This window comes from Cupressus sempervirens, chromosome 1 (genome assembly GCF_028749045.1).
Source record: "Cupressus sempervirens isolate cs-2001-9-10 chromosome 1, ASM2874904v1, whole genome shotgun sequence".
Taxonomy (NCBI): Eukaryota; Viridiplantae; Streptophyta; class Pinopsida; order Cupressales; family Cupressaceae; genus Cupressus; species Cupressus sempervirens.
Genome location: NC_143118.1, coordinates 316,390,930 through 316,535,108, shown reverse-complemented (window position 1 = coordinate 316,535,108; position 144,179 = coordinate 316,390,930). Strand labels below are relative to the sequence as shown.

The 144,179-nt window shown below is 35.5% G+C and overlaps 2 protein-coding genes and 1 non-coding gene across 3 annotated transcripts; 2 read left to right on the top strand and 1 right to left on the bottom strand.

The window, feature by feature from the left end:
• The first annotated feature begins 27,632 nt into the window (after positions 1–27,632).
• On the top strand, positions 27,633–105,052 carry LOC149577407 (Pectin lyase-like superfamily protein). The gene is made up of 5 exons (XM_089823795.1): positions 27,633–28,029; positions 32,288–32,639; positions 48,702–48,912; positions 49,149–49,217; positions 104,541–105,052. Exons 1-5 carry the CDS (start codon positions 27,711–27,713, stop codon positions 104,766–104,768), a joined length of 1,179 nt encoding a protein of 392 aa, XP_089679921.1. The 5' UTR covers positions 27,633–27,710; the 3' UTR covers positions 104,769–105,052.
• Positions 105,053–107,008: 1,956 nt separating this feature from the next.
• On the bottom strand, positions 107,009–110,041 carry LOC149577406 (uncharacterized). The gene is made up of 4 exons (XM_089796320.1): positions 109,908–110,041; positions 108,329–109,460; positions 107,490–108,188; positions 107,009–107,365 (listed from the first exon to the last, which is right to left on the bottom strand). The coding sequence occupies exons 1-4, from the start codon at positions 110,039–110,041 to the stop codon at positions 107,009–107,011; spliced, it is 2,322 nt and encodes a 773-aa protein (XP_089652446.1).
• A 20,299-nt stretch (positions 110,042–130,340) lies between these two features.
• TRNAE-CUC (transfer RNA glutamic acid (anticodon CUC)) lies at positions 130,341–130,413 on the top strand. The gene has a single exon. It is a non-coding gene; the product is annotated as a tRNA-Glu (tRNA).
• Positions 130,414–144,179: the final 13,766 nt, after the last annotated feature.

The following is a 144,179-nucleotide window of genomic DNA, read 5'->3' as shown; positions in this document are numbered from 1 at the left end:
AGGAAAATGCCACCTGGGAAGATTATGATGAGATCTTCTAGAAATTCCCTCATCTTTTTCCAAGAGACTAATCTATGAACTTAAATTTAATGTATTGTGGATTTATACATGCTCTAGTTAGAATTATCTATTTTTCACTGCAAGTTGGTTGGTAAAGTTGTTGAGATATTTGATGATATAAAATAGAATTTATGGTGTTTCATTATTATTTCACATGACATGTTAGTTAATTGTTATACTTCAATTTCACATGATATGTTAGTTAATCATTATACGTGAAATAAAAAATGAAATATGTTATTATTCTAGGAACTTTCTTTCTTTTTTATGAGTATTACCAAAACTAGTATCTCTGCCAGTTATTGCCTATAAATCAAAAAAATTGAAGAATTATGAACAAAATTATGCCCCACGTGACCTACAATTAGCGGTCATTATTCATGCTCTACAATTGTGTAGGCACTATCTGATTGGAAATCCTTTCCAACTTCGATTGAATCACCATGGACTTAAATACATATTTACCCAATCTAATCTCAATGTTCATCAAAGAAGATAGTTAGAGTTTTTTGCAAATTATGACTTCAAGGTCAATTATATCAAGGGTAAAGAAAATAAGGTAGCAGACACTCTAAGCGAACGAAGGCATATATTAGCTCTAGTGGTAATAAATACTGGGCTCAAAGAGAAAGTACTATAGTGTCTGCCAAAAGATGACCTTTATAATGAGATTGATCAAGCATTTCGAAGGGATCCTCAAGACCTTACATATGGAGGACACCAACTAGAAGAGGATGCACTCTTGAGATATAAAAGTAGAATGTGTTAGAGTGGGGTTGTTGTTGCACCAAAAGACTAATATGTCAATGCCCAATACAACCACTCAACTTATAGTACACAGGAGGTGGTTAAACCCTTGTCACGAATTCTGAGGGGAGCACTAAACAAATTTCCAACAATCTCTCTCTCAACATTACCCAAGGGTTTGAGGATTTGAACCTATGACCAAGCTCTGATACCACTTGTTAGAGTGGGGTTGTTGTTGCACCAAAAGATCGATCTATCAATACCCAATACAACCACTCAACTTATAGTACATAGGAGGTGGTTAAGCCCTTGTCACAAATCCCGAGGGGAGAATTGAAAAAAATTCCAATAGAATGCATACACCTAAGGATCCATAAATTCGAAGGATGATCTTAGGAGAAATTCATGCTACTCCATATTCAGGACACCCTCGGGTGAATAAGATGTTGGCTAATATGAAAACCTTGTAATTTTGGAAAGGGATGAAGAAAGAAATAACATAATACATGACAAGATGCCTCATATGTCAGAGGATCAAGGGAGAGAACCATTACCCAACTGGGCTATTACATTTGAATGAGATTCAATAATGTAAATGACAAAAAAATCACCTATTCAAGGACTACCAATGACCTAGAAAAAACATAATATCATCCTTGTAGTTGTGGATAGGATGACCAAAGTGGCTTATTTTATACCAGGTAATCTAACAAATAAAGCACCATAAATTTCTCACAAGTTCGTGAGAGAAGTTTTTAGACTTCATAGAGTCCTGAAGAAGATTATATATGATAGAGATACTAGAATAACATCCAAATTGTGGAAAACCTTATTCTTAGTCTTGGTAACCAAATTGAATATCAATTTTTCCTATCACCTTGAGACTGATGGTCAGATAGAAAGGGTAAATTAGGTATTAGAAAATTTCCTAAGAGTATATTATATGGATAGGCAATATCAGTGGGACATGTATCTTCCATTGGTTGAATTTCTTTATAATAATTTGCACCAATCTATTATTAAGATGACACCCTTTAAGACTCTATATGGGCATAAGTGTAGAACTCCTATGAGTTGGAACAACATTGAAGACCAAATCATGGTCAGGCCTTAGATGCTTCTAGAGATGGACGAATAGGTAATTCAAATATCTCAAAGGCTTGAAGAAGAAAATGATCGACAAAAGAGTTATAAAGATGCAAAGAGGATCACTCAAGAGTTCTCAATAGGAGAAAAGGTCCTCGTAAAGATTAAACCATAGAACAGTACTATCAAGTTTGGTAGAAACTCAAAACTAGCCCCAAGATATGTGAGACAATTTGAAGTGTTAGAAGTCATAAAATTGATAGCCTACAGAATTGCTCTACCTCCCACCCTTGCTAGGAAGCATAATGTGTTCCACATGTCATACCTTAAGAAATGAATAACCCATCATGAGCATGTTATTGATTAGAATCTCATGTAGGTGCAAGACCCAAGGGTGGTGGAAATAGAGCCACTCAAAATACTTGAGGTGCGAAAGCTTATCTTGCAAAATCAAGATATAACCTAGTACAAGTTCCACTGTAACCAATATACTAAGGAAAATGCCACCTAGGAAGATTATGATGAGATCTTTTAGAAATTCCCTCATCTTTTTCCAAGAGATTAATCTATGAACTTAAATTTAATGTATTGTGGATTTATATATGTTCTAATTAGAATGATCTATTTTGCACAAGAAGTTCATCAAGGATGATGAAACACAAGGGGAGGGTATGTTACATACCAAATTTTTACTTAATTTAAAATAATCTTCTAGCTATTAAGAATTCATGTGATGTTAGTTTTTCGGTGAATTTGGTGAGATATTTGATCATGTAAAATGGAATTTATGGTGTTTCATTATTATTTCACATGACATGTCAGTATATTGTTATACTTCAATTTCACATGATATGTTAGTTAATTATTATACACGAAAAAAATGAATATTATAGAAATTGGAAAATGATTATGTAGTATTTTGAAATTTAATTGATATTTTGGAAATCATGGAAATATGGTATTGTGCTAGGATCTTTCTTTCTTTTCCAGGAGCACGATGTAGGGGGAGATTATTGCCAAAATGGGAGTTAGGAATGGGACACCAAATCCACTATTGGACCATCAAGTTTGAAATCTAACCACCTTGATCAAAGGATAAAAAGGCTAGAAAAGCAAGAATGTACAAAGGATGACCATGAGCGAACAAGTTGAATTATAACATTAAAATTTATATAAATAAAATATAACCTTCATATATGGATGATCTCTATATATCTTGCAATTTCTATGTATCTATACTCATTGGGTTTAGAATATGTAAATGTGTGTGTGTGTGTGTGTGCGCGCGTGTGTGTGCATGTGTGTGTGTGTGTCCGTGTGTGTGTGCATGTGTGTGTGTGTGCATGTATGTGTGTGTGTGTGTGCGTGCATGTGTGTGTGTGCGTGCGCGTGTGCGTGCGTGCGTGTGTGTGTGTGTGCGTGTGTGTGTGTGTGTGCGTGCGTGTGTGTGTGTGTGTGTGTGTGCGTGTGCGTGCGTGCACGTGTATGTGTGTGTGTGTGCGTGTGTGTGTGTGCGTGTGCGTGCGTGTGTGTGCACGCGCACAAATGTGTAATATCTAGTAAAGTGTATATATAGAATATATGAATACACACACACACACACACATATTGATGTAGTGCAAGGTAGGAGAATCCTCGAAGGAGATGTCCAAACCCCCAACAAACAACCACACAATGGAAATACAACAACAAAACAAAAATAATGCAAGATCTGATACCAAATCACAACTCTTTATTCGTAGATATAATGGATTACATGAAATATGCCCAGTTGTAAGGCCTTCTAGATTAGGGCCAATTTCAACAGCAATTACAAAATCAGTTCTACAAGATCCAACAAGATCCACTTAAAAACTCAATTCTAGCTAGTCCACATCCACAACTAGATAAGAACACCAAGAAGAATCCACACTTGTACCCTCAACTCCACCAAGAAATCCTATGGTTCTCAAGCCATAGCCCTAGCTCTTCAAAATTTGCATCTATACTTCATCCCCTTCCCTAATCTGGAATGAATAATTACTACCTAAAGACTCCACAAAACCCCTTACTTATACCCAACTAAGCCACAAGTCGGCCCAACTCATTACAAACTAAATAAATCCCATACATTAAATATAGGTCAAGCCACAAGTTGGCTACAACACTAAATTAAATACCCGTACATAAATTAAATCCCAAAAGTTGGCTTCACAAACAACTTTGCACAAACAAAACGAAGACCAATACTGGCACTTAGCACATACATGAACACTCAGCATCCACTAGAAAACTTAGGACCAATAGGTTCACTCAGCACATGAAGGAACACTCGGTCAACACAAGATTGCTACAGTAACTCGGCATCCACTAAGAGCTATATTAACTCGACATCCATTAGAGCTACAGTAACTCAACATCCTCTAGGAGCCATAGTAACTTGGCTTCCATTAGAGCTACAGTAACTCAGCATCAACTAGAGCTACAGTAACTTGGCATCCACTAGAGCTATAGTAACTAGGCATCCATTAGAGCTATAGTAACTCGACATGCACTAAAGCTATAGTAACTCTTCATACACCAACCAATTCAGCACCAATAGAAAATTGGAAACCACTCACACTCAACTCCAACATGTAGGATTACAAGAAAGCCTAGGATGCTCCTACATCAGACACCCCAGGTTTGAAAAGATGTTCTAGTAATTGGAAGAACATCTTCTTAGATTCAACACATAGATCCCAAACTGGTTCTTCGCATACATATCCTCTAAATCTTCAACTTGTACACTCTTTCCCTTGTTCTTCTTATGCTTCTTCACATACATCTTAGGTGTGCTACAAGTCTATTTTCCATACTGATCTCCAACCTTCTTAGAATCTACCAACTCAACTCAAATGCCAATACTCAAGTTCATTCTACCGACCTCTTCATTTCACAAAGGAATTAGGGAATGCTTCCTACCTCCTTTCTCAATTGTAAATACATTCTTGATACAATCATGCATAGCCTTGCAATCATATTGCCAAGGTCAAACAAGCAACACATGACAATTGTTCATGTCAAAAATATCACACAACATTTGATCCTTATACTGCCCAATCTAGAAATCAACAAGGCACTGCTCCCTCACTTCCAAAGCATGCTCACCTTGCAACTAGCCAATCCTATAAGGATAAGGATGTCTCATTCTCTTCAAACCAAGTTTCTAAACCATCTCCTTAGCAACAAGGTCTTTTGTACTACCACCATCTACAATCACCTTGTAGACTTTACCATCAGACTTACAACAAGTCCTGAACAAACTAGTTCTTTGATGGGAATCCGATGTCCTCTCACCAACCAATACTCACCGAGCCAACAAACTCTCTCCTTGCTTAGGCTAACTATCTTGGATTGCAACCTCATTCACAACAATATTTGTCCTTCCAATCGAACATTCAAAAGATCTATGCCCTTTTTGACCACACCTAGAACAATTACCTCTGAACCCACCTCCACCTATCCTTCTTTTCTTTTCAATAGGTTTTGGTTCATCTTCTACATTTGGTTTAGCTTGTGTCAAACTATCCTACTTCTCCTCCCCTCTAGCATTACCTTGATTCTTCCTCTTTAGCTTTTCTTCTGCTCTCAAAGCATACTAATAAGCATCCTCAACCGAAGAAATATTCAGCATACCAACCTCATCCTAAATATTGAATCTCAAACCATTGATGTACTGTGCTCCCTTCTCCTTTGATAATTCTCTATGCCTAGATTGAATAGTCAACTAGTAGAACTCCTTGGTATAATCTTTTACAATCATATCCTTCTATTTTAGACTCTGTAACCTCTTAAACAACTCAAGTTCATAATCAACAAGAATGAACTTAGCCTTCAACTTAGTCACCATCAATCTCCATCTAGTGATCTTCATTTCACCTTCCTCTTCTCTGTCCCTTTGCAGTTCCTTCCACCAAAGAGCAGCATGTCCCTTTAGCTTAGTTTGTGCCAACCTTACTCCGAGTGGATCCTCAATATCCTCAAGCTCAAAGTAGTCTTCTAATTCACCAATCCAATCAATCAAGTTTTTAGGATTCAAAGTACCCAAGAAATTAGAAACCTCCATCTTATGCTTCAACTTCAACTAACATCTAGGTCTAGAAAATTGACCAACCTTATTTCCCATAGATCTCTCCACATGATCAGTTCTAGCCTCACCACTCGATCCAACAAATTCAAAGTCTTCAACAACTTCCTCATAACCATCTTCAGTGCCCATATGCCAAGGTACATGACCTATAGCACTTATGATCTTAGCGATCATTATCACTCTTCATAAACACCATCTCAGATTTGAAAGTGGCTTTAATGTCCTCTATTTCATATCTAAAATCTACTTTAACCCTCTTTGAGATTCTATCTTCCACAACATCATTAAGATCATCAATATCCCTAGGGTCCAATCTTCTCGGAGGCATCTTCCAAGATTGTCACAAACCATAACAAATCCACTTCACAAAACCTTGGTATAAACTACCTCAACTTTGGCACTCAGTCTACACACTCAAGCACAACCTTCACTCTGATACCACCTGTTGCAGTGCAAGGCAAGAGAATCCCCAAAGGAGATGTCCAAACCCCCAAAAAACAATGACACAATTTAAATACAACAACACAACAATAATAATGCAAGGTCTGATACCAAATCACAACTCTTTATCCATAGATATAACTAATTACATGCAATATGCTCGACTGTAAGGCCTTCCAGGTTAGGGCCAAATACAACAGCAATTACAAAATCAATTTTGCAAGATCCAACAAGATCCACTTACAAACTTGATTCCAACTAGTCTACATCCACAACTGGATAAGAACACCAAGAAAAATCCGCACTTGTACCCTTAGGTCCACCAAGCAATCCTTTGGTCCTCAAGCTGCTACCCTAGCTCCTCAAAATTTGCATCTATACTTCATCCCCTTCCCCAAGTTGGAATGAATAATTACTGCCTAAAGACTCCACAAAACCCCTTACTTATACTGAACTAAGCCACAAGTTGGCCCAGCTCATTATAAACTAAATTAAATCCCTTACATTAAATATAGGTCGAGCCACAAGTTGGCTAGAACACTAAATTAAATACCCATACATAAATTAAATGCCAAAAATCAACTTCATAGACAACTTAGCATGAACATAACCAAGACCAATATTGGCACTCGGCACATACATGAACACTCGACATCCATTAGAAAACTCAGCACCAACAGGTTCACTCGGCACATGAAGGAACACTTGGTCAACACAAGATTGCTATAGTAATTACAACAAAGACACAAAGATTTAATGTGGATCACCCAATCCTTGGGCTACGTCCACCAAACAACAAGTCCAATATTATTACAATCCAATGATTACAACCTAATTACAATCCATAATCCCTTATAACTCAATACTGCCGCAAGAACTAATTTTTGCATCACAACTTATGAAACAATCCCTAACCCTAAGCCCTTTTATACAAGTATTTTTATCACTTTAGGATTACAATTAATAATTACATGTTGGCCCAAAATCCCAATAAAATAGGGCCCTGAGCCCCAAATAATTTATGAAGTATGTACAGTGCTTTCCTGATCAGTCACTAGAAACTAACAAAGAGATGCATGATGATGATGAGATGAATGGATAGAAGAAATGTTTTGGAAATTATGTGGAATAAAAATACTTATTTTTGTTATTTTTAAAATATTTTAATTTTTTTGAATTTTGAACTTTTATGATGTTTTTGAGTTTTCAAAAATTTTAACATTTTCGAGTTTTGAAATTTTATGCTTTTCTAGATTTTGAAAGTTTTATGTTGTTTTTGGATTTTTTTGAAACATAACATGCAAAGCATATAATGAAATATATACAAGAAAATTTTAGATGGTGTGTCCCCTTCAACTAGGGAGGATTTCAAACACTCAAGCACGTCGTACACACCAACAATCATATAAGGTTTTGACTAAGATACACAAGCTCAACTAGGGGTGTCCTAGATATAGACAAGGTATGTGAGGCCCAATTTTGTAGATAAAAGAAAATAATGCCAAACAGTTGGGAGGAGATGGTAACCCAAATCTCCACCTTCACTTCCCAAAGGTATAAAGTTCTTTGGGGCTTAGCCAAAAGTGACAAGATTTTATGTCCAAGAGAGGTGTATTTTGATTCACCTCCCGATATTTATACTCTACCAGAATGCTAGAGTTGAGGTCATCCCAAGGGGTGATGAAATTCTCAAGAAAGCCTCCTAAAAAGTGTAAAACAAGGCCACTTATTTCTTGTGTACTCAAGATCACCCAAAGACGCGAGAGGAGTGAATATGTAAGTGGTCTTGGGTTTAAAAGACACTTGTTCTTTCCCTATGGAGCTTTAGGTTTTCTATCTACTTTTGAAGACACTCGTGTTTATAGCATACAATATTCTTTCCAACTTGACAATGTCGTCAACATAAGAAATCGAGAGTTCGTCAACAAAAATAAATCAATCGATGTCAACATAAGTAATGTGATAGGGATAGGGAAAATTCTTTTATTGCATTCAAGATTGAGTGAGCACCTGTTTTAAGCACCAAATCCAAATGTTTATTACAATGATCTTTGAACCTTTAAACATTCAAAATTGTGTGTTAACATTCATTCCAATGAAAGCACATAGATTTATTAGTCACTCAAGATTGTGTAGAACATTCATTCCAATGAAAGATTTCAATTTCCTTATGGCATTCAAGATTGTGTTTTAACAAAATTCATCCAAATGAAAGGTTTTATTTAATTGATTATGCATTCAAGATTGGATTTTCTTGTTTTAAGTTTAGTCATTCAAGAGTGTGTTTGATTTACCAATTAAGTGCAACATTCATTGCAAGATAAGTGTTTAAGCATTCAATTTTATTCCCAAGAATAATAAAACTTTAAGGAAAACATGCAAGACACATGGTCAGTTGTTTCTAGAATGCTCCAATTTTCAATGTTGCAAACAATCAACTTGATTAGCATCATCAAAATCCCAAAATGAGTGCTTGACTATGGAAAAAAACATTTTAAATTTTTTTGTAATTTTTTATATACATAAATCAACTTAGAATAGCTCATATCCTACAGAACCACTAAAAGTCAATTTTCATTTTTAATTTAAAATAAAAATAAAAATCTAAGATGACAAAATGCAAGCACAGATGACAAAACTTCAAAGATGACAAAATGCAAACGGTAGAAAATAACCGAGTATGATATACCTAATCCAAAATAACCAAGTATGATATACTTGATACTTACTCTGGTCGATTAGAGATGACAGTAGTGGAGTGGAGATGCTAAATCATGCAGATGATTGAACTTGCAATTGCCGAAAAAATTACAGACGACAAAACTAAGATTCATCGATAAATCGTAGATGCCAAAATAGTAGGTCACCAGGAAATCATCGACGACAATCTATAGGTGGAGACATTAGTTTAAAAGTGAAGATGTTAAATTACATGCAGACATGCTAGTTCAATGATAGGGGTGCTAGTTCAATGGTGGAGATGCCAGTTTGATGACAGAGACGCCATTCTACATGTGAAAATGGCACTTTACATGGTAAAGATGACACTTTACATGGCAAAGATGTTAAATAATGGAGACAATAGTTCATCTTCATAGAAGACACTGCATGTGAATAGAGATCAAAATCTGTGATTTTCTTCAAAATAAATGACAATTTTTAGCTTAAAATATGAATGTTTATAGGGATGTGGGTCCCACCTAGTGTACCAAAATATATACAAGAAAACCTAACCTATTAGGAGCACATGTAAAAAAGAAAATGTTAGTTGCACATGTATATCAAAGATTCAAATAAGATTGAAATACAACTAATTTGACTTGAGTTTTAAAATTTAGTGCAACCAAAAATAAAAGTCCTCATGCAACTTCAAAGCAACTCAATCAGGGTGCCCACAAGAGGCCTTGTTGGTGTGCTCAAGATGAAGGATGTGGATGTGCTCTCCTCAAACACAACTATGGATGAATCCCATGATTTGATGAATGATCAATGATATGAAACTATGCTAAGATGAATGGAGAACACTTCAAGCAATGGCTATGAAAGCAACCATGCTTGAAAGTATTCAAAGGATGTGAAGATGGATGAAATAATCAAATTAACAATGCAAATCTAGAATGAGAATGCAATATCTATGCCTAGAATGCAAACAACTACCAAAGGTTAGCTCTAAGCATAAAAAGCTCTAAAAACTCTAAAACTAAACTAACATGATAACAATACAATGGAGGAGAAAGAAGAATGCTTGGAGACAAGGGCTCTATTTATAGGCTTGAGAGAGGCTTGGGGAGGTCATTTTTATGTGGCATCCACATAGGTGCCACAAGGGAGACACATGGGCTAAAGGGACAAGTCATACAAAGATCAACATAAGCCTTTTTGTGATTAAGATGGCTCAAGGTGTACTCATACATGTGTGAGCAACCTTGGAGAAAGGAAAGGGGGACAAGTGTGTAAGGGTGTAAGGATTTTTAGATAAATTAATAAAAGAGGGGCTTTCTTGGATTTTGAGTTGCTCACACGTGTGAGAAAATACTTATGGACTAAAAGGTGCTTAGGAGGGTATTTAAGATAATTAAGTGGGATTAACTAGTGGGTAGACTTAGAAGGGTGAGAGTGATGGGTGGTAGACTAGGTTTTAGGTAGGATTAAGATTAAATTCAGTAGGATTTAACTTAATCATAGGATTATATAATTTAATAAAGTGGACAGAAATTAAATAAATTCAAATTTATTTAAAAGGGGATTTATGGAGCACTATGCATTAAATAAATTTAACACATTAGCGGGATGTATTTAAATTAAATTTAAATACCTTGGAAAAGTGAACCTATTTAATTAAATAAGTAGAGGAAAATGACAAATATAATTAATTAATTAATAATTAATTATAGTGTTAAGGGGGATATTAAATCAATCAATATAGTGTTTAGGATAATTTTGAGTGTCTACACTTCCCACAAGATGTGCTTCCCTTAAAAGATGTAACAAGTTTCTTTCTCTCTAGATTTTCCATAAGACTATAAATAGACAAATACACAAGAAATTTGATTTGATGTTCAGAATTTAGTAGCATTAGAAAAGTCCCAAAATCACATTAAGACATGTAAAAGTATAATTTAGGTTGTCAAGAAAAAATTGGCAAATTTTATAGGTGAAGTTGTAGTGAAGAATGAGATGATTGACATCTTCAACATTTTTTTGACACATAACACATTTAAATGGTCCATTAAAATAAACATTAATCAATATATCACTATTTAGCATGTGTTGTTTGATTTCTAGTCATGCAAAAAATCTCACTTTCAACACTTAGTACCTATTCCAATAGAGGTTCCCAAACCACTCCTCACTAATCAAAGTTTTTCCTAAAATCTTGTATCCAATTTTGATTGAATATTCCCCATTTTTAGATCCACTTCATAATAGTTCATCATCATCTCCAAAAAGTAAAGGATACATTTTCTCCTAAATTACTTTCAATTCATCCTTAAGCTCCTATGAAAGGTCCATCTCCATTTCAATAGTCTAGGGTTATCTCGTACACCACAAATTTTGCCAATTTCGTCACCCATGATTGAGTTGTGGATCACATGAGTTCATAATTATAGGGACCATCATATATGGAGAACAAAACTTCCATATAATCACACCAAAATATGTCTTTACTTTTGTTACCAAGTTTATAGGTGAGATGGTTAGTTATAATGTGTTTGCAAACTAACATGAAATTCCAAAAGGTTCACCTTGTCTTGTACATGTATATACTTATGGCTAAGTATTAGCACCCATATGTGATTTGATATTTTATATATAATCCATACAAGTTTGGAATCCATCCCCTCACTCATGGTATTCTATTTCTATAGACCCTAACTACCTACCTTTCTGTGGGGACATATCTTATCCCAAGCCAAAGATGGATTTTGTCTTCGAATTAGCCACCATTCTAGAAAATGCTTTGCATCCTTTATCCACCACTTTAATAATCTTGTTTCCAATCCTCAAACACATCATATAATATATTTGGATAAGAGATATGATAAATTAAGTATAAGGAGTCTACCACCAGAAGATAACCACTTACTTTTCCCCCCATCAAGTTTTCTCAAACAAGAATCCACAAGCCTAATACACAAATTTAATTTATTTGACAATTATACAAGTGAGGCCAGTACAATTACCTGGTAAAGCACCATTTCTCATATGTAAAGCCCTACAAATATCCCTTTAATTATTTATATAGGTATAAAAAAACAAAATCTTAGATTTATGCCACTTCATCTCTTGCCCAGAAGTAGAATAATGCCTGTCAAGGGTTGACTTTGTGCGTCTAGTCTTTCCTTATGATAATTATCCCATAAGGAGGGTGTCATCAACAAATTTATGATGAGAGATGACCCCCATACCTTGTGCAACTTGGATCCCTTTCCAACTTTTTTCCGACTACCTTTTACTAATAAGTCCCTCAATAAATTTTGCCATAATAATAAAAAGGATAGGGGAAAGTGAATAGCCCTTCGAAAACCATGGTTAGATTTGAAAAAAAACTCATGGACTACCATTTACAATGACTAAAAACCTCAATGTACTAATGCAACTTTATATCCATGCAATCCATTGATCATCAAAACTAAGACACATTGAAATATGAAAAAGAAAGGAACCATTTACTTGGTCATAGGGCTTCTTTGTATCTAATTTGACCATCATACTATTTGATTTAGAACCTCGCATTCAGTGGATGACTTCATGAACTATAATGATGTCTTTGATAATAGATCTCTCCAAAACAAAACCATTTCATTATTTAAAAATGATATAAGGAAAAAGTGATTTTAACCTATTTACAATAACCTTTGTGATCACTTTGTAAATAACATTACAAAGAGAGATAGGACAAAAGTCATCAAAAGCTTTTGGTGTTGCATTTTTGGGAATGAGGATAATGAAAGTGGTATTTAGGTCACTATACATTAGGACCTTATTCTATGTTCCTTTGCAATAGCAACCAAGCCATGTTTAATCATCCCCCAAATATTCTAAGAAAAGCCCACATGAAAACCATCTAGTCCTGGAGCTTCATCACTACCCATCGAGAAAACATAAACCTCCTCTTACGTGACTGGTCAAAAAAAGAAATTCATTTTTCCTTCAAGAGATTATATTTGGAATAATATTAGGAATTTTTTCATACCTAGAAGACCCATCTAACCCACTTTTCAAAAGAGTGGAGAAGTACTTGACTAATTCTTGATTAATTTTAACTCCACCATTTGAATTCTCAATTTTAGATATCCTATTTTTGCTTCTCATAACTTTCATGAAAATTATAACTAGAGCAAGGATGACATTGAGTAGGAAGAGGAGGCAGAGTATCTATTTGAAATTCAAGCAGGCGAAAGAGGAAGACAGGGATGACAAAGATGATGATGGGTCTAGTTTTGGTGGTAGGGTTTTTTTATCCTGTTTGGTCTAGCATTAGCGACAACAACTATGTTGATGTGGAGAGAAAGGGAAGGAGGTCTTTTTCTCCCTTTCCTTGGTTCAAGACCCTACTCTATGATGGCATTTCGCTGAGGTTTTTGGTGGTGAAGTTGGGTATTTTGATCGGTGGGAAATTAAGGTTGTTTTCCATCAAATTTTTTTGTGTCATGGAGGGTTTTCCCATGACCACTCTCTAATGGCTTCTTGTGGTTATGGATGAAGAGTCACACCTGGATTTGAGTCAAATGTTCCTTGTTGGGTGATTTTTGAGCAATCATTTTGCACAATGCTTAACGACAGAAATCCTTTCAGATTTCTCTCTTGAAAAGATGATCAATGACCAACTCGAAGGTTGCAGATGGTTGTTTTTCAACTTGATAGGTAACTCAATTAAAGATAAATGTGTATGTTCACAAGGATGCCTTTGCTGGTACCCACCAATCTACACAACTCTGCTAAAATGTAACCACAAAGGAAGATATATTTTTGTATTTTCTATTTTATGATGAATGCAATTTCTAATCAATGCAACTATATGAATTCCTATTTTAACCAAGTGTTTTAAAAGCAAACAGAAAAGATAGAGTAACGAGAGATTTGAAGTAAATTACTGAAAGAGAAATTCCTAACAGACATAAGCCAAAGTAACAACATGTCTGTGAATTAAATTATCAAAAGGATCTTGGTAGGAAACCAATGAAATTAGGAGCAGCACTTCCTCAACTCTACTGATGCAATTGTCGATGGGAACTTCGATAATAACCGAAAGATGTTTCACATTTCATCAAATTGTGAGGTCATGGAAAGTGTGCTCATATGAGACAAAATGCTATGCAAGAACAAAGATGATCCTTTCTCCAATTTGTCACAATAGCAAAATTTGTTAACACAAGGCAAACACCAGAATTTAAAGATCGCGCAATCATAACAATGCAATAAAACCATTGGCTCAATTATTATTCATGAACATAAATTCACAAAAATAACACACTTCAATAATAATAACTACACTCTAAATGAGAGCACCAATAGCATATATTATTGCATCAAAATAATAGCCTAGAGTACATATTACATCCATGTGTTTACAAGAAATCCCCTCCTCCCTTTGTGTTAGGAGTGAGAGTAATGCAAACTTATGCTAAAATAATAATAAAATAAAGCTATTTACATACAAATTAACTCTCTAAATGGTGCTAAGTAGGTCTCCACCTTTATTTATATCAATTAATGGGTGCATGAGCATTTGCATGACTTAAAACAATAAAAGAAGAAGGAGATAAGAAGATAGAAGCCATGAGATAATTGGAGAGTCACTAAGAGCTCTAAAAATGGAAGCTCAACCTTCTCTAGGTGTCTTTGGAAGTTGAACCATCATAAAAATGTGTTTCCAATGCATGGAATGATCTAAAATAACAACTGACTGTTAACAAAATACAAAGATGTGCAAGATCCCAAAATGTAATAGAGTGACACTTTATCTCAGCGCGTTTGCAAAAATACTACAAAATGGTGCCAATAAATATCAAAAGAGACATAAGGTTGATACAATACATAATATAACCCATGAACAATAATTTGAAACAACAAAATTGATCCCCAGACCTGAAATAACTAAGATATCCATCAGAATTCAGAAAAACAAAAACCTGAATGGGATGTGCCTAGAGTAGAATTTGGAAAATAGAATGTTTCAAAATATATCTCTCGGAGTGCAAAATAGAACTTCTAAATTTGACTACATAAACTAGAAACCAAACAAAATCAAAAGTCCAAATAAATTGCATCATCACGACAGGCTGAGAATCAACTTTCTAACACTTCTTTCGGATCGAAAAATAGAGTCTAAATTAGCAAGTTATGGCCAAAAAACCACATGCAGGTCAAAAAAGCATTGGAAAAGCAAAAAAAATTACCACCTCAGGATTTGTGACAAAATTTTTCAAAAAATGTGCCCACTAGTACCAAAATTACCTTGGGAATCATGCCAGTTTTGTACCAAAACTATCTCAATTTGTGCACCAAAAAATCTTGATTTGCGTGCAAAATCACAATTTTACAAAATCATCACCTGAAAAAATGTGAAAAATTCAAATTTTTAATAAAAATTCTTGATTTGTGTATCAAAATTCATAAAATCACCACCCCAGGAAACAGGCAAAATCTAAAAATTGTCACCTCGAGAAACATGCCCAATTTGGGAGCAAAATTATCATTTTTGCCTCAAATTCCAACTGTGTCCAAATTTGACAAATTTATATGAAAATAGGGGTTTTTGGGTGCTCTAAGCTCAATGGCGATGTTCATTTGGCTCAAAGTCCACCAAAAATCAATGATCCCCAGATTCAATACAAACATCCTTTGAAAGCCAAAGATTTGAAAATTGATATCAAATCTCTTAAGAACATAATAGGGGCATGAAGATCTAGAGCTCTGATACCATGTTGAAGTTGATGAAAGATAAAAACCACAGCTCCCAAGAATCACCTGCATGCAAACACCTATCACAAAAATAAAGAAGAAAAAGTTATGGAGGCTGGAATTCTTAGATCCACATATCATACATTCTTGATGAGAAAAAAGAGAGATTGCTATTATCAAAAGTGAATGACAATATTACAAAGAGATCAATCCTTATAAAAGGAGATCAAAACCCTAATAGGTAAAACCTAGGCTGCATGATAATAATTAATTATCATATGCCTAAAGTTTAGTTTAAGTAAACTAGAGATAATAAGTGACTTAATAATTAAATCAAAATGATTTAATTAATAAGGCAATATCTTATTACTCTAACGAAAATCCCCAAAAAATTCTAAATGTCAAAATTTAATTTCCAACATTTGAGTTTTCTTCTCCTTCATACCAAAATGATGTTTGGATGTTTTCTTTTGAATTTCTCTATTACTTCCGCTACTACATTAGCCTTGGGTAAATCCAATGGATCATACTTATTTTTAACTACTTGCTTGTAGTTGCTCACTTCTATTCTTGTATCCATAAAATCCTCAAGCTTGGTATCTAGTTCCAATAATGCTTCTTTACTTTTAAGTGCTTTTCTTACATCATCTTATGATGAAGCATTTTCAAAAGTATCTCTAAGCTATTGAACTACCATTTGCACTGAGAAAATCTTGGTTTTCGACTCATCTTCAAAAATCTCAAGGCTAGCGGCATTGTAGTATTTATCTGCTTCCAATAGTTGCTCTTGGGCCTTATTCTTAATCTGTTGAATATCATCATGCAACTACTCCATAACTTTATCCACCGAATATATCTTTTCTATCCAATCATCTAATTTATCCAACTCTTCTATGGAGTATATCTTCATTAGCATCCAATACCTTTGCCCTTTTATAGACCCAAGTGCTTACAAATCATTGGCTTAGGTACACACTTCATCCATTAGCCCAAAATCTTGGTTCATAATGGAAACCAATTTTTCGCTGTTAGTCTAGATGTTGTGCAACGCATTCAAATTGCCCTGTATTATTTGTACTCCCCTCTCCTCAAAATTGTAATGCCATTGCTAACAAGTGTCCAAAAAATGAATCCATTTGTGGTCCTACCTGCTTCTTTTCTAACATAGCCCCAAAAGCGATCTCAGGATTATTTAGGTCTACCGTTCCACCACTTCATTCATGTATCATCTCAATAGCTTATCATGCTTCTACAATCTTATTAGCTCTAACTCATCTCTATCCACATGTTTAAACACTTTCTTGAGGAATGTAGCAATCAAGACCTTTATTGTATTCATGATAGGCTTTCCAAATATGACATCCTTCATCCAGTAATCCTTCAGAGTCAATTCTTTAGTGTCGACATGAGGAGGTGGAATGACAATATGTGCTAGAAGGTCCTGATCTTGATTCTTCATTATGAAGGCAAGTGATCTAGCATCACCCTTAGGTGGCTCAGGTTTCTTTATTACTTTTATCTATTTTGTCATTCCCTCCTCTTCAATCAATTCCATCTGCTTCTTTTGCATGAACATGACCTCCTTCTTTAGCCCCCATTGGTGACATGTATTGTTCTAAATAAGTTGGTTTAGAAGCAGGCTCCTTTCCCTTATCACTCCTCTCTGGAGTCCTCTTGTGTCGAGGAAGATCTTTAGATAGAGAGCTTATGTGTTATGTTGGGCTAAGGACCTAACCTCTATATCCCGAGGAACTTGTTGGGCTAAGGACCTAACCTCTATATCCCGAGGAACTTGTTTCCTTTTTTTTGTTATCTATCCTTCTTTGAATACTTCATCAACATGCAATTGTTTGTATTCACCATCCTCTATATTTTGACTCAATTTTGTTGCTTCAATCGTTGGAGGAGGTTAATAGGGAGGTTGGATGAGTCACTAATTGACTTATGCTCTTAGTATTCTTACAAGAATTCTAGGGTGATTATTTCTCACAACTTTCCACCTATAAGACCTTACTTTTCCTAAGGATTCCTTGGTCTCACTAGCCAACCCAACTATCAAGAAATATCACTCTATCAAGTCAAAACTTGATGCATTCACACTCCTTCACCCTAGCCCTTAAAGCAAACAATAGGGTTCACAACCCCCAAATATTGAATTAGGCCTTGCAAGGGTATGGAGGTATTGAAAAAAACTTATACTCAACCAATTAGGTATGTTTGACATCCCACGAAGTTCATTTTTCCATCCGATCTCTTACTTTCTTCCCAAATGGGCCTAATAGGCTAAGAGCCCTAATTAGGTCTCCTATAGTGAGAAAATAAGGTTTTTCTCCTACGCCTTCCAAAGTAACCCTACAATTGTTTCTAGGTTTCTTGTTCCATTTGGAATACCCTTAAATATTTTTTGGGTCTTGAGGTCATACTCTTTGCATCCATTACCTTAACCCAAATTAGGTAAAAATAGGGCTTTTTAGGCTTAACTAATTGGTCCAGTAAGAAAGTTTGTTTTGGGATTGTTATGGGATTATCATGAACCTATATCCTTCATGGGATGGTGGTATTTCCTTCTTCTTAAATTTACAAGATAAATTATGACTTGAGCTTTACTCCTCTGCAAGCATTACACACTTCTGTGCAGTCTTCCCTAGCTAGACTCACCACAGGCTTGCCTAGGGAAAGACCTTAAAAATGGTTGCTCTGTATTTGAGGGCCCTTGATTCTATAAAAATAAATTGCATGGAGTCTACTCACTATACCCAAGAGGTCATATTGATTGAACTGTGGGGAAGTGAGTTAGAGCTCCATCTCTAAGAATTGGCTGGACAAAATCGGTATCAATATAGAACCAAGAGAATTTTACAAAAGACAATAAAACTAATAAAAAATTCTATCTAGCAATGCAAAGACTTAAGAGAACATGAAAATGAAAATATGAACAAGCTATAGTATGGATCTTTTTTACCTAACTGCCTATTGTCATTAAAAACCAAGAATTTGCTAAGAAAAATGCTTAAAATGCTAATTGCAAAAACTCACGTTTTGTATACTGAACTTCCAACCTTGCCCATAGGTCTTCTCCAGCCTTATATAGGGTGATGGGGTGGTTATAGACCATTTAGAGCTTCATTCCAATTATTTATAACTATTTTGCAAAAAGTTTCTCAAGCAACTTTTTAAAATTGCTAGGTTGCACAATGCAACTTTTTGCAACTCTTTACTAAATTGGTCAAATGACCTACCTATCTTCCCAAACTTCACTATAAACCTTAACTATGGTCAAAACCACACCCTAACTCCTCCTAGACCCTAATTACCTCATGATGATGTCATCACTGTGCCCTATGCCAATCAAAGGGCTTTACAACTTCCTAGCCCCTAATTGTACCTATTAAAAGGCCCTAAGGACCTATGAACAAAATGCTTCAATGTACCTCAACTATGGTCAACATGATCTTATCTTCCACATCCAAAATTACCTAATGATCACACTTGCATAATAAAAATATGAAACTTAGATTTCCTAGGCAATTCTTAGGTGCTCCTGCACTAGAGGTGGAGCTACTGATCTCTTATCTACTACCATTGTTATGTCTTGTGTTGGTGGAGGAGGAATGTCGACAAGTCCTTGAGGTAGAAGAGGCAATGGATTCCAATCCTCTCCTAATGGCTCATTCCAGGGACTACCCCTTATTTTCTCTCCTACCATCTCGGTGCCCACGAGTATAAAGTCAAAGTTTGAGAGGTCAAACATGTCTACTCCTTCACCTTCCATTTTTGCTATCCATTTCTAATGTTCATCTCCTGAGGTTTCAACTTGGATAGGCTCCCTAGGGATAGATGGAGGTGTTTGAGTTGAGATTCTTCTTCTTTCTTCTATTGTCGTAGCAGTCGAGTGAGTTCTTTTGTTCAAAGGGACTTACTCAATTTGTTCCCCTTCTTCCTTGTCCTCCACTTCTGGAATAGTTTTCAACACCTGTGGAGAGGGAATGCTCTTCTTCTTGAGTCTTCTCCTTTTTACCCCTACCAATATCGTTTCTATTCAAGATCTCTTGAGTAGCAATGAGGAGGCTTCTTCCTTTGAGGCTCTAGTTGGTGGGACTCCTTTTTCTTCTAGTTGCACATGTTGATGCTCTTATTAAGCTTGTTATGACTCTTGTTGTGCTCCTTCTTGAGCAGTCAATTCTGCTTAACCCTTGGCCACTTGTTCTCTTTCCTCGAGGGCTCCTTTTCTTTTCTTACCCTTGCCTTTCACTTTCTCAAAATAATCAACCTCCCGCTTGTGCTGGTGTACCATTTTTGGCCTCATTGGTGATTTGGTAGGGTAGGTCAGTCTAGTGACTTTTGTTCCTTTTCCTCTCTTTGGTTGAGTTGTAGCCCAAAGAGGTATGGCCTGGGGAATTAGATCCATCCAAATTAGTTTCTTGATCCATTCCCATGTAAGTTTGACCACATGTTTACCCTGATGATCTATATCATCATTCTCCTCACGCCCAATTTACATATTCATGATGGGCCTATCGTAGATCTTATCCCTATTGTATAAGGGATCCATTATCTTAGGGACACCTTTGTCCCAAAACTTTAGGGGTATCTCCATGTTTAACACCTTTTCTGCCAAGTGTAGACTGATTCTACAATAGTCCCTAATATATACATCATAGTCATCTACTGCATTGATCCAATGATCTTCCAGTGTTACCTCATATACACATTTCTTCTCTACTAGCTATTGCACCATCCCAATATTATCAAAATACGGGTGTGGAGCTTGATAATCCTCTAGGGGATATTGATCCCATTTTGAGTCAAATATAACAAATATCTTGTTTATGCTTTACTTTGAATGCTCCAATGATGATTGATTGTACCCACATTTTCTTATGTTGTTTTCTCACTCTGTCATATGCATAAGTGAGTTGGCGAGCTATCTTGAGTAGTACAAGCCTATTTGATGGGTATCTCAGGAGCATTTTAGGACACATAAGAGTACCAACTACTCAGAGATAAGTAAAGGTCTTAAAATAGATGTAGTAAGCCCTTCCTTCTATTGTCCACGCTACAAATTCTACTACCATCCTTTTTGCATAACCCCCTTCGATGAACCTAATGATGACAAATATGAAACCATCATTTACCACCCTGTATTCCAAACTTTTTAGTGGGAGTTTCTTCTTCACAAGATGTAGATATACTACATAGGGTCAAGCATTTGAGTCTTACTTGCTTCCCTTTCTATACAACCATGGGTAGTTTGTGGTCCTTGCTGCCAATAGATACACCATATAAGAAGTCATGTAAAAGTGGGGCTCATTCTTCACCAGAATCAGTTGTTCATCTAGATTGTCACTGAGGATAGTGGCCCGATCAATAGGCATCTTTGTTGTTCAAATGGTTTTGATGAAGTGTACCATCCATGTCTCTAAGTGACTTGCTATGGGAAGGCCCATGGATCTGCTAAGGAGAACAATTGAATATCCAATATCATCTATCACATACCCCCGTGTCATATCCACCTTTCCTACTCTTCAACCCAAGAGTGTCCTATCAACTAGGTACTTAGATTGTACCAATTCCTTGGACTCTGCTTCATTTTCTCTATACCACTTGCCTGCACCTTCATAAGATATCTGAAGGTATTGATCTTCCCTAGCAAGGTGGAAACCCTTCTAAATGTTGTGGGGCCTAAGATCGAGGACTATCTTTCCTATCACACTCTTCATGACCTTCTCCTTTGACACATAATGTTGGGCCAGTGTCATGATTAGCTCAGATGATTGAACTAATGTAGGGTGTGAAGTAATGTTTACTAACCCACTTTGGATCATAGATGACACCATCACTAATCTCTCTTTTGGTTTGTTGCACAAGGTGAGGAAAACATTCCAGTCAATGTGTCCCAATTTAGTATCTCGAATCTCTGTGTGCTTATCCTAGAATCAAGATTTCTTTAGTGCTCCTTGGTATTTGAAAGCCACTGATTTTGGTGCCATCTTTGCCGCCATAGAGGATGATGATGATGCCATTCTATTTACACAAAAGGGGGGAAACATTAGTATTTTGATGTTAGAAGACCATAATGACACTCAATCGAGACCCAAATTGACAAAAAACTAAGCAAAAGCCAATGAAAACAACCAAAGTTTGACCAAAACCTCCTCATGTGCTTGAGATGTGCACCTGCATAGGTGCACAAGTGTGCATTATGATTTCTTATACAACTCAATGTGCACAGTTGTGCATATTCTGCATGTGTGCAACTGCGTACATGCATTTTGGAGTTGTTTTATGCTTTGAGGGGGGAAGTTGTGTTTAGGTGCACACATGTGCATGTGCGCACCTCCAAAAGATGGTTGTTTACCTTAGAAAGGTTAATCTTTGTGGAGGACCAAATTTGTTGTTGTGCAGTAAATGAGGTGCGAGGGTGCAGAGTGAGGACATAGATCAATAGATAAGTAAAAATGAAGTGGGGGGGGGGGGGGGGGGGGTGGTTATTTATAGCCCTATGATCCTATTGCACACCTCTAAGGGTGCGTACATGCACATGTGCACCTTTTTAGCATTGTAAAACCTTAATATTTGATTTGTGACCCCATTCGACTGCCCAATTGGAGACCGAGGTTTGACCTAGACCTAGAGGAGGGTCCTAAATGACCAAGGCACTTGAGTAGATGTCTCGTAGAAGTTTTTTAAAACTAGGGGGTTGCCATTTTGTGACTCAAAATGGTTGTGAGACCACAACAATGATGATGATGTGTTCTAGAGGCAGCTTGGCCTTTGTCCTACTACCCCTTTGGGTTTCTCTTCTAGGGTTTGAACTTTTTTGAGCTAAGGCTTCCTTTTGCTGCTCCTCCTAACTCTTAGTTTTGATGGGTGCTCCCTTGCTATTTAGATGGGGAGATGTAGCTTTTGGGCATTTCATTTCAAAGAATTTATGTTTTTTGAAGCCCATTTTTACTCAGGGTCTTACCCTTGCAAGACTTATGGAGATAGATTTTGATGTCTTTGTTGCTCTTCTAGGAGCTAAGTTCTTGTTTTAGATGGTTCTCTTAGGCAACTCCTATATTGTTGTTTTTGTTGTCTCTTGTAGTGTTGATCTCCTATTTTTGGTTAAGATGAATGCTAATAGTTTTAAAGAGCCTGCCAAGACTTGTTTTGGTTTTTGGTTGAGGATTAGTTTTGTTGGGTCGTTGGCTTATCTTGGGTTGAGCCTTGGGTGCAATTTTGGGTGTGGTTGGTATTAGTCGAGCCTAGACCCATTGTGGGGTATATGACCCTTATTGAGGTGGGGATTATTGGCTCTTTTACTCGGTGGGTGTGGCTCGCTAATCTCCTTGTTACATTTCTATCCAATCCTGTTGAGGTGGTTTTGGATTTATGGAATGTGCTAATTATAGATCTCTTGCAGGTTCCTCCATGGTGTAAAGGCCTTGGACACAATTCAATCAATGTTCACTTTGTTAAGGAATTTATCCCTACAACTTCAATAGGTTCTTGGACAAGCATAATTCAAGGAAGCAGACTTGGATAATGGTTTTGGGGTCCATGTCAAAATCCAAAATTGTGGTCGGGGGATCCATCAAATTCCATTTGAGCTTTGTGTTTTGGAGGCTCTTGTAGAATCAATGTGTTAACCTCTGTTTACAGGGTTTTACTTGCAGTTGTTCCTTTGTTACATGATCTATTTTTTAGCTACTAGCTTTGGGGTTGATGGCCCTTACTTAGGCAACATTTCATTCCAAGATTTCATATCCTTGTCAAGATTTGTATGCATAGGGTTTCAACGTCCCCTCAAAACCTATTTTCCTAATAAAAAACTTTCATGAAAATTAATTTTCTATGTGGTCTTGTTACTTTCTTTCTATACATGTTTCTATAGACTTATGATTCTAAAACATTTCCCCTCTACCCAAAACTTCTAAATAATCCACCATTAAAGCTTTCTCCTTTGAGAAATCAAAATATGTCATACCATGAAGGATCACCTTGCAATTTAGCTATTCCAACTCCATTTCAAATCTAGATTTTTCCACAAAGATGCTCTTAAAGTGTTTATCACTCCAGTCCTTAGCTCAATTTTGATGCATTGCAACTTTTTGAAAAATTGGTATTCTACCAATCCCAAGGCTACATCAACCTCCTTTCACAAATGATCAATTAAGGGACCAAATTTGGATCATAGAGTCAAATAAATTCAAATTTGAAGGGGATATGAGAGGGGCAGTATCATCTTGGAAATTATGGGAGCTAGGGAATGATATAACTTGGAGTAGGGCAGGTTGTGAGATTCAAAAACAAAAGTTGATGTCCTCCAATGTATTACAACAAAAAACATATCCAACTTCTCAACAATATTTGAAAAATCATTATTAGTCTATGTATATGTATGTAATCTTAGATCTCTTCCATGTTATTTTTTAAAATGAAGTCCTAAAAATCAACTTGGACATGTTCAATGCAATCACAACCACCAGATTTGTTCAAGATTTCCTTGGTCGCATCAAATTCATCTCCAAAATTTAATAGAGTTACACTGTGATTTTGAATTTGTTGATTTAGATCTTCCTATAGTTTCTTCTTCTGACTAGACCTAGTTGAACAATACATGTTGAAAGGGAGTGTTTTCCATTCCTACTACGAAGAGAAAAATTTAAGAGCTACCAATTTGTGCGCTTGTATGCTTTACTTCCACCAAAACTACTAGACTTATAGAGAATAAGAAGGTCACTAGAGGTGCCACTAGTTTCAACACAAAGCCACTTTTAACTATGACACAATATGAGCAGGGAGGCAAATTTTGCATTGCCTAACTTAGTTTCTTACAACATGACTGAATCTAGTCATTCTTGATCAAGGAATCTTTTGATTAGACACCATTTGTTAGAGGAATTCTAGCCCGTTTCATTCCACATAAGGGCCTTCATGGCTCCTTGGGAAGTGAAAAACCCTTCCCAAAATATAACTTGCTTTGTCCTATGGTGCTACCAACCATCTCTAAATGGGCTTTGTTTAATTTTTTTCCTCTTTTTTTTATGTTCATCAATATCAACCTTTTTGTTCTTCAATTAGATTTGATTGTTTGTTTTCTTTTTGAGAATCTCTTCCTCCTCTTCCAAGTCCCCAGTGAAATTTTCATCTAATAAGAGATCTTCTAAAATAATTTTGATAACAACCACAAGGGTGCATGAGTTTGTACTCTCACTCTCACTAGATTATAACCCCCATTCATTGGTATTATGGCAGAGAGCCCCCCAACACTATTATTGTCATCAATATTAGCAACCTAATAATAATTTAGGGATGTATTACTTGTCATCACAATAAGGGGCATGAACATGATCAGTGTAATGGGAGTCAACAGAGAGTTTCCGCAATTGCTCCCATCTACATGATTGCGAATCTCTGCCACAAAAGTATGATGAAAGTGATTTTCTCTATCTGGGAAACCTTTTCTTGTAGAGATTATGACATTCATGCCTTTAGTTTATTCATTAGTCAAATCCATGTAAAAAATTTCCAAACTTGGCAAGGGTAGGGGTAAGATCCCACCCAATCAATTTGGGTATTTGTCATTTCTCTTGGTTCTTTTGTGCACCATGCTATAATTACATCACTATTGCATATTTTGTGGGTTAAACATATTTCCTATTACATTGTCACCCTTACCAAGGTATGAAAGCCCTACCTTATTTGGAAGTCCAACCAAAGTAGGTCATGTTGTATAATCAATATGTTTTTCCTAGGTGTTAGTGGGACTCTCGATATCCTTGAGAGGAGGGTTAGCTACAACATTTGAGAGCTCTATACCAATAGGCTTGTTGGAAAGATTATTTTTCTCTACCCCTGCATCACCCTCTCTTTTCATGGCCATGAGCTTTTCCTCCTACATGTTTTGTTCCATCCCTTTGCCTTTTTGGGCATTGATACATTTTGCCTTATGACTCCATTATCTACATTTCTTACATTACTTTACGATTTCTTCCACCTCAATATCTTAACACCACACACTTGCACTTGTATAGATTTTAATCGCATGTGGCAAAGGGGGATGAGGTTTCCATTCAATACAAAGTCTAGTATATTGGCTAAAATCTTTTTTCTCAATTACATCATCCACCCACAAGAACTTTCCCAATTTATTTCCCATGGTTCTCAAAGAATCTCTAGTTTGATACTCATGGGGGAGGTCATACAAATTGACCCAAATAGGTATTTCCTCCACGATGGTTTACTTCAGGTTGATATTTGAGACCTAGTCTTTAACATAGAAGCCTATGCCTCCCATCATTGGAACGTCCATAATACAAAATCCATTGCTTTTCTTTGGTACATGCAGTAATCATTAAGAAGAAACCATTATTTAAGGTTTTGAGAACAAGATGCTTGCCATAGTTCTTGTCACAACATTTGCAAATGCATGGGTACATTGGCCACTAGGCACCCCACTTCATGAAAAAGGCCTTCTCCTTGAAGAGAATAGAACAATCCCTTCTATCCCTCCATAATGATACTAACCAAAATAGTCCTATTAATTGTGGTAGTGGGTAAAATCCCCAGTTAGCCATTTGTTTGTGCTATCACTCATGACTTCCAACTCCACCTTCCCCCTTCCTTTAGATCCACATTAGGTTTTTCTAGAGCATTTTCCAATCTTTATTCCTTGTTGGTCTTTACTTTAAAACCTTTCTTCATTCCACCAATGATTTTGGAGTAGCCCATCATTTGTTTTCATCGCCACACTTCTTTGTCATCATGGGTTGAGAAAGCGTTGTTGCACCACACCTTCCCACTTTTGTTCCTTCCAAGCCTGATTAGGTTGACACTATGTGGGGAACTTGCTTACCTGGCCTATAAAATTTGCCTAGTACGGTGGATGAAACCTTCTGCCATCATTAAATCACAACCTTTGCCTCTACACCACACCTCATGCATCTAATTCCAACAAGGCTAGTTCTTCTACTTCTCATGAATACAATATCTTTGTCTTCACTTCCAAAAAAAAAGTAAAAATATATTTTCCTCCAAAAAGAATTTGTCATGAGACCCCTTCTTTCTAAAAAATAGAAGCTTAAGTCCCTTTATGAGACCCCACCCTTAAAATATTTTTAAAATTTGCAAGTAGCTTCAACTCTATTTTTAGGAAGCCCCCTCCCATGAACCCCAACCTTAGCTTATTTTTACTAAGAAGAATTACTCAACATTTTATAGAACAATTTATATCATTTACTAATTTCAACCTTTTTTAATATCTTAATATTGAAATAAATTGTTAAAAATATTCTTAAAATCTTTGAAGCCCGTCCAATTTTTGGGAAAAGACCCCTTTTCTCTTTTCCTTTTATCTTTAATTTTTATTTATTGTTATTTTATCCTTAATGAATACATTGATATCAGTGATTTTATATAGACTAATAATTTTTTTCTATTTTTTCATTATTTGTAAAGGCAAACACCAAATTAAACTAATCTCGTAGACGTCATTAGAATGTCGTTCATTCATTCTATCTGTTAAAAAAAACATACGTGTACGAGGAAATTCAACATTTCACATTTCACATTTGATGACACCCTTGTCCTGGAAGTGGCCCCATACTCCACCATTTATTCTTTATTATATTATTGAAAGCAAGGACAGCCAGCACAAAACATGTCGCAACAGACCCACACCAACTTTTTAAAGGCTTGATGCTTAGCGCGCATGTTCGCTGAAACAGTTGATGGGATGCAAGCAGGTACATAGATATTTGTGTTTCATAATTACTCTCAAAGCTTGCAAACATTTACAGAGCTGCGTTCAATTGCCTAGAGGAATGTTTGAAGTTGTCAATGCATATATAAAATAGTATAATATTGATAAGTGATGAGGGTGGTTTGGTGCCTTTGCTGCTTCTCTCCTTCTCATGATAGTGATGACGAGAACAAAAGACGCGAAGAAGTTAGAAAAAATAGCAATGATGATGTGGTGAACGCGAATGATGATGGTGTTGCGAGTGGAACTGTAGTTGGTCCATTTGGAGGAGGAGGATTTGTGAGGGGTGCGGGAGGAACAATGGGCGAGTGTGTACCGTATGCTCACGTAGATTCAAATTTGAGGGCCTTGGCAGGCCAGGCTGAAGGTTTTGGCAGATTCTCTGTTGGTGGCTTGCATGGATCTCTTTACCATGTCATTTCTTTAGCTGGTAAGATATGTTTTTGCTTCAATTTAAGTTGCTTGGGTTGGTTTTGAGATACGTTTACTTTTTGGTCAGTTGGGTACGCCATGTTTCTATGCTTATGTACATTTGACGCAATCGAATTTCTTTTTGGGGTAGTTTATGTTTTTGCCGATTTGGGTTTCTCAGATTTAATGATATTTTGCGTTGGGTGGAACTGAATTTCCGTTTGAGATGGTTTTAGTTTTGTTCGTTTGGGTTTAACGTAATGTGATTCGGGTACGATTGAATTTACTGTGGGCAATTCTAGTTACTGGGCATTTGAGTTTCTCGGACTCAGATTTTATAATGTACATTGGGTGCGATAAAATTAATGTTATTATATAATTATAGATTTCTGTCTTTTGAGTTTCTCAGATCTTGTATTATTGTAACTTTGGACACATTAAACGGTTCAAATACAGAATATTCAAGGTTGAACCCTAATGAGCAAATCGATTGAGCATATAAAGGTCCAGTTCGTACCATGTAGGGTTTAATCTGATGATCAATTTGGAGAATTGTCCAGAACCCTGCCAATCTACACACATTAATATTCTATTTCTCATTGTGATGATGCTGGTTTTGGGGCATTTGGGATTTTACGTATCTTATGTTAAATACCTTGAGCACAACTGAATGTTTTTGCACTTATTAAGGCCATGTTAGCCGCAGTGCCAATTATTATAAAATCTTAATTTATGCCGTCTCAGTTTTGGTCGAATGATTATGCTTTGGAGTATTCCAAGCGTTGTCAATCTACCTATATAAGTTATAAGGATTACTAGAGCTCACACTTTTGCAATTCTGCCACAATCGAATGGACTACAAATAAAACCTCCAACTTGAATCAAAACCTTCCAATCTATCTACATCATGAGTTAACTGTGATAATTTCACTTTTAAGCGGTTTGGGCTTCTCGTATCTTGTGATAATTGTACATTGGACACAAGTAATTGGTGTAGTTACACTTTTATTTTCGTTTCAGCCTAGCTAGCACGCTAAGGTGTAAAACCCCAGGTTTTATACCTTCGAAATTTCATTCTGATGATCATGCTTGTGAGTAGATCATCTCTTTCTAATCCTCCTACTAATGCAATACCATTTGCATATTGCTTTCGTCTGAGATAATGTTTTTTTGGCTTTCTCAGATGTTACAATATTGTACTTCAGGTAGAATTAATTCTGCTGACACACTTTTTTTTGGGCTTGAGCCTAGCTAGCATGATAATATAACTTATAAACCCCAGATTTTACCATCTAGGTTTCAATTCAATCCAATGGCTTATATTGGTTGCTCAGCAAACTACATTATATAGACTTATTGTTAGAGTTTGTAGCTGCAGTAGACATTTTTCATACCTGCAATGACTTCATCAACATACCAGTTGTATGGTAGCAATGTCTCTTTTCAGTGATGTTTCGTTTCTTCTCATGATCAAGCATTCTGAGACTGTGAAGATTCTCCAATTCTGAACTGTATTCTTTAACTAGAGTTATGCCTCTTGAAGTCATTGAAGAGCTCTCAGCAATGGACTATAGGTCTTATGTGTGCGTGTCTGATGAGCTCTGAGGTGACCTTTCACGCATGACTGTTTGGAACACGTGCTTCATCGTTGTATAACTACTGAAAGATTAAATGGTCATCATCACATGACTCTTGTCATTTTCTTCTGACATCTGTTTCTATTCATCTCTCAAGCATTTACGTCATCCTAGTCCTTCATTCGCCGATAGCGTTCATTGCAATGATCTCCAGTTTCATTTTTCCTCTTCTTTGTGCCATGTATTTTAATATGCTACATCTTGTGTAGCGTTTCCCCATCTCTTAACCATTAAAGTTGTGGCTTCGTGCATTCGAAGAGTCTTGTGGGTATTTAAAGAATTCGATAGGTCTTCAATATTGCCAGTTATCGGTAAGTACTGTCATCAGATGTGCCACGATATTTTTTTTTTGCCTCTGTCTATTCAGAAAGAGCGCCTTAATTTATTGTTTATGATCAGATGGCTTAAACATCAAACATTAAACTTGATTCCTAGACTAAAAGTGTTAAATAGTCAAAGTTGACTTTTTTTTCTAAACTTAATTTTTCCCTTAGTTTGTGATGTTTAAGAGTGGCTGTTTATGATTCAGCATATACGAAAAGGGCTGTTGGTTCTTCTGCCACATCTAATGGAATTCTGATCGGTTCTTGTTTGATTGGAAGTTTTTGGAATCAATAATTTTGGGTATGATAGCTCTTGCTCTGACAATCATGTTGATGGTTGCTGTAAGAAGAGTTTTGCTAATACTGAAGGTTACTCTGAGAGTCCTGCAGATTTCATATTTCAAGAGTTTATTGTTTTCACTGCAGGGATTATCATGATGTGTGTAGCATCAGTACTTGTCATTAAAGTTTACAGTATGCAACATTCTTGAGGTGTGTTGTTCTTGAAGTTTCAGATAGTCTAATATTGTAAAAAGAGTGTAATCTGTTTGTGCATGAATGCTTGGAAATTTGTGAGCTCTGTACTGAGACTCATTATTATTATTATTTAATAGAGGAGTACTGTTTGGTCTGGATGGGATTTTCCCTCAAGTAGGAGGGCTTTCCCAGGACATCTCTGGTGTTATGGTGTTTTTGATATATCTGTTATTTGTTAGTGCTATTCTGGTTCATAAAATTCAACAATTATGTCCTTGCCTCTTGTAAAATTGCTCCTACTTTTTTCTTTGTTGTATCCTGGTATGAAGCCATTGACATTCTAACTACATTAAGATCAACATCAGATATGAAAGAATAACTTTTTATAACTAAAGCTCCAGATGTGATGTGAGAACAAAAGACATTCCATTTGAGATAACTTCAGATGCTAGCCAATGAGACAATGATATCAGCAAACTAAGATTCTAATTTATGTCCATCTATCTACTTGATCTGATTGAAGAGTATGCCATTTAATTGTTCTTGCATGCTACTGAATGCAAAAAATGCTTAATGGATTAGAATAAATGCTTGTTTTGCTGATTATGGCTGCAAAAATTGAGCTCTCACTTATTTAATGTTGTTGAGTGTTATTAAAGGGAATTCAGCTTGCACAAACACCCTTAGTATTATTAATGACTGCTATATTCTGCTGCTGCCATACTATATCTTGAAGTTGGATCTTAATATTTTTGTCTATGAGCCACTGATGCTTTCTTCCTCAAGACAGGCGCTGTTATTAAGCTGACATTTAGCTCTATTAGTGGGTCATGCTCTTCTTTTGGTTTAATTTGAACTCTAATTATGTTATTGGATTAACCTGAGGTGCATGCTTTTTGTCAAGCAAGCCTATCCATTTTGCTAGATTGAACTAGAGCCTATGTATCAGAAAATACTCAAATTTGGGCTCTAACCCTGTTATGGGAGCAATGAACGGTTTTGGACTAGATTGACTTGCAACCCTTTTATTAGTCCACACTCCCAACCACACTATAACCTTGTTATTGAGCAAGACTGAGCCATGTTAGTTTTTTGTATTGAGAATACTTTGGGAGATGAGGTAGTTGGAGTGCCAAATAAGTGGGCCTTAATGGTAAGGAGGGTTAAGATGTGCTAAGTTTATGGCTCTGTTTTGGACCTTTAGTGATATATCTTTTCTGCCGTAATCTAAATCCTTGCAGACTTTTTAGTAGCTTTCAGATCCTTATTTTATTTTTCAGCCGTTAAAATTGCATGCTAAAAACAATTTCAGCCTGCAAATATGAAGGAAGCGTGTGTATTTCTATCAACAAATGTTTTCTTGGTGACAAGATGTTTCAACATAAACTAGTATAAGTAATGCATGTCTTAAATTTTCTAAATTGCCAATTCTTATGTTCCAACATCTCCACATATTTCTGTTCATCTTATTTCACTCATTATTAAATAGATAAAACATGAATTTTTTAGCATCTGTACATGAAAGATTTTGTCATTTGCTGAAAGTCCAATAGTTTGATGGTCCAATGTGCTAGAAAAACAAAATATTGTGAATTTCTGTTTTAGGATTCATTGGTTTGTAAATGATAAATTCATAGATTAGCAAAGATTGCTTTGGGGCAAGTGTAAATATAGCCTCAAAATGTTTTCACCAATTTTAGTCAAACAGCACGATTTTACATGCGCCCAGTGATTGTAAGTGAAGTCTTTTGAACATTACAATATCAAAATTTTATTGCATATAGAAATAAAATATTGAGGCTGTAAAAGATGTTTGACAAAATGCTTGTTAGCTGGACAGATAGTGGCCCTGGAACCCTTCGCGAAGGCTGTAAACAGAAGGAACCTCTGTGGATTGTTTTTGAAGTGTCAGGAACGATTAATCTTTTGTCTTATTTGAGAGTCTCCTCATACAAGACAATTGATGGACGTGGCCATCGAATAAAGCTTGTGGGCAAGGGCTTACAGTTAAAAGAGTGTGAACATATCATTATAAACAATTTAGAATTTGAAGGTGGCCGAGGGCATGATGTTGATGGAATTCAAATAAAGCCAAATTCACGGCATATATGGATAGATCGCTGCAGCCTTAGTGATTATGATGATGGACTTATTGATATCACACGCCAAAGTACTGATATAACTATCTCAAGGTAAAGTAACATTTTTTTAGTTTGGTCTGATTCAAGTAGCGCTTTAAAGAGCTATCAACTCCCATAGGACCTTGAAAATAACATATATATTAATAGTCTTAATTATGTAACAAGCATATATAACTGCATTTCTACTATGCCTCTAGTTAATTCGTAGATGCTCGTCTTGGACTGGACAAACCTATAACTGGTTCTTTGTTTGAGAAAATATTTGCTCTTATCATGATCGAGCTTGCTTCCAAAATACCCTGGGATATAATTAGTATTCAGTCTTCTTACTATCATAATTGATTCCTACTTTCAGTAACCTATACGCTATATGCTGATATGATAAGTATAGAAAAATTAAGGCCTTATCCTCTAGCTTGGGTCTTGTTTGAATTTTTCTATTTAAAGTCGAGTTTCCACATTTTACATTTGTTAGTCAATACATATTAATGGTTTAAGACATTGCTTATTGTGTAAAAATAAACTATTTACAAGGAAAAAAGAAAAATGTCACTGGATTTTTTTTTTCTTGATTGGCACACATCTTACTGGAATTCGGTTCTTTAACAGCCATCAGAACTTTTATCTTGCTCTGTGCCTTCACATATATTTCACAAACAACTGTGTTGAGAAATTTTGTTTGAAATAACAAACAAATGGGATTGGCCTGCAGCAACACCTTTCAAAATTAAACTAGAAGATGTGAAATTGGTGGCATGAAATTACTTGGGTTATTACTTAGAATGATTTGCATTTCTTTTTCAAAGTACACCTTGACTTATAACATTAAATCAGAGCAGGTGATGGATTTTTGATTTTTGATTGATAGGGTTTTCAAAGATTGATCTATTAACTTTTTTAGGGAAAAGTGGCTATTCTTGCTTTTTGAGATAACTGGGGTGGGGTTTAATAGACTTCAGCAATTAATAATTTAATTGTTTGAAATCAGGTAGAAAACTTCACACTAATTTGTGCATTTGGCATATTGTTCTATTTTCTTAAAAGCTATATACCTTTAGGACCACAACTATTATTTGAGCTGAAACTGTTTTTTAAACAGTCAGTTCATCCCCTACTATTAATTTCTTTTGCATATGGTTCTTTCTCTTGTGGGAGCTAACTCATCATTCCCATATTTACAAAGTAAAGGATGTGACAGATTCCAAAATATTATCTTATTATAGTTCTCATTAATATCTTAGATAACTGGTGAGTTTCAGTTTTCTCATGACTAATACGTAGCATTGGCAGTGTCTTCTCAAGAACATTTTCACAGACATGATTATTGGCAAATTGTCTGGAAACTTGAGTTTTTGAGTATGTTTGAGCACACAAGTACATCAGCAGGGTGGATTGTTCAGTCCAAGAGTGTATGCCATGAGATCATATCGATTGAGTCTCAGTGAGGATTTGTGGATTTGAGTCTGGGTTAGGCTCAATGAGTCAGCAGCCTTGACTTGCAGAGTTGGCGGATTTTGACTGCAGACATTAGTGAGTCTTGGTAGTCAGATGCAGTCAAAATTGTGAAAAATGAGAAATCCATCTTGAAGTAAGAACAAAAAACCAATATTTTTATCTTACATATATTTTTCAATTGCCCAGTTTGTGCTTAGTTTTGGTGCCGAAGCTGAGTCTGAAGCAGCAATGGCTTGCCAAGTCTGTGCTGAGTCCAAGTCCAAACACTATGATTCAAATAGTTTTATTTTTGTGATATTTCAACTGCATGTAATATTTATTGTTTGTGTCATCTTTCAGTAACCTATTTCCCATGAGAATTGATTTGTTTAAATAAGGCATAATGTGTCAGGTTATTGGGTTTCTCATCGAGAGTTAGTTCGTACAATGTACCCAATACAAGCCACACAATGTTACAGCATTATGTACTACCAATGGCATATTATACAGGAAATCGAAGATATATAACCATACAACAACAGCAATGGTAAAAAAATGATATTCTCCTTGATTGCATAATAATACCAATCATGATACATTACTTTGTTCCCCACAAGTACATATATAGACTCGTCGGTTGGCTAAGCCTTCCTACCGTTCCCGATTCATGACAATTATTAATTAATCTACCCGATTTAACAAGGACTTCACTAGCGTCTACATCATCACCTCCCCCCACCACAAAATTGGTCATATTCCAGATGATCATACACAACCCCAAAACTGATGAACATGAAAAAAAGACTGCTGAGAGGGACGAGGGATGTCCCTAGAAGTGGAGAGCATGCTGGAGTAGTCTCCAATAGGTGTCAAACATGCTGGTTGGTTGCTATCTTGGGAGCCTGGCAGTACAAACCACGGTAGCTGCCTCCATGAGCTGCTTTCATACATTTTCGAGCTCTTTATCCTTGTCAGCCATCCCCTTCTTCATGTTTTCTGTCTTGGACACCTGCCCTGCCAATTGAGAGTTTTTTTTTGCTTATTCGTTTTTGCAACTGGGTTACTACTTCTTGTAGTGAAGTTACTCTTGATTACACTTATGCTAGCCTAGTGTGGCTCTTTTCTGTGTACACCATATATACCTTCCGCTGCTGTTCTACTGTTGCATGGCTTTTGTCTCCTCTAAAGTTACTGTAACTTGGCTGTGTTGAAGCAACAATTATCTGAAACAACATTTGATCTTGTGTAGTGGTTGTAGGATGCCTTCTTTTGCACTACCCATTGGAGGTGGTGGAGACTGCCAAGCTGCGAGCATTCCTTAATTCTCCACCAGCGGCCACCCTTTAGCTGGGAAACATTTTATGAATTCCTTGTGGCATTCCCCTTACATAAATTGCAAGAGCCCTTCAGTTGCCTCCACCATTCTATTGTGGCCAATTTCTATATCTTTGGTGGCTGCCCCCATCTGTGCCATGAAGTGGCCCATTTCCTCCATCTTCTGTTTGTACTTCTGAAGAGTATCTGCAAGGTAGGTGAGGTTTGGAGTCTCCAATCATAATACCAAATCACTGCTCTCCGTGTCTCCCCCTTTCGGATGTGGGGAATGAACATCCACAATGTCTCCGTGTGGCTCTTCCACCCCTTTCCTCTTGCTGTTGGTAGTGCGGATAAGTATGCCAATCTCTTGTTCATTCCCATGTACCTCTGGTAGCCCCAATGTGCTCTGTATCTATGGGAGAGCCAGTGTGTAATATCCCTTTACGAATATTTTCCCCGAACCCTTGATTTTTAAGTGCAGATTCAAATCCGGAAAGTAAACCAATATTAAATCTAAATTCCAGAACATTAATCGTTCATAACCAGCAAATAAACATACGAGAAACTCCAGAAAAGAAATGTATTTATTTCCTTCAATAATCAGAAGTACATATTAAAACCAGGAGTTTACTCAAATAACTCAAAATGTGCTATTGTATTATACATCAGCAATACAATAACGTGCAACAACTCAAGTAATCCAATTTTATAAACAGAAAATGACAGTTAGATTGGAAATATAAATGAAACTTATAAGAAGGCTAGGTTTGCGTCCAACCTTCAAATGCTTCTCCAAGGGTTTGTGTCCTAGAAGAAGAAACCAGCAACTGTTTCCAGTTTCCAGATTAATATTTGCTTGAATATTATAATCTTTATATCTCCTCTCAAGTGGAGCTTGTTGTACCTTTATTACTTTTCCCAATGAGATGCACGCTCATTCAAGCAATGTGGGCTAAAACAACTTTTTTGTTCTTTAGTCACTTAAGTGAACATAGTACCTTTTTAAAATAAAGTGACAAGTTAAATGAACTTTAATAGGCACTTAGTCAGTAAACCTTATAGTCATCAGGCATTAAAATAATTGACCAAATGAACTCTGATGAGCATGTGCAATAGCTCGTTGGAAAGCTCTCGGCAAGACGCTTCCAACCCAACACTGAGGTTTTGAAAATACTGAGCTCTGATTACTTACTAAAAATAGTAAGCATCTGGACAACCTGCCAAAACTGCTTCGATGGGTCTAGAACTTGAAATGTCTAGGCCAAATCTTGAACTGAACCTTGTAAAGAACCTTTTCGCCCCCGAAACTTAGGCGAAGTGAGCTGGCTACATAGAATTATAATGTCCCAGAAAAGGGGACATTACACAGTGTGCCCTCTTTTGTAGAGGCATCCATTGACATGCTCAACAATTGTAGCCAATTGTCTGTAGAGGCATGTATGTCTCTCTCTTTAGTCCCTGCTGTTGCTGTTGTGTTACCCCCTTCTGTTGTGCCTTCCCGCTGTGGGAAGTGCTGAAACTACTCCTCCCCTCTGTGTTCCAGTGGCTTGAGCTATAGGTATGATTGTTTGCCATAGTTATTCTCTCTCACGGGGTTAGGTGCCTGAATAATGTATTTGTGAGATGTTTATTTAGCCTTAGTATTGCTACGACCTCTACGTATTTCCTCGCTAGTCATAGATGTTATGGGTTTAGCCCAATCCATGTCTACTCCGTATGGCTCTTGTGTTATTATGGGGTCTTCTTCGACTTCCCTCGGCCAATCATTCGATCGTCCTTAGTTGTGTACCCAAACATATTGATATCAACACTATTTACCCTTCTCTCCTTATACATTGTTAATTTGGACCCGTTTATGATTCCTTGATAGGTTTGTCCTCGAGTTTAGCAAGTTGAACAACCCCATTGCTCCCTACTTCTTTGACTTTATTTGTCCCAAGCCAACAAACTTTGAACTTCCTAGGCTTAATTTTGTTACGACCATTATCCCTGAGAACTAAGTGGCTTGGTAAGAATTTATCCGCTATAGGTGTTTATTGTGCCAAAAGTTCCTTCTTTGTTGGGCCATTTCAATTGCCCATTGTGCTGTCATCCACCTTTCATCCAATTTCATCAAATTGGTGTAGTGTTCATTGAGACTTTCGGTATCTCCCCATTGGTTTTATACTACTACTCTTAATCTTGACACTGTGTACTTTGCAGGTACAACGACCTCTTGGCTGTATATTAGATAGAATGGTGTGCATCCTGTTGTTTCATTATAGGTAGTCTGATAAGCCCACAACATCACTAGGAGTCTTTCTTCCCAATCTCCCTCTTCCATTCACAAGTCTTGTATGTGTGTGTGTCTAATGAAGTGCAAGGCTGAGTGAACCCCCAAAGGAGGTGACCAAGCCCCCAACAAACACCACACAATGGAAACACAACACAAGATACAAGATCTAATAGAAAATCCAACTCTTTATTCATTAAATAATTGATTACATGCAATGTACCAGGCTGTAAGGCCTTCCCGATTATGTCTAATTACGAAAGCAATTACAGTAACAGTTCTGCAAGACTTCGCAAGATTCAAACACTCCCAACCCTAGCTAGCTCAAATCTAAGCTTGTGCTCACAAGCCACCAAGCAATCTTTTTGTTTCCCAAGCCCACTTAGCTACTAAGTTTGCTCTCAAGTTCACAACTCCAAATTCCTTCTTTGAATCTTTGCTACTCCATGCATTGACTTCACTGCTTAAAACACTACCCAAACACTCCTTTTATAGTTGGACAGCCACAAGTCGACTTGTTGCAAATAGAATCATCTAGAACCCAAATAAACATAATAAGCCTTAAATCGGCTTACAACAAACATTAAATGCACATAGGAGAAATAACCAAGACCGCAAATAGGTCCTCACATATCCCACGATTGATCCATGTCATGATCATGCACAACACATTAAATGCACCAAGTTGGCTGATCAAATCTCCAAGAACACCCAGTTAGTGAAACAATCCACCGAGCATCAACAACCATCGAGCACGCCAAGTATACACCGAGCATATTGAGTGTTGCCCTACTTTTCCCCCTGTAACCATTTTGCAAAAGTGAAAAATTTTGTGTCTTAGTTAAGCCTAGGTATGTCTGGGTCTAGTTTTAATTCCCCTTAGGTGAAAAGAATCTCCATTGGATTTTCCATCTTTCCCTTCTCCCACATTTCATGGCTGGGTGGTTTTCCTTGATGTTGTGAGTTTATGGGTAGCTTAGTACCTAATTCGATGGGGATTCTTGCAACATGCGAAGGTTATTCACAAAGCTGGGCTTGTTCGTGACTTATCATGTTTTCAATGAAAGAAGGAAGCTTGCGGAAAATCAAGCATCGCCTTCTCCTCGGTGGGTTAACCCATGAAGGCAATTTTTTGCGAAGAGTAATAGATGATGTTTACAGGCCTATATAAGAAGATAATGAGCTATTTAATGGAAAATCCTTATTTTCATTACAATATTCTACCTTGGGAAACATTCCGGATTCATCACAACGCTCAGAATCATCTTAAGCGGAAAACTCAAAAATGACACCTCCTCGGCGGGCTTTTGACCCATGAAGTCCGTTTTCCACCAAAGGCAATTGTAAAGGAAAGAAACAAGGAAGTGGGCCCCTTATTGACTTTTGTAGTCCTTTCAAGATTTTCCAAACCCAAAGGAAATATTAACTCAAAGGATAAAGTTTAAAGGAAAGTCTGGGCGGAAAAATGGGATCGTCTTCTCCTCTGCGGGTTTTCAATCCATGAGGACGATTTTTCGCATTCAAGAGAAAATCAACTTTGTAAAGCGGATTGGGCCCATGAATTACACACAAAACATCTTAAAATGATAATGGAAACAATCTAACCATTGCGAGAAAGGTATTCTGAGCAAAATTCAATTGGGCGGATATTTCCTTACGGGGTACTCTATTCATAATTCTTTGAAACTTAATGAAAAATGGAAAAGTAGGTATGAAAGAAAGGAAAGTTACTGTTGGGCCAATGGAAATAGTGAAAAGACATTGAAATATTCGTTAGAGCTCCCGCATTTACTGTTTCAACGGATTTATCCTTTAATTCATTTGTGTGGCGTGAATCCTGAAGATCAACAGATGAATTGAGACTCCTATATAGATGGGAACATAACAATTATTCAAACTATCGCTTTTTCTTGAAATGTTATTATGTTAAATTGCACAACACTTTCAAATAGTCTGTATTTGTCAATTCAATATCCTGTTCTTCATCTAGATTCAAAATTTCAATTTACTTCATTCTCAGAGAGTGGCAACCAGATTTGTGGGGTTTGATGGGCTAAATGGAATCAAGTCCACATTGCAGAATTTCGCGGATACTTCACTCCATTTTTATGATATGCAAGATTTCCAAAGGAGGTTGAAGTCGGAGCCGATTCATCCCATAACTGAGAAGCTTCGAGGAAGTGGACTAGTAGAGCTAGCTAGCTGGTTTCTCGGTGGTAGTCCAAGCTCCAGAATTGATTTATGAATGCATAAATCACTATAATCCGGATACCAGACAGATTGTGTTACTTGATCATATAGTACTAATCTCCATTGATAGGCAAACTGTGGTGAATTGCCTCCGAGTTCCAGAGCGGGAGGAGTTTTTGGACTTGATAGTAGGAGCAGTCTCTGAGTTCTCCGCAAAGAAGATGGTGTGGAGGAAGGAAATTATGCAATCTTGGTTTCAAAAGCCGCAGAGCGCCAAGAGTAAGGTCCCCAAAACTCTATTTGGTACTAACCTTAAACTTGAGATTTTAGACATTCTGGTTCTCTTGCATAGACTGAAAGGTGAGGTAGAGGCTTTAAATTTCGTTGAAAAATATTTCTTTCTGGTACAAGTTATTTGTTCAGATACACAATATATTGATTGGGCTCATGAGGTAAGTGAAAATCTTTCCAAGGCTCTCAGTGCTGCGAAGTTCTACAACACTTTCTATATGTCTTCCTTTCTGATTTACATGCTAGCATCTCTACAGTTATGGCTGGGCCTTCCAAGAATAGAAAACTTTTCCGATGATGTGAACTGTTATGAGTTTTATCCATGTTTGCAATTGCAAAATAGTTATGCGGAGTATGTCAAAGTTAATGATGCATTCACAATGAGAATTTGTAGGGAACTCCAAGGATGCCCAGAGAGGAGATTCAATTCGGAGGCAATGGTGGCTATTAGTCAATTCAGAAGCTATTTTATCCAGTTCTCATCTTTTTCATATTTGCGTCTTGCAACTTTCAATGGATTCCCCTTGAAGCTGCCCAGGTATCCGAGTGACATGATCGTGCTAATAGAGATCGTCAGGCAGGCGGTCCAGGTGAATGTGCTAAGTGGAAGCTTGAAGAAGAAGGGATATGAGTTCCCTATGAAAGTAGGAACTTACAGTTGCAAGTCCTGATCTGATGCAAAGAATATGCTCAAAGTGTTCGAGATGAAATACAAATTGGAGATGTATGAGGTCTTGAGACCTATGTTTGATCCGAATGGATATGCTAGGGATGTGTTGTAGATTGTGAGTGTGATCAAACACATTACCACTATTGAAGACTATTGGGCGGATTGTAAAGATGAATTTGAAAGTCGAGATTGTGCTTTCACCAGGCTCACAGTGGAGCAAATAAAAACATATACTATCAATCTTAATTTTGAAGGATTGGAGGATGATGGGCAATATATGTATAGTAATGCATATTTGATTAAGTTAAGGAACCCTCCTATTAGTTCGAAGCCTTATGAGGATGCTGAGGAAGATTTAGACACTATGATGGCCCAAATCATCAAAAGAACTGGGAAGTGGGTTGAATGGACAACCAAAAGAAGCCGGAGTAAGGGCACAACCACTCAAGCTTCTCCAACAACTACAACTCCCTCCCAGAGTGCTACACCAGGCGTAACAGTAGCTATCACTCAAGGACCGACTCAACCTTCAGGAGGAGGTGACCAACCTCCAGACAAGAGCATTCCCATAGCTAAGATGTATCATGATGGCTCCCTCCCAGTTATTGGAACCCAAATTGATGCTGAGGAGAAGAAGACGGAAGAGCCAAAGGATAGTGCTGTTACCTCAATCCCCTCTCCTCATGTTACACCTGTCCTCTCCCCTCATATCACCCTAGTTTCCTCACCCCATCATAGCTTAGTTCCGCCAGTAAGTGCTACACTTTTGCAACCAAGTGGCTCCCCAGTGCAGATAGTAGATTTGGGAGATGGAAAGAGCAACAACAGTGAATCTACTGAATCTGATGAGGCAATGAAGAAAACCTCAGAGGTGGAGAAAGGCCAGAGCTCTTCCAAGCTCATTTCTCAGGCCCCAAAGAATCCCTTCTCTTCAACTGTGATGACAATCACTCCAGTTAAGAAGAAGATGTTTAGCATATAATCACTTGGGACGGCCTCCAAAGTGATAGGCATTGATTCCTGGTTAGAGGATACTTTGGAGAGAGAGAGAAAAAGGAAAGATGAAAGCGCCCCCACCAAGGATACCATATCCCTTGCCGTTCATTCTAGATTTGCATTTACCAAGGTGAAGAGGCAGAAAACCTTGTCTATACTTGGGCAAGATCCAGAAACAAGGCACCTAACAATGGAGATAGCCAAGCCCAACAAAGAAGGAAGAATTGAAGATATGACTACTGATGATTTTACTATGCACTCAGTGGACCTTGGAGAGGCCAGACATGACACCAAGGTTGGCTTGTGGAAGTCAACCAATGAAGTAATTGAGGGACAATTAGAAAACTTGAAGTTGTCAAAAGTTAGGATGAAGGTTGAGATAGAAGAGTTGAACAGATTCATTAGACAATTGGTCACCCCATTGGCAACTATCTCCGGAGTATCAGTAACAAGAAATTCTACTGCTGCCGAAGTTCAAGCCCTTATCTCTCAACTTTAGGAAGATAGGCACTTTGGTCAAATTGGTAAAGACTGGATTGGGAAACTCAAATTAGAGGGAGTTGCTATTATAGAACAAATTGGTAATGTTATCTTAAGATTAGAAACAGAGAAGGATAACATCTTAGCAAATAGCAGTACTTTGGCCGGAGAAAGAGCGAAGAGCGACGATTGTATCTCTCTTCTGAAGATGATTATCCAAATGAAGGAAAAGGAAGCCGTTGAAGCAAAAATCTTGCCGAAGGGAGACTGACCTCTGTTCGAATGGCTTCAGAGCATGCAATTCAAGTTAGAGATGATCTTATTAGTAGAAAAAGGACTTAAGGAAACAAAGGATAAAGTGAAGAAGACTCAAGACAGAGGATTTGAACTCATGAGGGGACTACATATAGATTCACAGAGTAGTGGCCAGGGGAAAGCACTCATTGGGATAAATGTCATGAAGGAAAATTTCTCCAAATTTTTAGATAGTCTGACTGATGTATCTTCCAATAATTAAAATAGAGTTGTAGAACTCCAGAAACTCAGCGGATGCATACACGTGGCCATAAAGGAATTGCTAAATCAATTGAATGTTGTGAAGGAGTTGGCTAGCGAACATTCTAAGTGGCTCTTGAGATACACCAACATACGCGTGCTTAGGCATGAAGAGCTAATCCCAATCATAGTTGCTGCTAAGGCCTATAGAACAAAAGTAGAAAAGGGGAAGAAGACGAAGTGATTCACATTCTGCCCCCCTTTTTCACTTTCTTATGTAATTATTGCAATATGACAAATTGGTTTCTTGCCATTTGTCATTCTTTGAGGAGATGAACCGATTGAACTTCTATTGTAACGATCATCTCAGAATCCTATATGTATGAAATTGAAAGATTAATAAAAGGTCGGTGAATTTTTGATGTGAAGTACTTGATGTTGCAGAGCCAATTGAATGGTATTTTGTATCAACTATTTTTTGTTCCATTTCTGTTAGTTGTTATTTAATGTTTTCTCTTTTGTTTGGATTGAAGTAAGGAAAGAACAGAGTTTCATTCCCTTGTTTCGAGGCAGCGAACGAATTTGATAATTAGTGTCATTGCACGTTCAAAGAGGAATCCCTTAAACGTTTTTCCCTTTTAGTTAACTTCTTCTCTGTAGTTCAGATCCTAATTAATTCAGTTCAGTATTATTTGTTATGCTATTAAGCTTTGTGAGTTCATAAGATGTGTGGGTTCATAAACTTAATCAGTTCCTCAGAAATCTTTTTTTACCTGGGTTAGATCCTGTTTAGGTTTGGCTCGGTTTTACCTCTTCTGTTCTCAGGTCAAGAACACACCCCCATACTAGTTTAGGAATAAAACATAATTCATTGCAAATCCACCATAGGGAGCTGTACCTATTAATTTAGAGAAAAGCTCGTCTATCTATAAGTGGCTTTTCAACTGTTTGTAACCAGATATCGTTCATAATTTGGGCATTTAAGAGGCATAATTAAAAAAAGAACAAATTTGTTTACCAACACCGAGCAAGCACGTCCACCGAGCTCCCACAAACATCACTGAGCACAGGTTCTAGCGAGCAAAATATTAACCGAGCACCACAAGCACCATTGAGTCCTTCAGTCATCGAGTTCCTTGGGTGAAACTACAGCCACAAACTACCCCAATAATGACCAAGCATCACCTCCCTTCAATTGAGTCCACCAACTCCAAGGTTAAAACCTCTCCAGGATATAGGATTGCCAACTACCCTAGGATGCTCCTGCATCAGACACCCCAGGTGCGAAAATATGTTCATAACAACTAGAGGAACATCTTCCAAGATTCAACACATAAATCCCGAATTGGTTCTTCACATACATGTCTTTCAAGTCATCAACTTGTACACTCTTGCCTTTATTCCACTTCGGCCATTCTTTTCCTATAACGGACAACTGTTTTCTCTGCCTCTTCACATCCTTCCTCGGTGTACCACAAGTCTGTTTCCCACGCTGATTTCTAACCCCTTGAGAATCCTTCAACTCAACTTGCCTATTGAAGCTCAAGTTCTTCCTACCGAGTTCTGCATTTTGCAAAGAATCAAGGAAAACTTCCTTCCACCCTTCTCAACAGAAAACACACTCTTGACACAATCATGCACTTCTCTGCAATCGTATTACCAAGGTCTACCAAGTGATATGTGATAACTACTTATGTCCACAATATCACACAACACTAGATCTACATATTGCCCAATTTGAAAATCAACAAGACACTGTGCCCTCACTACCAATGTATTTAGATCTTGCAACCAACTAATCCTATAAGGATAAGAATGTCTCGTTCTCTTCAAAACAAGTTTCTGAACCATCGCCTTAGCAACTAAGTTATTAGTACTAACACTACCCACAATCACATTTCAACAATTACTCTTAGACTTACATCGAGTCTTGAACAAATTCCTTGTTTGACAAGGTTCCAACACCTTCTTACCAAACAATACTTGTCGAGCCAGTAAGTTATCTTCCACCTCAAGCTCATTCACTAAGTCCTCATTCTCATTCACTACAACAACTTTTTTATCATTGACCTTCCTGTCAGCATTGGGACATTCAAAAGATCTATCCTTCTTCACCACATTTGAAACAAGTACTTTTAAATCCAGCTCTACTTATTCTTCTCCTTTGTTCAACAGGTTTTGGTTCATCCTCAACTGAGTGAGTGATCTTTCTTCTCCTTCCCTCGGGAATTACCTCGGGAATTACCTTGATGCCTTCTCTCCAACTTATCTTCTGCCTTTAGAGCATACTGATAAGCATCCTCAATCGAATCAATCTTTGACATACCAATCTCATTCTGAATATTGAATCTTAGTCCATTAATATACATAGCCACCTTTTCCTTAGAAAGTTCTCTATGTCCAGACCGAATAGGTAACTTGTAAAACTCCTTAGTGTAATCCTTCACAGTCATACCCTCTTGTTTCAGATTCTGCAATCTCTTAAACAACTCAAGTTCATAATCAATAGGAATGAACTTAGCTTTCAATTTTGTCACCATCAATCTCCACCTAGTGATTTTCATTTCACCCTCCTCTTCTCTATCTCGTTGTAATTCTCTCCACCATAAAGCAGCATGTCCTTTCCACTTAGTTTGTGCTGACCTCACTCTGAGCGGAGCACTGATATCCTCTAACTCAAAGTAGTCTTCTAATTCACCAACCCAATTAATCAGGTCTTCAGGATTCAAAGTACTAGATAAATTAAAAACATCCATCTTATGCTTCAGCTTCAACTGAGCTTCAGATCTATCCAACTAAGTAGTTCTGTCTTCCACAGATCTCTCCATACGATTGACTCTATCTTCACCACCAGATCCAGTGAGCTCAAAGTCTTCTACAACTTTCTCATGACCATCTTCTATACCAACTCTCCTCGGTACACCAACTATAGCTCTCATGATCTTAGCGATCATATCATTCTTCATCAACTCCATCTTAGAGTTTGCAATCGCCCTAGGGTCCAATCTTCTTAGAGGCATCTTCCAAGATCTTCGAAAACCCTCTGCAACAAATCCAACCCGAGCACCTTGTGACAAACCTAAGTTGCTTGTAAGTCAGATCGCAACTTGTTATGATGCAGTGCAACGCAGGAGAATCCCCAAAGGAGATATCCTAGCCCCCAACAAATAATCATACAGCGGAAACACAACACAAGATACATGATTTGATACCAAATGCATCTCTTTATTTATAAAATAACTGTTACATGCAATGTGCCCGGCTATAAGGCCTTCCTGGTTATAGCCAAATACAATAGCAATTACAATAACAGTTTTGCAAGATCCCTCAAGATCCGAATCCAAACCCAAACCTAGCTAGTCCAGAACCACACTCCGGTAGAAACCTCCAAGGAGGATCTAAACTTGTGCTCGCAAGCCCACCAACAATCTCCTTGTTTCCCAAGCTTCAGCTACTAGCCCTTCTCAAAGTTAGCTTCTCTACCACATCCTCTTCTCCAAGTTGGAGGATTATGACTTAAGACTCCACAAGACACCTATACTTATACCCAACTAAGCCACAAGTCGGCCTAGCAATCACAGATTAAATAAAACCTTATATTAAATGCATATTTAAGCCACAAGTCGGCTCATAACAAACATTAAATACATAACATGAAATTAAATACTTAGGATAGGCCCCAAGTTTACAATACATAACTAACTCATAGGACCACATAAGAATACGTGCACTTAGACATAGGTCCACTTGCCATCCAACTATCCAAATCCAAGAGCGCATACACCAACTCCTTCGGATCAAAGCTCATGAATACAATCTCTAAAGTTTTGCCAATAAATCAGGAACCTGCGACCAACGGTCACCAAAATAGCTCTACTCTAAGACGATGAATCCAATCATCACGCGCACTTAAGGAAAGGTTCCCTAGTATGCGGAATCATAACTCCACAAACTTGAGCACGAAGCCCCTGCATATAGGATCGCTGACTTCCCTAGGATGCTCCTGCATCATGTCACCTCACACAACAACCAGGCAAGAGTTTCACAAGTTGAGGAACACAGATCTGCCAACCAAATCACACAAAATCTCTGCAACCATGCTCCAACAATCGTCAACCAGATCAAACCTTCGCTCTAATACCACTTGACGTAGTGCAAGGCCCAGTGAAACTTCAAAGGAGGTTACCAAGCCCCCAAAAAACACCACACAATGGAAACACAACACAAGATACTAGATCTGATAGAAAATCCAACTCTTTATTAATCAAATAACCGATTACATGCAATGTGCCAATTACAAAAGCAATTACAATAACAGTTCTGCAAGACCTTGCAAGATCCAAATACTCCCAACCCTAGCTAGCCCGGATCTGTAACAACACAATAATCTGGTAGAAACCTCAAGCAAGATCTAAGCTTGTGCACACAAGCCACCAAGCAATCTTCTTGTTTCCTAAGCCCACACTCAACTACTAGCTCTGCTCTTAAGTTCACAACTTAAGATTCCTTCTTTGAATCTCTGCTATTGCATGCATTGACTTCAATGCCTAAAATAGTACCCAAACCCTCCTTTTATACTTCATAGACACAAGTCAGCCTATTGCAAATGGAATCATCTAGAACCCAAACGAACATAATATGCCTTAAATCGACTTTCAACAAACATTAAATGTACATAGGAGAAATAACTAAATGTACATAGGAGAAATAACTAAGACCACGAATAAGTCCTCACGTATCCCATGATTGATCCACGTCATAATCATGCACAATACATATTAAAGGCACCAAGTCGGCTGATCGAATCTCCAAGAGCACCCAGTTAGTGAACCAATCCACTGAGCATCAACAACAACCACTGAGCACGCCAAGTATACATCGAGCATACCAAGCAAGCACGTCCATGGAGCTCTCGCAAACATCATTGAGCACAAGTTTCACCGAACAAAATATCAACCGAGCACCACAAGCACCATCGAGCCCTTCAGTCACTAAGTTTCCTTGGGTGAAACTACAACCACAAACTACCCCAATATTGACCGATCATCACCTCCCTTCAATCGAGTCCACCAACTCCAAGCTCAAAACCTCTCCAGCATACAAGATTGCCAACTACCCCAAGATGTTCTTGCATCAATGTGAGTAGTTGTGAAAGGCTTCCCAGAAGATCGTACATTGCCTTGTTCATGGTGAGTTTGACATGTACCGTACTGGTGGGGAGAGCCCTTTGCTCTACCTCCTGTCGTATGTACTTGTCTACCACTACGTCCCACTCTTGAAAGAGGTTCAACGTCAACGCATCCTCTTTGGTTACTTCCTCCTCGATGCCACTATTGGTTATTAGTACTTGCTGGTCAAAAGTATGATCCATAATGCCTTCATCCTTCCACCTGTCACATTCTAACCTCCAGGGTCGAATTTTTACGCAATGATGCTAAAATGTTGGTTTCTCAGCGAGAGTGAGTTCGTACAATGCACCCAATACAAGCCACGATGTTACAACGTCATGTACTATCAATGGCATATTATACAGGAAATCGAAGATATATAACCATACAACAACAACAATGGTAAAAAAATGACATTCTCCTTGATTGCATAATAATACCAATCATGATATCTTACCTTTGTTCCCCACAGGTACATATATAGACTCGTCAGTTGGTTAAGCCTTCCATTCCAATTGTTCCCGATTCATGACATTTCATGAGAATTATTAATTACTCTACCTGATTACATAGGCTTTCATATAAGAGTAACTAGTGATATTGGGAGATGATGTCACAGTAAAGTGTAAACTAGTTTTTGATCTTAATGTGAAAAAACCTAGACATACAGCTGAGCCCTGGAATGTCATTTCACTTATATTAGTTAATAGATGTTCTAAATATTGGAATTCTAGATTTTGAATGATGAATATGGTATTTTTTATTCAATAACAAGCAAATGTATTCCCTTCTGGTTGCAGGTGTCACTTTTTCAATCATGACAAGACAATTCTTATTGGAGCTGACCCTACTCATGTTGGTGATCGATGTATGAGGGTAACAATACATCATTGCTTTTTTGATGGGACCGTACAGCGACATCCTCGTGTTAGGTTTGGAATGGTCCATCTTTATAACAACTACACTAGGAATTGGGGAATCTATGCTGTCTGTGCAAGCGTAGAATCACAGGTTGGTACCTACCAACTTTTGAAGTGGAGTGTATCTTCATTCTAGTCATAAATTATGTACTTCTATTTTGGGTCAAAACTTCCCACTATAATTGTGTTTTCCGCCTTGTGTAGCTTTTTAAAATTATTGTCAGGATTATCTTCAGTTTCTAAAAGTCGGTTGTTATCTTCTATAAAGCCGTTGATTATCTGACTTGGTCATTTTCCTTATCTTTTTTATGATTGCACCTATTGCAGATATTATCCCAATGCAATATATATGAAGCAGGAAATAAAAAAATAGCTTTCGAGTACTATACTGAAAAGGTATGTTTTGGATGCATCACATTCTCGTCTACACTACAGATTTACTTATTTGCCAGAGTAGAATTTTATTATTTTTTCTTCTTGCATTTTCCTGTTTTTGTCCTTCCCTTTATGATTCTTTACTCATCATTCTATAGTTTCTTTTATTCTAAGGAGTTCTTATTTATAGCTTTACCCAATGTTTACTGTCATGTACATTCATACACTCTGTTTTATTAATTTGTGAATCATGTTAAAATATTCTTGAAATTTTTAGCCTGCACAATTCTGTAATAACCAAGTTTGCACAGGTACAGGGGTACTACGGCTATTTTCAATATAGGGGACAGGGGTTCTTGGGTTTGTCAATTTTTAAAATATAGTTTAATATTTATAGAAAATTTGAAAATATGAGTCATGACAATGGGTTATAAAAACAAGATCGGTGATAAAGTTTGCAGATGTAATATATTAGTTTCAGTTCCGGATTTGCAATATGTTTGAAATAATAATATATGCTAAATGTTTAGATGCATAACAGAGAAGGTAGACTTTAAACATGAACAAAAAGATCATAAATCATGCAACAATTACATATTGCAAATGATAAACTTCAGATTTGAACAGTGAAAGTTTACTGTTAACCAATATTGCATCAAAAGTCTCAAACTGATTTTGTATTGAATTAAGCTTGATAAACAGCAAGCTGATACACAAACAAAAATCGAAACAAAAATCATAAATCTTAATCAAGGTCCTTAGCTATGATGCTCTCCACTGAGTACTTGGTACTTGGGTACGTGTGCCGGTACTTGGTACACATCCTAGAGGTGTGGGCATGTGTACCCATGCAACATAGCTAATAACCCCCTCCTAAGCAGTTGACGGGGTGAAACATTAGCCCAGTCAGTCGAGTTCCTGCAGGCTAATGGGTAAGAGAATAAGGAACTCTGGAGGTGATCTACCTAGTTTTGGGTGTACTTCTGTATTTTAGGTAGTCCAGGACTTCATTTTTAAATAACATAAGGTCTTGACTCTTAAATGAATTTAAAATATTTCACTTAAAATGTTTAATATTAAATATTAGAAAGTCCAGTCATTTGTGGATCCCATCATCGTAAGTTGTTTTGAAAAAGGGGACTCTTAGCAGTGAGCACCTAACTTAGGTTATAATTTTTTTATAATAAATAAAAATCAGGGAAACCTAAAGGTGGTGTCCAACTTATAAAGGTTAAAAAAAAATGAACGTAATAAAATGTGTCTTTCCTCAATTGGGTGCGGTAGTTAGAGGCAAAGGCAGCACCCTATTTGAAGCATATTTTGGAGCTTGGCTGTACCTTCTCTGGAGGCTTCGTATGGATTAGTGAGTATGGAGCCCCTCACTAATGACATCTTCTATGCTGTTGAAAGATACAGTCTGGGAGATTTATGGTGTTTATCATACATGTAACTGTTGATGTGTGTTTTATGACTCGCCAAACAGTAGAACAAAATACCGAAATAGCTTATCCTCTCTTGAATAAAGTCTTGTATATTGTCATGTCCCCATTTTTGGTGACAGTTCGATTTAATTAATTTAATAATCTGGTTGTCCAAAATAATGAATATTTTAAGGACGACTAATTAATTATTTTAATTAAATAAATAAGTGATATTAAGTTAATTATTTATAAAGTTATCAAATAAATAAATATTAAAAGGTAACTTTATATTTAATTAATTTAATAAAGTGACTTGGATTATAAAAATATTTAATAAAGTCACTTAAGAGATAAAATCAGAAATGTTCTAGAAGTCTCTGAAGAAGGTGGAGAGAAAAGAATAAATAGGCGCCCTGGGGCTCCATTCGAATCAGGCAGTTGTTTATCTCTCTTGTTTTCAGATTGTGATTCAATTACAGGTGCATTGTGGAACCTAGGGTTTCTGCAATTGTCACAACTGGCGATTGAGAACGAAAACTCTCAATTGGTACGCAGTTTTGAGGGTGGAATATCATCTGAATTATTGCAGATTGGAGGTGACATTCAGTCATTTCATCAGGGCTAAATTCGTGGCCAAAGGTCAATTTTGAATGATACATTAAAGTCGGATGACAGTGAAGAATTGGGTTAAAGGCAACAGCCGAACTGAAGAAATATGAGTTTATAACCGGCAGCAGCGGAGGACAAATCTGACACCCTACTTGATAGAGCTCACAATTAAATACACCATTGTCAAGGATAGTCGGGCTGAAGGCGCATCAAACTGTGTGCGTCTAAGGTTTTACTATTCTCACCATAGGAGGAAATAATTATCGGATGTGAAGAAGCAGCCAGGCTATACATATTTCGTGGGACTACACATAGTCAAAATTGTCATTGAAGACAGGGCTGGAAATAGTAGACGACACGAACCGCGGATTAAGGCATCTGCTCAAGCATATTCCAACTGTTTTCAGACCAATTACAGGTCGGGCCGAAGGCGTCACCAAGGGACGCAAGACATTCATCGTGGACTGCCAAATTAAAACAGGAGGACGACATTAAATATTAAATCTCCTTTACGGTTTGTGTGGGATCTGCGGTCAGGCTCAAGAAGGTGCGTTTTGGTTTGGACGGGTTAACAGGAGCGTTTGGGCAGTGAAGGCATTTTCAATTACATCGCCGATTTCCAGCAAAATCTTGAGACGCCGTTTGAAGGTTGATGATTACCGCGCAGAATAGACGGATTGGCAGGAGAAGGACTAATCGTCAGTATTCACCTTCTTTGAAAATAATTCGCATAGCCATTCAGACTTGATCCGGCTAGTTCTGTGACATCATAGCAATTTTCATCAATCAGTGAGCGCGTTGTTGCTCACTTAAGACGGACATTATTTCTGATGTTACAAGAGAACTTCTTAGCCGTTTTCAGAGGATGACGAATTAATGAGGTGCGGATGTCAGTTGAGTATCGACCTAGGATTCATTCGGTCACCGTTGAGATAGCAACGTATATTAATTCAGACATTGTTGCATGTAGCGATTAATGGGAACGACAGATGTCAGATTTCTTTCCTGATATTGTAAGTCGAAAATCTCAGTATTCAGATTGTTATTTGCTATACCATAATATTTGCAATAAAATTGTCTTCTTGAAGTTTTTGTTACTTATCCACTGCATCAAGTTACAACTATGACTGGGTAAAATAGACATATCATGGATTAATCATGTTTCATGCCAAGTGTTCGACGAATTGCCATACTCCGGTATTGATATTTTAATAATTCATATAGTGAGGGTCATCATAGTGGTATCAGAGCTTGTTGGCTAACTGTTTGACGAAACGTCAAACTCTTGAAGTGATTAAGATTTTGGTGTTTAAAGAGGCAATAACCTGTCGGGTTCATTTCATATATGTTGAGATTGCTAGAAGATCATACAATGACTTCAAGGTTCTTTTAATGCCAGGTCTTGACTGTGGATAAGATCGGTGGTTGATGTGATTTGCTGATGATCACAAGGGGCCTTACGTGTTTATTCATATTCATTTCAAGCCATACTGGATGTGGGAGCTATCTTAAGGTTTTGCAATGAAGCGCTTTTTTTGGATTTTTCACAGAATATGCAAAAATTAAATAGGATGGGGTTTAGGAATTCTATTCTAATCCTAAGGGTAGTGATAACAACAAATAGTATTCTAGTGGACAAATTCCTCAATTTACTGAATTCAGCTTCGCCAAGTTATACTACAACTAAGCATGAACCAGTGCAATCTTCAAGGGTTATGCCAAAGATTTTCATATCACTGCATACACCATTATAAAGAACAATGTATACAAATGATAGAAGTTGAGCATATGCATGAAAGAGGTTCAGGCTAACTTTACACAACGAATTAGAATCACTAAAACGTCAAAAGTATGAACCAAAGGAATTCATCAATACACCATCATATTCTCCATTGTAATCACCACACATTGACTATGCTAAACTTAATCTACTTGAAGAAATTTTAGGAGAACAAGCAAGCACTAAGACATGTCAAGTATTCACCAAACTCCAATGAAAACTTTATTATCTCAGTAATTCATAGCAACAATCTCATAAAAATCTCCCCTTTACAAATGAGAAATGAGGCCTTTATATAGGTCCTCGATTACAACGGGTGGCTCGGATGATCACAATAACCGATGGCCAAGATCTTGCCACATCAACCCTAATTAGGGTTAGGGCAATGGAAAGGAATCTACATTAATGCCACAAGGAATCCACTACTATAGTGGGTAATAAATGCCCACTATGCATGCTCATGTAAGGAGTGGAGTGTAATAAATGATCCTTATGCACACCCACTATGCATTTAATGCATCTATCCTTGATTCTTTTGCCTGAAAGATCGAAATCGATCCAATACTGTTTCCAACTCCTCTGTACTGATGCTTGGTGCAGATTCTTGCTTGAATTCCAGAACTGCAATTGCTCTTTCTGCTTTTCCCAAGCTTTCATCCCAATCTGGTATCAAGTCCTTAGTAGTGTGCATTGTATTTGAGAAGATGGAGAAGTTCTCAAAATCATCTCTTCCATATACGTTTAGCTGAAAGAATTCCTCTAACTTGACTTTCAGATTATCAGTTGTCATTTCTTCTTCCAACAATCTCTGTGATAACAAAGATGCAACCGCATTTGATATTCCTTGCTTGATGTTATCAACAATCTTCTTCCATCGACTAGATTCCCTGGCAAAGCTCTCAAACATTTCCTTAGCCATGATCACTGCACTGTACCATCGAATAAAATCATAGACATCCCCCTCGCTGATAACTCGACCATCAATTAATTCTTGCTTTGGGGTATCCATCAGACTCTGAATGTCGGCAATCACCTCTTCTTGGTAAATATGCTCATCCACCCATGATTCCTCCATGCACTGGATCCTAGAGATTGCAGCCAATGCCCTATTGTGCACTTGCACTAACTCTTCTGCATGTTTGAAGGCTACCTCCTGAATTCCTTCGATCCAAATCTTTGCACCCTGAGCAATCCGTTTGATTCTGTCAATATCACCTACCACTTCACTGGAAACACCTGTTGGAGGGACAAATGATGGACCTTCCTCTCTTACTGGATGAGGCAAGTTATCGATGTACTGACATAAGGCCCAAATTTCTCTTTTCTGCTTTTCATACCCTTCTTCTACTTTCTTCAACCTATCCTTCAAAGCCTGTGTGGAGTCATCAAATTCTTCTAATATTTGCTCTCGGGAGGCCCGACCAAGATTTACTTCTGTAACATGGTATTCATCTGGAGCAATCTGATTTTTCCCTTTGTCAACTGTGGGAGTCGCAATCTGTAAGATTCTGGATCCTGATTCTCCTCTGATGAATTTAGTATATCTTTTTGCTTTCCCTTGTTCTTCTGATCGGTTTGATCGGTCCAAAATTTCCTGTAATTCAATTGCTGGATCAACCTCCCTTTGTTGACGCAAATGAATTCGTTGCCTCAACCATTTTGGAATAGATATACTTTGGTCCCCTGGAATTACCAATTGTTCTTTCCTTTGGATTGCTCGAACATCAATCTCCTCTTCACCTCCTGGACTATCCATCCTAACCTCAGGAACTATGGCCTCAGTACTTGGAAGATGTATTGCTACTCTTGGAGTTTCTTCCTCTAGTGGACCATCTCCATCATTAATCATTTCTCGCTCTAAGATTGTAGCAAGACTTTCTTCCGTAGCAATATCTTGATCTCTCCCTCTTTCTTGCATGGATTTTTCATAAGCATTTATACTCAACCTATCATGAGTTGGCCTATCCAAATTCTCTTCTTGCTCGAATCTCCTTATACTTGTCCCTACATCCTGCCTTTCAAAAGTTTCTATCTCTTGGACACTTGGAGTTCAACTCCGAGAAGAGGGGGCATCTCCATGTTTCTGCTTCTTATTTTGAGGTTCTTGGATGACTTCCTCAATCCTAGGGCGCTTTTCTCGAGGTACCTCCTTCCCTTTCTTGGTTCCTACATCTTCGGATGGAGTTCCCCTTTCTTCAATAGTCCCTTCAGATATTTGTCTTGATCTTTCATCCCTAAGTGGTCTATGGCCAAGCAACCTATATGTGAATCCATTTGCTGGTGCGACTAATTTTTCAAGCTTACGCTCGATCCACCACTTTGTAAAATCTAAGATTGGTTTTGAAAGGGCTTCAAGATCTGTAATTTCTTTCTTCTTCCAATCAAATGGTTGAGCTATCATTTCTGGATTGAATCCTTTTTGCATCACGTTTGGGTTCTCCTCCATTTGATTAGGAACCTTGAATATGTTGCATGTTCTAATAATGTTCAATGGTAGTCTTGAATGCAATCTTTTTCTAATCTCGTTCTCATCTGCTGCATTTGCCCAAAAGTCTTCAAGGTGAACTTTGTGTTGGTACTTTGATCCTCCTACTAATGAGATCTTGTTGTAAGGATCAAAATCATTCCTCTTTGGATAAAGCGGAAGGCGGAAGAAGTGGAGCTCATCTGATGATTTCTCTGCAGCTTTTAGACATGGGCATACTTCAGTTTTCCCTTCTCCTATGGAGATTGGAAACTGCAATCTCAACTTCTTCTTCCCTTTCTGAATCTTGTCATAGGTTGTAAGTTGTCGAGTAAGCTCTAACAAGACCATCTTGTCCGTTGGATACCTGGGAAATTTGTATGGTTCTGTGGAGAATCCTTGAACTCGGATATATGAAAAGGTAGGAAACTGAATGAACCAAGCGCCATATTCCTCGATCAATTTCATTGCACCTATTGACATTCTTATATGTGGCCTCTTTTGCAGTGTTCTTACTATTCGCATGGAAAATATATCATTAACCTTCATGTAATCCTCCTTTGAATACAAATGCAACTGCGGGTAACATTCATGGACTTTGAGGTGTTGGCTTCCGCTTCCAATTGGTCCTTTGCATCGTAGTCCATCATAATTTGTCCTCCGTGCTAGCATGTAGATGACATAGGAGCTCATGTAAAATTTCCTTGTATGTTCTATATTCATCAACTGTTCATTTAGGTTATCACTTATGAGCCCAACCCAATCTAGTCTGTCGCCTTCCTCCATTACTTGCTCAACAAAATACCACATCCAAGATTCAAACCTATAAGAATAAGGCATGCCAAATATGCGACTCAACATCATGACCATATCACTATATTCCTTCTGCAAGTCAAGCCATACTATTTCTTTAAGAATCTTGGAATGATGCGGTCTATTCTTTTTCAACCATTTTTTGTTGATTATTTCTTCACAAAAATTGATTCCAGATGTATAGATTCTCAGTGCTTGCTCTTGTGTTTTTGTGACCATCCTTGGATTTGAAGGAATTCCAAATGCTTCAGAAATGGATGCCGGAGAAAAATCTGCTAGAATATTTCGTTCAGAATCTCGGATGGTTCTGTCTCTAGGACTCTAGTGCTTAGTACATTCCACGATCAATTCTGGATGCTGAAAAGAAGAAGGGAAAGCAGCTGCAGCAAAAATTCCACTTCTCACAATTCTTGTGGCTAGGTGTGTCGGTTGATGGTCATTGTATCCGAGCATTCTTCGGTTGAAATCTTTCAAATCAAGGCCGCCGAGGCTTGTATCTCCGATTTCTGCCCACTTTGACACAATTTTGGATTCAGGATAGAATCCTCTCCTTTCATTCTTTATCAGTTGTCCTCGCGTTTCTCCTGTTCCCGTGGGCTTTGCCATTTTCCTTTCCTGCAAAATAGAAAACGTACATACATAAGACTATGCAAGGAAAGTATTTAAAAACAACGGATACAACTTGTCCATAAGACAAAGATTTTGGATTTTCGCCAAAATTTCCATACTCCTTTCAAGATTCACTTTTTTAACTCATCCGCACAACTCACTGCAAAGAAAATTCCTTTCTGATGGGATTCAAAATCTTCTGTCGTGAATTCCTAGAAAATTCCTCAACAATTTCAGAAAATTTCTCAAAAAATCTGTTCCCTTGAACTCCTCAAATCTTACTCCTATTCTTGATTTGCTCTTCAAATTTTTGTGTGAGCTTGAATGAATGAGAGGGTTTCTTATATAAATCATCCTTCAAAAAAGATGCCTTTAAATCTGCAGACTAAAATTAGGCAGCTGTTTTACTTAACCATTAAGGTTTCCATTTTTTGTGCCACTTGTCACTTTTTGCCGTTTGATTCAAAAAGTTGCTATTTTTTATGCTCTTAACTTCATGATGAAGCTAAGTACTCTTCTATTTTGATTTTTTTTTTTAGTTTTATTAATTAAATATCAATTTTAAAAAAATCAATATTCAATTAACTTCCATTTTTAAATGAAAAAAAATCAAATTCTTTTGCAACTTTTTCTCCATTTTTTATTTTTTTGATTATTATTCAAAAGAAATCAAATTAAATATTAGTAAAACTAATATTTAATTTTTTAAATGTAAATCCAAAAAACTTTTTCTGAAGGAAAAATTATTTTTTCGCTTTTCTCCTCTGAATCCAATTTTCACTTCATAAGAAATTTCACTCTCTTGCTTTAAAGTTTGGATTTCTCCTCAAAAATTTCAATATTCCGGCTTTTTATTGGATGTCTATTGCTTCAATGATAATATTTCTCTGCCACAACTGCATTCCGTAGTCCAAAGCGATCTTTTCCATGATTTGCGGGTCGGGATTTTGAAGGAGTGGAGAATTTTTTCTCTTCCGCCTCCTTCTGAACCTTCCATTCACCATAATAAACATGTATCCTTCTGAACCTTCCATTCACCATAATAAACATGTATAGAGTAGCAATGGCAGCTCTTTGCGTTAGAAATGCATTTAACTTTGGGCAGACTACAATATAGATTATCCTCTGAAAAGTCTGCCACACAATCAAGCCCACCTTTGCGCTGGACTAGCATTGTTTAGGCAAAGATGCAGGCTCAACACATATTCAATCTGGGAAGCAAAAGAAGAAGCCATTGATATACTAACTGAAAATATTGTGTGATGAGTCGCCTCATTACTATTTGGTGTGGGAACTGAAACAAAGTTGATCAGACAGAAGCTTTAATCCTGAGCTATAACTGGTTTGCTCGTCATTGTACTTAGCCCACAGCATGACTCCTCCATACTTGGAGGACACCTTTATCTGAGGTAGCACAGTAGAGGTGAGTGTGCTGTTGACAAGAGCGGAGACTCCAAACACCGACTCCTGTCACATCACAGAAATATTGGACCTATTGATTCAGAAACTATGTCATCTTGGAGTTCGAATGTGCCTTTGCCACAAAATCTATTATAGTCAAGCCTGATGAAAAGGTTAAGTCCGGTATCATGCAGCTTTCAAAGTTAACAGGAAACTATAAAGACACGAGTCTACCAAAGCAATGACAGGTAGGGATTGTTTGACGTCTTTCAAAAATCTTCAGTCGGTACTCATGATCACCCCGATTTGACCTGCAAGCTTCAAAATTTTCCACTATTCTGGCTTCATTGGATATCCATTGCTTCAATGATATTATTCCCATGTCTCACTAAGATTGTGCTCCACGATTTTCGCGTCGGGATTTTCAAGGAATGAGGGATTTTTCCTTGATCACAATATTTCTTCATTTCCTGAAAACTGCGACCCATGAAAAGCGGGATTTTTCTGAAGTGGGAGATTTTATGCACTTTACAGAATAAGGAAACAGCTGGCGAAAATAGAAAGGGGCCCCAGGCTTGGGCGATGATGTGACTATTGGTCACAACAGTAACAAATGGGTTTATCGTATTAGTTGCATCTTTCATTAATAAAGCTGTTGCAGACTTGCTGAAGCTGTTTGGAGAGATTAAAAGGGGTTTAGTCAGACCTGTTTGTGACAGTTAGGGATGTAGATTTATTCCATCATTCCACTTTCATTTGGCACTTAAAGTTGCAGGGGTGGTGCCCATATCTAGAGAAATTTGTAGAGCTGATTTCATTATGGCAGTGGGTACAAGTCATCAACCTTTTCTGGGTATGTTTGATTTAGATTTGTAAGGGTACTTATCATTTTCGGTTGCTGTTGTATTGCAGGAAAACCATTATCTTGATGAGCAATCTGGAATTTCTCTGCCGCAAAATTGCATGATATTTACATTGTTTCATAATTTGTGTTTGCTGCTATTTATTATAGTTTCCCGCTGAATCATCAAAAAAACAAACAGAAAATTTTTCCCCCTTCTGCACCAATGAAAAGTAACATTATACGTTTAGTTTAAAAAGAACATGGCAGTACACTAGGTGGTATCCTGGCACAGTTTTTCTTGCCATGCAGTGGGTTACTGAGCTTTTATGAGCAACAGTTTCAGAGAAAGAAGTTATCAGGAAAGACTAAGGAAACAAGAGAAAGCTTTTTGGGAGCAATGGCGTTCAGATCCAATAGAACAGCACTTGGAGAACCATTTTGAGCAGTTGTCACATTCATTGAACATAGTTGAAAGAGGTGAAAGGGGCAACCAGAAACTAGATCGCAAAACACTCCTTTTGTATGCCTTGCTTAGACGTTAAGAGGAAACGGATCAGGATAATGGGCAGTTGGTTGACGCTGTAGCCCAATTTTAGGAATTAATGAGCAGATAGATGAAGAGGACCAAACCAAAGCTGCAAGTCAGCCCTACTGAGCGGCTTTAGGTGGACCTCTTATGCCTGGTTTCCACCCAGAATGGAACCTCTAGTAGGGAATGATCTTAAATTGGTTAAATTACAAGAGGAGCTTAGACAAGATCAGGTTGCTGCAGGTTTAGATTTTCAGCGTGATAAATCCCTACGAGATAATATGTATCTTAGGACGAGGCATATGCCCAACAGGGCTATAAGGAACAACATAATGACTTGTGCAAGAAGGTTGGGAAACTTAGCCTAACTTATTTTGATGGATCTGATACAACTTCAGCGAGAGCATTGGTCCAAAAAGTGGAAACCTATTTCAGTGTCAATCCTATGCCTGAAGAAGAGTCTATAAAATGCCGCTTTGCACGTGGACAAGGTTGCTCATGAATGGTGGCATCACAGTATATAGACATGATATTAGCCTTTGACAGTAAACCAATGAATAGGCGAGACATAAGGAAACTCTTTCCTTTATGAGACCATAAGGTCAAATACAAGAGTGTAACAACCACTTTTACTGGGTCTTAACTAACAACTAGTTATATCATAGAATACAGTTAATACTTCATATTCATAGGAAGATAGTTATAACAAATATGCTCATGTGAATGAGATTAATGGTTTCAATCAGTTAAATAGAAATTTCATAACTACAAATTGAAGACACCATTAATGAATTTAAAATCTACCTACTGTAGAATTCAACACCGAAATCCGTCTATGGATGATTCTGCAAAACCCAGGTTAGTCCATAAATACGGAATACCGCTTAGGAATAATTAGCTATACCACTTTATTGAAATGACAATCACCATCAAATATCATTATATCATTTAGGGCATCAAATACCAGTATCATTCAGGGCATCAAATACCATTGTATCATTTAGGGCATCAAATACCACTATATCATCCCTTTTCCTTCCATTGCTAACTATGGCAATAACGTTCAGTTATAAAACACACTCATATTTATTATTCACATAAATGAAAGATTGAAATAACAATCCATTGGATAAACCTATCTCTTGCATATAGATATATTCTATGTTCAATTGGAAGATCAAACGATCTGACTAGCTACCAATTACATTGATGAGAAAAGTTTCTTTCATTAAAGGAAATAACTGAATCGATGATATAAATCAATCAATTATATCTTCTACTTGTATAAACACCATAAAAGTAAAATACCTGTTACCAACAAATGTTTGAATGCATAACTAATCTTTGTCTGGTGCATGTCTTGACATCTTGTGGAGAGCGAAACATTTTCAGGGGCTTAACCACCCAACCACCAACCACAGACCTTACTTATCCCCACACAATCTCTAACGAGAAAGGCCCTCCCTACTCGGAAATAGACATGGAACACCTTGTCCATCCACTGAGCATCCTGGTACTAGAGTATCAATCCCACCACCTGACTAGGCATCAAGATCTAAACTTTGGTCTACCATGAGCTGACTTGATATATACAATTTTACCATTTTATTACTTTCATATATTGACATATGTTTGTTCTTGCAGGGTTTTCTTCTCCTCCCCACCCATCAATGCATGACCCTTCTGGCCTTGGGTGTATCCTAGGAGATTTCGAACCATGTACAATGCAAGTATCATTTTAGTAATTTAGATTTGTTTCCATTCGAACTGATCTTGTCTTAGAGCTATATGGTCAATACCTCTGTACAAATTAGATCAATGCCTTATGTGAAGTAATATACATCAATGCTTGCTTCAATTAATCACACACAAAATATGCCATTAGCAATGTGATCACTTGTCATTCAAAGTGATGACAATTTATAATTGCGGGTCTATATTATTAGTAACACCTGATATGCAGGGTAAACAAAGATATTCAAAAATTTCTAATACTTTCTTTAACAACATTATGTGGCTTATTTATGACATTGTTGCTTCGTTCATGATCAAGGATGGATAATGATAATGCAACAACTAATTTACATCATTGATTCTTAAACACTCGAGAACAGAGAAAATATGGCAATAAATCAGAAGTAACAATTGCATGACCTGTAATTGTATTAGTGCTTTGTCTAGCTCGGCTCGCGAATAATGGGTTGCAATGCGATGATTGTTATCTGGCCTACTGGCAACATCGTTGATATGATTCTACGTCTTTGATATCCATTATAATAAGCAAGAATTTGCGATAGTCTATTCTAAGGAAGATTGCATTCGGCTTGAGGCCATAAGAAAGAGTGCTTGCAAGAAAATATGAGCTTGGAATAACTATAAGAAGAGAAGAGTCGCCTCCCAAGTAGTGGGGGAGTAATAAATAAATCACTCGCACCTTATCTCCGTTACAAGAAGAGGGTGGTAGTGGAGGAGTTACAATGTACTCAAGAAGTCATCGACACAAATATTAAAATGGCCATCTCAAACTATATTGCTTGATAGAAAAGGTGGCCACACATGAGATAATATTAAACCAATAGCCAAGGTGAAAGAAATAATGATATTGTCTTCGTATATAATTGCATGGAATCTACAGATACCTATATGTGTATGTATGCATATACTTGTACATGTGTAAACCCCAACCATATATTTCTTACGTATACGCCAAATATCAAGTATGCATATACGTCCTTATATATATATAAAATTGGTTTACGTATGTATACATACATGTATGTACATGTATAGATATGTAGGTATCATGATGTCGATATGATAAGACATGTTTATACATCTAGAGCCTCCAACCAACAACACAATTACAAAGGTAAAAACTTGCCCAAATTTCAATTCGTGCTTAGTGATCTCTTTTATTATTAAATGATATGTAATTTAACAGGTTAACTCATGGTCATCTAACGTACACTCTTGCTTGCCTATTTACCCTTAGCCCTGGTGGTTCAGGGCTCATACCTATTTGCCCAGTGATGGTGGTGCCCCCCATGCCCAATTCCTTTTTGGCAATGCTTGCCCCCTTTGCCGTGCTCTTGCAAGGGAATTCTCCACGATTATATCATATTTACCATAACAAGTTATTATTCATAAACCATCAGAATGGCTAACCACCATTCTATTTCCCGTGATGAATAAGCAACTTTCTAAGGTTTCAAGATAACAATATAATAGCATCATAACAATTAACTATCATGTCAACTTCATATGAAACCATAACGATTAACCATCTTACCCTTTCACATGATCGTAACTAATTTTACCTGTCAACTGACTTCATAGGAAACCTCAACAACTGTATGAACAATTTTAGATTGAGTCAAAATTTGGGATGTAACATACCCTTCCCCTTGTGTTTCATTGTCCTCAATGAACTTGAAATTTTAACGAACATTATAAAGGAGCATTTAAAATTGGGCCAAAAATTGGGATGTAACATACCCTTCCCCTTTTGTGTTTCATCGTCCTCGATGAACTCTGCAGCTTTAAACACTAAGAAATTTTTCTAAATATAAGATGTATATATAGCATCATGAATCATTTCATTTCAAAATTGAATCAATGTTTAAGTGATGATCAATAATCAAGGTCTATTATTCCTTTACTTCAATGATTCCAGAAATATGCTTGCATGATATCATAAAACTAAAAATGAAACACACACTCACCTGAGTTTACTTCACCGTACTTGTGGTCACCTCAGCATCACTTGAGTTGATCATGTTTTAGGATATTCTATTTCATATTTCTGTCATACTCATGTAGACACTCACAATATCTTTAGTTTAATTGATATTTCATAAAAGATAATTTTTTAGTGTTCAATAATTGAGAGTAAGATAAACCATTCAAAATTGTAATTCCTCAACTAACACGTTCTAGAGTATAACTTGATCACATAATTTAAATCACTCATACATACCATATGGCATATGATACTCATTAATGGCTAGATCATCCTTGTAAACTCACAGCTTATTTGAGAAAGGTTAGTGGATCCATGTTTTGCATTTATGTAACCTCGGCCTACATGCCCATCTTATCACAATAACATTTTCATTAGAATAATCATCTCATGATAGAAATATACTTCATCTCTAGAACAATATAAAACAGCTCAGTATGTCTTGATATTTCATTACCATATAAAATCAATATCGCATGTGTATTATACATGTATAACAGTGTGTCAAAAGGTAAAAACATGATATATTATGAAAGATCATCATACGTCCAATCAAGAACATAGAGGTTATGTTTAGCATGGGACCACACTATATGCATCCCAATCTCCTAGCACTTGGACTACATGTCCACATGCAATTCCTGAGACGGGGTGCAGCCTTGATGTTTGTATGTTTTGTCCATCGTATTCCGATTGTGGCTTAGACTCTTAAGTCCACAAAACTCTCATATTTCCATGGAACTCTACTTTCATGCTGAAATTTCTTAGCGCAACACATCCTTGGGTCATGGATTGATCAAGTGCATCTGAAAAAAATTTACATAGGGTTCTTATTGAGTAGCTCATCTGAGCGTGCTTGCCAATCTCCTGTAAATATTTGGAAATTTATCTTTCCCATTCGTATGACCTAGACTTTCATGCCCATCCTGTCACCGTAATGTTTTAAGGAAAAACTCAAGTCAAACAAAAGTTACATCTATAAATAAGCATTTCTAGTTTCAGTTATGCAAGTGTGCTTACTCCTATTGGAGTACAAAATGACCTTATCATTTAATCAACATTAGAAAGGATCATCATTTTCAAGTTAAAAGAATTCTCAAAATCATGGTTCACAATTTTATTTTCGCTTCAATTCAAGTCCAAAAAATGGATAACAAAATATTAACTACCATTTCATATGAACACGAATGTAATTGCATAAAGTATAATGCTGGAAACATGCAACTGAAAAGAAATATCTAATCACCATCGAGGTTTCGATAACATCGCATCAAGGTTATAGCAACTAGTTAAGCCTCGACATTTGGACCTAGTTTAATCTTCTCATTCTCTATTGAGAATGGCCCACCCTCTTGGGATAAGGCACATGTACCATTCTGGTCCTGCCAACCGAGCATCCTAGTGTTTTAGTGTCAGCTCAGTGACATACAAGGTTGAGGATACACCTCCACCAACCTTCTCCCCGTCAGTTGGTACCGCCGACCTCTTAGTGATTTATTTAGGCAAGCATGCCTTTAATCTACCTTGGCCAAGGATTTAGATGGGCAAATGAACAACCTGATCACCACCGCTCGACTTACCAATCATGTAATTTTCCTTAGTTCTGATTCACTTATATAATTTTGCAATTTATCCATCTGTCCATTTCATATGGACTACACCATCATCTCAGCCCTTCTCGACTATTCTAGATGATTCCCTTGTGTGATTTTTCCAACTTAATTGTAAAATATTCAATTACGTAAAATAAATCTTTTTCAATATTACATTATCGGTTTCTCTAAAACAGTGTTGGGCTCAAGGTTTAGTGTCGAACCCAGACTCTAATACCATATATAACAAACGCTTTTACCGGGTCTTAACTAACAACTAGTTATATCACAAAATACAGTTAATACTTCATATTCATAGGAAGATAGTTATAACAAATATGTTCATGTGAATGAGATCAATCAGTTAAACAAAAAATTCATTACTAACAATTGAAGACACCATTAATGAATTTAACATAGAATTTAAAATCTACATACCATAGAATTTAACACCGAAATCTGTCTAGGGATGCTTTTGCAAAACCCAGGTTCGTTCATAAATACCACTTAGGAACAATTAGCTATACGACTTTATCGAAATGACTAATACCATCAAATACCATATCATTTAGGGCATCAACTACCAGTATCATTTAGGGCATCAAATACCATTGTATCATTTAGGGCATCAAATACCACTGTATCAGCCCTTTTCCTTGCATTGCTAACTATGGCAATAACATTCAGTTAGAAAATACACTTATTATTCACATAAATGAAAGACCGAAATAACAATCCATCAGATAAACCTATCTCTTGCATATAGATATATTCCATGGTCAGTTGGAAGATCAAACAATCTAACCGGCTACCGATTACATTGACGAGAAAAGTTGCTTTCATTAAAGGAAATAACTGAATCGATGATATAAATCAATCCATCATATCTTATACTTGTATAAACATCATAAAAGTAAAATACCTGTTACCAACAAATGTTTGAATGCATGACTAATCTTTGTCTGGTGCATGTCTTGACATCTTGTGGAGAGGGAAACATTGTTAGGGGCTTAACCACCCAACAATGAACCTTACTTATCCCCACGCAATCTCTAACGAGAAAGGCCCTCCCTACCCGAAAATAGACATGGAACACCTTGTCCATCCACTGAGCATCCTGGTACTAGAGTATCAATCCCACCACTCGACTAAGCACCAAGATCTAAACTTTGGTCTACCATGAGCTGATTGGGTATATACAATTTTATCATTTTATTACTTTCATAGATTGACATATGTTTGTTCTTGCAAGGTTTTCTTCTCCCTACCCATCAATGCTTGACCCTTCCGGCCTTGGGTGTATCCTAGGAGATTTCAAACCATGTATAATGCAAGTATCATTTTAGTAATTCAGATTTGTTTCCATTCGAATTGATCTTGTCTCAGAGGTATATGGTCAATACCTCTGTACAAATTAGATCAATGCCTTATGCAAGGTAATATACATCAATGCTTGCTTCAATTAATCATACACAAAATATGCCATTAGCAATATGATCGCTTATCATTCAAAGTGATGACAATTTATAATTGCGGGTCTGTATTATCAGTAACACCCGATATGCAGGGTAAACAAAGATATTTGGAAATTTCTATTAATTTCTTTAACAACATTATGTGGCTTATTTATGACATTGTTGCTTTGTTCATGATCAAGGATGGATAATGATAATGCAACAACTAATTTACATCATTGATTCTTCAGCACTCGAGAACAAAGAAAATATGGCAGTAAATCATAAGTAACAATTGCATGACTTGTAATTGTATTAGTGCTCTATCTAGTTAGGCTCGCGAATAATGGGTTGCAATGCGATGATTGTTATTTGGCCTATAGGCAACATCGTTGATACGATTCTACGCCTTTGATATCCATTATAATAAGCAAGAATTCACAATAGTCTATTCTAAGGATGATTGCATTCGGCTTAAGGCCATGAGAAAGAGTGCTTGCAAGAAAATATGAGCTTGGAACAACTGCAAGAAGAGAAGGGTCGCCTCCCAAGCAATGGGGGAGTAATAAATAAATCACTCGCACCTAATCTCCGTTACAAGAAGAGAGTGGTGGTGGAGGAGTTACAATGTACACAAGAAGTCATCGGTACAAATATTAAAACGGCCATCTCAAACTATATGACTTGATAGAAAAATATAGAAATGTGAAAGGTGGCCACACATGAGATAATATTAAACCAATAGCCAAGGTGAAAGAAATAATGATATTGTCTTAGTATATAATATCATGGAATCTACAAATACCTATATATGTGTGTATGCATATACGTGTATGTGTAGACCCCAAGCATATATTTCTTACGTATACGCCAAATATCACGTATGCATATACATCCTTATATAAAATTGGTTTACGCATTTACACATACATGTATAGATATGTAGGTATCATGATGTCGATATGATAAGACATGTTTATACATCAAGAGGCTCCAACCAACATCACAATTACAAAGGTACAAACTTGCTCAAATTTCAATTCATGCTTAGTGATCTCTTTTACTATTAAATGATATGTAATTTAATAGTTTAGCTCATGGTCGTCCAGCGTACACTCTTGCTTACCTAGTCGTTTACCCTTAGCCATGGTGGTTTAGGGTTCGTTCCTATTTGCCTAGTGATAATGGTGCCCCCCATGCTTAATTCCTTTCTGGCAATTCGTTGTGCTCCTGCAAGGGAATTCTCCACGATTATATCATATTTACGATAACAAGTTATTATTCATAAACCATCATAACGGCTAACCATCGTTCTACTTCCCATGATGAATAACCAACTTTCTAAGATTTCAAGATAACAATATAATAACATCATAACGATTAACTATCATGCCAACTTCATATGGAACTATAACGATTAACCATTTTACCCTTTTGCATGATCGTAACTAATTTTACTTCTCAATTGACTTCATAGGAAACCTCAACCACTGTGTGAACAATTTTAGATTGAGCCAAAATTTGGGATGTAACATACCCTTCCCCTTGTGTTTCATCGTCCTCAATGAACTTGAAATTTTAATGAACATTATAAAGGAGCATGTAAAATTGGGCCAAAAATTGGGATGTAACAAAGAGTACAGAGTACAAAAACTGAAAAGGAGCCTAATAGTTATTCTGTCTAGCACAGAATGGGTGAGATCATTGTCAAAGCATTTTTCCACCAAGAGATTTTACTTCCTCTAAATATTATTTAGGATATATAATTATCTATTATGATGAAAGAATGGCTTGAACTATACATGTTCTTGATTAATCCAAAATATTATTTGTAGACAATAATTGAAAGACATTTAAATAAAATGTATAATATCTGAACATAATAATAATATGAAAGAATGCTATAAAGATGGAGAATGTCACTGTAACAAAGATTGACATTTTTATGGTTTTCATAGTAGGCAAAATGTTAACAAATTTTATCACTTATAAGTCATTTTAATTTACTTATCTTACTATAAGTAAAAGAAAAACATTTAATCCAAACCTGTCCCAAATATTCTATTCTGTAGAAGGTTGATATTCTCATATGAAGACTTCTATTCTATGCAATTCCATATGAATATTTAACTAGGCAACCAGGCAAATATTATAAGCCACATGAATTTCCAACACCTAACTATACTTATCAATGATGATGACTATACCATGTGCTATCTAAAGCTAGATAAATGTTAAGGTGACTAACTAGATAATCGTACCTAAGTAAAATGTAATACTTCTTAGTACTATCTAAATAATTACTCAATCACAACGTATCTTTCTAACGTTAAATTAATGAAATAGTTCTTGTTAAATAGATTAATTCTACTGCAATACCAGTATTGGGGTATGTTGAGAAGGTGGGACACCTGGACGAGTATTTGGGGCTAAGGAAAATGGGTCTCATTTTCGGGATGACGAGGGGACGATGGCAAGGGGAGAACAGGGCATGGAGGGGTATTGTATAGTACACATATAGAAGTTGAAATGCTAGTTATGAAATGATGTTTCAGTAGAAGATACCAAATTAAAATACACGAACATAGCAAAATTGCAACAAGAACTAGAACCATTGAACATTCAACATAGTAACATCTTACATACCCAATAGTAACATTCAAAAATAAAAATTCAAATAGAAATTCAATTTCCCATCCTAGTGGCAGAATGGTTGCGGAATGGCGGTAGAGGTGGGGGTACTTGGGTACTCAAGTATCAGGTGCGGGGTTGTCTTGGGCACGGGTACTTCGAGGTTTGGGAGGGGGTGTGAGTCCTAGTGTTACACTGATAAATTCATACTTATATATATGTTTCAAAGTCTAGGGAATTTGTACTATTTGCACAATTGATTCACCTTTCACTTAAATCCCTTCCTAATTACATCTTGAAGGCATAAGTAGGTTTTGAAGATTCTTCATTTTTTCAGTATTCTTCTAAAAGTAGACTAATAATGGATTGATCCTTTAGGGTTAACTGTAATTTGTTCTCAACATGCTCGATCATTGACACTTAGAAGTGGGTCTACAAAATTTGGGGCTCATGGGAAGTCATGCAAGTTTCTCACAAGGGAAAAGATGCAAAGGATTATAAAGGACAATATATGTTACACATTAAAGAAAGTCCTTTTTAAATAGATATGCAAGCTCAAATAATAAAGATTTAGAGCATGGTGTATTGCGAGAGGTTATTGGCAGCTAACCCTAGGTAAGATGCTAATACCTACAAATTTCCAAAATTACAAACTTTGTTTGCATCAGCTACAAGGGAGGAATAAAATCTCACAAGCAAATTCGAGTGGGTAGCCGACTTTAGACACATACATTTGGCAAGGTAGAGTTGTTGAACTATGCTATGCATTAAAATGAACTGGCTTAGCAATAGGACTTGAAGAGGATGCTTATAAAGAATGCATTATGGTTCAGAAATGCACATAATGTTCATGATTAAAAGGTTAAGAAAATGTATCAGTCTGGAAGCTCATTCATGGGTTCAACTTAAGAAAGCTGATAGTTTTCATGATATATAAATAAATTTTCATGATATAGGAATATGCCATAAGCTTATTGAAGGAGAGCTTTTATGCATGAGATTAGATAGACAACTATTTCCAATGATTGCAATGTGCAAGATCTGTTGCCATAACGCCTCATGGTATGACAGACTCAGGGAAAAAATGCAGGTTGCAGGATATGCTCTAAAAATAATAAATCAATCAAATCTATTTTGATCTTTGAAACTTGTTACATTAATCTTCCTATTTCTTATGCATGCACTACTAGTTTCTTAGTAAAGTAAATGCTAAATATAGTCTCATTATGAGCAGGCATATGCTAAATTAACATGGAATGTGATATGGGAAAAAACAAGGTGCCAAAGTTTTTTTCAGATCAAGCTCTGGACATGCACAATAAGAGGATCTAAAACAGACTGCATAACTGGAATACTTAGCAACTTACTCGCTGATTCCACTCTAGGCGATCTCCTTTACACATCCTTAGCCTTCTTTGACACACTATTTTACATAGATCTTCCCCCTTGGTTGATTTTCCTTCCACACCATTCTCTTCAAGTGATGATACCACATTAAGATGCCTTTCTCTTCTTTTCTTCATGCAAGGAGTGATCCCCTTCAGATCGTAGTCGCTTCCTTTTTGAACAGTCCTTTTAAAAATCAAGCTATTCTTTTTGCTGTCCATTTCCACTCTTCCCTCTTTCTTAATCTCTCCAATATGACTAAAGAATACATTATGCGCCACTAATGGTTTAATAATGATGCTAATGATTTTGCAGCTGTTTGCATTAACCTCCTTAGCCATTTCACTACAACCCTTTCCTATATTTAGCCTCCACTATCTCCTGGGAAATTAAGAGAACAAAATGACCTCTTTGTAAAGATGGCTGCTTTTACTTTTTACCAATTAATGAAGGATTGAATTTTATGACAACATGAAAGATAACAAATTCTGCAAGAAATGTTACTGATTTCTAGACAATGTATCTGATTATGATCAATGAAGAAATAGATCTAGGGTTATGACACAAGGTCATGAAATTATCACCTTCATAGTGTTAATGTTATTGTAGCCATGGTCGGATTCCTTCAAGCTGACATAGATAACATAAAGGTTGTGAAAATATAATCATTGTGATATAATAATTTTAGTGATATAATTATATTGTTATATTATAATTATATTAATTATATAATAATAATAATTATATTTATTGAGTTAACTTAATTATATAAATTAATATATAATTAACTATAGGAGATAAATATAATAATAGTAATATAAATATTATATAACAATATAATATAATCAATAGAGCCACATGTGAAGAGTGGTGACCCTTGTTGGAGGGGCATCACTGATAAGTATATATTAAGAGTGAAAACTCCCTCTCTTTGTACCTATTGAATACACATTCAGAAAAACAACATGGTGTCAGAGCAGTTCGGTCTTAGGAATCTTTCTCATGCTGAGCGTAATCCATATAGGTTGATGCTGGAGCCAGTCGCTGACCGTATATAGATTGTAGTGGAAAAAGATGTCAATAATGATGCTGTTGAAATGGTATCTTCGATCTGTATTAAACATATGGAGCTTTCTTGATGACTGAAACTGAAACAGAAATATATTTCAGGTACGCAAAGATAAACTTTTGTGTTGGGTCGAAATATATGTAATGCTCCATATTATTGTCGTGGAGGAATATATCATTGGGGTTACATCCCAATTTTCGACCTAGCTTGAAATATAGCTGTTGAGTTTCGCATGAAGTCAGTTGGCAGTTTAATTTGATATAATCTGGCGAAATGGTAAGATAGTTGGTCGTTATGATTTCAAGTGCAGATGACATGTTAGTTGATCGTTAATCGTGAATTCATGGATTTAAGATGAAAGGTTAACTGTTATGATTATTTATGATTATATAATTTATAATTTAATTACAGAGAAATTCCTTGCAGGGAGCATGTCGAAGGGGTGGAAACATTGTCATAAAAGAATTAGGCAGGGCATCACCATCATTAGGCAAATAGGTAAAGACCCAATGATTTGAAATAGAAAACATTTGTGGGACTTGCATGAGTTATTTAATAATTTAATTAAAATAATTGAGTTAAAATATAAAACGTATCTTAAAGATTTTAATTTATCTTTCATTACATTGTTTTTAATAATTATTTATTACGTATATTTAAATATAATTTCATTTAGCACCATTATAATTTAATAATCAATTAAGTGATGTACATATTAGATTTTAATGATTATAATAACCTTTAAAACCTTTCATTTTCATCTTTCTTTCTTTTCCCTCCTTTCTTTATTTTCTCTTAAGTTGATTTGAGGGTATTTTTGAATTGAATCTTGTAACCAATGGTAGCCGAAAGGTCTGGCCCCATTCTATATAATGGATTCCTTATGGTCTTTCGGCATTCGTTTTCTTTTTTTCTTGTACTTCATCGTCTACCTTTCTCTTGGCTTTCCGAATTCCTTGTTAGCTGTTTGCAGAGGCTGAACTCAGTTCTGAATATAATTCCATCTTGAATCAAAATGATATTGTTTTCCACAATCACTGAGCCAGGATAGACGGGTTGATACTAGTACGGGCTTTTCTCAGGATTTGGAGAGAGTCGTGTAAGATGATCTTACTTCTGTAAATCGTTTTATGCCTTCCTTGGTATTATGACTGTAAAAACTTAATCCTTGAGCCGGTTGTTTAATAAGGGAAAGTAAACCCTGTTTTAGTACATAAGATTACTGTACTTTAATACCAGTAAGTCGTTTTCCTTGTGGTTACGAATTGAAGTATGCATGTTTCTAGATTTAATCATTGAAGTTTGACGTGTTTCTAGTTTGCCGACTGCTTTCTTGTAATATCATTGCAATAATAGGTATTTAATTAGACGTTTTCCTTCATTATTCGAATGTGTAAATTATCTGATTTTTCCTTATGTGATAATGTTACACTGATATATGTTCTCCATTTTTCTTTGCAACTGTATCGTATTCCTTTGTGATAAGACAATGATCTGTGATTGAAGCTAATCGTATTCCATTTAAAGTTTGCCATTTTCTTAAATGTGATATAAGGCAATGATGAAAGCCGGTCATTATCCTTTTAAGTTTATTGTGATCTTTTAAAGGTCAGTCAACTGCTACATGTAATAGCATAGTAATGATAAGAGATTCTAATACATTCTATTAAACCATTTTTCATTCCTTTCCTAGTTGGTAATAAATATGAAATTGCTCTTTTAATTGATGTACAGGTTCAATGAGATTCTTAGCAATAGCATGGGATGCTATGTCTTTGTTCATGTAACAAGGGAATCGTAACTCCTAATTTGTTGTTCCTAATTGGAAAACATAATACAGATAATAAAGTCTGATGCCTTTCTTGTTCAGATTTTAAGCTTTCTGTTTTCCTTTATAAGAGGGAAGATAATCTCTCTAAATTCTTTAAGATTCAAATCAAAAGTGTACCATTCTAGTATAAAACCTTTACAACCTGAATTGCATATACAAATATCTAATTAAGTCAACATCAAGGAATTCACTAGGTGAAATGCCAGAGTATGGTGAAGAAGGTGCGAAGTACCACAGTAAATTAATCTGATAGCACCAGGGAGTCACCAGCTTGATGGCCTGAGAAAGGTGAGGAGGTGCAGAGAATCTACAATAATCAAGATTGTCATCAGAATAAGAAAAAAACATGATAAATAATAACATTGAAGAATGTTGTCAAATTGTTGAGATCTTTAAAAAACATAATTACGTAATCACAAGTGTGAAATAGTGTAATCACAAGTGTGAAATAGTGAATGTGTAATCTTCTTGAATAATTGTTAGAGCCATCTGCTTTGAGAATTCCGGATACCTGGGACTCACCCGACTGTGTAGCCAAGAAGATGGGTGATGAGGTGTGAGAAAGGAATTCATCAATAATATGAACCAGTATCAGTTAAGACATTTCAATATTTATCGTTTAATATGAATTAATTAATAGCTCATGCATATTCTTGTTATGGTGATCTCTTGCTGCCAAGTCGTATGATGTGTTATACATCAGAATGCCTAGTGGATGGCAAAATGACCCTGTTAATTCCAGGTAGGGAGGGCTTTTCTCGTTAGAGATTGTGTGGGGATATGTTGTGGTCCGAGGTTGGGTGGTTAAGCCCTTGACAATGTTTCACCTCTCTCTCGATGTCGGACATGCGTCAGACAAAGATAAGCTACGCATTCATTGATTTATCGGAACCAGGTAATATCACTTTTATTTATGAGGAGGTAAGATTAAATTGAGTTATTTCATTGTTACCATCATTTTGCTTTTATTTATATGAATAATGAATATTAATATATTTTCTAATCTTGGGTTATTGTCACAGTTAAGTAATCGGAAGGAAAGGAATTTGAAGCCCTAATTGATTGACAGTTGGAACCCTACATGATACAGCGGTATCGGAAGCCCTAATTGAATCCGTGGTATTGGAAGCCCTAATTGAGACCGTGGTATTGGAAGCCCTAATTGAGTCCGTGGTAGCAGAAGCCTTAATTGAATCCATGGTAGCGGAAACCCTAAGTGATATAGCGGTATCAAAAACCCTAATTGAACTAAAGGTAAATGATGCCCTAATTGATACAGTGGTATGTGATGCCCTAATTTAAATTATAGTGGTATTTAATTGTAATTATCGTTTGATTTTAAGGTAGCTATTTGTAGATGGTAGTCATCATATGAAATTATTATAGTGTATTTGTGGACTAACTTGGGTGGTTGCAGAAGCATCCCCAGTTTGATTTCGATCTTAGTTTTTCGAGGTATGTAGTTTTCAATTTCTGTAATAATTTCATTAGATGGTATTTCAAGATTTTAGTTATGAAATTTTGTCTAACTAATTTTAACGGTAAATCTTATTCACATGAACATGAATGATATAACTGTCTTTCTATGAAAAGAGGTAGAAACCGTATTTCTTTGAGTATGGTATTTCTTAATTTAGACCCGGGTAAACGGGATGTTACAATTGGGCAATATAAAGGTTGCCATTCAAAATACTTTGTGCATGGGCCCGATCAATATTCTAGTCTTTTAAACAATATATCTTTCCTCAAGGCAGGTGCAATTAATATTGCAAAGGGATATAAAGTGCACCAAATAATAGTTTGCAAATATTATTCATGGAAGGTTATATAATTTTGAACAAAGTATCAAATAGGCTTAATAGTAGTTTGCACATCTTCCAACGACAATTTTTATAGTGCCATTTCTTCATATTATTGAGTTTGATGAATAGTTTGCTAGGAAATATTTGTCGTGAGCACATTTATTCTCTTATTATTTTCTGTGAAGGAGTTTTGGTCATCTTGAGTTATGACACAAGGAAGACTAACTTTGCCATGGCTGAGAATTCATCCATACAACTATTCATACTTGAGATTGTCGTGAAGTGTTGGATCGGGTATAAAAGTTTGCAAATAATGAAAATTGTTTTACATAAATAAAGTCGAGAATCTTTGAGGAGCAAAATGTTTGCTAGACACTTCATATATCATTGCTAGGACCCATGTGATTTACTGGAACAAAGGATATTGGGATACAAGTGAGGGTGTATTGGAGTCTTCCAATGACATTGGGACTATCGCAAATGTTTAGTGTATGACATATATCTTTTGAGCATGACTCTCATTGAAGTGGAAGACAAAACTATGTAATATGTGTGGGCTTCTTTTGTGATAAGCAAGTCTCATTTCTTGAGCATTGACGGAAGGAAGTGGCATGATATTTGATCAGTGTCACCAATAGTGGCAGAAGTTATATACAACCTCAACAAGTCATGTGAAGGAATCAAAGACTTAACTGAATAAAATGTTTAGTTAGAGTGCAATATATATTATTGAATGTTTCTTAGATTAATGTTCTCATCTCTCTTATCTAGATTACAACTAAACAATAAAATATAATTTTAAAAAGGTGTGGTTGGGGACAATCGAAAATACAGACAACATATAAGGATCACATTGATCGTCCTTCTATGGGATATATCACAACTTAGTATAAAAAATTCATACAGCAGCAAAGATAAATCATCTCTATTTGCAAAATCAATGAGGGTGCGATAACTAATAAGACAAAGATTGTGAAGAACTCTATCGGCAGTAATATAGAGTCTCAATAGGGAAATTAAAGGAAAATATAGTTTTGAAGAGCAAAACATTGTAGCTAGGATATAACACTGTTGGCACACATGTCCAAACCGAATATTGAGGACTGGTTTAGCAGGAATACAAAGCGTCTTAACATTGAAGACTAAGGAAAAGGCAAGTCAATCTAAGTCGATGCAAATCTAAGTCCTTACTAGTGGGGACTGAAGAAGCTATTTATGTAGAGGTATCGACTTGTATACTCAACAACATTACCAAACAAATCCACAACCTGCGGCTATAGGGAAGAACGTTGATCGCTAGCAAGATAGTAGGATTTTAAAATTGTGCAATTGCTGAATAATGATTGTAGATATTGGACTAAAGACAAATACAAAAAGAAATATAATACATTACTTCTTCTATAACTAATAATCTCAGATTCAAATCATTTCTGAATTATTAAAGGAACTTTACTTAATAAAGGAACCCAAAAGAGGTGGGAACATTACATTGGTATTAGATCATAGTCCTACCATCTTGTGAATTTGGCTTACACAAAAAACATCAATGTAGGAGAGCTATGGCAAAACAACTAGCACAGGAGTTAAAAAGCTTCATGGAACAAATAAACAAAAAGTTTGAAAGAATTGAACAAATGATGCTCATTGCCATACAAAATATGAACAATAATAATCAATCATAATAATAGTTCAAATCTAGGGAGGGATACTCACTCTAATAATTGAGAAACGATCCAAATCTCCATTACCTGGGACACCTTTCCCTCGTTCCTTCCAAATGAGGAATTGGTCATAGAAGAAGGAGAGCGAACAACAAATAGTGTTGAAGAAATCACACAAATGTATGCAAAGATGGATTTGGATATTCGAAAGCTTATTCCTTTCAAAGAGTATAGTGAAACCAAAACAATGGCAAACAAAAATAGAATTAAAAATCATGTTGACAAAGATCTCAAAGCAAAAATAAGTAAATTATCACTACCATGCTTTGATGGGTTAGGGAAGAAAACAACTCAGTCATGGTTTTAGAAACTTGATAGATTCCCATCTCTTAGACCCATGACTAAAGGGTATGCCATCAAATTTCCCATACTCCATTTAATCGGGTCAACCCACAATTGGTGGCACTATGATCTCACTACTCTAGGCCATAAAAAATTCACTACCTATAGTGAATTCACCCAAAAGCTTATAAGTAGGCTTAATGAAAGAGACCTTGAATGGTATTTTCAAGTGCTAACCCACCCCAAACAAATTGAAACTATTGAGGAATTCGCTGCCAATTCCAAGGGTTATCCGTCATGGTCCTAAATCTTTCCCAAAAGAGGCTCACTTATATGTTTGTAGGACTTAAATGAGGGGAAATGAGTCACCTTACCTCAACAATCTCCCACTTGACGAAGACTTTACAAGATTCAAATTGATGAAACTATATATCATTACAACCATCCATGAAACCACATAAATCTTAACACATACTCTTGTGCTCCAACTAGACACTTGTCCAAACAACACAAGCATAAGATCCTAGTGATAACAAAGGCTACAAAATACTGCCACACTCCACTGCGCTCATGAGCTATAGAGAAACATTAAAAAATCAACTTCTTAGCTTGACACAAATGCAAAGTAATCCTCTAGAAAACAAGATAAAACGTCAGCCAGAACAACAACAAAACTGATTGCTCCAATCCAACTGATAAACCCACAAGATTGAAAATAGCATCCTCAACAAATGCTAACCCATCCAATCAACCAAACCTCAAAGGCATCCAAACTTCAAAAATCTTATGCTAACAACACGACCAACCCAAAAACTACAACTTCAAGTTCCATGTGCAAACTAGTTGATGAAGACCAAACACATACAAGAACTCCCATTGCATGGGTAATGCCAAATCTGAAAGATTAAAGGCATATCGAGTCTTTGATTACAACACAAAGAAAAATGTAACGATGTAGTACCAAGGACCATCCACAAAGATATGCAAAATCATGTAGCAAACTTGCTGCAAGAAACATCTCTCTTATACAGTCTCCACAACTCTCCCATGTTCTCCACATCCAACAAAGAAAAGAGATAAATGAACCACCATGTCATCACCAAAAACAATGAAGTACAAGTGATAACATATGAACACAAAAGAGTGACCACCATAGCTCCAATAGATCTCATAAAACAATGTTATGTGAACCCAGCCATCCAAGAAGATAACCAAGACCAAATAGAGAACTTGCAAATCATAAGCATGCAGCATGTTCTTCCACAAACACTTCTAAATGTTAGCTGTGCAAAGTATGATCTCCTTCACAACCCCAAGAGAAAAGCTATCACAACATTCAAAACCATTCAACCTCAAGAGATCAAACATAGCATCTACATTGATGTAAGCCTCTCAAACAAGATCAGACAACTTCGTTTCCCTTTCAGGAAATCAGCCCATTATGATCTCCTAGTATCATCATAAATGGAAAAAAAACATCTCAAGGAGATAACCATCTTATCCATCTCTCATATGAGTACACTAGAACCATCTAACTGCAGCTCAAGATCCATGAATATGAAAGAAAACATAAAGCACTTGAAAGTAACATTAGGCAATACCTCCCAAGTGATAAATTGCCAAGTAGACCAAGAGTTGGGAATGAGAATGCTCCTCCAAGATATGCAAGTCATCGTGACTTATCCAAGAACAATCTCCTCATAGGTCTCTATTGAACTCATGTCCAACCAAGGTGTAGGCTCCTCAGACTTTTTGCTGAAATCTCATCAAGAGTATACATCTCAACAACATGCCTTTTATATCAAGAGAACTCTAGCCTCACCTAAGTCTCCAAGTATCCATGAGCACCAGTAATCAATCAATCCATGCCAAACTCGAATGTAACGTAGCACTATCATAAAGTAGTAAGCAAATGGTCAAAGTACTCAATACTAAGAAACTAAACCAAGATCAATGTCAAAGCTCCAACCATGGAATCACGAACACAAACATGAAAATATGATCTAAAACATCTCCTTCAAAGAGATAATGTGCTTCATGTGATCATATCAAATAATTGTATCATGCCACAACTCTAACTGGTAATAAAAGAGAAAACCATGACATAAAAGCCACCATGATAACATATCAAATGAAAGCATAAACCACATCTCTACCAAAGACCCCTCGAATCCTAAAGACGTCAACATCTCCAATCGCATGAAGATACCATCTCCAACTAGTGACCCAACAAATGTGAAAGACCCTCGCAGCAACAAGATCTAAGGCATTCTCCAACATCTGTAACACTAACAAAGATCATCCATCACCATGTGATGAAAAAATACAACCACTGCTAAAGCTCCCACTAAAACATGACATCGTGCTATCCAAGCATATGACACACCATCCCCCAAATCCAAAAATCATCCAGGCTTGCACATGATATTGAGTAAAACCAAGATTTCCAAACTAAGGAAATACACCATGCTAGAGGACACTATAACTGACTATCCAAGTACTCCTCACTTATCATCCATTTTCTCATCCTAAAGCAGTCACACCAATGCATAAGTGACCACAGACAAGGCCAGCTAATAAGTCTGCACCAACACTGAATCAAATCTAGTGGATATAGACAGTGTCGGGCTAAGAAGTGATAACAATTAAATGGGTGGCCTATCCACCTGGTATAGGAGCACCTAATCCTAGAGGTCACTATGAGATATATAAGGTTTTTGAGTCATTTAAAGTTAATTATATGATGTATTGATTCATTTTGAATCCATTTGTAAAGGTGTTGACAAGAAATGTGAGCATGTGCATAATATTGCTCAAGTTGTCAAATAGGTCATGTTTAGGTCTACATGGTCAAATTTGTGTAAAAGACCCATGGAAGGGTAAAAGAATTATAAAAGGTCTTAAATATTCCATTTGGATATGTATAGAGAGGTTTGACAAAGTTTTGAAGTCATTTTGTCAAAAATGTAAAAGTTGCGTAAAAAGTTGTAAAATGCAACATTGAGAAAGTTGCTACCATTGCAAAAATGATGTAAAAAGGTAGATGGTTGGTCTTGGGGGTAGTTCGGAAGGTTTCTAACTGTCAAATGGATATAAATACCGTTGTTTAGTCGAACCAAATCAGATTTGAGAAGAGGAAATATTTTGATACATTTTTGGTGTATTCTATTATTGTTGTTTTGGTTGGTTTTTTAGTTTTAGTGTTGTTTCCAAGCCTTGTACAGCTCTGTACGGCCTGGATACCATGCAATATAGTAGTGGATAGATACAATGATGAATCCTCCTTCTCATGCTTTTTGTTTGGTTCAATTTTATAAAGAAATGAATAAGTTATGAGCATTTTGGTGAAAGTGGGTATTTGCAGATTTGAGATTCCCTGAATACAGTCATGTTACAGCGTGTGGTATGGACACATTTTGGAGACCCAGGACCTCTAATAATATTCATTGGAAAGATATGTCAATTATCTTTCATTTCCTTTTGGTTTTATTTGGTTTTATGCAGATTTGTGAAGGTTATGCATATTCTAGTGGAAACTAGTTTTTAAAGATCTCCGTTGGAGTTGCAGGCAGTGATTTGTGTTTGAAAAATTATTTATGATTGGGAAAAATAAATGGCTTGCATATTCTTAAACTAGATTCATAAAGTTTTTAGATAGAATTGGTTTGGTATCATGTGGATTCATTTTGATAAAGATATGGGATGCCCTAGGCAGGGTTTGGTGTTTTAATTCTGAATTATGACAGTGATATGGACCAGAATTTGTAGTCTGAAACAATAATTGTTGGAGGAATCAAATGGGGTCCTCAGACCTCAAGATTTGGTGAGGTGATAGTTACTGTAGTTATCTACAAACTTTATTGTTTCCAGAAATTTTGATTTTGAGTTTTAGTGGGTCAAATAACTCAATTCTTGGAAATTGCAAAACTTGGGACAGTATTGAAGTTGTTTGTTAAAGGAAGCAAACAAGTAGTATTTGCCTCTTTTCAATTATTTCAATGAAGATTAGATCATCAAGATCTTAGACGATTGTTTGGTTTGTAAGATGCTCTGCATCAAAGTGGTACCAGAGCTTGAAGATCTTGAGTGTGTGGGTAGAGTGCCGATGGAGGCAATCCACACCAGGACCTTGGAGATTTGGTATTTATTTTGTTGATGAGTTTTGGTTGTAGGTGCTCATCCATCTTGTGGCATGTGAAGGTTGGGTTGTGTGTATAGACACTAAAAGTCTGTCAAGGGCCAAGAGAAGGTCCAGGGCCAAGGAGTGGTCCATTTGATTGCCAAGAGACTAGGGAGAGAGGCAAAGAGGAGGACTCCTAGGTGAGGCACAAGGGTGAGTTGTTGTGGTGAGTTTGAAGCAGCATGGTAAAGGTGGATCTCTGACTGATAAGGCACTGTGGGAGTTGCAGCCATTAATGCTCCACTGATAGGAGTATTTGAGAAGATAATTTTGAGGACAGTCCTATGTCCTTGAGGGAAAAGATGATGGTAATAAAGGCATGAAGAGGAAAAGGCAAAGGAAGGTAAAGATGAAGATTTGCCTTTAATATGTTGTAGGAGCACCTAATCCTAGAGGTCACTATGGGATATATAATGTTTTGGAGTCATTTAAAGTCAATTATATGATGTATTGATTCGTTTTGAATCCATTTGTAAAGGTGTTGACAAGAAATGTAAGCATGTGCACAATATTGCTCGAGTTGTCAAATAGGTCATGTTTAGGTCTACATGGTCAAATTTGTGTAAAAGACCCATGGAAGGGTAAAAGAATTATAAAAGGTCTTAAATATTCCATTTGGATATGTATAGAGAGGTTTGACAAAGTTTTGAAGTCATTTTGTCAAAAATGTAAAAGTTGCATAAAAAGTTGTAAAATGCAACATTGAGAAAGTTGCTAACATTGCAAAAATGACGTAAAAAGGTAGATGGTTGGTCTTGGGGGTAGTTAGGAAGGTTTCTAAATATCAAATGGATATAAATACCATTGTATGGTCAAACCAAATCAGATTTGAGAAGAGGAAATATTTTGATACATTTTTGGTGTATTCTATTATTGTTGTTTTGATTGATTTTTTAGTTTTAGTGTTGTTTCTAGGCTTTGTATGGCTTGGAAACCATGCAATATAGTAGTGGATAGATATATTGATGAATCCTCCTCATGCTTTTTGTTTGGTTCAATTTTATAAAGAAATGAATAAGTTATGAGTATTTTGGTGAAAGTGGGTATTTGCAGATTTGAGATTCCCTAAATACAGTGATGTTACAATGTGTGGTATGGACACATTTTGGAGACTCAGGACCTCTAATAATATTCATTGGAAAGATATCTGAATTATCTTTCATTTTCTTTTGGTTTTAGTCGGTTTTATGCAGATTTGTGAAGCTCATGCATATGCTAGTGGAAAATGGTTTTTAAAGATCTCCGTTGGAGTTGTAGGCAGTGATTTGTGTTTGAAAAATTATATATGATTGGGAAAAATAAATGGCTTACATATTCTTAAACTAGATTCATAAGGTTTTCGCATAGAATTGGTTTGGTATCATTTGGATTCGTTTTGTTAAAGATATGGGATGCCCTAGGCAGGGTTTGGTGTTTTAATTCTGAATTATGATAGGGATATAGACCAGAATTTGTAGTCTGAAACAATAATTGTTGGAGGAATCAAATGGGGTCCTCAGACTTCAAGATTTGGTGAGGTGATAGTTACTGAGTTATCTACAAACTTTAATGTTTCCAAAAATTTTGGTTTTGAGTTTTAGTGGGTCAAATAACTCAATACTTGGAAATTGCAAAACTTGGGACAGTATTGAAGTTGTTTGTTAAAGGAAGCAAACAAGTAGTATTTGCCTCTTTTCAGTTATTTCAATGAAGATTAGATCATCAAGATCTTAGACGATTGTTTGGTTTGTAAGGTGCTCTGCATCACCACCTGACTACATAACTTGTAGATGCAATCATTGCAACATGTAAACCACTATCACATTAGTGACATGTAAAAACAAGGTCAAAGAGAACAATCATGTAAATAACGTGACTCAAACACCAATTTAAGCACAAATCTGATCTGCCAATTATGTCCACATTGAGCACCGTAGTCTAGGAATCCAAAAAAGCATGACCACAAAAATGTTGAGTGATTGATCACATACCAACATCTCCATGTAGAGAAAGAAACACACCTCCTCTCACCATGCAAAAAAGCATGCATACATGTAGAACTACAACTATCCCATCTAGTAACACCCTGAGGAAACTAGAGTCTAGAAAATAGCTCTTCAATAGATCTATAAAAAACTACACGTATTTCCTTGAGCATGCAAAACCATTGTGTTGAAAAACACGCATGCACATCCACATCCACTTCTCATCTAAAAGATTCAAAAGTATGAGAAAACGCCAAACAACTAAACCCATAATAGTGGATTATCATAAATGAGCATCACCACGAAGCCCTCAGATCCAAGAAGCAAGAATCCAAGCCATGCAAGTACAGGCATCCAAGAGGAAAATGTAGTATAGGAACTCTAGGTCCACTTGTAGAGGATTTCCACAACCACTACTAGTACAAGAACTCTAGGTCCACTTTTAGACCAACTCTAGAAGCTTCTAGATCATCCAATGATCAACTCCATAACCTCTTTGCATTCTAGGTAACAAAAGAGACCTTCCAATACTCATGCATCAAGAATTATTCTACTATCAACCAAGACCTCCTGATCAATGTCATTTCAACATGACCAACTCTATCTTTTCTGCATTCACTATCCTTCGAGAAATGTCTGTTGTTTCTTGAAAAACTAAATCAATTGCAAGACTTCCACTCATCAAAGGACATAGTAACCCGGGGACATGTCCCCCACCCCTTTGCTCATGTTCTAGAGATTGGGATGCACCAGGGACTTGGGGACCATTCGAGGTAACAAAAGAGACCTTCCAATACCCATGCATCAAGAATTATTCTACTATAAACCAAGAGCTCTTGATCAATGTCATTTCAACATGACCAACTCTATTTTCTTTGCCTTTGCCATCTTTCGAGAAATGTTTGTTGTCTCTTGAAAAACTAAATCAACTGCAAGACTTCCACTCATCAAAGGACATAGTAACACGGGGACATGCCCCCCCCACTTTTGTCCCACGTTCCAGAGACTAGGATGCGTCGGGACTTGGGGACTCTGTTTCCCCGCCCCCAGTGGCGCCGCTAGATTTTGCCACTTTTGTTGAGGATGAGGGGACGTCTCGGTGTAGACTATTTGCTGATTCAACTATTTATGTTCAATGTTCGATGTTCCAATTCAATGCAATGTTCAAGTATTTACTCTTTGATATCTTTATATCTTATGTTGTAATACATCTTTTCATTACTTGCATTTTAAGTACCATATGTATAGTATATACAATCCCTCCCGTCCCTCGCCACCGTCCCTTTGCCGTCCCCAAATTAAAGCCACTTTGTCTCCTTGCCCTGGAAACTTGTCCCCTTGTTCCGCTGTCCTCCCGTCCCCACGGGTGGTGTAACTATGTCAAAGGATTCATTATTAGCCAATTTCTTCATTTTTTTTTCTTCAAACTCTGCATGCTAAGAAATCTTAATAGAAGAAATACCCAGAACTAGAAACATTGCGAATCTTCACATGCAAGCAATATGCAATTCACAAAAATGAGCTGTGATACCAATTGAAGGGAAATGAGAACATCCTAGAAAGCCATCTAAGATTAGTATGCACATCCAGTATCCAAAGATTTCTTGAATAGCTTCTAATAAGCAAAGACAAGTACATACTACTATGCCATAAAAGTAGAAACAAACATAGTTGATTTCCCACAATTAAAACCTTAAAGGAAAGTGATTGCAATTTACCAATCTAACAAATTTCAGCAGCATTACGACATACAAATTTAATATTCTACAATCATGAAACTAGAAGAATGAGACATGATAGAAAACATATATATACGTGTGGAAAACCTTTCTAGGTGAAAAACCCCACCCTCCAAAACATCAAGCTAATGCATTATTCAAGGACAAGTTACAATACATTTTCAACCTTTACATGGAGATTTACATCTTTCTCCATCTTAGAGAAAATCCGGTAGCATAACCCTACGTAAAGAACTTCTCATCTCTCTCTTACATCTCTTCAACAGCTCATTGTATTTATAGAGTTTTCATACAAAAGGAAAGACAATTTCTAAAGTGTTAACATTCAGTTTATTTATAACTTATGTAGAAACTTCCTTTGTGCACAACTCTTGCATAAACAACAAAGCCATAGAGAAGAAGCTCAAAAAACAGCCTTTCTGTTTTTTTGCTCCAAGTCTATCCTTGTGGAAGATTTGGTCTCATTTAGCATCTTAAAATAATGCATAAATAAAAAACCATTAAAACATCCTAAGGTTGAGTCTCCTTATCCCAATATTAAAGACCACCAAAAACTTTTTAAAATCATTTGAACCCCAAAACTTGGAGGAAGCCATCAAAAAGGCAAGAACAATTGAGTCTAATATACCTAGGGAAGGACCTAAGAATCTCCCATCCAAGACAAAACACAGGTATGCGGATACAAAGAAGGACAATATTGGGAAAAAATGTTATTAATGTAATGACTGATGGTATACAAAACATCATTGCCACACAAGAGATGAATTAATGAAGAAGAGTTTATGTTTTAAATGTAAAGAACCATGGAGACATAATCATCAATGCAAAAGAGGAGGACATTAAGATAGAAGAAGTGGAAGATGAAGAAACACCTTGAAAGAGATCAAGAAATTTGTAGTGTCAAGATCAAGGGTGTTCTTAGTGAGTGTTAGGGATTCATGACGTTCTTAGTGAGTCAAAGAATCTAGACATTCTTAGCGAGTGTCAAACAAATCAAGGTGTTCTTAGTGTGTGCTAATGACATTCTCTTATTGAGTGTCAAACTAGATCAAAGCATTCTTAACGAGTGCCAAGATCCAGGACATTCGTAGTGAGTGTCAAATCAGATCAAGTTGTTCATAGTGACTGCTAAGATCCAAGACTTTCTTAGCGAGTTTTAAACTAGATCAAGGTGTTCTTAGTGAGTGCTGAGATGCAGTTAATTCTTAGTGAGTGTCAAACCAAGATCAAGGCGTTCTTAATGAGTACCAAGATCTAGAACATTCTTAGTGAGTGTCAAACTAGATTAAGACGTTCTTAGTGAGTGCCAAGACTTGGAGCATTCTTAGTGAGTGTTGAGACTACAAAGACATTCTTAGGGAATGTTGAAATTCTTAGAAAGTAATTAAAACAAAAATCTATATTCCCGAAAGCTCATTCATCAAGGGTAAAGCAACATCTAATCGTGGAGCAGTGCTACAGTCATAGTTACAAGCCTTAAATTCGGCTCAAAATCAACAAGCCAAGATCGAGCTTGGACTTTGACTCGACAAGGACTCAACAAATAAAAAAACCCTTAAAATTCAAAGATTTTGAAAGATCCCTGATGGATCTCTTCTGCTGATCTGCTGTAATTTAATATTTTTAAATTTGTTTTCCTGTTTATTTATGTTTTTTTGTAGAACTACACAGAAGTCTAGAAAGGTTTGTTTGTTTTTGATGGTTTTATAACATAGAAAGGAATAGGGAACAACAACCATGAAACAAGACTGAAATAAATAAGGTATTAAGTAAAAATCAGAATTATTGCAAACTGTACCAGGTAGATTTGTTTGAATTATAGAACCAAGCAATAAATCCAATGCAATTCCCAAAGCTCACATACAAATTTGATGTCAAATTGGAAGGTGAAGATTGTTCTTGAATCCAACATACATTTGGAGGTGAATACAAGCAATACTCTAGATGCACCACGTGGTGTATCTGCTGCAAATGGCGTCCCATCGGCTGGAATGAACCACGTCCCAACTGGAAAGATGATATGCCACGCTGAAACCCCAATGAGAATTGATGCCTTTGTCCTTAATCACCACGCACAATGCCTAAGAGATTCGGTGCCAAAGATTGTTGAGGGCTACGTCCCAACCAATCACTAACCTGGGGTTTGTGTCCCAGAGTAGAAATCACCCATTCAGAGCAAATTCATAAACAAGTTGTCAAATATGGAAAAGATGATCTTGGAATGAAGCTTCTATCTCCTTATAACCCCTCTCAATTGCAAATTGAACCCTAAGTGTCTCCAAGTGGCATTGGGTAGTGAAAGTGTTATAATTTCTTATTTTAAAGTGGTCATGTTACTAGAAAATGACCTTTTTCCTCATAGACAAAAATTTGTTCATTGAATTGCCTTGAGACCAAAGAGAAAGATTTAGAGAATTTCAAGACCTTTCCAACGAGCTATCACACCATAGGATGCGGATTCAGATGAGGCCAAAAACCTATTATTACTCCAAAATGGCTAATAACTTAGCCTTATTTAATTATTAAATGCTAACTTAGGAAATTTTAAAAATATAACCAAAATAGCCACAAAATGCCCAATTGACATCACAAACCATAAATCATCTTGTCACCTGTTTGTGACTGAAGTCGGAAATCAAGGATCCACTGGCAGTCTCATCCCTAAAATCTAGGGATGCTCCTAAAATTTAGGAAACAAGCCCTATCCCTCTAAAACTGAACCCAAAGAGTAATCTCATGGAGACCCAACCCTGGGCAAGATCATACCTCCTAAAACGTAGGAACTACCTCCTAAAAACAAGGAACGTCTCCCAACTGATCAATAACTGCTAGAACATCAATTCCCCAACACTGAATAACCATACTGGGTCTCTATCCAACCTTGTCAGCCTATAAGACCCCATAATAAGCTCACTCACATGTCCCTGCTAGACTGAGCTAAAGGAGGGGACATGACATATTTTTAAGGATTTGAAGTTCTTTTCATGCATCATTTAGACAATTAACAACGACACAATAATTGAGATAAATAGAAGCTACTGTGCACACATACACAACTTTTCATAGATCACATAATTATAAATGCGATTTTTTGAAAGAAATTAGTTAAAGTGAAACCAAATAACATAATAGAAATATAGGGTCACTATCAAATGTCTACAATATTCATGGAATATGAAATCCATGTAATCAAAAGTGTAAAACATATATCAAAATAAAAGCTAGAGCATAGAAGACTAAGGCTTATAGTAGCCTATGTCCTATGAGTATGCCTACGATAGCTCATGTAAGACTCTTTAGCCATCCTCTTTCTTTGTGTTTGAGGCTGAACCTTAGTGACATGCTCATCATCATCTTCATTCTCATCCTCATAATCGTCATCATTAGAGTCAGATCCATCATTCTCAGCCTCAGGGTCCTACACTTGGTCTCCACGTGCTCTAGCCTCCTCTACTACCATCACTACTGCCTTGGCCTCTCAATCCACTTGATCAACCCACCCCAAGTCTTCATCGTTGAGGACAGGATCATCGATCTTAGTGTGCCACCTTGCTTGTGGGTCAACCTCTTCTAATACTATAGGCAATGTTTCGGTGCCCAAGATCTATTTGTGAGGAAGGCGAAGATTGTAGTGAACAAACACAAGATCGTTCAACCTTTTTACTACTAACCTGTTGCGCTTCTTTGAGTGTATATGTTTGAACAAACTCCAATTCCGTTCACATCTTGAAGCACTAGATGGCTAGCTCAGGATATGAATTGCAATCCTATGTAGATTTGACACCTTATACCAAACATCTCCCACCATGCATCTAAAACAAGAAAATTTTAAACCAATTCTACAACTTCAACTTTATCAATCTAAATTGGTAATAGAATTAGAATTAAATTTGGAATCATAGGTTTTTGCAAGGCATTAGTTATGTCTGATTGTTCTTGCATAACTCTCGTGCAAATAAGTCTCCTTGTGCTTTCTCATACATTTCTATCTTACGGACTACAATTGTCCCAATTGTTTCATCGAGTGACATTCTCTCTATAACATCATAGAGCCCACTCCACACTTCATCATTAACTTTGAAACTTGGGCTGAATTGGGATGCTAGATTAAGGAAGTGGGCAATTGCATATATAGGTTTTTGAAGTAGATTGTGTTAGAAACAATAGTCCACCAAGATAACTGAGAGTGGGGGGTTGGGGTGAATCAGTTATTTAACAATTAAAACATTTATCCTCTTTAAACAAACTTAACCATTCAACCAAAGTAAACATCAACCATAAAGATGCACATAAACAATTATGCTAGGGAAACCCCAGTGGGAATGATGCCCACAAGATGATGTACTAATATAAATATTCCTTGTTAGAGGATCAACCCTGTTAGGAGTCTATTACAACATTTAGTACAAAGAGTCCCTGTTAGGAGGCTTTGAATCCCTGTTAGGAGATTCCAGCCATGTTAGGAGTTGTGCCAACCTTGTTAGGAGTTGTGGAAGACAACTGAACCCATTGTTCAAATAGTTTCAGGATCAGATCAATGAACCCATTGCCCAATTGACCTTGATACTATTCCTTTCAGAATAATAGATGTGAAACAAGCTTTTACTTCTTCCTCTGTCCAGTATGTCAGACTTCTTCTCCTTCAGACCATGCAATCAGATCTGGAACTTTGTACTCAGTAACAATAGCCCTTAAGGTCACTTACATGCATTGGTAAGTCACTCTGCTTCTGTAGTGCTGTGCTGCTCAATAATTCACAAGTCTTATCTGCTCTCTATATGTTAAACATGGAAAACATCTTTCCTTTATACCATGCTCAATAATAAATCCTTTATACCATGCTCAATAATAATATGTTAATTAAATGAATACAGATTTAATTAATGCTGTCGGCTCACAGTTATAAACAAACTTTCACATGTGCGACTTCCGTACATGCGCACTCTTTGACGTCATCAATGGCTGGTATAATGTCTCCAGTTAACTGCACAACCTTTCACTACATTTGTGATGAACTGCAACAATCACACAATAGGAACTGCTTTCCTAATACTTTGTTTTCATATGTTTCTCTGTAGATCAATCATATCTTCCGTACACTGTCAAATTAGGTTCTACACACTTACCCTTGTGACAAAGACATACTGTAGTATGCACTGGAAACTACGCATTAACAGATAAGTAATATATTGTTCTTAATTCAAAAATCACAATCTACTGCTCTGTCAGTCTCTACAAACTTATTACTATGTTGTCATCAATGACAAACATAGTCATGAATACATCATATCAATGTTCTGCAATGCTCTCCCATAGCATTAGCATTCATGCTAACAATCTCCCCCTTTGGCATTGATGGCAGTATAGATGAAAAACATCTAAGTTCCAAGAATACCAAATATACATCTTGATCATCATGTTCTGCTTTCTTCCCAATTGAACTATATAGAATGTTTTTCATGTCATTCTCTCCCCCATTGACATCAATGTCAAAGGTAATACACAAATGGCTCAATTGCTCGAAGATACAATAATTTACTAGCATGACCACAAGCCGGTTTGTTGCTTTACAACTTTTGTATATAAATCCATAAACAAGTCAAGTGTCTAGAGACACTGTTGCATACCAATTACCAAGAGTCCTTTGTTGACTCTGTTCATCACAGATACTCTCCCATTTAGGAAGCATCAACATTCAATCCAGTCTAACAATAGTGCTTTGTTCCCTGGACCGATGCACTTTTGCATTTTCTATTCTGAAGTAGGCAAGGGCATAACCCCAAGCATACCTCTTAGGTACTCAAATGTATCCTTTGATAAGGCCTTTGTGAAAATGTCTGCAATCTGTTCCTTAGTGTTAACATACTCTAGTCTGATTTCTTTCTTTGCAACTTTTCTCTCAACACATTGTTCTGCAAATCATTGTTAGTGATGACTTCCATATTTTCATGGTTAGCCTCTAGATCAACAATAGTTACTAAAGCTATCTCTTCTAACTACTTCCTTTTTCTTAATCTTATCACAATCACTCAAGAAGTCTTCATCTTTATCAGAAAGAAAACTCTTTCTAGTTTTTCTCAACCTCTTAGGACATTTACGTAAAAAATGACCAAACTCTTTACATGTCCAACAAACACGAAACTTCATACCTTTAGGTTCTGTTCTTGTAAGCAGATCAATACCTTCTTTTATCTTTGTATCATCTTCCGTTCTGGATCTATCTTTGCTTGTGCTGTTGTTTCTTTGTATGCAACAGAAGGATTCTGGATTTGTAAACTCAATATTCTGTTCTTTACACAAATCTGATAACTCACCAAGAATTTCCATAACTCTGAGTGTCGAATTGTTGTAGATTGGAATATCACACACCTTCTCACAGATATACAGAATAATCCAACTGATACATATGAAGTGCAATTTCAAACATACCATTCATACCACAACACCAGTAGGCAAGGAAATGATTTCTTCATTAATACCAAACAAACAACATGCATACATTACCAATGTTCCAAACATTTATAGAAGGGTTGGTTAGTTGGAAATCAACCGACTCATTTCCTCACCACCTAACTACCCAACCCGACTAGCTTTAACAAGTACTAAACATAACAGTTACTTTATTCCAACTACATCTATCCCCCCCAAAGAAAGAAGTCGTCTTCCAGACGACTGTAGAACATGAAACCAACAAAAAACAACTTTTGCTTCAAGAGGAAGGATGGGAGGACATCCCGATACTCGGAGTTCCCCTTAGCCGTTGCAAGTCTCGCTCAGTGGTCTTTGGCTTTGTCCAAACGCCTTGCAATACTCATAGTGCATATCTTTTTAGCTTCTGCCGCGTCGACCTTGCTCTCCAATTCCACCTTTTCTTTGTTCTAGGCTTCCTGCATAGCAACTTTTTCCGCTGCCCATTGCTCGTGAATACTCTTTCTTTTTAGGCCCCAAACTTTAGCTAGGTTTCTCTCCTTTTGAATTTTCAACAAGGCAACCTCCATTGCTGTTAGCACTTCTATGAGGAGCGATTGTTCCTGTTCCATGGAAATGATACAGCTGCCCGTCCATGTAGTAGCCATGTCCTCCTCTGAATAGCCACCCTATTCTAGTAATCCCCTATTTGTGTGGCAGTCAGTCTGCATAACGATGGCCAAGGCCTCTGTTGCCCTGATGATAGTTCCTAGATTCTGAGCCCTGGCCTGCTCCACAATTCTTCGAGTAGACTGCTCCATGGCATGAAGCTCAGTGAGGAACAGTTTGGCCTTGACTGCAAAAGAGGCTATAGTATAGTGGTGAGTATTCTTGCCTGTACTAAACATAACAGTGAGGAACAAGTAGTAAACATAACAGTTACTTTATTTCGACTACAAATTTCTTTTGTCAGATGCAGGACTTTCTTCTTTGAATATGTTTAGCTGAAATACATTACCTCTGGTTCTTGTGTCAGTACCAAGCAATTTTCCTTCCTTGTCCTTGATGGTGCATGTGTCATTACCAAACTGTAATTGGTAATCCTTGTCCATAAGCTGTTCAACACTTAACAAGTTATGTTTCAGTCAATCAACATAGTAAACATCATTAGTATTTGTTTTACCATCAAGTGTGATAGATCCAATTCCTGTAATGTGACAGGTTGCATTGTTCCCTACTTTGACAATCCCTCCATCATGGCTTTTGAATTTGACAAATTTGCTCATATCACCAGTCATGTAATGTGAATAACCACTATCAATGATCCAATCTTTCCTTTCAACTTGTGAAATCAGGGCACTTTCTTCTGTAATTTCCTTGTCAAGATCCTCCTCCTTTATAGCTACGAATCCCAATTCATCTTCACTTTCGCTTCGATCAGATTCTTCTTCTTCTTCTTCTTCTTCATTAGCATATAAGCAATTTCTAGGTCTTCTAGGTTTGAATCTTCCCTTATACTTCCTTTCTCTTTTAGGACAGTTAGATGCATAATGACCATATTCATTACATCTCCAACACTTAAAGATATTCTTACCATCCTTTTCTCTTTCCACAAGAGGAGCCACTTCTTCCTTGATCTTTTCCTCAATAGACTTGTTGCTGCTAGCCATGTCTCCTTGCGCTTTTGTGTTCTTTGCCAGACTAGGCATTAATATTTAATGCACTAAATGCTATCTTAACTTTTCTAATTCTTCAGATTGTTTCAAATCGAATTCTGCAGCTTCCAATCTACCAAGCAATGTTTCTTTGGTGAAATTTTCAATAAAGGGTATCATCAGTTGAATCATCCGTGTTACTGTCTTGAAAGGTGGTGTCAAACTTTTCAAGATCTTCCATATTACTTCATCATCCAATTTCTTTCCACCATGAGATGTGATTCTTACAACAATCTCAGATATTCTGCCAATATAGCTTCTTCCAGATTCATCTTCCATCATTCTGGCATCTTGAAATGCACAATGCAAATTTTGTAATCTAACTCTTTTTGCATGTGTATCACCCTCATAATTAGCTTCTAAAGTTTTCCAAATTGTTAGAAACAATAGTCCACCAAGATAACTCGGGGGGGGGGGGCGGGGGGGTGTTGGGGTGAATCAGTTATTGAACAATTAAAACATTTATCCTCCTTAAACAAACTTAACCATTCAGCCAAAGTAAACAACAACCATAAAGATGCATATAAACAATTACACCAGATATTTTGACTAGGGAAACCCTTGATCAGAGGGAAAACCCCGGTGGGAATGATGCCCACAAGTTGATGTACTAATATAAATATTCCTTGTTAGAGGATGGACCTTGTTAGGAGACTTTGAATCCCTGTTAGGAGATTCCAACCCTGTTAGGAGTTGTGCCAACTCTGTTAGGAGTTGTGGAAGACAGTTGAACCCACTGTTCAAACAACTTCAGGATCAGATAAATGAACCCACTGTCCAATTGACCTCGGTACTATTCCTTTCAAAATAATAGATGTGAAACAAGCTTTTACTTCTTCCTCTGTTGAGTATGTTGGACTTCTTCTCCTTCAGACCATGCGATTAGATTTGTTACCTTGTACTTAGTAATAATAACCCTTAAGGTCACTTACACGTAGTGGTAAGTCACTCTGCTTCTGTAGTGCTCTGCTGCTCAATAATTTGCAAGTCTTATCTGCTCTCTGTATGTTAAACACGGAAAACATCTTTCCTTTATACCATGCTCAATAATAAATCCTTGAGTTGGCTTCCCACTTAATTATAATACGTTAATTAAATGAATACACATTTAATTAATGCTGTCCGCTCACAGTTATAAACAAACTTTCACACGTGCGACTTCTATACATGCACACTCTCTGACATCATCAATGACCAATATACTGTCTCCAGTTAACTTTGCAACCTTTCACTACATTTGTGATGAATTGCAGCAATCACATAATAGGAACTGCTTTCCTAATACTTTGTTCTCATACGGTTCTCTATAGATCAATCATATCTTCCGTACACTGTCAAATTAGGTTCTGTGCACTTACCCTTGTAACAAAGACATACTGTAGTATGCATTGGAAACTGCGCATTAATAGATAAGTAATATATTGTTCTTTATACAAAAATCACAGTTTGTTGCTTTGTCAGTCTTTACAAACTTATTACTATGTTGTCATCAATGACAAACACAGTCTTGAATACATCATATCAATGTTGTGCAATGCTCCCTCATAGCATCAACATTTATGCTAATAGATTGTGCCATGACCTCTCAATGACATCTCATATGGGATCATATTTATCTTGATTTCTTGCATATAAAGCTTGAATTGCCTCTTTCACCCTATCCATGCCCTCATAAATGTATCCCGTTGAGGGCTTATCTCCATCAACAATTCGTAGGAGAACAATAAGAGACTTTATGAATTACAATCATTGTGAAAGGTGAAACATTAAGCTGTAAGTTTTAAGTTTTGTTTTTAAAAATGAACAATGAACATAAATAAGTGTTTAACAAAAATGATGAAATGAAATGGAAATTAGGACAAAAAGGAAAGTTGCCTCCACAATCTCCTTGACCAGTTGCCAAAAGCCATTCTCATCAAAAACTTGATCAGCTATCTCAACTCCTGCATTGGTCTTTGCATATGATGATGATGTCATCCACGCTTTACTTACATGTCTTTCAAACCGACCTTTGACTTAAGCAAGGATTGCAACATGACAAAATTTGTTGTGAATCTAGTGACCGTTGGACGAGACAACTCTTTTTGCTTTGTTGTTTTCCTCATAAGGTTGAGGACCCAAGTATGATTATATGTGAATTTACAAATATTTCTTCCTTCCTCTACACATGTTTTTATCAAGGGAAGTTTACCAAGATCCTCCAACATGAGTTCAATGCAATGAGCAACACAAGGGATTCAAAACAAGTGGTAGTACCTCCCTATAAGAATTTTACCTGCAACAACATAATATTCTGCATTATCTGTGACTATTTTTACCACATTCTCCTCACCCACCTCCTTCAACTCTTCCTCCATTACCTCACAAATATACTTTACATTTTTTGTTGTCCTAGAGGCATCAATTGATTTCAAAAACATTGTGGCACCTGAGAAAAAATATAGTAATTTAGTACAATGACCATTCATGATTCATAAGTTAAAAAACTTTATCAATACTTTGCCACTAGTAAGTACTATAGTATTATGACTAACTCTTAACTTTCGAAGTACAAGTTCTACTTCAAATGTCTAAAATTACCTCATGACGAGACAATAAAATTCAGTAGTATTCTATTTCTTTTGTCAGTCCAACAATTGATTATGATGGTGCAACCCTTTGTCCTCCATGCCTCACACTACTCAATTTGAACTTTTACATCAGCCACCCATCGGGTCAAAATAGGACCTTTAGCTCCTCATCATTAGGGGCTTTAAACCCTGGACCACAAACAATAACAAGATTTGTTGCAATTTGCCAATAAGGAGACCTAAAACAAATTAAATAAATAAATAAGTGTACTTATTAAGTTGTTAGTATATTACTATCAAGTTTTAAAACAAATTAAAATATTTTTTGTCTTGACAGCAAGAGAAGTAAGAAATAGAAATAAGAAATTAAAATAATAAGTACCTTGGTGCTTTAAACTATAGTTTAAAAACTCTGTATCGACAATTTCTCAACCGGCCTAAATTTTTTGAAAAACTCGGAATTGGCAAAAACTCAGCGAAAAAATTGGCAATAAACTAGCACTTTTATTGAACATTTGAAAATATAAGATTTCTTAAAATATTATTAAAAATGCATACATACACGAAATTTGTAGAATATATAATAATTTGAAAATTGAGATATCCACCATATATCATCAAAGTTTTAAGTTAAACAGTAATTCATAGCAAGAGGAACTTAGTAGATTAACATACTACTAGAATCATATACCAAAAAACAAGTAGAACATCTGAATATAAATAAGTTCGATACATAGAAGTCAAACTCTATGAAACTACTACTTTTGAATACATATTAAGTTCAAGTTTCAGTATCAATGAAAACTGAAAGTAACAATTATAAATTGCGTCTACGAGTAAAACTCCAAAGAGATCATTACAACTGGGTGGGTGGTGTTGAAGTAGTTGCCGTGGCAACATCCTCAACAAGTGCCCTAATAGGTGCCTCACGCTCTACAGAAGCCTTTGATGGATGACCAAGCTCATGTTCCTCCTCATGTGCTGCCACATTTGCATCCCACTCATCTGCTTCTCTCTCAAACTCAACTAGTTGCTCATCTATCAATAAAGGTTCACCAACATCCGCATCCTCACCATCAGGGGGAGCAATCCAATTGGCTGAATATGGATCAATGTCATCCAAGTCTAGTGCTTCATATGAAGCTTGCCCTTTCACCTTCTTGTGCAAGAGAAGGTTGTACTTCACATAAACTAAGTCATTCAGGTGCTTTTGAGTCAACCTATTACGTTTTTTTGTGTGTATGTTTTGAAAAGTACTCCAATTTCTCTCGCAGCCAGAAGCACTACAAGGCTGTGATAAAATTCGGATGGCAAGCTTTTGAAGATTAGGTGTTGTGGCACCATAATCTTCCCACCACAGATCTGCAAGGATTACAAAAACCATTTATGATGTGGTAAAACTTCCAATAAACGTCACGAGCAAACTAAATGGTATGATATCAGATAACTAAACACATGTTCTTTTTTACCTGGCTGCAAGGTGTATCTCCTACGTTTGCAATCAGGAGAAGAAAACAATGGCCCCTCTTCCTTCTTGTAGCTTTGCAACTCATCAAGTATGAGGTCTTGGAGGTCCGTATCAGCAACCAATCTTCGAATACATGTGTCCAAGCCAATTTTAACCTCTACATCTGCTTTGAATGTGTTGGAAAAATAGTACTTGGGGTTCAAGAAGTAGGCAGTTGCATGAATGTGTTGGTGGAGTTGTCGGTTCCACCTACGGTCAATGATGTTCCATATGGGTCTATATTTGGTCTCATTTGACCTATACAAGTGCTGAATGGCCTCTTTTGCACTATCCATGGCCTCATATAGAAACCCCATGGGGTTTTTATCCCCATCCACAATTTGTAAAACCTTCACCAATAGTTCTGATACCTAGACATAATAAAACATACAAAAATCAGCCAAGGAAAATATTTCAAAATTGAATACTAAATCATCAATGAATACTTGAAAACTTACTTTGAGGGTCTCTTCCATCAGCTTTTCAAAGCTACCATCAAACACAATCCTCACAATCTTCTCTGCTTTAGGCTTCTGGGCATAATGACTCTCTAACCATTTCTTATCAAGAAACATGCGCCCGAGGTCTAGCAATGTCTTAGATATGCTTTGCAAGTTTAGAAAATTGGTAGCAAAGCATGTGACCCTTGCCCATACAAGATCCTTACCACTAGTGTGCTCTCTCATAAGACTCAAGACCCATGTATGATTGTAGATGTACTTAGCAATTTTCCTTCCATCTTCGACCATCTTCTCCACCCAGCTCAGTTTCCCAAGATCCTCAAGAAGCAAGTCAAGACAATGGGCAGCACAAGGGCTCCAAAATAATGCGGGATGTCTCTCCATGAAAAGTCTAGTGGCAGCCACACACACAGCTGCATTATTAGTCACAATCTGGATGACATTAGTGACTCCCACTTAAATTACTACCTCATCCAATATGTTACACAAGTTTTCTGCATTTTTTACTTAATCAGAGGCATCAATTGATTTTAGAAATACCAATTGCCCCCCTGAAGCAACTATAAAGTTGATGAGCGTCCTGTTTCTACCATCTGTCCACCCATCAGATATAATAGTGCAACCTTTTTGTTCCCAAATTCTTCTTTGCTCTTCCACAAGTTGATGAATATTTCTTACCTCCTCTTGTAACAATGGCCCACTCACCTCATAGGCAGTTGGGGGCTTGAACCCATTACCAGACAAAAAAATGGAAGTTACCACTTGATCCCAATACGGACTACATAAAGCATCGAAGGGAATATTATTGCGGATCTAAAATCTTGTAATTGCCACCTTTGTCTTCTCATGCATCTCTTTGTTCCATGTAGTGCCTAGCAAGTTGGGTTGAGCACTAGGAATGTTACGTGGAACCCAAAAGTCTACTAAAGACCCCCTCATACTTCTCGGTCCTCATATCTGAGGCCCAATAGAAGAACCCTCTCCACCTGTTTCTAATCCTGTAGAACTAAAAGTCCCAATTGGGGCTGCCATGGCGTCGAATGTCCTCTTTTTTTCTGCCTTACCTTGTGCATATTTTTGTAGGCTTATCAAAGCCTCTCTTGTAACCTCTTCCGAACATACATCACACGGTGTAATATCATTGCATGGAAGCTTTGCAAGATGATATTTCAATCGGCTTATACCTAAAGTCATATGCTTATGGAAATGGATACATTTGACGTGTCCACTGATTGCCCCTGGGATCCCATGTATCCATAAAGGATCCTTAGCTCTACCACCACCAGTCATCTTGTTTCTATAGGTATGTCACTAACACTTGAAGTCTGCACTCTGCAAGTATAAGAATGAACAATCAAATATTAAATAAGATTGATATCAAATATAATTTGCAACAATATGAATATATCAAATTTAATGATTTGTAATCCAACTCTTATCAAAAGGAGGGTGAGATCTACTATCCAACTGTTCGGGTTTAAAATAAACTGGAATTAGTCTATAAGCAAAATAAAATAAAATGAGTATCCAAGTGTTATTTACTAATATTAAAAGTTTAAAACTATCCAACTGTTATTTACCTTGCCGATAATTAAAGGACATTTATATTAACATTAATTGTTCTTTCTAATTCTTTTATACTGTTATTTACTGATATTAAATTTAAAACTATCCAATTGTGTTTAAAACTGGAATCATATTAAATTACGAATAGTAATTTACTAATTAGTATTACATTATAAATAATATCATATATATATATATATATATATATATAGAAAATACTAATAGTATTACATTATATATATATAGTATTACAGAAAATTTAAAATACAGTATTACAATTGATCACTATTTATGTATTTGAATTTTTTATTGATTAGTTAAATTTTAAACAAACATAAGTATTTTAATTAGTATTACAAAATAAGTTAAAGTTTAAAGTTTTATACACAAATGATTAACAATATATATTAATTTAAAAAAAAAAAAATATTTCACATACCTGCGATTTGCAAAGAGTGTAAGTTTGCAACCAAGGAAAATCACAAAAATCGTTGCAGAAAAGTCTCGAAATCGCTCCAGACAGACTCAGTATAAAGTTGAACAAATTTGAGTTCCAAACCAAAGGTCGAATGCACTTGCAGAAAGGCTGGAGGAGGTCGTTTGCACTTGTAGTCAACTAGAGGAGGTCATTTGTTTGTTACCAAGTGAATATCAAACGCCGCTGGGAGTGAATATATAAAATGATGTAAACCTAAAATTTTATGACCTAAAATCTTGACGACCAGTCAACACAACTTTTCAATGGGTTTTTTGATGATTTTTTGGTTTAACTCGTGATTTATTCCGTATTTCTCATTGCGGGTTTTTGTCATTTATCGGTGCCGATATCTACCACGATATACTCAGCCGTTGGAAATTCCCACGATATATCGCGGCTTTGGCGATATAACGCCAAGTTTTTAAACTATGCTTTAAATGCTTATCCTTATTCCAACCCATGCTCTCAAGTGATGGTGTGCACCTAGAGTTGTGTGTGGAACAAAGACGGAATCTAGTGTGGATTTTTTCTTATGAATCCGAGGCCCAATGCTCACACTCATAGAAGAAGCAGTAGTAGTAGGTGGAGAATGATAACTTGAAGAGCCCTCTCCAGCTAATGATAACATGAAGAGCCTCTCTAGCCAAGTATGTCATTTCTTTGTGTTGCTTCTTTCTTAATTCTTTTTTCTCTTGAGCTGCCTCTAAAAGAGTTAGCATATCACGTATGACATCTTGGGTTGCTCCTTTGCATGACTTAGCAGCATAATATACGTACAAATTTGACATTTCAATTTTGTTAATGCGTCTCCCATTATATGTTATCATACAATGGCAACATGTAAAAACTTATTTGTTATGGCCAAGGATGACATGTTTCTAAGCTCTATCCCTTGATACTGTAACAAGGTCTGCATCAAGGTTAGATTAGGCCTAGATCCACTACCCTTTGGCCAAGATGTGATGCCGCTTGCTGCAGTATATCGTTAAAAAATAAATAAGTATCTACAATAAAGAAAATCAAACTTTCAAACACTCGGGCTTCTTACTTTTTAAGTTTTTCATTAACATAAAATGGAATAAATCTTAAGACTAAAAGAGATGTAAACAAAATGGAAACCAAAATATGAGTCATGAATGTAAAAAAATTTACAAAACAACACAAAGAAATGTAACTTTCCTCTTCAAATTTGCTATAAAAATGGAAATGCATCTCAAGTTTGTAGAAGCCTCCTCCAAATGCTTCTTTTAAGATCTTTTCAATGCGTAGATGCAAGCTACAAGTGTACAATCAGCAATCTCTATATGAGAGTCAACTGATTTGCTATTCCATTCCCCAAAACTCCAATACTCTTCTCTCAAGCTTTTTTTCTCTCTCGTTTGTGTTTCCAAGTGATAGAATGACCTTTTTAGGTCTTAGACATGACTTACATACTCAAAAAAGACAGCAAAATAATTTAAAAATTGATTTGTTTTTGACTTTTTTAATGCTAGCTGACGGCAGAGTCAGACTAGCAAGACTTGCCGAGTCTAGTGAGTTCATGGACTTGGCGAGTCCAGTCAAAACTCGCCTAGACTCAGCACAAGTCTTGTAATGCCGCTTTGAAGGATTTTCAACTCAACACTTCTTCCAAATTCACAGTTCTTAATCAGGAAAGCCTTGAAAATTGAAACCCTAAAAGGTAGGAAATGACTCTCCACTCTAGACTTGGCCAATTTCACTAATTCTCATTTGAAACAAGAGGACCCCAAGGAACTGATGCTAGAACTACTAAGAACCATAGCCAAAAAAACCAAGTGAACCAAAAAGTAGGGGGTCACCATTTCCAATTGGAGACGTGCGAAAAGTCGCAACATGTTCAACTTTCAAGCATAAATCTCTCAATGTCACTCCCATATCTATAGATCTATCACTTACTTCTTTTAGATTGCCACAAATTTTAATCTTGTAACGCCGCTTTGAAGGATTTTCAACTCAACACTTCTTCCAAATTCACAATTCTTAATGAGGAAAGCCTTGAAAATTGAAACCCTAAAAGGTAGGAAATGACTCTCCACTCTAGACTTGGCCAATTTCACTAATTCTCATTTGAAACATGAGGACCCCAAGGAACTGACGCCAGAACTACTAAGAACCATAGCCAAAAAAACCAAGTGAACCAAAAAGTAAGGGGTCCCCATTTCCAATGGGAGACGTGCGAAAAGTTGCAACATGTTCAACTTTCAAGCATAAATCTCTCAATGGCACTCCCATATCTGTAGATCTATCACTTATTTCTTTCAGACTGCCACAAATTTTAGAGTTGCTAAGCATCCTTTGGATATGCTAGCAAGTACTTTTGCATTGATGAGTTTTCCATGGATGGTGACAGACTGGTGATGTACTGCTTATTCTTGTCATTTACTGTTGAAAGCTCCTCAACAACATATCACTCACTCTAATTGTCGTGGCTTTATCTCTTCTCATTGTTAAGGATCCTCTTGCACCCCTCTTTCGCAGCCCACTTTTTGGGGGAAATATCACACCATCAATTTCTCTCATGCTAGAACCAATTTTTCTGGCCTCAAACATTAGAAGAGGTCCTATGTGGGATCGTTGGTTTCCTAGGATTGCCTAGTCCAACACCCTTACCTCTAGGCTTAATCCAACACCCTTACCTCTAGGCTTAATCGAACGAGCATTCTCAAACATGTCATTGGTATTTCTATAGTGATGGATGATAACATTGTCTGCTTTTCCAATAGGTCACTGAACATTGATGCTTGAGGGTTTTGGTTTACTGTATGGCTAATCTATCTTTATTCTACTGCCTTGTGGGCTTCTTTCCACTTTTCTATTTATATTTGTACTAGTTAGGGAGTAACTCTTTTAAGGGTAAACTCCTGTGTTTCAGCTTTTCTGACTTTCTTTTTGCTTAATGTCTAGGGCACCTTTTGCCCTAGTCTATTGCAATTGCACTTCCTCTACATTTCAGTCTCTTTGATCCTTTTTGGTCATTCCTGGACATTAATATGTATTTTTATCATTTTTTTTTTAATTATGACTAATAAATTAATAATACAACTTTTATTATAAGTAGAACAATGACCTATTGGATTGTAAATGTTGCTTCTTTGTCTTGTGTGTTTAAATAGCTCTTATAATTGTTATGCATTTACCAGAACATAAAGAGTAATGCAAGGAAGCCCCTTAATGACTGACCTAAATAGAAAAATTATTGGCATCTTAAGATTTTATGCTACATTTTCAGTTGTTCGAGCTTAAGTACTGGTAAGTATATTATACGAATTAAAGTTTAAACTTCAGACTATATATTTCGATGTTTGCAGCAAACGTTGAAACTAGACTTATTAACCCTTGCCAACTTCCTACTTGCTTGTGCTAATCATGGAGCTTTGGTATGCTACCCACAATATTTCAGAAAATGGATCCTTTTCAGGTTTGACTACCATTTTCATGAGGAATACTTGAGAAATGGGGCAAAATATTAACGGAAGGAATCCTATTATCCTGTAAGTAATACCTTATGTTGATTTGTTTTTATGGGAGATTTTCATTCCCAGGTTGCCTATTTTTACTTTAATTTTTCACAATTTTAAAAGTGGGGAGTTATCTTCGGACAACCCTCATTAACCTTCTAAATACAAATATAGGCAGTGAATTTTTTCTATTCTGTCAAGTGGCTATTGGTCCACCAGTGTGAATTTATCTCACAAAGAGCCGTCCAGGGATCTATATCTTGGCAGTTCACCAAGGCCTGACATCAGAAGGGATGTGGCTGAGTTTTGATTCCTAGGTAAATTGGGCGTAATAGATACCTGTCAGGCCTTGACTCTAAGCTGATGAAGGTCAATTCGTGCACCCAATGCATTGTCCACGGGTGTTTATCCTCAAATTTTTCTTTCCTTTCAATGTCTTCTAGCATTTGTTTCTGACAATATCAATTTATTAGGTCATCTGCAATACGCACTCACATATAGATATACATAGTGTTAGTTATAGACACATATGATAGCAACTGTCTAGAGTCTTGGCAATTCACTTATCTGTATTATAAAGTATTTTTTAGTAACAATCGATTCTATCCATCCTTCCAGATTTGAATGAGTTAAATGTCTTCCTGAGATGAACAACTGAGCTTCAAGACTACATGAATTAATTTAATAATGGGTCAAATGATTGATGTCCGTCCTCACATATCCATGCAAAGATACACACGCACACATTCATATCAAACATACGAAAGAAGATGCAAATATCTGGAAGCACACTGAGCGGGAATGTATCACATTTAAAACAATACTTTTGTGCCATTCTCAGATCTTACATGACATCCATGCAATCAGTTCTTAAACAAAATATAGTGCAGATAGTTGTAAATTTAATTTTTGTAATATAGATACAAATATCTGGAAGCACAGTGAGCGGGAATGTATCACATTTAAAACAATACTTTTGTGCCATTCTCAGATCTTACATGACATCCATGCAATCAGTTCTTAAACAAAATATAGTGCAGATAGTTGTAAATTTAAATTTTATAATATATACAGTTTATTTAGTTTTCAACAACTCTTGATTAAGAAATACAAAATGTATACTTAGTTTGCTGCCTTGACGTCTTTGCCATCATATAAGATTGAATGACAATTTCAAATAGGATCCATTACATTTCATGTTTATGCTAACTGATAATGTTTGTGTCATTTGTCATTTTTAGTTTTTTGCCACATGCTTTAAGTTTCTCATGAAGATGTTTCTTTGGTAATTCTTGTTCAGCCAGCAGATAAAGAGGAAGCAACATCTGGTTGCTTACGTTCAGAGGGTGATTTATTTCTGAATGGTGCCCAGGTTGTGCAAAAAGATCCAGAAAAAGTATTCAAAGCACATGAATTCTATCCAACATGGACAATGGAATCGGCTAGCACTGCCTTAAGGGAGGTAGTTCAATTATGTTGTGGTTGTAAGAGTGTCCAGAGGCCACATGATTTAGGCATCATACATTAACTTCTGGTAATGTTTATTGCAAGCTTCTGTATGCTGGCTAGTATTGTAAATTGTTTCATGCACACTTTTCATTACCCACTAAGCAAACCTTCGAACACAATCACATTTTATCCTTTTGTAATTTTAAAGGGAAATCTTCTGTGAGATATTTATATTTGCAGGTGGTAGAGAAATTTGCTTTGCCATAATGGGTGTCTGTAAATTTAATATGCAATTGGTTATTCAATGTATTTTATCAGGGACCTTGTCCTTTTCCCTATATTATAATATGTGAATTACATGTAGTGTTGTTGTATGTGAATTGCATGAATTTATTGTAATTTCTCTAACAAAAGCAAATGAAAGACATTCCTCGTTCTTTGATGGCTTTATTGTAATTTCTTTAACAAAAGCAAATGAAAGACATTCCTCGTTCTTTGATGGCAGTAGCTCTAACCATTCAGTTTTGTGCTAGTTTACTCTGGATTTTTTTTCTAAGAGGAAGTTAAGAAAAAACATAAAAATAGATCCGATGAATATTATTACTTTTATACATCTTTAAACATTGACATGTAATGTTTGCATGAATGCAAATAGTTCAATGAGGAAACATCATTGTGTCAAACAAACTTGTTGACAGAACTGAGTGCTCTGTATTACTAAATTCAATCTTATTGTCAAGACAGTAGACTCGATGAATCTCACTGAGATACTCGAAAAATGAGGAACTACTTGAAATGTTTGCAGCTTTTGCAGTTTTATCTCCGTTAGAACTACACGATTGGCGCTTTTCTTATTTCAGTGGAATATGGTTTGCTTTTTTGGGCTTCAATCCATGCTATCCACCCTGATATCATAATTACGGTTTGTTTAGCAGCTTAGAGTGAAGGTTCATATTTAATGCTAAGAGCCAATTTGTGACATTTGAATGGTTCTATTTTTTCATTTCCCCCAATTATAGGACAACTCCATTATTTACTTAAAAGCTTGTTGCCACTCTAATAAAGCGGGTAAACTACCGTCCAGATTCATATGTTTTATTCTAAATAAAATTTAGCAAAAGAAGACATCGTTCAAATTTTACTCGGTTGTCTGTATAACATAGTAGATTGAGTTGTGGGTTTGACACGATGTGATCTCTGACATCAATGTTATCTTCCAATTCAGAACTATTCCTAGTGAAATAGAATATCGATATTTGACATGGATTGAAATCAATAAGTGCCTTCTTATGTGACTAACGGAAAACCAAACAAAGCTAGACATTTGGCTCTGACTGATGCCTTTGAATGCTAATAGGAAATATTTCCTTGACATTGAGAAATTTGTTTGTTATACATATCATAGGTTTTTTGGCTGTGGATTATGCGTTCTTCGATAGTTTTTTTGGTCTGTGGATTATGCTTTCTTTGAATCAATGTATATTGAGTATTGTCTGATTATTGGTTTGCAATAACTTTTGCACATGATGGTTATAGGTATGAAATTCTAAGGTTATTTCAGTTACCTAAATGCTTATTTTGGCTGCATATGCCCAACTCATGACATAATCGAGTTTGCTAGAGCTTCCAGTTTCTTTTTAATATTTTTTTTGAGAATTTAGCAATAGGGGGGACAATCCAGTAGTTGCCCATGTTCTAGTGATTGCTACATCTATCGTTATAGATTCCCCCCAATTACTGCTCACTAATGGCTGATCACCTAAGTTGCCGATACGGGTACGGGTACAGGTACGGGAACATTGGTACGATACGCTGGTACAGCAATTTTTGGGGGGCAGTTTGGGTACGTCCATAAAAAAAAAATTTAAAATTATAACTATATAAATATTTGCAGGCTTAAAAGTAAAAATAAGATTAAAATTCAGAATACGACAGATCATACATGTTGAACAAATTCAAAACTGACAAACTCAAAACTGCAATTAATATTAAAAATTCAAAATGTTTCAAAACATGAAATTTTAATTTATGACAGTATTCAATTCAAGGTTCATTGGTTCAACATTAAAATAACACACTTAGTCATTACTAACTACGTATTAATGATAAAGGCATCATAAAAGATAATCAACAGCAACATCAACATCAAAATACCATAGATCATACATGTTGAACAAATTTAGAACTGCCATTAATATTAAAAATCCAAAATATGTCAAAACATAACTCTTATGACAGATTATTCAATTCATTGTTTATCGGTTCAACATTAAAAAAACACACTAGGTAAATACTTATTGTGCATCAATGATATAGGCATCATATAAGATCATCAACATCAACATCAACATCAGCAGTGACATTAGATGATGTAAGTATATTAGTATCACGTGCAGCCCCACTGCTACTTGCATTAGGAGGACAGTGGCTACCTTGTTGCACATCCAGTAAAGAATGCGTGGCAGCTGAAAAATCCAAATCAGTTCGCTCCGGATCTACATACCAAAACTTTATGCCTCCTTCCTTGTACTCATTTTGACTATGAGTAAGAAGGCGCAAGTTGGAATGCACATAAACCAGTTCTTCTGCCTTACTTGCAGCCAATCGATTGCGTTTCACTGAGTGACTGAAGGAGTATGTACTCCAGTTTCGCTCAGATGAGGAGGAACTAGCAACCTATTGAGACAAAGTGTGGAGCATAGAAAATGTCATTCAACTTTTAAAGTTAATAAGTTTTGTTATTTTTACAAAATGTAAACAATATAAATTTAGAGAGTGCAATAGAAATAAAAAAACTTACTTGTGATAAAAGTTTGATTACAAGATTTTGGAGGTGTGGCGACGTATGACCATTAAGGTACCACCAAGCATGAGCATCCTTTGTAGACTTGTCACGAAGAGCAGAAGCACTTTGACCATTGGAAGCAACAAAATCAGCAAACTCACTAGTAACTATATTCTCCATTTCATGTTCAGTGAAGAGTTTTGTAAGTGCTTTCCTGCACCCTTCACTTACTTTTGCATCTCTATATGGTGGTACCCTTGATGGCATAGCAAGAATGTCATCACTATAAAATTTGGGAGTCAATGCAAATGCAAGAAGATGAAGTGGGGTGGTCATTTTATTCCACCGCTCAACACAAATTGTTTGCACCTCTTTGAAGAAAGTTTCTTCAGGATCTTGCTCCTTTTCATTGATGACACGTTTCATTTTCTCAAGCATTGAATCAATTCCATCATATACCTCTCCCAAGCATGGATGATCCATGTCAGTATAACGGATCATACTCATGATGGGCTTAGTGAAACTAAGAAGATATTCCACTCGTTCCCACCAATTGTCATCTAAGATCATTCGTTTTACATTTGTAGCCCTTTCAGTACTAGATTGCCTCCACAGTGACCAGCTTTGACTAATAACCATATTAGCAAGTGACTCTCGCACCTTCAGAAGTCTCCTCAACACAATTATGTTGGATGCAAATCGAGTCTCAGCAACCTAATCAAAAATTAAAAATTAAGAACTAAAACTTGAAATACAAGCTAAAGATGTGCTAAGTTTAAAAAATAAATTCATAATTATTGAAGTGAAATACAAAAATCAAAAAATAAGAACCATACTTAAAGTATTTCAATTACCTTTAGCAACTCCAATTGCGAAAATGATCTAAAAATAGCCTGTGACATGTGATGGTTTGTGATGAACATTTGGATCTCTTCAGCTTCTGCATAGGTTTCTTTGATCCAATTTATTTTCCTACCCAACTTTTGTAGCATAAGATTGAGAGAGTGCACTGCACAAGGTGTCCAAAATATGTGTTCAAATCGTGTCTCAATCAACATGCCTGCAGCTTTACAATTCTTTGCATTGTGTGTTATTACTTGGACAACATTTTGAGGGCCCACATCTTGAATGCATTGTATAAGGATGTTAGCAATAAATTGTGCATCCTTGACCTGCCCTTCACAATCTATAGCTTTAAGAAACATTGCCCCTTTAAGGCACACTGCAATCACGTTGATTAATGGACGATTTTTGGCATCCTTCCACCCATCAGAAATTATTGACACCCCTGTTTGTTTCCATGAATTCCTAATAGGAGTCAATGCAATGTCTATACTTTTTACCTCCTTTGCTAGTAAGGTGCTACGCACCTTCTCATATCCTGGCCCCATGTACCCTTTTGGAGCCTCATTTACTTTTCTCAACATATCTTGCCAATATGGTGATCGCACAACATTAAATGACAAACCATTTGCATATAAACATCTTGCAACACTTTGATCTGCAATTTCCCTAGCATCATTCTTAAACGCACTCTCTAATGGCCCCTTGCTTCTCTTCACATTAATAGGTTCTTCAGTTCTACCCAAAAATGGGTTGCTCTCTACTACAACATCAGGAAAGTCATTATGAGATGGAGGCTTACTTGATCTCTTCCCTTTCTTTAAAGGATGGTTTGTGCCACGAGAAACTCTTGCATCTGCTTCCTCTTGCTCTCTAATATAGCTTGCTATTTGCTGAGGCGGTAATCCATTACCATCCTCTCCTGGACATGCTTTGATACCCTGTTGGGGAATTGCACAAAGATGGGCTTTCACACGACTATATGAACTTTTGTACCCCACATGACAAAAATTGCATATCCAAACAAATGTTCCACCCCCTTTTACTTGTTCTATCATTTGAACATATTTCCACAAAGGTGAATTTGGATCAGTTTTGAAGGTGGGAGATGAAGTGCTAACATCAACATTAGTTGTCATTATCCTGTTAACAAAAAATTAAAATTTAAAAACTAACATTAGATGGAGAGGTCAAATATTTGATCAACTATAAAAAAATCAATTAATATAATTATAAATGTGTATTTAGAAGTTATATTTTAATAACAAGTCTATATTATATTAATATTATTTATTTAACACTTCTATTATTGATTATTGATTTTTTATTTAATTAATTAATTAATACATTAATATCCAAGATACTAGTCTGTCTCTCATAGGGTGTTTGCTGAGGCCTCTGCGTCCCCTGGGTTCCACGAGTCTTTGTCCTCTGAAGATTGGGTGACCGAGGCAACGAAGTTTGAGGACGGTTGGATTGCGGTTAAAGGGAAGAAGGCTAAGCCTTCTGCTCCCCCTTTAGATATGACTCTTCGGTCGCGTAAGGGTAACCTCATTTTAAAAGGATAATCATTTGTTCCCTTATGCTGACTGGTTCTTCTGGGTTGGTGTTATGGTCTCGTCTCTGGTTTTTTGGTATCTGGTTTGGATAGCCTTCCTGGTTGCTTTGCTCCAGTCTGTTTGTCCTTTCAGATTCCAGAGTTTTTGGTTAATTTTACTGGTCATATCTGCTAGTTTTAGGTCCCTGCAAAACTTGGTTTAGTTGTTTGGCTGGTTTCAGGTCCTTTTATAACCTGGTTGTGCTTAATGGTTTATCTTTCTCTTTGATGTAATGGGTTTCGGGGCCCCTTCAAAACCTACTTTTACCTTAATCTAAAACATACTAGTCTAAATTTTAAATTTTATTTTAAACTAAATATTATAATTAATTTATATTCCAACCATAAAACTATTAAATATTTAATAAATTTTTGTACATTTTGAAAATAAAAACAAAAATAACATAAATCAATCTTTATAGACCATTTGTAAAGAAATATTGAATAAACATACGAAAGTGAAATTTAATAATAAACTTATATCCTATTAATATTGAATAAAATGTTATTCTAATCTACTATTTTAATATAAAGAAGCTTAATTGTGAAATAGTTAATACTATTTGACCTCGATATAGATGACCTAATATATGCCTTTATTTATAATTAAATTAGTCTCCATAAAGACAATTTAAAATGCATCCTATAATCATACTCATAAAAATAATTTATAAACATTAAGTTTTAACTATACATTAACTATAGTCTTAACTTTAAATAAATGCAAATATATTACAAAAAAAAGTTAAAACAATCTCCTCCCGTGTTCGTCCTCTGCCCGTAAAAACGTAGGCTTTTGGTCCTCTGTCTGCCTGTGTTCGTCCTCCGTCCTCCGCAGGCATTTGTTCCTCCCTCTCTCTGTGCTAAAAACTAAAACGCCTCTGCTGATATATGTTTAAACGCCTACAGTTGCCTGCATCTTCAACAAAAACAGTCGTCTCTACGAAAACGAATGAAATTCTGGAGTGAATATTTTGTCGTCTCATGCCCTATTTATTCTTGAAATGACGCGTTTAGAAAAAAGGGTTTCCAATTTCGTGTTTAGAAAAACATTCCCGAAACTATTCAACTGAAAAAAACATTTCTAAAAACGTCAGATTCGTTTTAGAAATTTCCCACAGCAATTGGATTCGACGAGAGATTAATAAAAATGTTTTAAGAAAATAAAATACGTATCATTTGCGAATTTCAACAATATTTTAGGCATTTCAGTTTCCAGCATGTTTCGTACCCGGAAACGATGAGCTATAGGTGACGTACCTGCAACTTAGCTGATCACACATGTACTAATAGTTGATCATTTTGTAGCTTTCTTGATTGCTGATTGGTCAATTTGTGCAAAAAATACTATTTTTTTGGTGAGTGGCTATTGGGGGGTGAACATCACGAGTTTTGAGTGAATGTTTTTAAAATGAAACTTTTAGACCACCTTGCACTTTGAGTTTTACAAAGAGCTTCGTAGACGCAAAAAAGTGGAAAGATTAGCTTTAAGCTCTTCACTCACCTATAGAGGTTCACTAAAAGAATCAACAAAATTTGAAGTACAAATTAGGAGTTCTAGGTGCCCAAAGTTAGCTTGAGCGGCTACTTGGTCATCTCCCCTATCATGTACTCATTCAAAATCTATTTTAGTATATTTCCAGTTCTTGCTACAGGTAAGGTATTTTTCACCTGAATTAATTAAATGTCAAAGCATCAATCAATTAGCGTTCACAATTACAATATGGTCACCAAATATTTTGAAGTTTACATTTTCCAAATTTATTTTAAAATATATAATTTGTATTTATCTATTATTTTATTGGCTAGTAATGCGCTACATCTTACTAGCACAATGTCACCCTTTTAAAAGTCAAAGCATCCCACCAATAAGAAACAAGAATTAAAATATATTTGCTGAATTTCTAAATGTTAGTATTTTTGTTTGCATTTCTTTTAAACTCATATTACTATTACATAATAGTTAAACTCATTTTAGTTTTGTCCCTTCTTTTTGACAATATATGGATGTTAAAATCATTTGATTTTTTATAATAATAACTGAACAAAGATCTACAATTATATATAGATCAAACATATAGAAAAACCTAAGCTAGATGACTACTCGAGAGGGGTAAATAATCAAAAATCAGAAATTACTAAACATAGTTGATCCTCCTATTACATTCGAAATAACACATGCTACCAAGAAAGACCAACTAGCAAAAATCAACTTAATCTTCCATTAGAAACTGTAACTCCCCGTTTGGAAACCCAAGATAAATTAATGTAATATGTTACAAAGTTTACTAAATATTCTACCATTGCTCAGATCTAAATTTTCAATAAAAACTCAAGTAGCATAATTCTATTGTCTATATAAGTTTCTAATGCAATACATGATTCAATTTATTTTCGAATGCATACCAAAGTTGTTCCAGAGAATTTATTACATAAATTCAGCAAATAATCTCATCAATGTGGCAGACATAAGGTAGACATATTTTCCAAATAATTTCCACAAAGGGGTTCTCAAACCCTACCTTAATCTGACATATGAAATTATGGACAATATGATGAATGCTTACAATACAAATTACTCCTAAGCTTTCAACAGTTCTTTTGTTATAATTCTCAATTTTCTCTTCCAAAACCCATGTTATGAAATGACCAAAAAGTCTCTAATAAAGAGCCCTAACCCTAATTAGAATTTTTGTTATCTAATTTTCTAAAAAATCATTAAATAATAATTACTTCTATTATTTAATCCTCTCATGCACACTTAAGTCATTATTGCATTAAAATAATATTTTCTTTTCTTTTTTCCTCTTTATTTATTTATGGAAACACTTTTAGAAACATAATTTATTACTGATAAAAAATAATAATTTATTATTTTAATTAATAATAATAATAAATTCTTACTATTTATGTGAAACACTAATTTTATTATTATTAATTACATAATTATAATGATTTAATATTAAATCTTTAATATTTTAATTTCCTTTTATCTAATTTTCTAATTTAGACTTTTAAATTAAATTAAAGCACATATTTAATTAAATATCATCATATTTGTAATAATTTGTTTTAATCAAATAATTTATAATAATTTCAATATCATATGATTAATCTAAGAATCATAATTAAATCAATTATCAAGTGAATCACAAAGCCAAATTCATATAAAAGTAACATAAACAAAACCGAAAAAAACAAAAATAATAATCAAAATCAAAGATAAACTCATGGGTTTAAAAAGGGCAGGCTATGATATTCTATGGATTAAAGCTTGGTTTCCATCTCTTAAATAATAGATAAGAGTTTCCAAAGAATGATGATCTCATCCAAAAGAGTACGAGCACAACTTTCATATAGAGAAAAGGAAATGCGAAAGCCCTTCAGTAAAATCGAAATCACTTACAAACCTTGAATATGTCATTTTTCCTAGCATAATATTTGGAAACATCCATATCAGATATTGCTCCTAAGATCTTCCCAATCAAATTATTTTCAAGCTTGGAGGATGATATATCAATGGTAGAACTAGGGACCAAAAGAAACCATCCTTTTCTTTGATTAAGACCATATAAATATATTGATCAAGAATGAGAGTTGGTTTACCTTTGACAATATCAATCTCTTTAAAAGGAAGACTATAGTTAGCACCAAAAACATCCCCTCAAGAATGAGGTGGCATAGAAAACAAATCATCATCCCTTACACTCATACTTGGGGATGCAGAAGACGAGACAAATTTATTGAAGAACATAGAAGAGGTGGCTGTCAAGGAAGAACTAATGGATTTGCACAACCCTAGAAATACAAGCTCCATTCAAGAACTAGAGCAGTTAACTTGCATACTAACGACACTCAAATTGGAGGAGACGACCTCCTTTATCTTGACAACATAGGCATCAGTTGCATGAGAGAATCTCGTAGATGGAAGCCTATGAGTAGTTACAAAGTTTGCAGCAAAATTTGGAATTTAACTTATATTTGATTATTTTTTTCTCCAATCATTTTCAAATCTTCCTCATATTTAATCATATAACTAACACTATAAGAACAATTTTTATATTTATTTGCTATACTATGCTAGATTTCAATTAAGTTTCAACATTTGGATTGTGGAGGTAAAATACATTAGCTTCACACTTTCTCTCGATGGGAGCACCGATTCGATTTTTCAAGAATATTCAAAGTTATAGACAATTCACATTTTAGCAGTACCATGTTCCATAAACCTTGTTTGGATCACAGAGATTCTATGAAACATTCTAGGTAGATTCTCATTTAATTCTTATAAAATAAGGGACTGGGTAATCAAATAGCAATAGAAAGTTAGTTGACTTTTCATAGATTTTAGGTTTACTGTTTTCTTCTCCAATTATGTGTACTATCTGTAACCCACATAGAAATTCCTAGTTGACTTTTCATAGATTTTAGGTTTACTATTTTCTTCTCCAATTATGTGTACTATCTGTAACCCACATAGAAATTCCTTGCTCTATTTTCAAGTAATAATGAACTATATTTTAGGCAAGAATCTACTCGACATTAATAAATAATAATAATAATTAACCACAACACATAATAATAATTAATCTTGGCTTTTGCCTCTTACTGATAAAATAAAATAAATAAATAATGAACTATATTTTATTTTATTTTAGCATTAGTTGTAACTTGCAAGACTTATTATCTGATTTTGGTCAAAGAAGACTTCATATTGTAACGTTGTACGAATCTTGCCCTACGATTGATGTTCTACTCATACCATCTATCTAAAATGTTTTAATCCCAACTCAAATTTTTGTGATTTGAATTTCATAATAATATTTGCATATGCCACTAAAACATAATTTATGGAAGATTGATCATTGGCCAACTTTATTTTTACCCCAAATTTGCTTATGTAATGTACAAATAATGGGGATTTGAGAAGCTATTGTTTAGAGATGTGAAGAAGGGCATTAGGAGGCGTAGAAAATATATTGTTGAAACAATAAATGTGGAGGAAAAAATAAGCATACAATGGGGGAGATTTGTTACTACCATTACCATTACACGCTTTCAACCAAAGAAGAGTTGTGTAGGGAATATTACGAAGCCCTCCATGAAAGACAATGTAACGTGGATTCAAGGCACTCAATTTGTGTATGATGGAAGGTTGAAAGGTTTAGGTCCATCCATTAATTAGTCATTATTGGTAGGAGCTTGCCTCTAAGTATTTACAATCTTATAGAAAATAAAATAGTGCAAGGAAACAATATGCTTCAAGCATGCAAATGTGTGTGCTCAAATATTTACAGTACTAGATATGCAACATCGTTTATGGAAATTATATTAGTCTATAATAAACTTATAAAGGTCTTTTATGACTCATGAACAATCACAAAATCCTAGAAGCATTCAGAGTCTTTGAAGTCTCCGTTAGATATGATCATTACAGATACTTAGATTTATGCCTCAATGTATCTCTAGGTGGTGATTTAGGGCATATTTTTAGAATTTAGATCAAACAAAAAACCTTATTTCTAAGATAAGGGTTTCTTAATCTTATTTCCTTCTATTTCAAAGACAGGGTTTCTTCAATTTCAGTTTAACAGTACAATTTTCTTTAATTTTATTTAATCTAGAAATTGTTGATGTGTCAAGACTTCATTTGTAAAACTGTTTAGCATTTCTAATTCTATCTCACAATATATAGATGACTATTTTTATCAAATTTTGTTCTCCTTAAAAAACATGTTTACAAATTCTTTTTTTATGCTTTTTACTTTTCTTTTACCCCATAAGCTAGAACAAGGCAGGGACTCAAGTTCTACAAAACACTTGTTTAAATATACAATTCAATTGTCAATATTAAAAAAATGTATACAAAAAGATCTTTGATAGAGATTTAAAAAAAAAAAGGTTACACAACTTGGTTGTGTAAAATTAGTTTTACTTTGATTACTAATTTAAGTTTAATATTTATTCTAAGACTATACATGCTTGGAAACATTAGTAAAAAAGACTGAATTTATGGATACAAATCTTGGAATTATAGTTTGGGCATTATTTTAAGATGTGAAAGTGTTATGAAAAAGACTATTTATAATTTCAATAAGAGCATTTCTTGATTGTTGTAATTTTATTTTATTTATTATATAAAAACTATAAGGCTTTTCATTAAATATTAAAACCAATCTTATTGTATGCATGTTTACAAGAACACTTTCATTTACATTTGACAAAATAGTGTCTATGGTATGCTTTGATGGATGTTCATAACCTACTCTAAAACACCTATTTTTACATACTCTATTCTATTTGTCATAAATTATAATCAAATTATATATATTTTTTTGTTAAAAATGGAGAGACAATTGTGTGCATTACTTGTTTAATATTTAAACTATTCTTACAATTTAAAATGAGCTTTGAGATTTGATAACAATCACTAAACTAATTTTATAATAGCTTATTATCTTAAAACTATAATCAACTTAAAAATATTTTTTAAGACATTCTAATTTTAAACTATCTTATATCTTTAATGCATTGTGTAATGAGAAATATTAAAAAAATGAATTGTACGGTAAAAATGAGCTAATGTAATCTACAATACTACTTAATGTGGGAGCACAAACTTATAAGCCACAAGCTATTTGACTAAGAATTGAAGATTAAAAGATATTTATTTCATTCTTTTATCATGAAGATGGATCTTTCATCCTGAAACTAAAAGGACTTTTCCTTTGGTTTTCATTATTTCATCTTAATAATAGATCACAATATGATATTTGAAACATTCATGTAAAAAAAACTTAAACAATTAAATACAAAATTTACATTAACGAATATCAATTTCATAAGAATTATTAATATATCAATTACATCACCCTTAAACATAACATAATCTCTAAACTCATAAAGTCTATTCAACTTCACAAACAAATCAAACAATCAACTAACCCATATTGACAACACTTCTCCCATTCAACGAAGAGTTCCCAATCTCCATGAGGTAGAATGTGTGTCAATAAACCCCACCTCCAATAACCATGGTTTTTTCTTTAATGCTAACTAGACAATATCGACTAGTCGTTAAGCTTTGTCCAAAATGGGATCTTTTGATCTCACATATTGTCTACGTTCTACTATGGTTACTCTGCCTACATTGCTGGTCAAAAAACATATCGACCCTAAAGAATTCAAAGAAAGGCATATTGTTTGTTGTCCACCTCTCAGAGTGTCTCCACTAGTCAATTTTTCCTCCACCACCTTTGTTTTGTGGGTCAGGCGGGTAAACTACATTTGTCCCTTGCCACATATGTAGGTCAACTTCAAAATAAGTGCTCTCTATTATTACTTTGCAATACCAATGCCTCAACATGATTGGTCTGAAAGGGTCCACCAAGAGATGAATTGGACCTATGTGGGATTTGAGTAGATATGTGTGACTTGATGCTTCACTTCGGAGACTTTGAAATAAATATTCATTGTTTTATAGAAGGGCGAATAAGGAATTTGGTAAAAACTATAATTTTCAAAAAGAGATTTAAAAAGTTGATGAACAAACTGATGTGACTATCATTATAGTGGAAAAATAATTCTACGTTTTATAATATATAACTATTAATTTAAGAATTAATAATTTAGTTTGTTTAGGCCTAATGATGTGAGAAGATTGAATGCGTTGTCGTATCAAATGGTTAATGTATATTGGCAAAATTTGAATGAGTTGTGTATTGAATGGTTTAATCGAATGAATTGTCACATTGAATGGTTAATGTATAGTGAAAAGACCGATTAAGTTGCTCCATTGAATGGTTAGATCAAATGAGTTGTTGCAGTGAATTGTTAATGTATAATGGAAAAGTAGAATGAGTTGTTGCATTGAATGGGTAGTGTATAATGACAAGATAGAATGAGTTATTGCATTGAATGGTCAATGTATAATGGCAAGGTAGAATGAGTTGTTGCATTGAATGGGTGTATGACACTTATAACAAAAGTACTTTTTTGAATTTATTGGTAGGAGTTATTTTGGTAGTTGTGGTTAGAGTAGAAACTAGTCTAATTTTAAAGATAATATGAGTTTTAAATGGGTGGTTAGCAATATTAGTCATTATTGTATCTAAGTGTATTTGTGAAGACCGTGATTACTAACCAAAATTACCAATCACAAATTACACATGTATATATTAGACTAGTTATAAGCTATTATTGCTAACGAAATTTCTTTATCATTTATGTTTTGATGGATAACTATCAAAGATTATGTTGAGGTCTCCTAAGGGCTCTTGGATTCAACCTCTAGTCTATGAGGGCTTCCCTTTTAGATGCAGAAGTGTTTCAAGCTTGGGCATGTTGTAAATAATTGTGGGTTAGTGAAAGATAAACCAAAAAAGTCTTCCTCACAATGGAAGGGTGTTTCAAATACTCATTACAAAGTTCTTAAGGACCCTCCTCAGTCGAATGGGAATCCTCAAGTGTCAGCCCATGATGGTGTGGCTCCTTTTGATTCTGCAAAGAATAATTCCTCTTTGGTTGTTGCTTCTGCCCCCTCAAATGATGGTGTGATTGATGCTCCTTCTCTAGGCAATGCAACTAATTCTACTATTGTTATTGTCCCTGCATCTCCTCTTGTCCCTATGGCGTCCATTACTCCTATTATATTTGAAAATGTTGAGCCCTTTGGGGGTGCTGGTTATTCTTCTATTGATCCTGTTACCCTAGTTATGGTTTGAGCTCCTCTCGCTTATATGGTATTTGTTGCTTCTACTACTATAGAAATTATGGTGTCATTAGTTGGTCTAGGCTCTATCCAACCTAGGGTTCCCACTGTCTCATATGGTGTTGGCTCTACTTCCTTGGGTAAGCCTATCTTTTCCGAATCTAGTAGGTCTATAAATTCAATGGTTTGGCATGTTGTGGTGGCCAAGGTGGAAGATGGATGGATTACTGTAAAAGGTAAACATCCAAAGAAGCCCCCCCTCTTTTGACACGAATCTTAGATCCCACTTGCACAAATCTAAGGGAAAATCTTAATTTTGTTGGTAGATTTTCTTCCTAGGGTAGTCTAGTGTTTTATTGCTTGTCTTTTTTTTCGACCACCAGGTTGTGTTCTTGGGGTTATCAGTTGCTTGGATCCCCCTTCTTCATCTTTGTCCTTGTTCTAATTCTCTATGTTGAGCTCATTGTAAATCTTTTGATTTGGGTTGTAACCCCTTTTGTTTTAACTTGCTTTATGTTGGGTTTCAAGGCACCTTCAAAACTTGTTTTAGTTAATACAAAACTATATGTTTTCGATTAAGTAAAATATGTTTTTTATAGGGGTTCTTGAAACCCATCAGTTAACAACAAAATACTACTAAAAGTCCAATGCTAGCAACTAAGCAACAAAATACAACAGGCCATACCATGCCACCAGAGCTAAATGAAATAAAAATAACCAAAAGCTAGGGGGCAGACAAAAAACCAGAAGCACCAATTAGGGCTCCATTTCTTTGACCAGCTTTGCATTCTTGAGCTCCAACTCTCCCATGGTCTTTGTCATGTCAGTCTTCAAATGATTATCATCTGGAGATACCTCCTCTTCCCTCTTCCTCTTATCTAATCTCCTTTTGCTTAGGCTCTCAACCTGCAAGAAGTCATCTTCATCTGCAACCCTGGTTTCCTCTTTATCATTTTCCTCCTTCCCCTTATTGCTTTCCTCCATCATCGAGTGCAATTGAATGATATTGTTGTTCTCAACCCAATATCTAGAATATAGTTGTTGTGTATGCTACATTAATCTAATATAGATTTTTAGACCAGCCACTCATTAATGAAAAGTGACCAACTTTAACTTTATTTAATTGATAATAGATAACCAATTTAATTTTTAAGTATAAGCATGGTTCTACTAGCTTAAGTTTAGGTGCTACAAAATAAAGAATTTATTAGATAAAGTATAGCTTCCCTCAAGATTTAACAATTAGGCTTCTTAATGTTCAAAACTTTTAAAGTTTGGCATGTTATAGATTTTTATGTTTTATATATTTATTAGGATTGAATTATTTCAATAAAATTAATTAATAATAATAGAATTATAAAAATTATTTCAAATTACTTTATTACTACATTGTTTATTAATTGAATGTGATTGTAGTCTACAATATTCAAGTTCTATCTAAAAATTAAATTTGATGGTTTATTCTATACATCAAATAATTTTCTTGTGCCATAAGATTTTTACTATATAATATAATAAAAATAACATGACCATCGAATTTAGAGTAAAATCTCATCTACATTCAATTTTTTATATTTCTATTATAAAATAAATTATATTATAATAATATGTAAAAGAAACACTAATAGCAACAATTTATTAAATTTGACTTTATTTCACTCTATTATTCCATGCAATGCTTTATTTTTGGTACCTTCTATGAAAAGAAATAAGAGACCAAGGAAATATCTTCATATTATAAAATTTTGATTTTTTAAAAATATTTTTAAAATTGGAAAAAATTATAGCATACATTTTAATAAATTTAAATCTTTATAATTGAATACATCAAAAATTAGAATCATTAAATTTAAACTTTACTAATATTTTAAATAAAAATCTAACCTATACATTCTTGAAGTCTCGATACTTATGGATGGAGATTGAAAATTGTGGGTGGTGGAAAATAAGATGAGGGTAATGTTGGTGAAGACAATGTTGATGATGAATCCACAGAAAGGAAATTATTCATATGATAAGAGAAATGTTCACCTATTGACATTTAGTTGAATGCTTGTTGAAATGTTGGCTATGCATACATTCCTAAGATAAGATAAGATAAGATAAGATAAATATATTAATGTCCAACAAAAGACCACAACGTGGGTCTATGGGAGTGGAAGCTTACAACAAGGAAAAAGAAAACAAACGGAGCACCAAACAGTGTCCAAAAAAGAACAAGCACAACAAAAGAAGAAGAAATAGGAAACATCACGAAAAAGATTAGGTATCCGTCTTCACAAGGAAAAAGTCCAACAGTGACTGATTTGTGCAGCTACCAGAAGGCTTGTGATGAAGCTGAGTGCCACGAGAGGAGTGTCGCTGGCAAAAAGGTCCCCTGCGGGGTCTCACCAATCTGGAACAACCCATGTTAGGGAAACTGTACGGTCGCTTCACACCCCGAGCTGAAGTTAAGGGCAAGAAGAAGGTCGTAATAAGCTGTGCATGGGTCTGACTCTTGGGGAATGAAAGCTGTAAAGTATGGTCATGAAGCTATAAGGACTTGCGAAGATAGAGTGCAATGCAACGCTGATCGCTGTACCTGAAAAAATCTGAGAGGGATCTGCAATCTCTAAATAGACAGTAAAATCTCCCTCTAATCTCATTGTATATGGGGCATTTGAAAAGAAAATGAATCTCAGATTCTGCCTCTGCTAAGGTACAAAGTGTACACACCCGATCCTCTCTAGCAATATGGCGATCGACCCGAATCTGGAGTTTGTGCGAGCCCACCCTAAAGCAGCCAAGAGGAGATACGTAGGGCGTGAGTCTAGTATCTATGTAAGTACTCAGGGCGTACAATAATCCCATCTCAGATAACTAAGAAGTGCTCAACGTAGAAAACCATCCTTGGACGTAGTCCCCCTGGAGGATCCACCCAGGTCCGTGTGATATACTTTCTGTAAATGTCAAGTCTGACATGCCCGTTCAACTCCTGCCGAGAAGGGAGTAGATGAGTAGGGGCATCCAATGAGAACTAGTAGGGAGGAAGATGATCAATGTCGATCCCCACTGAACACAGTAGGATAGTAGCCTGAGCATACCAACCACGGGCTCTAATGGCAGGATCGACATCAGCAATAGCAACTGAGGAGCAGTAGGCTAAATAAGGGTATCTCTATTGGCCTTCCTCCAAGTTAGCAAAGCCACGAAGACGGTGGAGAAACCAGATCAAGTCAAAAATGCCTACAAGTCTGAATGGGTGAGCACCGAACTCGGCCAAAATAATACTGTGTGGGGTAGAACTGTGACATCTGATAATCCGATAGAGGAGCATAATCTGGGTACACTCGATCATGGCCCAATCTGAGTCTAAAAGAGAAGGACCCCAAACCACCGAACCATAGAGCACTGTGGGTCTTATTAAGGAATCCAGGAGGGATAGGTTAGATGATGTATCCTGAAAGTGGTGTTTGAAGCACTGTCTCTCGAGCATGGCAAGGTAACCCAACCCTTTATTGATTCGAGGCTAAATAGCTGATCTCAAGCTGAAATGAGATCCAGAAAACTTAACTCCAAGGTATGTGTAAGATGATGTAATCTCAACTTCTCGACCCTAGAAGTGAAAATGGAGATGTGAAGTCTTCAGACCGTAACCCGAGTCTTCTCAAGGTTCACAACCAGCTGTCTCATATCACAAAAAGATGCAAGTCTATCTAAAAGCCTTTGAAGACCCTTAGGAGAGGAAGCAAGAAGAACCACATCATCAGCAAAGAGAAGGATGGAGATCAATACCTGGTGTAGATGACAACCATCACCTGGAAGCGAGCAGTCACCAAGAAAAGCCTCGAGTTCATCAATGTAGATCTCGAACAAGGTGGGCAAGAGAGGGCAGCCCTACTTCACCCCAATGGTGCTCTGGATAGGATCAAAGAGGCCCTCTGTGGTCTTGAGTCTACCAATCACAGTCTCATATAACCTCATAATAGCCGTCAATAAGATCTCAGAAATACCAATATATCCCAGTCTCTTAAAAAGGGCTGCTCTGGGGATGGAATCAAAAGCCTTACGAAAATCCACAAAACAATAGTAGACTTTCTTCGAGTGATGTTGAGCCTCCTCAATAATAGTTCGTAGTGTAAAGATATGATCTATGGTTTGGTAGTCTGTCCTGAATCCTGCTTGACCCTTAGCCCTGCAATTCCTCCTATCAAGCTCACTGGATAAAATAGTATTCAAAGCTGTAGCATAAAGTTTGGCAAATGTATGCCCAATCATGATGGTCCTATAGTTTCCGAGATCAGAGGTTAGCCCAAACTTATGGATTGGGTGAATAATGTGTCTCAACCAAGAGTCCAAAAAACCAAAAAAAACCACTCTATTAAAGAGCGTAGAGAGATAAGGGCCCAAGATCGTGGTATCGAGTTTGAAGAGCTCCTCCTGAAAACCCTCCTCATCAGCTACCTTGTTGCATCTCATAAGTTTGATGGACTCATAAATGCTGAAGGTGGAGAATAAGTGACAATGGGGGAGTGGGCTGGGAAGGGGGGCGAGTTGACCCGGGATGTCATACAACGTGGAGATATGGGAAGCAAGGAGATGAAGGTCGAGGGTGGACTAAGGTTGGCTACGCTTGGGGAACATGATGTGCCAAAACAACTTGGGATACTAAATAAGTGTGTCTCGGAGGGATCTGCCTTGTGAAGCAATAAATAATCACTTCTTATGGTGAAGAAAGCTTTTGTAAGAGAGTCGTAAATTGGTGAAAGCAAGGGAATGAGTATCAAAAGCCAAGCGCAAGGAGCAGTGAAAATTTTTACAGTCATCATCAAACCACTGATTCATGGGACAAGTATTTCGTCGAACCGATCTGTGAGTGCTGGAAATGGAGCGGTGAGGGATAGAGAGGAGAGCTGACTCCCAAATCGCGGTAGTTAGTGAGTGAAACATGGACACCTAACTGTGATCCATGAAGCTAGCTGGGCAGAGGAACTCTTACAAAGATTTATCCTTTCCTACTCCTACAACGAAAATTGGTGCTAGCCTCTGAGGGATCTTGACATAAGAAAGATGTCAAACATCATTTGTTTTGGATTAGTGTTGCTTTATTATGAGGATAGAAAACTTGAGACCCAAAATCAAGTAATAAGGGGGACAAAAGTCACCTTTCCTATTATCTTAAATTACCATAAACTTTGATTGTATGGCCACTAGTTACCCTTTTCTTTTTTTCTCAATATCTTCTGCAAAATCTTCTTCCGACCCTAAACAAGGGCCCAAATTAACCTACTCTTTTGGTTAAGAGCCAAACTTCATAATTTGAATTTTGGAAATCAGCAGTTCAGCACCAAAATAGGGAGTTTGAAATTAAAATTAAAATAGGACAATTCTCAAAAAATGGTCTAACTCTTGGGAGGCATAACTTTTGATCTGGGAGTTTGACTTACGAATTGTTTACATTATTAAAAAGCTCTCTGAGTGAACTGTGCCCCTCTAGATTCCCATTGCTTGTCTGATAAATTTTGGAGGCCCTATGGGACCATTTAGTGCCTCAAACTAAATTTAGAAGATTTTCTAATAGGTTTATAGAAAGTTAAACCTTTAATAAATTTCAAATGGTGAATAATTTTGAATTGATTCTTTCACTAAATTGCCTAGTTTTCCATTTTCAAGCTTTCCCTAAAATTTTGCCTCCATACACCTAAAAGAAAAACTTACGAAAAATACAAAGTTGAATTGAAAATAGAACATTGGAATTCTAAGAGTTGGAATCTCTAATGTACCCAAATGGGTATCTATAAATGCAAAAGCTTTGAAAAGAAACTAACAAATTATTTTTTAGCAATGCAGGATTGCCTTGACACTACTAAATGCTTCTGCATCTTCTCTTTCCTTCTTGTGTGTTTAGATGGGGAGTTTATCACTATTAAAACTTGTGTTTAGCATGAAGTACCAAATAGGGAAGGTAGAGGATCCATGATCATTGTGAGCTAGCCAAGGAGAAAAATGTACTACTTGCCTCTAGTGGTCTATGCTGACGCTTAAAAATGCAAAATGCCATCTTTCCACCAAATTTGTAGGTATTTTTTGTGAATTTCTCTCTCCATCTTATGTGTTTTTATTTCATCTCAACATTTTATTTTATGGACAATATGAAATGAAGCATTCTAATTTAGATTAGTAAATTAAGTTAATTTTTTTTCCAGATCGACATTGTTTCTAATAGGTAGTCTGTAATAAGATTTTTTTAAAAAAAATCAACATTTTATTCTAATATGAACAATCATAATCAACATTTTTTTTTATATCACAATTTTTTATTTTATCTTAGACCAACATCTTATTCTAGATCAACAAATTGAGTTTTTTTTTTTAAAGCAACATTGTATTCTAATGAATAGTCTGTAATCATTATTTTTATTCTGATCAGAATTTTCTCTTGATATGGATAATCTATCATCAATTTTTTTTAAAGATCATTTTTTTCTTTTTTTTTTAGATCAAATTTTTATTATAATTGATAATATGTAATCAATATTTCATTTTAGCTTAGAAAATTTTATTTTGTTTGTTTCTAGTTTTCCAATGATAAGATGTTGTCGACTCTTAATTCAGCTGCTACATTAATAGACATTTAAGATTATGATCCAGAAGATGAAATTAGAGAGCAACTTACAAATATTTTTTTCTGCAACTAAATGTAAAAATAATAATTTTATTGATAGCTATCAAACAATAGAATTGATGATTCAGGCGACCACTCATAGTTTAAAATAGTGAATTATGGATCATTTAAGGCTACATGTGCTAACTTTATCTAACTATTAAGAGCCATACAGAAATTCAAAACCTACTAAAACAAATCAAATTAGTATGTTAGCATTGCTTCTCTTTAGAAAGTCCTAAAACTCTTAAAAGAACCTACAAGTCTTTGATATAAGAACAAACATTTTCTTAGCTGACTGCTAAACTATCATCAAGGTAGCTTCCTGTAAAATTTGAGATCTTGTTGGAATTTATTGCAAAGTCCTCCATGACTCCTGAGGGAAAAGTCTAAAAAATGCAATGACACAAAATCAAAACACCCTAGCTATATTGAATGGACTCTAACAAGTTTGGGCTAAAAAATAGAAAAAAGATAAATCTATGTAGCCAAAATAGTGAAAATAATAATTATAAAGTACAGATGAAACACATGCAACAACTATAATTCTTTAATTTTCCTACAAAATGACTACACCTTTCTCATTGTAAATGACATTTGTACAAATTAAGTTTTCCCATGTACAGTTCACACATGAGACACATGTCTTTGATTATCCATGCTTGAATAAAAGATATTACAAAATTAAATTGATGTGAAATGTTTTAAAAATGCCGCTTGCCAATCTTAAAATCATCACAGGGAAATGACAATAGCCACCCATTTATTTTTTTAAAATTTTCAAAACTAAAAATAGAAAAGATTTGCAGAGAAAATGAGTGATGTCCAATCATAAGGTAGATTATTAAAATTATAAAATTCTATTTAATAAACTAATTTATAACAACTATTATATAAATGCAATATTTTGAAAATTGTACAACTTTCAAAACACAAATTAATCCCAAATAAGGAGATCGAAACTCTAGTCCCTACCATAGAAGGTGGGACTAATAACCATCATGATTTCTTCAAAGCATACTCCACATACCACATATTTTGTTCTTGAACAAGTTGTAGTCTAAATGTTAAAAAAGAAATTAAATTAGCCTCTAAATATAGTTAATAATTACTTTATTTAGGTTGTGAAACATATATAATAATAAAAATACCATAATAATCTACAAAAGAAAAAACTTATGAAAATAGAAACAATGCATCTCCTTGGGATCTTTTAGGGCAGGGTCTCACCGGCTACGTATTTAGATTGATCACCAGATTGGTAGGGAGGACAGGATCTGTTGGCTTTGTCACCTCAGGGAGGTCAAGAACGAGTATTTATTTATTTTTCATTGTCTCATGTACTATGAGATCCGAGGGAGATTCTACTGTTTGTTCAGAGAGTATTTGTGCCTTCCCTTATTCTTCAGATATATTGACTAACATTATCTTGCACTATACCTTTAGGAGACCATGCAACTTCATGAGCACACTATACAGCTCCAACTTTGCTAGACATTGATCCCTACGCAGCTCATCACCTCTTTCTTTAGTCCTATAGTTCCTGCTCGAGGATCAAAGCAACCTCTCTGCACTATCTTGGTTCACACCAGATCTGTGAGACCTCACAAAGATTATACTCAATGATGTCCCTCTAGTAGACCTCAGAGGTGACCTTCTAGAGTATTTGATTGCCCTAATGTCCACCTTTCCATTTTGGTTCTTAGCTGTTGTTATTTCTTTTTCTATATTCTTTTGTTGTTTTGCTTTCACGCTCTTTCTGCAGACACTGTTTGGTGCTCCCCTCGCTAGCATTTTGCCTTTGTACTATTTCCAGTCCCTTAGACCCTCATTGGTCTCTTGTTAGACATTAATAAATTTATCATATCTTATCTTATCTAAGATGTGCAATGTGAGTACTCCATATGTTTCTTTTTTGGATCGATAAGAGGCCAAAGCTAAGATTAATTATTATGTGTTGTGTTTAATTATCATTATTTAGTAAGCACAAGTAGGTTCAAACACAAGACCTCTTCGATAAGAGGTTCCCAATTCACTGTTGTGTTATAGGCTCTTACATGAGTACTCCATATATTGTTTTGATAGATTCCACAAAATAATTCTACTAATTGAAAGATTCATTTATTATAGAAAATGATTGTTTTCTCTCTTCCTTTTTATTATTGGTTAGGCAAATCAATTGTTTTCGGACTAATACAAATTTAGAAAACTTGCGATGGTGTATATCTTGTATTGAGCTTACCATCCTTTTTCATTATAGTATGATATCCTAGTCCAATCAAATTTTCTCATTCATAAAATCCTCAAATGCTCATGCACGTAGACAATGTTCATTAAATAACATTTTTTATGACTCCTTACATTGTTGGTAAATGCACATCTACTTCACATGAGTTTTGAGAGCACCTGAATGTGTGATACTATTATGTATCATTGTATAATAGAATGGTTCAATGTTTTTAGCGGATTAAGAATAATATACATAAATATAGAGTTTAATCATCAAACAAAATATAACAAAAATAAACAAGGGCTATTTTTTCTATTTAAAGAGGTGGAAATAAATTAGGCTTAGGTTAAAAATGAATTCAGAAGATTAAGAAAATACTAAAAACTTACAACCTACAAACAAAAAATATACAATTTTAGTGACTGAGTTCCACAAACTGTACTCTTTGATGCAAATGATATATTGTCCACACAACACCAAATATACAGTATTGAACACAAAAATGTAAACATTGTTCTCATTTTGACTAAAACCTATTAGCTTTGTGTGTCCCTTTGTGCAACTAGTAATTGCTCCAACCTTAGCAACAAAGGCAAAAAACTCTTCTTGTGCATCCTTTAGAGTCCTTAATAGCTTCACCTCCCCTACTGAGTGTAAGGCACATGTAATCATGGAATGGGATAAATTTGTATTTTTTTATGATTTGAGCTAGCCATCCTTGAGATAAAGTTGAAGGGGTAAGAAATTTGAAATAATTATAGTAATGTAAGTTGTTTCATATACTATTTGGATTGTCCAATGTTTGGCATGGTAGAATAACTAAAATTATAACTAGTCGAACACTTGCGTATTATTATGATTTGACTTGTTTGAGTTATTTGGTCTTGCTAGCCTAGTGACTAGGTTGAGGGTAGAAAACTTGAAATTCGTTGAGTACATGCACATCATTTCATAAACTATTTTCTTTGTCCAATGTCTCACATGGTTTGATAAAGCCTTCAATAGTAGGAGGTTTTGATACAACGTTTTGAATATTTGTAAATTTTTTAAATAGTGATACTATCATATTTAGCTACATTTATATGTGTGAAATGTCACTTTAATAAATTTCTCAATTTAAAGAAAATTAAAATGAATAAAATACTAAATTGTGTTTGTGAATAATATGTAGTGAGTATTTTTGTGTTATTCCAAAACCTATTTTTCTATAAGAGCCTCTCATGCTCATCCATCTTTTCCATTTTTGTTTAAATAATCTCTATATTCCTTTATTGGTATGAATGGAATATTAAGAAAAATGTTTGTTTGGTTGAGAAAAAGGTTGGCTTGGTCTTAAGCTTTATTTCAACGACTCATTCACTTTACTAACCTTGTTGGATAGTGTGTTGTTTATTTTCTTTTTCATATTTATTTCTAACCAACATGTGAAGCAATTTTGAGCTTTCAAGTATCATATTGAATTGTAAAAGAAGGTGATGTTTTACCTAGCCTTAGGTCTAGCTTAAATGATCCAAATGATGTTCTTTGAGTTCATATTAGTGGTCAATCCATGATAAGAAGATATTGCTAGAAGTTTGTAGCCACACCCATAGAAAAGCCAATCTTGTAAGGACTATGCTAAGGTTTTTGATGTTATTCATGCCTCAAAGAAGTAATTGCTTCCCAATCCATAGTCAAACATATAAGGCTACTTGAATGTGGTGAATCGTTTAGAGGAGTTACTTATCTTATTTTAAAGAGGCCACATATAAAGCTACTTGAATATGGCGAATCGACTAGAGGGGGTACTTATCCTATTTTAAAGAGGCCAACACTTTGAAGAAAAATAAAGATATAGTAGAGGATAGATAAATTCTCAATAGTTAGAGGCTCTTATGGATCAAAGAAAAATACAACCGTTCAAGCTATGAGAGATACATGTAAGGATTACTATCTAATAGTTTAGAGGGGGCTTTGAAATCTAGAAGTTCAATATTATACCTTTATAAGGGTGATGAGAAAATTCATGTGAAAATAATGTCCAATGATGTTCAGAACTAACTTAGATGATAACTAGGTAATTATACCTATAGTTTGGAAGTAGCTAGAAGTCTAATTGGTATGAGAACTATTTTTAAAGAACAAAATTTACATAATGATTTTCTTATGTATTTATATTTATTGTTGTAGTTTTAAGAGGGAGTGTTGGGATATATGCTCCAACATAACTAATGGTCATTAGAATAAGTGTAAATAAGGAACTATATATTTGTGGTTGAGTTCTAGCTTATTGTCAAATGAGTTTAATATGATCATAAGAAGTTGTTGAAATCAACTACATCTATAAATTTGTAGACTATGTACGTCAATAATATGTAACATATATTTTATATAGCATTCCAAAATTTATTTAATTCACTTTGGAATTATTATTATGTAAGAATTCCCTCCATTAAATTTTTAAAAAAAGTTAATGAAAAACTTCAATAATTTAAAAAAAAATAAAAAATAAAAATAAAATTGTTTGATAATTATTTTATCACTTCACATTCATACTTAACATAAATCTCGTTCCCTTGTCTAATAAGATTAATTCTCCTTTTGTGTTTACTAAAGAATAATAACATTTTTTTTATAAGGCTTTTCCAAACATAACCATACAAATACCTAAATGTTGCTTAGAAACCCACGATTTGACCTAGAATTTTTTTAATAAAATTTACAGATAAAAATAGTAAAAAAAGATTATAAAAATAATAATAATAGCGAAGTAATTTAATAATAGGAATATAGAAAAATTTAAAAACTAATCAATTGCAATTATCTCATTCTATACTATAGCTGCAGTTTCAACAAAAGTCAGATCCGTTGTAGTCTAGTTGGTTAGGATACTCGGCTCTCACCCGAGAGACCCGGGTTCAAGTCCCGGCAACGGAACTTTTTCTTCCTTTCATTTTTTTATATTGTTTGTATTTGCCTGTGATAAAACAACATATTTATTTGCCTGTGATAAAACAACATATTTATAAATTCTGCAAATTCAAACAGATGTTATTCCATTCGGTGACTTTTTGAGGGGATTATAGTATGCTTCTATGGAAAGCTTTTTTTGCAAATTTGCAAATTGAGCTTTTACACCAACTCCCAGCCATTGCTATCAGGAAAGCAAAATATTTTTGACTTATTTATCAAGAAAGCAAAATATTTTTGACTTATTTATCAAGAAAGCAAAATATTTTTTACTTATATTAGCATCAAGAATTTGTATGACAATGTACGAAAATCTTAACAAGAGAATGTCCAGGAGATAAGATTCTCCCTCGGTTAAAGTTGTAAACTAGGGAACGGCTTAAACATCACACACTAAGCTTAATTCCTAGACCAAAAGTGTTAAATAGTCAAAGTTGACTTTTTTTTTCCAAGCTTAATTATTTCCTTAGTGTGTGATGTTTCAGAATGGCCATAAACTAGAGACAACTTGTCTACGTGGGGATGATTAATATTATAATTAAAACGAGTGTCATTGTATAATTGTATATTCGAGTCAAAATTTTGTACTTTTATTATACATTCAATTAGTGTGTATTTAATCAATAAAAAATATTGAAATATTTTTATAACAAATAATTTCGGTAATGACTAGGGTAAAACAAACCAAAAATATAGCATGGTGCAATGGGATTGTATAAATTATGTGCAAGCCAAGTCTAAAACGAGTGACACGGTAGATGTTACTATTCATATTCACGTTTGTGAAAATCCAACTGAATTTAGATAAAGCATAAGAACTTTATTTTGTAGGTGGAGGCTTTACAATTATTCATATATTCTTTAGAAAGATTTCATTTATAATTAGTAGAAATCTTAAAATTTTAAATTAATTTTTAACTTCTTTTTGGGTGTACCTGAAAATTGTAACAATTAGAAATTTTCTGAAACAAAATTATATATATATATATATATAAGATAAAAGTTTAAGAGAAGTTAAATTATATATAGTAAAAAGCTAAAAGTTTACGAGTAGTTAAATAGAGAGGTTAGTCAATTATTAGATGAAGATTGAAATATACATATGATTCAGTTTTTAATTTTTTTAAAGAACTCAGTCATATATGTTAATCAAAATTTTTGTTTTTAAATAAATGAAATTTTACGGTAAGAGAAGAAAAATCTATTCTTTAAAAACAAGAATTTCTTTGTCTCATTGTCAAAATGAAGCATAAACTAGACACAATAAACTATAAGTAACAAAAAGAGAACTTGATAATTAGGGTAGGTTAACTTTTGTGACGAATATTTGCCTATTGGTGAATTTCGCTCATTGACCTACGCCGATTTGGAGATTTTTTTTCCACATATGTGAGACGGTGCATTGCCCTAACTTTAGCAAAAATGGGTCTCACCCCCACAAGGTTTATGCCATTGGCTCTCATTTTCACGCAAAATAACCAATCACAATTATTTTTTGCACACTACAAATTTAACACATTCACCTATGATTTTCAAAGGGAACTTTTCAAACGGCCTAAATTCACCCTTTTTTTTTTTGGGAGAGGGATGACATTTGCTCCACAAATATGCAGACGTGTGTCCCAAACTAATTCAATTTTGCCAACTATATTATGCATGATCATATATTGGACGAACTATATTCGCCTTGGAAATTACATAAGACGTGTTTTTATTACATAAGCTTCTCCAAATATTTTTTATACACTATAGTATTCCCACAAAATTTTCCAAATTAGGATCGATATAAATAGATTAATAGATCAGTAGGTTATCTCTATTTCAATTGATAACAAAGTCTCAATTTCTCAAACTGTGGAGAGCATTGGCAGACAATGACTATAATTTAGACAAAATTGAGTAACTCAAACCCCTATCTGTCTGGACTCTGCAATTTTAGTTCGTTCTTATTTAGTAGGTAGAAGTTAGACTGTTAGTGGTTAGATATCAATCGGGACTAGCAACTACTAAATCATCCAGTAATTAGGGAGACCTATGACATCTATATTTAATAGTATAGGTCATACAACCAGTGAGTCCTATTTAGATAAATAAATGCAATAGACAATTGTCACTTTTCAACAAGCTAATTTTTTTGGCAGCTTATGTTTCTTTGGAGATGTCGAATATGAACAAAGGTAAGAGTCCTACATGTGGTGGAAGCCAAGAAAGGTTAGCCAAACACACTCACATTACATTGTCATCGTATTTTAGTGGCCAAAATCAGGAAGCTACAACATCGCAAGTATATTTACAAGATTCCCAACCACTGCCAGTGCCACTGACACATACTGAAGAAGTTGGCAAACCTGAAATCTCTAATCACAATGAACTTGAAGAAGATCTTCAGGTAAATACCCAGAGTAGCCAAGATCTTCAGGTCAATACACAGAGTAGCCAAAACAATATAATCAACTTGGATGAGATTTCCAAATATGGTGATGGTGCATGACCAAGAAAGGGAAAAAAAATACAAAGCAAAAATTGATGCGAAAAAAGAGAGGAATTGGAATATAACAATGAACTTTCAGAAAGTAATAAAACACTCAATGATGGGTAGTCTTTCATGGCACACCCTTTGCTAATTTGAGAGATTTTTGGCTAATGATCAAAGATTTAATGCAACTTAACTCACCACATTTTTAGAAAATTTAGTTTTAAAATATTTAAAATCACTCAATAATTAATTTTATTAAAAAATTTAAACTCAAAGATTTGCCATAATATTCAATACATGTTTAGATCCGGTTCACCTAAATATTATATATTTTTGGAGAAATTTTAAATAATTCACCAATAATTATTGTAGTTATTAGTTACTTTATGGATTTACCACCAATATTTAGTTTTCACTATTGATTTAAAATATAGTGTCATGATCCTTATAATATTTCATGAGGTAAAAAATGTTCAAGTTTGATTTGTAATATTCCTTGGCAATTAATGAACTTCCTCTTATTATTGAGATTCACTAATATTTTCTACACAAAATTATGATTCTAAAATAATTTTTATGACAATTTTTGGCTTGGCTCTTGGTGTTGTCTCCGACACCAAATAATGAAATGTAATCGTATTTATATGAGTTTTGGGCTCTTTTTAATCACAATGTTCTAGATTTGGGATTTACAATGACAAGATTCAGTAGTGTTGATAGATACTCTCTCTAGATGTAGTCTTCTTCTTCTGCATCCTTTTTGTATCAAGCAATGACCAAAGTTTTTCTTTTCTAGTTCTTTTCTCTAGTAGCCATTTTTGAACCAGTTATTATTAATATAAATATCAAGTTTCACCAAAAAAAGAAGAAAAATTGAGAGATTCACCAATAAAAATAATTTTATTTTTCAAAATAATGAAGATACCCTAAACAGAATGAGCTTCAAAGTATCCATTCATTAAACCTATGCGCAATCCTATTGAAGGTGAGCCTCTGGTAGAATGTAGATGTATGATATGCACACAGATAAATAAAAAGGAAAATAGGCTGCAACTAAAAATTGACACCACAGAAAAACATATGGGTAAAGTTTATGAGAGGAAAATCATAGATGGAGTGGAAAAATCGGTGACACGATGGAAAACTAAGGATGAATGTCAACATGTTAAGAATGCACAAATCTTAGAATTTTAGGAGAAAATAAAGAATAAGCCTACTAAAGTAAAATGCCCAATTGAATCTCTTCTTGGAAAAGAAATGGAAGTAGAAGAGATGGGTAAATCTCTTTAGTTAAGTGTTGTCTTTATATTTTGAGCAAAAGGCATTCCATGCAAGACTACCCGTCACTAAGTTCTTTATCTAAGGAGTTACTAGCTAGTAAACAACGGATGAGAATGGACAAGTTGTCTTGCTAAGATTGAAAATGAAAATGTCAAGGCAAAAATTAAAGAGTCAAATTTTATTGCAATATCTTTAGATGAGGCGACAACAATATACAATATTAAATTTCATGGGTATGCATTCATGTCTATACTATACAAAATTTTGTTCACCAGCCCAACCTACTAACTATTATCAAAATGAAGGATAATCCAACAATAGAAAACATATTTGAACTAGTAAAGAGTTCTCTAATTGAACATGGAGGTATAGATGACATAATGATTGCCCAAAAGTTGGTGTATGTTGGAGGAGATGGAGCTTCGGTAGTGCAAGGCCACAAGAACGATCTTGTCACAAAGTTAAAATATTTTCTTGCACCTTATGTTGTTGGCATTCAATGCATAACCCACATAATGAATCTAGCTTTTGCAATCAACAACAAATATTTATAAATATAAAAAGTTGAAGTTTTAATCAAAGAGTTTTCTAGACGCTTTTGTCGAAGTCCTAAATGATTTAAAAAATTTCAACAATTTGTTGAGGGACTAAATGATGGGAGGAAACTTCTCAAGGATAATGATATTAGATGAATATCTTTGGATGGACCAATGCATTGAGTTTTTTTTGAATATCCATCGTTTCTTAGTACAATGGAGTTGACTTGCGACAAGGGTGGCCAATGGAAATATGGTGCGCTACTTGAAAGGTTAAGTAATGTAGAGACAATCTTAACATTAGCAACTATTCTCCCCATGCTAGAGGAAATGAGGAATATAATGAAGAAGATCAACAAAGATTTATGTATATTGTAGAATATAATATGCTATATAAATGACATGCGTGACCCTCAACAATCTCTATAGAAATCTAGATTCATTTTTTGTGGATGAAAGAATTTCATGGTGGATGAGAATCAAAGGTTTGGATAATCCTAATAATTTTTTAAAGATTGACCCAAACTGAAAGTTATGTGCCAATATACAACGTATTGAGATACCAATGCACTACTATGAAAAACTCGTGTCCATGAGAAAATGAAAGAAACCCACACATCCAAACTTTAACTATTACAAAGGAAGTGTTTGATAAGATTGTCGAGTCTGTAATTGATTATGTGAAGAAAATTTCTTATAAGCTTTCCTTAGAAATTAGAGAAAGATTGCCTCAATATGAATTACTTGAAGCAATGTGTATAATATTTCCCCATTATTGCAGTCTCAGATGTGTTAAGATTGTAGCTTTAGTTGGATTTATTTGATTTGAGATACATTATTGTTATTGGTAAATCATCATTTCCTATATATACTTATCCATGTTAAATAATATGTGTGTGTGTGTGTGTGTGTATAATATTGTCACATATTATTATTTTTGTCAATAGATTATTAATTAATGATGATTAAACCATAGAGACATGTCTCTTCATGAGACATGCCTCTTCTCCTCTCATATTTATATTGGATTCAAATCTGCATTTGGAACACACCTATGACTATGGAAATGTTAGTACATTTGCAATGATCCAGATGATTCAACATGGTATCAGAGTTGACTGCAAATGTAAGAAATCTCTATCTTGTATAAAGATATATTATCAAATAAGCGAGAGCCCAATCCATAGATGTGAGAGGTGCTTTCTACTGTAAGAAGAAATGGAAAATGAACCATTTCTTTAACATGTTTAATGTTATTTCTTTAAGAGTCAATGCCACGATTTTGTTTTGAACCATTACTTTAGGGAAAAAATGGCAAATGAAGATGAACATAGTGTCCTCATACCCAATTTTGTTTTTTAAATTCCTTTTCGTTCACTGTCAAATACTTTTGTTTAGGAATTATAGAGAGCAGATCGATCAAAATGTGTGGTGATAGTCTGCAAATCCATATAGCACGTAGAAAGGGTTCCAAAATGATGCATGAAAAATGTTTTGACCAAATGACTGCAGGAAATATGGTCTAATGCATGCTATTAGGTATAATAAAATTTAGTGAATGTCTCAAAGATGTATTGATGTTGATATGATAATTGTAGATGTCACAAAATGACCTTGTTAAAAAATCATTTCAAACTTAATTGATGGGCATGGAACCTAATCTATGAATCTCTAACAATATTATCTGCACCTACAATCCAAGGAAGAGAATAAATAATATCTAATATTAAAATCAAACATTAATGCTATACTATAGCAGCAACTTAAGTGTGAGGTTTGAAGATACAACAGAGGAACTACAAAAGTCTCACTAGAGAAAATAATAGTGACACCCTTGTCCCATATCAAAACATAATAGACAAATTATTAATAGAAATTGTAGATATTGAAAATGCCTTGTGAAGTCTTCCTGGTCGATTTGCTTTCAAATTATGAAGTCATCAAATGGAAAATAAGAAAAACCACAGAATACATTAGGCATAATTAAAGAGGGTGGCAAACAATCAATGAATAAGTATTGAAATACGATTCTTATGCAAAGTTTAGATCACCATTAATTAACACATTGACCTAATATCAGAGGTGGATGAATGGAAGATCTAATAGAGGCAATGATATATAATTGGAGATAAGGTTCAGTAATAGAAATGATTGATTCACATTCATACAAATGTTTATTAGTAGCATACACAACATAGACAACAATATTAAAAGGGGTATTAACAACCATAAAGATGATTTGATAAACTTCCACCACATATGAATTTAAGTTGGTATTACACAAACATTGGGCACGTGGAAGAAACATATAAAACATCAAGTCAATTGAGTAAAATATACCATTAGAAAATATTTACAAATATACAGAGTTGAAGTTTTAATCAAAGAGTTTTCTAGACACTTTTGTCGATGTACGAAATGATTTAGAAAATTTCAATAGTTTGTCAAGGGACTAACTGATGGGAGGAAACTTCTCAAGGATAATGCCATTAGATGAATATCTTTGTATGGACCAATGTATCAAGTTTTTTTTGAATAGCCATCGTTTCTTGGTACAATGGAGTCAACTTGTGACAAGGGTGGCCAACAAAAATATGGTGTGCTACTTGAAAGGTTAAGTAATGTAGAGACACTCTTAACCTTAGTAGCTACTCTCCCCATGCTAGAGGAAATGTGGAATATAATGAAGAATATCCAACAAAGATTAATGTATATTGTAGAATATAAAATGCTGCGTAAATGACATGTGCAACCCTCGACAATCTCTATAGAAATAAATACTCATTTTCTATGGATGAAAGAATTTCATGGTGGATGAGAATCAACGGTTTGGATAATCCTAATAATTCTTTAAAGATTGAGGCAAACTGAAAGCTATGTGCCAATATACAAAATGTTGAGATACCAATGCACTACTATGGAAGACCAGTGTCCATGAGAAAATGAAAGAAACCCACACATCCAAACTTTAATTGTTACGAAGGAAGTGCTTGATAAGATTGTTTTTTTTGTAAGTGATTATGTGAAGAAAATTTCTTATAAGCTTTCCTTAGAAATTAGAGAAATATTGCCTCAACACAAATTACTTGGAGCAATGTGTATAGTATTTCCTCATTATTGCAGTCTCAGATGTGTTAAGTTTGTAGCTTTAGTCAGATTGATTTGATCTGAGATACATTATTGTTATTGGTAAATCATCATTGCCTATATATACTTATCCATGTTAACTAATATATATTATTGTATATATATATATATATATATATATAATATTATATATATATATATATTGTTATACATATTATTATTTTCATTAAAATATTATTAATTAATGATGATTAAACCATAGAGGCATGTCTCTTCTCCTCTCATATTTATATTGGATTAAACTCTGCATTTGGAACACACCTATAACTATGGCAATGTTAGTATATTTAATTCAACATGGTATCAGAGCTGATTGCAAATGTAAGAAATCTCTATCTTGTATAAATATATATTATCATATTAGCGAGAGCCCAATCTATAGTTGTGAGAGTCATTATCTACTGCAAGAATAAAGATCTCCTACATGTTTAATGTTATTTCTTTAAGAGTCAATGCCATGATTTTGTTTTGATCCATTGCTTTAGGAAAAAATGGCAAATGAAGATGAACATAGTGTCCTCATACCTAATTTTGTTTTTAAAGTTCCTTTTTTTTCACTGTCAAATACTTTTGTTTAGGCATTGTAGAGTGCATATCAATCAAAATGTGTGGTGACAATTTGCTAATCCATAGAGCATGTAGAAATGATTCCAAAATGATGCATGAAAAGTATTTTGACCAAATGTATATAGGAATTACGGTCTAATGCATGCTATCATTCAAATATAGGTGTAACCAAATTAAGTGAATGTCTCAAAGATGTATTGATGTCGATATGATAATTGTAGATGTTGCAAAATGACCTTGTTGAAAAATCTTTTCTAATTTAATTGATGGGTGTGGATCCTAATTTGTGAATCTCTGACAATATTATTTGCACCTGCGATTGAAGGAAGAGAACAAATAATATTTGATATTAAAATCAAACATTAATGCTATACTATAGCAACTACTTAAGATGAGAGGTTTGAAGATACAACAAAGGAACTGCAAAGGTATCACTAGAGAAAATAATAGTGACATCCTGGTCCCATATCAAAACATAATAGACCGATTATTAACAGAAATTGCAAATATTAAAAACTCCCTGTGAAGTCTTCTTTGTCGACTTGCCTGAAAATTATGGAATCATTGAATGAGAAATAAGAAAAATCATAGAATACATTGGGCATAATTAAAGAGGGTGGCAAACAATCAATGAATAAGTATTGAAATATGATTCCTATGCAAAGTTTAGATTGCCATTAATTAGTGCATTGAAAAATAGTAGAGGTGGACGAACATAAGATCTTATAGAGGCAATGATCTATAATTGGAGATAAGCTTCGATAATAGAAATGAGTGAGTGAAATTCATACAAATTTTTATCAATAGCATACACAACATAAACAATGATATTAAGAGGGGTACAAAAGATGATTTGATAAACTTCCAATGCATATGAATTTAAGGTGGTATCACACAGATAGTGGGCATATAGAAGAAATAGATAAAACATTGAGTCAACATTTTTGAGTAAAATATACCATCGATTAATTAAGAAGATGATCAAAACATTAATCTATGGTGGATTCTATTTGGAATGAAGCTTAGTGTGTGATTTGTAAGCCATCCAGTTGATTGACGATAAATTTGGCTAGAAAAAATGAAAATACTGAGTGCACCCAATCATCTTGATGCTGCAATTGAGGGGTGATCCTTAAATCAATCACTTGTAGTGCCCATAAGACATATCAACACTACAAATATGACATTGGGTCTCTTGCTTGATTCTAGCCAAAACTCAGTCTTCTAAAAAATGAAACAAAAATGAAAGAATCACCATTTCTTATTTGGGATACATGTGAGATGCCATAATAGGTTCTATAAGACTGTGGATAATTAACAATGGTCATGTGAATTCTAGCATCAAATAGATGTTTCACTCGTACGTTATAAAATGATGCCCTCAAACCAAGACAGAGAAAATACACTGAATCACGCAAGGACATTGTGCATTTGAAAAGGCGATGGTCAAAACTGTTAGCATAGTTAGATATTTTCTAATTAACTCTAGTTTTCTTAAGCTAAAACTTAGGCATATAATAATTAATTCTTTTATTAATTATTATGATGCAACCTAGGTTAAACCTTTTTAGGGTTTTGATTTCCTTTATAAGGATGATCTCTCTTTGTAATTATTGACAAATTCACTTTTGATAATAGCAATTTCTCTTTTTGCTCATCAAGAATGTCTCATTTGTGGATTTGGGAATTCCAACCTCCATAGTTTTTGTTTCTCTTTTTGTGATAGGTGTTTGCATGCAAGTGATTCTTGGGAGTTGTGGGGTTGATCTTTCATCAACTTTAACATGGTATTAGAGCTCCATATCTTCATGCCCCTATTCTATTCTTGAGAGATTTGGCATCAGTTTTTGAATCTGTAGCTTTTAGAGGATTTTTGCATTGGATTTGGTGGGATCCTATTTTTCCGAGCACTATGAGCCCAAACATACATCATTGTTGATCTTAGAGTGCTTGAAAACCTTCCACTTCCATATAAAATACATCTAGTTTGGATGCTATTGAAATATGAGGCAATTTTTTTTTTGCACCCAAACCATTTTGACCTGGGCACACAAATCGAGACAAGCATTTTTTTAACAAAAACTATAATTCATTTTTGAAAAGTGTTGGCCTTTGTTGTTTTTTATTCAACAATTTTTTTTCATGAATGTGTTTGCTTTGCAAAGTTGGAGGCAATTTCAAAGAAGGTACATTTTTGGGATACCACAGGTCTGTCAAGCCTATAGGCCCGTCCTTTTTTTGTAGGTTACGTGGTTTGTGTTGCACTTGCTCATAGGGAACCATTTTTTGGGGTCTCCATATTTATGCATGTGTGGATGCACTTTTCACAAGCTACAATTTTGCATGTTTGAAGGATCATATTTTTGTAGCTTTGATGTTGATTTAGGCCATGCATCGATGGTTTTTGGAGGTCATACCCTTCTCCACCTTGTCGCCACCTACCTCTAGTGCTCCTCATTGGCGATTTTTTTTTCTTGGGAGCCACAATGTTTTTTGTGGTTTTGAAGGAGGCCCATGTGCTTGCATTTGAAGCAGGCCTCCTTGGATTTTGGAGGAAGAAGACACCTTTTCTAAAGTGGATGGTGTGTTTGGACTCAGGTAGGGAAGCTTTCCTTTTGTTTCTTAATTGGATTCCATCATGGGATCTCCATTCTCTTATTGCTTCACTTCTTTTACTGACAATTCACCCTCCACTCAGACTAGTCAATGGTGGTTTTGAAGATTTAACTAGAGCTCTGTAGCCACTTTTTTTGGCCTTGACAAGCACATGCACATGGATGTATGTGTTTATGAGTCACTCTATACTCCATGCTCCAGTATAGATGCACCCTTGTTTGGAAAAGAATTTTGGTGGAGGTATGATGCTTATTGATAGATGTTTTAGCATTTCATTGATTGGAGGCTACCTACCCCCATCAAACCCTGCACTTGGTGGTTTTCAGGACTATGGATGATTTGAGGGCCTTTATCAACATTTTTAATGGGACTTTGCCTTGTAATTCCCTGGTGCCTCTTTTACATCCTCCACTACTCTATATGGGCCTGTTGACCATTGTACTCACTGACTGTCAACTCCCAATTGGCTTGGCTCCATTCTTGTGTCGTGTGCTCATTATTTTGGTGATGGTCTGCAATTTTTTGGTGGGTGTTTCCCTTGGTTTTGGCTGGAGATTGCATGTGCTCTTCCTTTTCTATGGGTGAATTTGATCGAAGATCTTGCTGATTTTCTGGCTTCTCCAATGTTAGCACAATTTCTTTTGCTCACAATTTTTGGAGTTTCATCAATTTCAATGCCAAATTTGTGGATCTAGATTGCCAGATTTGGTAGCTTTTTTGGTGATTAGGATGTTTGGCACCCTTGTTTGACTTGTTGACTATCCATGTTAGAACTTCCCAGTGGTTTTGCAATGCATTCCCATATTGGTGGTCTTTTGTCCATGTGGCAGTATTTGTGTGGTGGATTCCTATATGCATATGACACTTCTTTTCTAGCCCATGCAAAATGCATTGATTAGTTGGGCGGTACATCACTTTACTAAATTATTAGTTGGAAATTTTACTAGCACTCGAGTGATCAATCATTTTGACTATTCCGTCCAAATGGTTTTTGCCTTATTTGGCAATTATTTTCCATAAGATGCCTTGCTATTTTGGCCATTGTATTTTTTCCCAACATCGGCTCTTTGCTTGGCACAAGTTTCTAATGACCAGATAATTTATTCTGGTAGGGGTAAATTTTTAGGCTTTTTTTTGACCTCGATGACCATTTGACCGTCAAATTTGGGCTCATCACTTGTTGACGTCAGTGCTATGTCAACACTACATCATCAACCTGTTTTCCCTTCAAACTTTGTTTGGACCTACCTTCACATTTTTCTCATATCTTAGGCATACATACTCTGTTTTCTAAAAAAATCATATCGCTGGAAAGTATTTTTAGTTTTGATGCTTTTTTGATGTCTTTTTTTGCTGTCAAAGTCAACGGTACAATTTTTCACTTTGGGAGACATATCTTGAGCATTTGTTTTATGATTTATATCGCTGGAAAGGTATTTCCAAGCTCTTTGTAGTGATACTAGTTGTTTTTCTAGATTCTTCTCCAGGCACATTCTATTTAGTCTTTTGCATTTTTTTCATTCTAGTGGATATCTTGGTTGTTTCAAGTTTGGGGATCGATTTTGTTGCTTCAGATGATTTGTCATGGGTTGTACTATTTATTATATCAGCCTTATGTCTCTTCTGGTCTATTTAGACATAATTTGTATGCATTCTTACAAACACACTGAGATAAAGTGTCATATTCCATCTATATTTTTGTTTCAATAGTTTTGTCTTGTTTTGCCTTCTGATTTGAGTAGTGTCATCTGAGGAAACTCGTGCAAATTATTGTATTCTTGTGATTCATTATATCTTGTGCCTTATTGTGCATGCACTACTCTAATTAAAGTGCCATGGGGGGTTGATGTTTTGCATGTATTCTCCATCTTCCTTTGTCCAGTGAGTTTTCCTTATGTGACATTAGCCACATGATGTGTCTAAGATCGATCGCCTTATTACCCATCTGTACTCTTTTATGCATCTTGACCGTGGTTCCTTGACATGCAGTTCTTTTGACCCACATTTCCAGTTTCCTATCACCTCACCCTTGTCTACATAGGGGTTTTTTCTGTTGTTTCTCATGCTTCCTTGGTTTGATGTAGTAAACTATGTATTCAATATTTGTTCCTGTGTACTAGGTGGATGTAGTGGCTTGGTACCTATGCATTTTGGTGAGATGGATCGTTTACCATATAAACAATCTTCTTTTCATTCCTACTTTGGATGCAACCTTCCATGATCGAATGACCAACTCTTTGGGCTTAGATGTTTTATGCCATCTATATCTTTGAGTTCAGTTGTTGTCCTTTGTGTGCCTCCTGATTCGATGTGGATTATAGTCTTCTCTGCCTAGTTAGGTTCTATTTTACTGGAAGTTTTTCAGATCAATAGTTACTTTTGACAAAGCTTTGTAGCTTCTGCATGCTTCAATGGTGTTCATGATCATCTTTTGTTCCTATCTTCTGAGAAATTCCCTAGTTTGGAGGCTTCTTTGGTCCTTCAGTAGTTCTTTTCAACATGTTTTCCATATCTTTTTGGAGTAGAGTTTTTTCCATGTGGTTTTCTCTATTTCTCCTCTGTTCAAAGATTTGGTTGTGCTTGGGTACCTCATCAGGCCTTGTTTGTCAAGACCCAAATATACTTTCTATAGTAATCTCTAGGTTTTTAGCTACTCTCTAAGTTTATCTCAAGGGGGGGTGTTAGAGTAATTAGATATTTTCTAATTAACTCTAGTTTTCTTAACCTAAACTTTAAGCATCTAATAATTAATTGTTTTATTAATTATTATAATGCAATCTAGGTTAGACCTTTTTAGGGTTTCAATCTCCTTTATAAGGATGATCTCTCTTTGTAATTATTGACATTCACTTTTGATAATAATAATTTCTCCTTTTTCTCATCAAGAGTGCCTCATCTATGAATCTAGGAATTCTACCCTCCATAGCTTTTGTTTCTCTCTTTCTATGATAGGTGTTTGCATGTAGGTGATTCTTGGGAGTTGTGGGGTTGATCTTTTATCAACTTCAACAAAAACAAAATGACTTGGTGGGCTCATGTAATTAGGCAAGGTAATCTTATTAACGGTACATACTCTTTTAAACTAAACTCCCCATTATGCATAGTGACAT

Bases quoted from the DNA above. Each gene is read 5' to 3' on its own strand.
- LOC149577406 (XM_089796320.1), bottom strand. From the start codon at position 110,041: ATGACCAGTAAAATTAACCAAAAACTCTGGAATCTGAAAGGACAAACA. The intron at 109,461-109,907 runs GTCAGCATAAGG...TTTTGTTAACAG, and splicing joins ACACCAACCCAGAAGAACCA to GATAATGACAACTAATGTTG. The intron at 108,189-108,328 runs GTAATTGAAATA...ATTTTTGATTAG, and splicing joins CGCAATTGGAGTTGCTAAAG to GTTGCTGAGACTCGATTTGC.
- LOC149577407 (XM_089823795.1), top strand. From the start codon at position 27,711: ATGAGGGTGGTTTGGTGCCTTTGCTGCTTCTCTCCTTCTCATGATAGT. The intron at 28,030-32,287 runs GTAAGATATGTT...TTAGCTGGACAG, and splicing joins CCATGTCATTTCTTTAGCTG to ATAGTGGCCCTGGAACCCTT. The intron at 32,640-48,701 runs GTAAAGTAACAT...TTCTGGTTGCAG, and splicing joins ACTGATATAACTATCTCAAG to GTGTCACTTTTTCAATCATG.